Genomic DNA, 144,179 nt, shown 5'->3' on the forward strand with positions numbered 1-144,179 from the left:
CATGGTATTCGCAGCTACCAGCTCTCTCCATAGAAACTTTCGAAGAAATGGCCAATAAGTTCTTAACCGCCCATGCAGGAGCCAAGAAGGCCGAGGCAAGAGTAGACGACATATTTGCTATTAAGCAGTCCTTGGGAGAGGGAGTAAGGGACTTCCTCGCCCGGTCCAACAGAGTAAGGATGACTTTGACAAATGTATCCGAAGGGATGGCGGTCACAGCTTTTCATAACGGGCTGAGTAGAGAGGGTTCAAGAGCAACGAGAAAATTGTTAAGCCAGTTGATAGAGAGGGTTAACCTCGGTACAAGCCAAACCCAGAAAAGAGCAAAGAGGCAGTACCAGAAGAGATCATCCGATTTCGCGACCTAATAGAGAACGGCACCAACCATATGTCAGGATGGCCGCCCAACCCTCCCTCCGCTATGAAGAAGGCCCGTCCAGGCCAAGGACAGACACTCATCGGAATGAAAGAGGTATGCCTCCTTTATTATCAGCTCACAATTTTTTTTTTGTCGCCTACAAAAATAGTCTACGCTCTTGAGAAACTCAGAACAAAAGTGAAATGGCCGCCGAAGATGATATCAGACCCAAACACCATAAAATTCGACGCCCTCTGTGAGTTCCACCAGGAACGCGGGCACAAAATAGAAGATTGCATCACCCTCAAACAAGAAGTCGTAAATATGTTACGGTAAGGGCACCTCAAAGAGATGTTAAGAGATAAGGGGAGGACGAACTTCGCTAGAGAACGTGAATATCAAGACCCGCCAAAGTCGCCATCGCCAGCTCGTACCATCAACATGATCATCGGCGGCGGCGGCGCCTCTATCAATGGCGTGAAGTTCATCACCACTCACAAGCTCAAGCGATTTATCATCCACGAACGGTACGACAGACTCGAAGAAAGTATTATTTTTTGAGTCGTATATCGACGGTTTGACTTTCCCTCATAATGATGCCCTCGTTATTACTTTATGCATTTTAGACACCGATGTCAAACGCATCATGATGAACGACGGAAGCGGTGCGTGCATTATCTATCCCCGAGTCCTTACCCAAATAAGGCTCGAGGATAAGATAGTGCAGCACTGCATCACGCTAACCGATTTTAATAATGCAGTTGATTGGACATCCGGAGAAATTACACTCCTCGTCTTGGCCGGTGGTGTGACTATGGAGACGGCATTCCATATCATGGACCAGGCCACTGTGTACAACGCCATAGTGGGACGACTATTGATACATCCCATGAGAGCCATCCCCTCCAACCTATACCAAGTAATTAAATTCCCAGCACCATGGGGGATATTCAGCATACGTGGGGAACATAGCACATCCCGGGAATGCTATCATAGTGCCTTGGACAACACGGCCACCCAACAGAAAAAAGACAAAGAAAAAGAGGCATAGCAATCAACAGGGTCGAGGTCGAAGAAAGAAGAGACTCGGGACATCATCATGGATCATGACACAGTGGAGGCTGCGGGTTCGACCATAGAAGACCTCGACCCCGTTTAATTGGACCTCAACGACCATAGCAAGAAGGCCTATATCGGCTGCAAACTCCACGAATCGGGTAAATTCAGTCAATTCTAATTAGCTAATGCAGATTTGTTTGCTTTCAGCCATGCAGATATGTCGGGCATCCCAAAGGAAATCGCCACACACAAATTAAACGTCGACCCATTCCACCCCCCAGTAAGGAAAGTCACGCGTAAATTCAACTCCGCCATCAACAATGTAATCCGCGAGGAGGTGGAAAATTGTTAGAGAACGGCTCCATCAGGGAGTCAAAGTACCCCAAGTGGATCGCCAACGTAGTGAAGGTGAAAAAGAAAAATGGAAAATGGCAGATGTGCATGGATTTCACAGAGTTGAACAAAGCATGTCCGAAGGATTTAGTTCTTATTACCCCATATCGACCAACTCATCGACACAACAGCCGAGCATGAACTATTGAGTTTCTTGGACGCTTACTCAGGCGATAATGAAATTCTTATAGAGGAAGAAGATCAAGAGAAGACCACGTTCATCACCCACCAAGGAATGTATTGCTATATGGTCATGCCGTTTGGACTGAAGAACACGGGGGCTACTTATTAAAGATTGGTAACAAAGATGTTCCAAGACCAGCTCAATAAGACCATGGAGGTATATATAGACGATATATTGGTCAAGTCCGAAAGGGCAGAGGATCACATCGATCATTTGAAAGAAACTTTTGACATACTCAAACGATACGGAATGAAGTTGAACCCAGAGAAATGCATATCTGGCGTAGCCTCGGGAGAGTTCTTGGGTTTCCTAGTGTCGCAGCGAGGGATCGAGGTCAACCCAGACCAAATCAAAGTTATATAAGGGATACCAGAACTCCTAACCACCAAAAAGCAAGTCCAAATGTTGACTAGTCATATCGTCGTCCTAACAAGGTTCATCTCGCGGTCGCCGGATAGATGTCATAAATTGTTTGGCATACTCCAGAAGGATAACGGCCTCGAATGGACTCCCGAGTGCGTCTAGGCTCTTCGAGAACTAAAGGCATACCTATCATCACCGCCACTACTTTTAAAACTCGAACCTGAGTAGCAACTCCTTGTCTATATAGACGTATCCGAGGTAGCAGTAAACGCAGTCTTGATCCGCGAAAACAAAGGTACGCAATCTCCCATATATTACATTAGCAAAACACTCGTCGATGCTTAGACGAGTTACCCACACCTCACAAAAATGGCTCTGGCCCTGGTTGTGGCTTCACAGAAGCTTAGACCCTATTTCAAATGCCACTCCATCTCGGTCGTTACGACCTTTCCCCTGAGGAGCATTTTGCATAAACCCGAGCTATCGGGGAGGCTGGCCAAATGGGCCATCAAGCTAAGTGAGCACGATATCACTTACCAGTTGTGAACGGCGATAAAGTCACAAGTGCTCGCCGACTTCAGTGCAAAAATAATGCCTGAAGTCGAAAGGGAAGCCGTACAAGCTTCCCTCCAAACACAATACCTCTGGGTCCTATACACCGATGGTACATCTAACGCATCAGGGTCCAGAATGGGACTCGTACTCAAGGTCCCAACATGCGAAGTAATTCGCTAGTCCATAAGGTGCCCGAATATGACTAACAATGAGGCCGAGTATGAGGCCATGATTTCAGGGTTAAGGCTAGCACTCAATTATGGGGCAAAGCGGCTGAAACTCCGCTACGATTCCCAGCTCGTAGTCAACCAAGTCACAGGGACTTTCCAAATCAAGGAACAAAGGTTGCAAAAATACCAGGCCGAAATCTGCAAGCTATTGCCTGAGTTCAATGAATGCCAGTTGCCACGAGCATAGAATGTCGAAGAAGATGGCCTCGCCAAACTGGCCACAGCTACCAAAAGCATCACAACCGGAGATAAAAGCGTGGTCCACCTCCTGAACTCATCACTAGACCAAATCGAGGTAAGAACCATAAACTTAACTTGGGACTGGCGCAATCGTATTATCACATATTTGCAGGACAACATACTCCCAGACAACAAAAAAGAGGCCAAGAAATTAAGAATGCAAGCGGCGAGATATAGTCTCCTTTATAGCGACCTGTACTAGAGAACTTATGGCGGCCCCTAGCGAAATGTTTGGGCCCGAACCAAACCCAGCGCGTCCTCGAAGAAGTCCATGAATGCCATTACGGTGCTCACTCCGGCAATTGAGCACTGATCAGATGCCTCATACGAGCGGGATACTATTGGCCCACCATGAAAAAGGACGTCGCAGACTTCATAAGGAAATGCGAGTAGTGCCAAAAGTATGCCCCAATGATTCACCAAGCAGGTGAACACCTCCACTCAGTCACCTCCCCTTGATCGTTCATCAAGTAGGAGATAGACATCGTGGGCCCCCTCCCAGCAAGACGAGGTAATGTACGATTCCTTTTAGTTTTAACTGAACTTTTCTCGAAATGGGTGGAAGCAGGAGCGTTCGCCCAAATATGGGAATAGTAAGTAATCACCTTTATATGGAGAAACATCATCTGCCGATTCGGTTAACCCAAGGAGATCAACCGTGACAAAGGACCCCAGTTCACAAGAAAGAAAATTGCTGAGTTCTTCGAGAAGTGACATATCAAGAGGATGCTCTCAACCCCATATCACCTAGTGGGTAATGGGCAAGCAGAATCCTCCAACAAATCCATACTAAACATCATGAAGAAAAAACTCAAAGGCGCCAAGGGGCAGTGGTTGAAAATACTACCAGAAGTGTTATGGGCCTACCGAACAACTTTGAAAACCAGTATATGAGAGACACCCTACTCTCTAGTATATGGGACTAAGGCAGTTATACTGGTAGAGGTCGGAGAACCCAGCCTATGGTACTCATATGTAAGCGGCACGAGTAACGATGAAGGTAGAAGGCAGGAACTCAACGAAATTGATGAACGAAGAGATATGTCGTACATAAGAATGGTCGCCCAAAAACAACAGGCAGAACGCTATTACAACAAGAGAGCAAAGGTATGGTCGCTCAATGTCGGGGACTACGTACTGAAGTCCAAAACTCAAGCGAGCAAAGACCCCCCGGGAAGGCAAGCTAGGAACGAATTGGGATGGTCCGTACAATATCACAGCCAAAGCGAACAAAGGTTCATTCCAACTAGATACAATGGAAGAAAAGCTACTACCAAACAACTAGAACATCAGCCACCTCAAATACTTCAACTTCTAAGAGAAAAAACGTCCCCCAAGTCGTACTCTTTTTTCCCTCACTTGAATTTTGTCCCATTTGGGTTTTCTCAAGAAGGTTTTTAACGAGGCGGCGAAAGGAACACTTCGAGTCGAAGTACGCGGAGGTAGGATCATGGTTACTATTTTATTTCTCGACCTCTCAATACTCTCCAGGTCAACCAATAAAGGGACTAGATAGACTGGTACTGGGACTGGAACGCCAGCCAAAATCTGTAATTTTCTCTAAAGCAATAAGAAAACTTACGCTTATTAGTTCATCTTTTTCATGTTAAGGTTATGTTCGACCCCGTTCGAACAAACACCTAACGAACCTCACTGCGATTTAATGAAAGGTTATGTTCGACCCTGCTCGAACAAACACCTACCAGCACTTGGCCATGATTTAATGATAGGTTATGTTCGACCCCGATCGAACAAACACCTACCAGCCCTCGGTTGTGATTTAAAGTGTTTGACCTCACTCGAACAAACACATATCGGTCCTCGGCCATATCTCAACAAAGAAACAAAAATATACACAAGTACAAAAAATAAACCACAGGAATAGAAGAAGATGCAAGGAACAACTTTGATATTTCATATACTTAAGCTGTTTACAAAAGGCTCGTGAAGACGCCGACAAAAAATACACAAAAAGTCAAAAAAAAACTACTAATCACCGCCATTACGGCCTTCAACATCTTCGCCAGCTCGATCTTCAACATGATCGGCCAATTCCCTCACCATCTCGGCCCCCAACGCTTTCGCCATCCTTGCCCGGAGGGTATATGGAATCATACCAGGCCTCATCCTCAAGGCGATCTACAACATCCTCGTCGCCCTCATCTTCCTCACCAGAACAAGGAGTAGCCAGATTAACCACATGCAATACGAGCCTCGTGAGCTTTGATACGAGCACCCTCAAAATCTGTAACAGAAATGGAGCCCGCTACATGCAACTCCCAAAGCACATCCAGTCGGGCTTTGGCATGAATCCACTCTTTGTATAAATCACAAGGAATGTTGGGGAAGCCAGAAGTTGCAGATGAAGAAGGCTGTTCAAGTAGTTTAGCGTTCTCGGCCTCCAAACCAGCCACTCGATCATAAAGATCAGAGGTCTCTTTCTCCAACTACCCAATCCTCTCATCGAGCCGCTCTTCTTTGAGCCTTGTTGTTGTTAATAATTTTCTCGCTCAGAACGGAGAGTCTAGATCACTACCTCAAGAGACTCCACCTTCCTCAAAGCCTCCAACTGAGCGTACCCCGCCTTCTCTAGTTCCTCCATCTTCTCGGCAATCTCGCCACTAGGAGCCTCTGCCCTAAATTGATACTCCTCAAGCTGGCCTCGCAGCAAGACCACCTAAGCTTGAAGATCACTGCACTGGTCTTTGGACCTTTTGCTGAGCTTGAGCTCTTCCTCCTTGCTCCTCAATGTCCCATCCAAGATGTTGCACTTCCCCACCATCCGCACTAGTTCCTCATCTCTAGCCTTCAAGTCATCCCTTAGTTGGTGCATATTGCCGCTTTTGCGGAGCCGGCACTGAAGCTCCCAGTACTTCTCAGGCACCTGAAATACTTATCCTTCAACTTCACGTTAATGTCATTGCGTCTCTGCTCCCTACAAGCACTCTCAATCTCCAGGACAACCGTCTACAAAATAAATGTAGTTAGAACTTACGAAAGAACAAAACATAAGAAAAATAATAGATAGCAAATGTACTTACTCGAAAGGCGAGGCCGGCAATATTATTTGATAGGGCGTTGTCATCTATAGTCTTGAGGGTTGTACCCTCAACTTCAGAACAAAGAGGGACAAGGGAAGGGATAATCTTCTCGGTATCCACAAGAAGATTACAGTCCATCGGGATCGATATAGTCCTCGAACCCCCTTCCAACCTCACATCAAGTTGAGTAATCCCCTCGTCAATCATCCTCAACTCGTCTACATCTATGTCGGAGTCAGATCTAACATCCTCCTCAACGACGACCTTCCCCCTACCATCAATCGAGGAAGGCACGTCCGCCGCGACCCCAGAAGATGAGTCTTCTCTGCGCCTCGAAGGAACAGGGTCGTCATTACTTACCACGCCTTCGGTCGCCTCCCCCACAGGACGCGTACTTATTTTCTCCAAACAATGGGCCTCAGGACTCGCCTCTAGGCTCTCCCCGATATGCATTGTGGCCGTTTCCTGAAGGACAAGGCCACTATCTCCTATGACGACGGTTGTCATTCTCTCTCCCCCGACGTCCATGGCCCTTCTCTTAAGAGGCATCAAACCACCATCTTCAGGCAAGGCGTCTTCCTCATCAATTAGCGAATAAGGTCGGGAGGCAGGAGCCGCAGAAAGAACGAAGACGAGCTCTCAAGTTACAGTAGCCGAGGTCGAGATCGTAATGGAAGATGCAGTGGCCGTAACATGAGCCGAAGTCGAAGAGGCAGCAACAGCCCTACGAAAAGAAGGCACTGGTTCCCGGCTCCTCCGAGAACCCCTGCCTAAGAAAAAGACAGTACTAAGTCAACAAAATGAATCCGTATAAAATAGGAGACAGAGTGGCCACGACCAAAGATAGGAGATTACCAGTTAAAGGGAGAACAAGCCCGAATTTCTTGAAAAACCTTGGCCAATCACGGATTACTATGATATGAGGGAGGAGTCGCTCGACCCAGTCAGAAATATAAGGGGCCACAGAAAGAGGCTGATTGTTGGCTACAAAAGGGAAAAAAATCATCACCAATCAAAGTTCAAAATCAAAAGTAAAAATAGAAGGAAACACGGCACTTATGAGCGTAGTTCCAAGCTTTGGGAAAGCCGTTGACGTTTTCCACGATGTCCTCGGTCCTAACGAAGAAGAAGTTAAGCCAGAACTGACGATTAGCTTTGTCGTTTATCTTCACCACCAAGAATTTGCCTCCTCGGTGGCTAAGGTTCAACATCACGCCCTATAAAAGCCAGGGGCGAATAGGTGTATCAAGTGTCGTGGTGTCAGTTCGACTCCGTCTAGCTTGGCAAATTTGGTCAACATCTTTATCACCTTGTAGACATACGGTGCAAGCTGAGCCGGACAAACACCGTAATAGCGACAAAATTCCTCCACTAGCGGGAGGAGAGAGAGAGAATAGCCATGAGAAATAGATAGGCATAGAGGGCGCAGTACCTAGGGTGGTGTACCTGTACCATATCCCCTTTGGTCGGGATCAACTCAACATGGCTAGGAAGGCCGAATTTGGCCTCGAGCTCCGCCAATTCTTTAGGCATCATCAATGATTTAAAAATTCCATGTAGCATCCGGTACTTTGGTAAGATCGGACCTGGAATCAGGATTACGCGAGATTATCTCATCCACCAACGTGAATGTTTCATCCTCAACAATTGTGGAAGTACCTTCCCCATGAGAGGGAAACACCACTGCCAAGGGAGCCACATGACTTCCCTCACCAGACTCAGAAGGTACGTTAGACATGATTCGATGTAAGGAAAAGAGGTATCAAACGAGGAGAAGTTAAGAACAATATAAATCACTAAAACAAAGAAGAGAAGTTAGAAGTAAGAAGAGAGCAAGAGGAAAGTATCGGATTTCGAAACAACTGAAGATTTAAAACTTCAAAATTTTGTCCAAATACCTCTATTTATAAAGGTCTTGGCACCGAAAAAAAGGCTCATCATTACTGGCACTGGAACCGAAGCGACATGTCTAATCAGAGGTCACACGCGAAACAAAAGCGACTCATCAAGAATATGCATCAATAAGCGTCATAATGACGCATGACATTATGACATCATCCTAACTCGTGGAAAGCATAACTCTAGCAAGTCACCTGGAAAATCGAAGCGTTTGAAATGCGCTGCCCGCGCTGACACTTTGTCGCAACCATCACGACCTAAGGCTAAGTATTTTATATTTCATCAGTTATTTCATTATCTTTTGGATCAAATTAATTCACTTATCTAGAAATCACGAACATATTCAACTGTATCGTTTTACAGGTAAACAGTTTGGCGCCTACCATGGGGACTAGACAGTCGTGCAATTAAATTGATCCTTGCCTTTTTTACTAATGTGTTTGATTAGTTTGTCTTAGCAAAAATCACAAAAGAAATGGCAGATAACACTGTTAACGGCACACGCAACCCTGAAATTCAAGGGGAGCAGCCTCATTTCAAGGATTCAATCAGTGACACTCACTATGAGGGTAATGACACCACACCAGTGCATGACGGGCGGAACCCTCGACAGGTTCGGGAGATGACTACTGATGATGCTGATGAGGAGCATGTAACGGATGCAGTGAGGGTCCTACAAGAGTAACATGCAATCATTCTAAGTCATCTCACGCGGCAGGATCATGTTATGATGGAACTAAAGCACGCACTATCAGGCGCTTCAAATAATGAGGCGAGATCCCATTCCTTCCGATGTTCCCGCAAACCAAACGATGCAGAGAGTCGACAGCAACACTTCCAGGGACGAAGTTGGCTCCGACGGGGCCGGGGGGAGTAGATCCGGCCTCAACAACGGTAACAATCCGTTCAAGGATGAACTTTTGCAGTTTATGAAGGAAGTAAATGCCCGCATGGATCAAATCCTGGGCGCGCCACCAATATTGAAAGGCCCGAACTCAAAGAAGTATATTCAATTACCGTACAAACCGAGTGTGGCCCAGGAATTAATCCCGAAGTGGTTCAAAATGGCCGAAGTGCCGAAGTATGACGGAACTTCAGATCCACAAAAGCTCATTACCACCTACACAACAGCAGTGAAAGGAAATGATTTGGCTCCTCACGAAATTGAGTCCATGTTGCTGAAAAGATTTGGTGAAACTCTCACGAGAGAAACTTAAACGTGGTATTCATTATTGCCCGAGAATTTCATGGATTCCTTTGAGATGCTCGCGGATTCTTTCATCAAATTGTATGCCGGTGCCAGAAAGGTACAAACCCGAAAGGCCGACATATTCAGGATCGCGCAGTGAGTATTTGAATTATTATAAGAGTTCGTTACCCGGTTCCAGAAGGAAAGGATATTACTACCGGCAGTCCCGGATGAATGGGAGGCTGAAGCGTTCACCAAAAGTTTAAATCCGAGAAGTTCAGACGTTTCCCGAAAGTTGAAAGAAAATCTGCTCGAGTTTCAAGCGATGACTTGGGCGGATGTCCACAACAGGTACGAGTCAAAAATAAGGATCGGAGACGATCAGGTTGGCTTTCCATTGTCGACCAATGGATGGGAGAAGAATAGAGAAAAAACGAAAGATGATACTGACGCGGATAAATGAAACAGATCGCTACAGGATAGAGAAATCTCGGGGTCGCGAGATTCTTCTTACCCAAAGTTGTCGAAGTATAACTTTAATGTTAGTATGGTGGAGTTGGTATCAGCCATGAGAATTATCAAAGAGGCACGATTCCCAAGACCTATGAAATATGATCCGAGCTAGAGGGATCTCAATTTATGGTGTGAATACCATGGCACTAATGGCCACCGGACTGGGGACTGCCGACACCTTCGGGAAGAAGTGGAAACACTGTTAAAGAATGGTCACCTTAGAGAATTCTTGAGTGACTGAGCTAAAAATAATTATGGTCGGAACATGGGCGATGCGGAAACCTCGAATACAGGAGAAGAACCCCCACGCCAAACAATCAATATGATCTTCGAAGGAAATGAAATTATTGAGGTCACCTTTTCGGCAGCAAAGAAGACAAAAGTATCGATAACTCATAGTAAAAGGCTTTGGGAAGACGATATCACATTTACGGACGAAGATGCAGACGGATTACTGCTACCGCACAATGACGCACTGGTAATTTATTTAAATGTGTTAGATTTTAAAATTAAACGTGTTTTAGTGGATCCAGGAAGTTCAGCTAATATCGTATAATGGAGAGTACTGGAGCGAGCTAAACTCACTGGAAGCATTATCTCGGCAATGAAACTCCTCGCCGGATTCAACCTCGCAAGCATGACAACCCAGGGAGAAATTTTACTGCTCACGAACGCTGAGGGAGTAATGAAGACAACTCTCTTCGAAGTGGTAGATGGATACATGGGGTATAACATCATCTTGGAAAGACCATGGATGCACGAGATGAAAGTTTTGCCTTCAACATATCACCAATTGTTAAAGTTTTCGACACCCGAGGGGATCAAACAGATAAGGGGTAATCAACTGGCAGCAAGGGAGATGAATGCAATTTCGGCCTCCTATAGGAAAGGAAAGGAATGTGCGACATAGAAATTACCGGAACCGGCACCTGCCCCCGAACTAGATGAAGTTAGCTCGGGGACTAAAGAGTCGGAATACTACCAGGTACCAAGGTATTTTCAAGTATCAGAAGAAACGGACGCGACGAAGTCCACGATAGAAGAACTGGAGCAAGCTGTGTTGTTCGAAGAACTCCTAGAAAGGAAATTCCATTTGGGAACAGGACTGCACCCGGAGCTCAGGTTTGCTTTTATCGAATTCCTTAAAATTAATGCTGATTGTTTTGCATGGTCCCATGATGATATGACAGGAATCCCGACGGAGATATCCATGCACAAGTTAAGCTTGGATCCCAACATACCTCCGGTAAGGTAGAAGAAGCGCCCTATTACCGAAGCAAGGAATAAATTCGTGAAAGAAGAGGTAACACGTTTACTTAAGATTGGTTCAATCCGAGAGGTAAGATATCCAGACTGGCTACCCAATGTAGTAGTAGTTCCTAAGAAAAATAATAAATTTTACATGTGCGTAGATTATAAGGATCTTAATAAGGCGTGCCCGAAAGACTCATTCCTATTGCCAAATATCGATCAAATGATTAATGTCACGGCCGGACACAAGTTAATGAGTTTCCTTGATGCTTATTCTGGGTACAATCAAATCAAGATGAACCCAGAAAATTAGGAAAAGACTTCGTTTATAACAAAGTTTGGCATATATTGTTACAATGTGATGCCCTTCGGGTTAAAGAACGTTGGAGCCACTTATCAACGGCTCGTGAATAAGATGTTCGAAAAACAAATAGGAATGACTATGGAAGTGTATATATATATATATATGGAAAGACTTTGGAAGTATATATAGACGATATGCTCGTTAAGTCTTTGAATGCAGGTGACCACCTGAAGCATTTGCAAGAAACATTCGACATCCTGAGGGAGAACAATATGAAACTTAACCCCAAGAAGTGTGCGTTCGGGGTCAGTTCAGGTAAGTTCCTAGGATTTCTAGTCTCACAACGAGGATTTGAGGTAAATCTCGACAAAATCAAGGCCATAGATGACATCCCGGATCAATTGTCTAACGTAAAAGAAGTCTAGAGGCTCACAGAGTTATAGGGAGATTGGCAGCTTTGAGCAGGTTCATTTTTCGTTCATCGGAAAAATGTCATCGCTTCTTCGCACTACTCAAAAAGAAAAATAATTTTGAATGGACACCGGAGTGTCGGCAAGCCTTGAAGGAGTTGAAAAAATATTTGTCAAGCCCTTTGTTGCTCTCAAAACCAAAAGAAGGTAAAATATTGCTAGTTTACCTCGCGGTTTCAGAAGTTGCGGTAAGTACAGTTTTAGTCCGGGAGGACGAAGGTACGCAATCTCCCATTTATTACGTTAGTAAAATTTTAACGGGAGCAGAATCTCGCTACCCACATCTGGAAAAGCTGGCCTTAGCTCTCGTAGTAGTCGCTCGGAAGTTGAGGCCCTACTTCCAATGCCACCCGATAGCTGTGGTGACTACTTTCCCTCTGAGGAATATCCTCCATAAACTCGAGCTCTCGAATAGATTGGCCAAATGGGCCGTCGAAATGAGCGAGATCGATATAGAATATAAATCGAAGACTGCAATTAAGTCGCAAGTCTTGGCTGACTTCATGGCCGATTTTAGTCCGGGACTATTGCCTCTGGCGGCCAAGGAGGCAATAATGGTGTCAGAACCGACATCGGGAGTTTGGACCTTATTTACGGATGGAGCTTCAAAAGTAAAAGGGTCCGGGCTTGGAATAGTCTTGATCACGCCTTCGGGGGAAACCTTAAGGCAAGCCATCAGAACGATTCCCTTAACTAACAATAAAGCAGAGTACGAAGCTTTGATTGCAGGGCTCGAATTGGCCTGGGGGCTTAACTCCGAAATCATCGAAATCAAATGTGATTCGCAGTTGGTGGTGAATCGGGTCTATGAAATTTTTGACACCAAAGAAGAACGTATGCAGCAATACGTGGTAAAAGTTCAAGCTTTATTGGTATGATTCCGAGAGTGGTCAATTACTCATATCTCGAGGGAAGATAATGCGAAAGCAGATGCATTGGCAAATTTGGGTTCATCGACAGAAGTCCAGGGATCCGAATCGGGAACGGTAGTATAACTGATGAACTCAGTCTTGGACATAGATGGTTACTATGAGGTGAATTTGACTAGTTTGGTCTGGGACTGGAGAAACGAAATAATCGATTATCTCGAGCATGGAAAGTTGCCCAAACACCCCAAAGCATCAAGAGTGTTACGCGCCAAAGATGCACGTTGTAGCTTCAAGAAAGGCCAATTGTACAGAAAATCCTTTCAAGGCCCGTTGGCCCGGTGCTTAGTAGCATCAGAAGCTAACTATGTCATGAGAGAAGTCCACGAAGGATATGCGGCAACTACTCACGTGTAGATTCTTTGGTGCTGAAATTAGTTCGGGCAGGATATTACTGGCCACGTATGGAACAAGATGACAAAGACTTCGTATGAAAATGTGACAAGTGCCAACTCTACGCACCACTAGTACATCAACTGGCAGAACCCCTATATTCAGTTCTATCCCCGTGGTTGTTCATGAAATGGGGGATGGACATCATCGGACCACTACATCGGCTCCCGGAAAGGTAAGGTTTCTTTTAATTTTGACCAACTATTTTTCTAAATGGGTGGAAGCAGGTCCTTATCAGAACATCGGAGAATGCGAAGTGGTCGACTTCCTGTGGGAAAACTTAATATTCAGGTTTGGAATACCAAAAGAGATTGCATGCGACAATGAGTTGCAGTTTATTGGAGCAAAAGTTACAAAGTTCCTTGAAGATTTGAAGATAAAGAGGATTATCTCTTCACCTTATCATCCGAACGCGAATGGTCAAGCAGAGTTAACAAACAAAGTAATTATACAAAATCTAAAGAAAAGGTTGGAAGCACCAAAAGGCAACTGGCCCGAAGAATTACCTGGGGTTCTATGGGCTTACCGAACAATGGCCAAGTCAAGCACGGGAGAAACCCCTTTTTCCCTTGTGTACGGCGTAGAATCTTTGATACCGATAGAAGTAGGGGAACCAGCCTTAAGGTATTTCCAGGCGAACATAGAATCGAATAACGAGGCAATGCTAATCAACTTGGAGCTGCTCGAGGAACGCACGGACTTGGCGCATGTCAGAATGGCGGCTCAAAAGCAGAGAATGGAGCGATTTATAATCGAAGAGCCAACCTCCGTTATTTCAAAGTAGGAGACTTAGTCTTGAGGAAGGTAACTCAAAACACCCGGGAACTCAATGCGGGCAAGTTAGGCCCAACATGGGAAGATCCTTACCGGGTTTCAGCTATCACTGGGAAAGGATCATACGAGTTGGAGAACCAAAACGGAGACAAGTTACCCAACAACTGGAACGTGGCTCACCTCAAAAGATATTACTGCTGACAAACAATAGTCAAACGGAAAGTATATATTGCACTCTTTTTCCCTTCGTTCAGTTTTTGTTCTAATTGGGTTTTTCTGTCAAGGTTTTTAACGAGGCAGCGATGGAAAGCATACTATGAAGACAACAGAAATAAGATCTCTGATGCCAAGGCTTCACTCAGGGGCAATTAGATAATCTTTGGTTTGATAGCAAATTCCCACCGGAAAGTTACGTTTGCTACCGAACAGAGGTTACCCGATCATTCACGAGCACAAACCACTAAAGGACTACTAGGTATTCTTTCATTCGATAGCATGGGATCCTAAGGGGAAACAAGATATGTTGCCGAGTGAAGGATTACCTAGCAAATCATTGGTGGAATCTTCGAAGATACAAGACTACCAGTGTTACAATTCGCATTCAAACACTCGGGGGGAATGATACGAGAATACAACAACACTGAATGCTACGTTAACCGGGGAACGAAAATCCAGGAATAGAGTACATCATCGGGACCGGGGATTGCACAGCCAGCCCCGTAGAAACAAGTTATTCAAGATAGCCACAATTCATGGCAATTTCTTTTTTGCATAGCAAAATGCTTATGTACTTTTGAAAATAGAAGGAATTAAATTAAAAGAAATCCTTTTGTTTTTATCTTGTTTCTTGTCTGAACGATGAGTTAATTTTGCCATTTGAAAGTTAAACAAGTACTTCAAATATTAGTGCCGTAATGAAAATGAGACGTCCTCTTCAAGAGCACCGTAAATATAAGAGGGACCTCTCTTATAAAAACTCTCTCGTTAAAGGGTTGGTTCCGGAAGAATCAATGCCCGAAATCTAGAATGCCATCGGGGAAAAATACACCCAAAGCCGTATACGAAAAAGACGCAAAAAGCAAACTTCGCAAATACTCATGGAAACCCTCACGAAAAAGGGATAATACGCGAAACCAAAATGCTTCGAAGAAAAAGCATCCGAGGTTACACATAATAAAGCGCGAACAGAACAACATGCACAGAATACTTGAGCAAGTACGAAAGTTAAAGACTTGCATGAATATTCAAATGAAAGTAAAGACTCAAATGATACTTGAACAAAAAAATATGTTTTTATTTACAAGGATGCATCAAAATGATAAAGGTACAAAATAGAAAAAGAAACAAAAAGCTAAACTGCAGAGTCTCCGGAATCATGAGGAAGAGAAGTATCTGCATCCCCGGGTGTAGTAGATGGTTCCGCTTATGGCTCAACATTTTCCCCAGCTTGGTCTTCGACATCATCGCCTTCCGATCCTTCTTCAGTTTTCGAAAACTCAAAACCGGAATCAGAAGAACCTGGAGCATCAGACTGCGTCGGGAGTCCATTTTTTGCAGCCAACTCAAGCTCTCAGGCATTAGCAATTTCGGAATTAATGTCAATGATACCAGTCTTGGCCTCTTCCAAGGGTTTTCTCCTCATGCTATACATAGAATAAGTTTTTTCAACAATGAGGGAAGCCGCTAGCGCTTGAGTTCTTCTTTGAGTTGAGTAACTTCGGCGGAAAGGTTTTCCCGGGCGGACCTACTAGATTTGAGACTGACGTCGAGCTCACGGATAGTTGAACTAAAGAGCCTATTATGCTCGATAGTTTTCCTCTACTTCTCTTCTAGCTGGGCATGTTTCTCCACCACAACAACAAGCTCTTCACCATTAGAGTTTAAGGCTGTTTCCAAATTAATCACTCTTTCACCGGAGGCAGCCTCACGATCGGTTGCTGCAAGAATAGCGTTCTGGACTTCTGCCCATTTAGCTTTGGCTTCATCAAATATAACCCTCAGTGGCCCAATTTCTTGGCTAATGGTTACCACTTATTGCTCGCTCTACTGCAAACGAGCCTCCAAAACAACGGCCTCGGTATCCTTGGTTTCCAGTTCCGAGAGGCGGAGAAGAGTCTGGTCCCGTTCCCCCAAAAGTTGATCTCGTTCAGAAGTAAGTCCTTCCTTCTCTTGAATCAGCCTTTGAAGGCCCTCAGAAGCAAGAAAGTTGGCCTATAAAACAAAAAGAGGTAAAACTTAGAGTACATTTGTTCAAATGTAGAAGAAATAACAGAAGAAGAAAGGAACGTACCGTTGCGGCATTGTGCATAGCATTGTTCAACAAACACTCCCCCGAGAGTGTCTGAATCTTTTCCCAGTCTTTTTCTGAAGCCAAAGGCTTCAGGTAATTAGCAAGCTCCACCAGTCGGGATAGCAGGTTGCACCCAGTAGAGACCGAAAGAGTAATGTTCCTCCTCATTTGTGGATCTTCAGAAGGGGTAGCATAATGTTTCCCCAAATTCCCATGAACTGGGGACTATGGAGGAGGGATACCTTCTTCATGGTCAGGAGCGGCCGATGGATATGATGTAGCAACCGATGTTTGAAGAGTGGATGAAGATGGAAATGATGTAGTAGTTGATGGTGGTGGTGAAGGTAGAGATGAAGCTGATGGAGTTGAAGAGTGAGAAGCAGCTGCATCAAATGCAGTGCTGGTTATTTGATGCTCGCCAACCAAAGACGGCACGGACCCGGTACTCAGCCCCGCGGTACCGGTTACAGAAATTGGGGCCCGAAAGTAGGAGTTAGCATATTCAACTATATCAGATTCTCCCCAAAGTGTTGAGACGTCATTCTCAGTTGGTGTAATTGTCTCAACAGGTCGAGCATCCTGTTGAGATGATGAGGATCGTTTCCTTCTATGTAAAGAAGCTATCTCATCACTAGCTTCTTCATAATAATAGATTATCACAGTGTCCATGACCGACCCGGAAGGAGGACCAGTCATCATCGCCATTGTAGATGACTCGGGGGCATCAATATTTGCCATCTTATTCTTTTCCCCGGTTGCAGAGGAACGTCTTCTCTTTGGTTGCTTGTTCTCTAGTCGAGGACTCCGTGAAGAAACATTTACGCTTGAAGCAGGCCCGGAGATGCATGTTCGAGTAAGTGCCTCCTGAAGCAGCCTCGCCACATGATAAGTGGGGATTTTGACTACTTATTAGCAACTTTTAGCTTTTGTTTTAGTCTAAAAGCATTGAATGGTGTTCCCAAAACTGATGAAATGTGCAAAATTGCAGGAATGTTGGAAGTTGGACTCCCAAGATGAAATCCGACTCAAAAAGGAGTAATCTAAACACAAGGAAATAAAAGACACAGAAGCTCACAAAGTGCGAACCGCAAAATTCCATCTGCAGCCGTAAACAATGAAGAAAATCCCAGCAGGCTCTCTAGCAAACTACGGATCGCACATGAATTGTGCGGCCGCAAATGACGAGCTGGAGATAACTTCAGAGGGTGTGCAAATTTCCAAAGTCCAAGTCCCTGAAAATTGCGGACCGCACAAGACTTCTGCGGCCGTAGAAGAAGTGCCTTGTGGTCGCAGAAGTAAAGATGTGGACCGCAGTAGACCAGTTGCGGCTGCAGTGATAAATCTGCGGATCGCAAAAACATTGCCTTGCGGTCGCAGTTGAGAATTGTGCGGTCGCAGAATCCCAGTTCCTGCAAGATGAAGAATTCTGTAGACCGCACATGGAATTGTGCAGCCGCAGAACCTCCCGAAGGGCATTTTTGTCCTAAATTTTCAACCTTGTATAAATAGACGAGTATCACAAAATTAGGTTAACTTTTGACATCAGCAAATCCTGTAGCCGTTTTTCTTTGCCTCTTTTGGAAGTTTTCTATATTTTGGAGTATTTTACTATAGAGTTTATCATTTTAACTTTACAATATGAATTTAATTAGTATTTCTTCTTCTATTTCTTCGATTTCAAGCATGAGTAGCTAGATTTTTACTTGGGTTGTGACCCAACCCTAGTGTATAAACCTTATGGGTATCTAATTTAGTGCTTGTTTATGATTGTGTGTTTATTATTTAGCCTTATTCATGCTTTAATTTGTGGAATTAATTGTTGCAAAGATTAGTTCATTCCTAATTGACTTAGTCTCTACTTGAGAAAGAGAGACTGGGTCTAGGAAAATTTGGCTAATAAGAAATTGGGTCAATCGAGAGATTAATTAACTCAATTAAAAGGTTTAACCTAGATATAGTAATAACCCGACTTGAGCTTTTATCAACCTTTTTGTTATGACACATTTTCTAAACAAGCCTTGACCGGCACCCGGTTGCTAAATTTAACCGGGAGAACCATTTACACTTATTAAAACTATTATAACCTCAAAATTTATATGCAACAAGGTAATACTTTAACCAAATACTTTTAATTAATTTGAACAACTAAAATAACCAGCTCTCAAACTTTGTCTGTAGTAACTACTGAAATACTGCTAAGTTATTATCAAAAACATCTGAATCTTAACCTACCGACTGGTCTATAAAGCCTCTACTGATAAACTGACGTACTGCTCAGGACATGAGATTGCCTGGCTAGTTCTCCAAGTAAACAAATAAATAAGTTAATAAAGATGACTCAAAGGAATACTCCACGAACAAAAGCGGAGCTCACCAATAACACTAGAAGAGAGGGAAGTCCTAACTTGTAGCCTGCTCGCCTGCAAAACTGGTTCCTACGTTATACCGCATTCCAACGTAGGTTCCCAAAGGAGAACGTCAGTACCATCCAATGTACTCAGTGAGTCTCAACAACAAGGGACGAAACTTTAATAGAATATACATTACAAATAAAGATTTTGAATGCATGGAAAACATAAAGCTTCTAAGAACAATTCTAAAATAATTGCATAGTACTCCCTCCGTTTCAATTTATGTGAACCCATTTAACTGGGCATGGAGTTTAAGAAAAGAGAGAAGTCTTTTGAACTTGTGGTGTAAAATGAGGCACATATATTTTGTGTTGCTATAAATCATTGCATAAAGGTAAATTATTTTCAAATAAGGAAAGAGGTCATTCTTTTTAACACGAACAAAAAAGAAAATAGGTTCACATAAATTGAAATGGAGTGAGTAGAATTTTATAAATATTCTAAAAGAAATTCCTTTCTTTTTCTTTCTTATAAAAAAAAATACTTCAATTTATACTTCGGGAGTTCCAACTATCCTGACTTATTTCTGTCTTAGTCACCGTGTGATTGGCACGGGTTTGATCCTAACCTGATTGAATAGGCCCAATCCACGAGGTGCCACTCGCTTCATGGTTCTCAACGCTCATGTATCATACCTTAGCCTGGCTAAGTAAATTCTCAGCAACGAGACCCTCGGCTCATGTGCTCCCTACTTTGGCACAAGTAGTTTCAGAAAGTTAGCGCCTTGGTCAGGACCCTCGACCTAGACGATGACCCCTTCTTAGAATAGAGGATACTCCCAAAAACCATTTCTTTCTTAAACTTCTTCTTGTGACTTTTCAAGTCTAAATCTTTTCTGAAACATCCTATATATACTCATACTGGTTTCCTTATATGTAAATCATGGCATAAGAATGAAATAAACATTCAAAAGTATTTCTAAAGATTCTTGCTTTTTCATGAATTTTCAACATGAAAATGGCATATAAGAATAACGCAACAATCTAAAAATTTATGCACATATATCATAATAAATCACCTAAACTTTAGCTAGAACAATTCTAAGTTAATAAGTACTCACTCGCTCCGATTAAGTACATATTAACTTTTTTAAGCAATTCATCGAACACCTTGTATGCGTGCTTTTGTGAGTTAAACTACTTTAGTAAAAGGTTATATCAACTCACCTCAAAACTCCTCAAGCCAATACGTAGGCTCCAATCCAATTTATACCCGTCAAACAATCGATTCTACAATAACCAATATATTTTAATTAATTTAAAAGTTTCACACCTAAACATTGAACTTACTGTTGATACAGAGGAAGAAGGAAATTAACTATTCAATTCTTACCTACTACTACTGTAGGATAATTGACTATAGAGAATTTTATATACCTGAGTTCAAGAACTAGTAATTTGTAAAGAAATCCAAAACTTTCCGTTGTATGCGTGAGTAAGCAGCCTCTGTTTTGTGGCTCTCTGTTTCGTGAGTGAACAGAACACTAGTTCTGTTTTTCGTGTAAGGCTTTTTAGCCTTCTGCCTTTTGCGTGAATGAACATAAACCTATTGTTTAAGGCTTTAAGCCTTTTGTCTTCCTATTTTATGGGCTTTAGGCTGGCCCCCTTTTTTTTTTATTTTGACCCCCTTTTTTTAACTTAACTAATAATTAATGATACCCACTTTTAATAATTAATAATATTAAAATTATTAATATTTCCCTAATTGTATATCCAATTATTTTTAAATAGAGATGTAACTCAAAAGTCAATCACTAGGGTTTAAATTCGTAATAGAAGTATAATTTTTATGTACTCAAGGCAAGTTTAAAAATTAAATTCTATAATGAGCATGTGTTGAAACATTTATAGATTTGAGGAGTGTTACAATCTTCCCTCCTTAGAAACATTCATCCTCGAATGTTGCTAGCACTACTCACTTGAACTTCTTAAGTTTTCTTAGCACTACTCACTTTCCCAAGGGACTCAAAATTTTGGCTAACTCCCAAAATTTTCAAAACTTTCGGCAGAGTCTCCCCTGTAAATTGGACTATCCAAAAAAATATCCCTATCACTAATACCATAACTACACCAACAACAACCAAGTATACCATAACAGGCCATTCATAGGCACCATACACAGCTCATAAACTAATTACTCACACTCCGGCAAGGAGGTACCACAATAACCAACCAAAAATCTAAAGCACAACACTTCAGAAAAAGTAAATTACTTTAATGAATTAAATGTACTCTGGCATGGTACTAAATTATTTAATAACTAAATATGCTCTGACAGAAACTAAATTACTTCAACGACTAAGTATAATCTAGTAAGGACATAAACACTTGCTAACTTGTATTTAATAAATGAAATGTAAATGTCAAGCCAAACCTAGGTTCACATACCTTGTTCCTCAAATAAATAAGGATACTTCTTCCTCATATCTTCCTCAACCTCTCACGTAGCCTCTTTTGAATCATGATTACTCCATAAAACTTTTATCGATGCTATATCTTTTGTTCTCAACTTTCTTACTTGCCTATCGAGAATTTCTATAGGTACATCTTCATAAGTCTAGCCTTCTTTAATTTCTATGGTATCGGCATGTATTATACGAACTTCATCATGAATATACTTTCTAAGTATATACATATGAAATACATGATGAATAGAGGACAATTCAACGGGCAACGCTAGTTCATAAGCCATTTTCCCTTCTTTTCTATAATCTCATAAGGTCTGATAAACCTAGGACTAAGTTTCCCTTTCTTACCGAACCTCATAACTCCTTTCATTGGTGAAACTTTCTAAAATACCTTGTCACCAACCATGAACTCTAAGTCACGGTGCTTCTTGTCAGAATAGGACTTTTGACGACTCTGAGCCGCTTTCAGTCTTTCTCTGATTAGCTGGAATTTCTCTAATGCCTCACAAACAAACTCTGGACAAATCAACGGCACCTCTGCTGGTTCAAACCAACCCACTAGAGACCTACATCTTTGCCCATACGACGCTTCATAAGAAGCCATACCAATGCTGGCCTGATAGTTGTTATTGTAAGAAAACTCTATAAGTGGTAAGTGATCATCCCAATTACCTCCAAAATCTATAACACATGCTCGCAACATATCTTCGAAAGTTTGAATGGTCCTTTCTGCCTGACCATCGGTCTGTGGATGGGAATCGGTGCTCAAATTGACCTTGGTACCTAATCTTTTCTGAAATGCCTGTCAAAAATGTGTCATGAACTGAGGGCCTCTGTCAGATATGATTGAAACTGGAGTACCATGCAATCGGACTATTTCTTTGATGTATAACTGCGCATACTGCTCTGCGGAATCTGTCGTCTTTACTGGTAGGAAATGGGAGGACTTTGTGAGTCGGTCTACAATAACCCAAATAAAATCATGCTTACGGTATGTGCAAGGAAGACCTACTACGAAATCCATATTAATCATATCCCATTTCCACTGTGGTATTTCTATATCTTGAGCTAGGCCACCAGGCCTCTGATGCTCGGCTTTGACTTGCTGGTAATTCAACAGTTGGCCACATGATTTGTTACTTGCTTCTTCATGCCTTTCCACCAATACAACTTTTTCAAGTCCAGATATATTTTGGTAGCACCTGGATGGATAAAGTACCTCGAACTGTGAGCTTCTTCCATTATGTCCTTCCTAAGCCCATCTACATCAGGCACACATAACCAATCATTCAACTTCAAAAATCCATCATTTCCCAGAGTGAAAGCAGTGATTTCTTTGTTTCTGACTCCTTCTTTTAACTTCACTAAGTACGGATCTTCATCTTGCTTAGCCTTAACATGCACAACAAGAGAGGATTGAGCTAAGGCATAAGTAGTTATACCTCCTTCTTCGGTCTCATCCAATATAATTCCATCATTTGCTAGTTTTTAAATTTCTCGACCTAAAGTTCGCCTTTGTATTGCAATATGTGCCAGGACAACCATTGACTTCCTACTAAGTGCATCTTCTACCACATTAGCTTTGCCGGGGTGATAAAGGATATTGATGTCATAATCCTTCAATAGCTCGAGCCACCTTCTCTATCTCAAATTTAACTCTTTCTGCTTGAAAATGTACTGGAGGCTTTTGTGATATGTAAATACTTCACAATGCTTGCCATATAGGTAGTGTCGCCATATCTTTAATGCAAACACCACTGGTGCAAGCTCCAAGTCATGTGTGGGGTAGTTCTTCTCATGATTCTTTAACTGCCTGGAAGCATAAGCAATAACTTTTCCATCTTGCATAAGAACACACCCCAGACCAACTCTGGAGGCATCACAATACACTGTGAACCCACCCGAACCTGTCGGCAAGGTTAACACAGGTGCAGTGGTCAACCTCTTCTTTAACTCTTGAAAACTCTGCTCACAAGCGTCTGACCACTGGAACTTAACTGCTTTCTAGGTCAACTTAGTTAATGGAGCTGAAAGTGAGGAAAATCCCTCTACAAACCTTCTATAGTAGCCAGCTAATCCCAAGAAACTCCTAATTTCAGTTGGTGTTGTCGACCTTGGCCAGTTCTTGACTGCTTCTGTCTTCTGAGGGTCTACTTTTATGCCCTCATTAGATACCACGTGGCCTAAGTGCCACTGACTGCAACCAGAACTCACATTTTGAAAGCTTGGCATAAAGCTCATTCTCCTTCAAGGTCTACAAGGCTATTCTGAGGTGTTCTGCATGCTCATCGTTGCTCTCAGAGTATACCAAAATATCGTCTATAAACACGATAATAAAGTTATCAAGGAATGGTTTGAAAACTTTGTTCATGAGGTCCATGAATACAACTTGAGCATTTGTCAACCCGAAGGACATCACTAGAAATTCATAGTGCCCGTAGCGAGTTCTAAAGGCTGTTTTAGATATATCCTCTTCTCTGATTCTCAACTGATGGTACCCCGACCTCAAGTCTATCTTTGAAAAGTACTTTGTACCCTGAAGTTGATCAAATAAATCATCAATTCTTGGCAGTGGGTACTTGTTCTTAATGGTAACTTTATTCAATTGTCGATAGTCGACGCACATTTTGAGATACCCATATTTTTTCTTGACAAACAGGACCGGGGCACCCCACGGTGAAACACTCGGCCTGATGAAGCCCTTGTCAAGAAGGTCTTTCAATTGTTCTCTTAACTCATTAAGTTCTGCTGGAGCCATCCTATAAGGAGGTATAGATATGGGCTGAGTGTCTAGCATGAGATCATCTAGGAAACTTCTAGAAATTCTCTAACAACTGGCACGGACTGAAGAGCTGGTGGTTCTGATTCTGCATTAATGATATGAGACAAATAGGCAAGACACCCTTTGCCGATCATTTGTTGTGCCTTAAGGTAAGAAATAAACTTACCTCTAAGCGATGCTGAATTACCTTTCCACTCTAAGACTTCTTCATTTGGAAATTGGAACCTGACTATCTTGGCACGACAATCTAACATGGCATAGCAGGAACACAACCAATCCATACCCATGATCACATCGAAATCCACCATTTCTAACTCTATGAGATTGGCCTCGGTGTTGCGACCTTGGACTGAAACTATACAACCTCTATAGACTCTTGTGGCTTCCACTGACTCGCCAACTGGAGTAGATACTAGGAATGGCTCACTAAGTTGTTCAGGTTCTAGCCCGAGGTTAATTGCAAAGTATGGAGTCACATACGAAAATGTTGAACCTGGATCAATTATGGCATAAGCATTATGTGAGCAGACTAGAATTATACATGTAATAACTTCTGCAGATGCCTCTGCACTCTGACGATCAAGTGTAGCAAACAAATGGAGTTGTCCCCCTCCGTGAGTAACTCGATCTGTACCTATGCCTACTCCATGCCCGGCCTGATTATGAGAACCACGAGCCTGAGGTAGTGCAACTGTAGTAGTTGAGGAACTAGAAGGACGAGTTGATCCCCCACTGAATTACGTCGCAACTTTGGGCAGTTTACCTTTATATGACCACTGTCTCCGCAATGATAGAAACCGTGAAACCCAAGCTTGCACTGACCTGAATGTTGTCGCTTGTATGTTCCACAAAGACCTTGTTGTTGTGAATGTTGCTCAACATGACTCTGGCTATGTGAGGATGATGTCCTAAAATTCTGATTCTAGCGAGACTGGTTTCCATAACTCTGAGTATGTCTGAAGGAAGACACACCACCTGACTGATGACTGCACTGAGCTGGTGCTAATGAATCCTTATTGGAGGAACCCCTTCCACCTCCGCTGGATGTACCATTAAACCCGCCCGCTGTCCGGGCTTTCTTGTTATGCTCTTTTTGTTCTCTCCTTTGTTGTCTGTCTTTTTCTAAGTGCTTGGCAAATCCCACAACAGAGGAGAAAGCTATCATTCCTACCGCAACAGCTGATGTCGTACCTTAATATGGTAATCCAAACCGCCAACAAACCTGCGGATCTTTACTTTTTCTGCCTTAACCATGCGAGGAGCATGCTTAGCCAAACTTATGAATTCCATGTAGTACTCTTGCATACTTTTATTCCCTTTTTTGAGCTGCTCTAACTCTGTAGCCTTAGCTTCCCTATCCTCTTCTAGTATAAAATTAGTCATGAAGGCCTCTTAAAATTCTTCCCAAGTAGGAGGACCATCATCTTCATCTCTTTCCTTTTCCCACATCTCAAACTAAGCGTCGGCCACATCTCTAAGCTGGTGAGCAGCCAGCTCCACAGCTTCATCATCAAATGCCTTCATCGCTCGGAGGGCTTTCTTGACACCCTCCAGCCACAACATTGGATCTTCATCAACTATAGTACCACAAAATAATGGAGGACTCAGCTTTAAAAATTTATTCACTCTTAAGGACTCAAAATTGTTCTGTCTATTTGATTAAGGTAGAATCTCATCTTTTCTCTCATTTTGGTTGGCCATGAAGGCTTTAAACATCTCCATAGCACTGTTGACAGCATTAAACATCTGACCCACCTCTAGAGATATAGTTGTCTGAGCAGGAGCTGTTGTTAGGGGCGGAACTGGATCCTGAGGTATTAGCTCATCATGCTCCACCCCTTCTTCATGTTCAACCAGGGGTACTTGAACCCCCTTTGTGGATTTACCCTTCCTTTTCTGAGTTGAAGCCTTCTTAGTTCGACCTTGAGCCACAATAGTAGCAATAGTTTCTTGAGTAGCATCCTGAGTGTCGGTGTCAGAGTTGCGAGTACGAGCCATTTCTGCGAGTTTTGGAGAAACGAATACATTAGATAATTTCTTAGAGGTAGGCTCTACTGCACGATCTAAAGTATGAAAAAAATGAGACTATTCCTAAATGCTTGTAGCTTCCTACTTATAAGTATGGAGCGCTTCATACCCATAAATAAGACTCTACATATACGACTTCATAGACCCCTAGGACTCCATAAACCTGAGGCTCTGATACCAAGTTTGTCACGACCCATTTTCTGAACAAGCCGTGACCGGCACCTGGTCGCTAAATTTAACCGGGTGAACCATCTGCACTTATTAAAACTATTATAACCTCAAACTTTATATGCAACAAGGAAATACTTTAATTAAATACTTTTAATTAATTTGAATATCTAAAATAACCAGATCCCAAACTTTGTTCGTAGTAACTACTGAAATACTGCTAAGTTATTATCAAAAACATTCGAATCTTAACCCACCGACTAGTCTATGAAGCCTCTACTGATAAACTGACGCACTGCTCGGGACATGAGATTGCCTGGCTAGTTCTCCAAGTAAACAAAGAAATAAATAAATAAAGATGACTCAAAGGAATACTCCACAAACAAAAGCGTAGCTCACCAATAACACTAGAAGAGAGGGAAGTCCTAACTTGTAGCCTGCTCGCCTGCAAAACCGGTTCCTATGTTGTACCACAGACCAATGTAGGTTCCCAAAATAGAACGTTAGTACCATCCATTGTACTCAGTGAGTCTCGACAACAGGGGACAAAACTTTAATAGAATATACATTACAAATAAAGATTCTGAATGCATTGAAAACATAAAGCTTCTAAGAACAATTCTAAAATAATTGCATAGTAGCAGTTTATGAATATTCTAAAAGAAATTCCTTTCTTTTTATTTCTTATAAAAAAAAATACTTCACTTTATACTTCGGGAGTTTCAACTATCCTGACTTATTTTTGTCTTAGTCACCCTGTGATTGGCACGGGTTCGATCCCAACCTGATCGAATAGGCCTCATCCACGAGGTGCCACTCGCTTCATGGTTCTCAGCGCTCATGTATCATACCTTAGCCTGGCTAAGTAAATTCTCAGCAACGAGACCCTCGGCTCGTGTGCTCCCTACTTTGGCACAAGTAGTTTCAGGAAGTCAGCACCTTGGTCAGGACCCTCGGCCTGGACGATGACCCCTTCTCAGAATAGAGGATACTCCCCAAAATCATTTATTTCTTAAACTTCTTCTTGTGATTTTTAAAGTCTAAATCTTTTCTGGAACATCCTATACATACTCATATTGGTATCCTTACATGTAAAGCATGGCATAAGAATGAAATAAACATTCAAAAGTATTTCTAAAGATTCTTGCTTTTTCATGAATTTTCAACATGAAAATGGCATATAAGAATAACACAACAATCTAAACATTTATGCACATATATCATAATAAATCATCTAATCTTTAGCTAGAACAAGTCTAAGTTAATAAGTACTCACTCGCTCCGATTAAGTACATATTAACTCTTTTAAACAACTCATCGAACACCTTGCATGCGTGCTTTTGTGAGTTAAACCACTTTAGTAAAAGGTTATATCAACTCACCTCAAAACTCCTCGAGCCAATACGTAAGCTCCAGTCCAATTAATTTTACAACAACCAGTGCATTTTAATTAATTTAAAAGTTTCACACCTAAACATTGAACTTACTGTTGATATCAACTCACCTCAAAACTCCTCGAGCCAATACGTAAGCTCCAGTCCAATTTATTTTACAACAACCAGTGCATTTTAATTAATTTAAAAGTTCCACATCTAAATATTGAACTTACTGTTGATACAGAGGAAGAAGGGAATTAACTATTAAATTCTTACTTATTACTACTATAGGATAATTGACAATAGGGAATTTTATATACTTGAGTTTAAGAACTAGTGATTTGTAAAGAAACCCCAAACTTTTTGTTGCCTGCGTGAGTAAGCAGCCTATGTTTTGTGGCTCTCTGTTTCGTGAGTGAACTTGACACTAGTTCTGTTTTTCGTATAAGGCTTTTTAGCCTTCTGCCTTTTGCGTGAATGAACAGTACCTATTGTTTAAGGCCTTAAGCCTTTTGTCTTCCCATTTTATGGGCTTTAGGCTAGCCTCTCCCCTGGTTATTTTGACCCTCTTTTTTTAACTTAACTAATAATTAATGATACATATTTTTAATAATTAATAATATTAAAATTATTAATATTTCCCTAATTGTATATCCAATTATTTTTAAATAGAGAAGTAACTCAAAAGTCAATCACCAGAGTTTAAATCCGTAATAGAAATATAATTTTTATGCACTCAAGGCAAGTTTAAAAATTAAATTCTATAATTTGCGTGTGTTAAAACTTTTATAGATTTGAGGAGTGTTACACTTTTTGTGTGATACCCATTTGGACTTGAGAAAGCCAAGTTAGGCAAAATCACTCCTTGACCGAGAGATATTGAGTGGGTAGTTGAGAGTTGATAGCTATGATACACCCCAATCAAGAAAATAAGCATTAAGGTTTATATCCCATTAGGCGAATACTTAGGCGATGGTCATAGCCCTAGGCTTTTTACAAACTAGAGAAACATCAAAAATAATTATCCTAGTCTTAATTCTTTACTTTGCAATCCTTAGCTTTAAAATAGAAATAGAAACAATACCAATTTGTGGAAGTGCAAATTAAGATAATTCAAATTCACGCACTACGATATATACTCATAACTCCCATCTAGCTCCCTGTGGATTCGATCCCGACTCTTCGTTGGGTTACTATAATTGCAATCAACCGCGTCATACCTTGTTTTGAGGTGTGCATTGCGCGATAGGTCACCGCATCAGCAGGGACAGCCAAAACATCCTCCTCGGGGACATCAACTGAGCCTTTCGTGAACAAGTCAGAACGGTTCAATGAAGTTCTTCATATACAAAAAGTGAAAACAAGGTAAAATAAAGTTACCATGATTTTTGGCCTTCCACCCGTATTTAAGGGACAACTCTTTCCACAAATGAGTTTCGGGCGTTGTGATGTCCAAGATCTTCTGAATTCACCGGTCCAAGACTTCTACCATCGGTGGGGTCTATCGAGTCGTTGTAACATATGAAGGTTGAAGGATCAATATATGCATGAAAGAATATTTAGTAAGAGAAAGTGTATTAAAGGGAACTTACGAGAACGGTTCCAAGCAACCGTAAAGGATGAAGTTGTTGTTGGAATAATGTCACTAGTGGCAACTGCAACGAACTGTTCCATCCACCCACGGTCATTGTCATCATCCATGCTAGTCAATAAAGCATGGTGGCTACGTTTACAGAGATTTATCATACCTCCCAAAAATATCTTGGGGGAATAAAGGTTCATCATACGAGCTAATGATAGCTCTTCCCCAATTTCCTGACACAGGCGTTGGAAGCAGGTAACCATCCTCCATACTGAAGGGCTCACCTGTACCAAGCACACTTGGTAGCGAAGGCAAAATTTCGCAATCACGGGATCGAGCTCTCCGCTCAAAGAAAACGCACCTAAAGTAAAGGAATACGTGAAAAATATGTAAAACCTTCCTTGGAAAGGGTCACTCGCTCCGATAAATCAGGAGCAATAATATCTAACTCAGGAAAGCGGCAGTCCTCCTTCATAGTAGGAATACTGGAAGGACGAATAGAAGAAGGGTACCTACTAACAACCCATGTGCGAGGTTTAGCAGTAGGAAATTTCTCTTCAAAATTCTTCGAAGTACTAAGCCTTCTTGGGATGATGGAACCTACTGTTGGAGGAACAGAATCCTCAGTTTTGTTCTTGCCCTTTGAAGAACTAGCACGTTTTGAAGAGGAAGCCATTGGAATAGAAGAAAGGAAAATTTCTTGTTCGAAGAAGATCAGAGAAAGGCTGGGAAATAGAGATGCGAGTTAGAAGTTTGAGAAATTATGAAGTATATAAGAGGAGGCTGATGCGTATAAGTAAAATTTTGGCGGCTAAATTCATGGCTATGATTACCTCGATAATCGGCAAAAGTTGTGTTGAATCATGGGATGACGCGTGTTCGGGGCATTAAATGCGGAGAGGCGTGCGTCTAATCAACTGTCAGAAAACTTCAAAGGGAGTTATATTAATTCCCGCCAAAAAGGTGCTTTCTACCAACTTCCCAGTAACTCAAGATTGTGTCACCGGAAAGCAGGGAGATTATCTGTATAGGAAAAAATACGACATGACATGTGGCCGCTTAAAGGAAGGACACGTGGAACACAAGATGGCGATGGCCACCAATGACCACCGAGCATAGCTATTCTGCTTGTCATCGGAAGGAATAACGATCATAAAAGGAGTATTAAATGCTTTGCGCCCGGTAACATTTAATACAGAATATTTTGCAGTATTAAGGATGATGGTCCGTTACAAGGAATTTGGCATTTATGTCTAACGTTACATCTTCATCAATGACCCTTATAATTGACATTAAAGAAGGGCATGATCCTATGACTTCCTTTCCTAGACATAGCTATAAATAGAGAGCTCAGTTATCATTGTAAATGACATGAATTTTCTGACTGACTTACACTACATTCTATACAGCATTTTAATACAATTTTATTTTCTCGTTTTTGATATCATCATTGTTGTGTCCGAAAATTCTGTTCCCGGACCCATCAGCTCTGTCGTTCCATCTACATTCTAAGGCTAATTATTTATATTTCATCAGTTATTTCATTATCTTTTGGATCAAATAAATTCTCTTGTCTAGAAACTATGAACAAATTCAACTGTATCGTTTTACGGGTAAACAAAACGGACTAACGGAGTATACAAGAAATCAAGTTGAGGTGAATTGTATAGCAGTCCAAGTTTCAAAAAAATTGAGAAAAGCTTGTGTGTTGTTAATCGTCACCTTTTCAATGATTATTTTAGGTAATAATTTCTTAGATGAACACTTTTTCTTTTTTTCTTTTGACATATCACATTCCATTGTCAAAAATGCCAAAGAATTAATTACTACTAGTTTTTTTTGCATTTTTTCCGGTGGAAATTGTAATATTTTAGTGACAGGAAGGGAATCGAGAATTTATGGCTACCTTGCACCAAAGCATCTTCAGTAATCTATTCCTCGTAGAATTTATTTATGGAAAGAAAGAGAAACCCTTAACAGAAAAATATGGCAACATAAATTTCATGGATTGGAAGACAAACTAATAAAAGAAAAAAGAAAACGAAAAATCATGAATGAAATATTTCCGGTCTATCACTGTCTTCTTGGTACTTTTCGCCAATCAAAATGGCAGACTTTTCTTCATCATAGTGGTCTAGTAACATAACAATAGCCATATGTTTATTTGGGTGGTCCTACCCTATTGTCTCAATATTCATTCCAAGATAAGTCTTTGACCTAATCCTTTGAGATGATTATACTAATTTTATCAAGATTTTTAGATGAAGCTTCTCTTTAAACTGCATGATACGTAAGTTAATACTGAACTTTACGCAAATAGTTGGTCAAATCCATCCGTTATTTTTTCTAACCGATATATACAAATTAAGCAGTGGAATGTGTAACTATTTAAGTTAATTATTCAACATTAAAAGAGGTAATTATTTATTATTACAAACAAATTAAATATATTAAATTTTCCATATATATATAATTCGAACAAAAAATGTGAATAATATTATAATTGCTGTAAATACTGAACATACACACACTCTATATATGTGTGTATGTTTACTCGTATAAATATACATATGGATATAGAAAGAGATAAAAGGTTACCTTTTATTTGATGAGATTACACAAAAAAGAGCTTTTTATTCTAGTGAGTGACTCATCAATCCTCCAGAAAAGGACCATATGCTTCATTGATTCCTAAAATATGTATACTTTAGGATAGTTGACGAAGCATCTTTGTTGGCATTTGCTCAAAGTAGCCAACGAATTATGCCTTAATTATTCCGCAAATTTACCCTATACTAAAACAATAATAGAGTGCCAAGTAAAGATTTCGTAACACATTAAGCAATTGTGACACTTGAGGGAAGGAAATTGATTGTCGGATTAAGATGGCAATCGATTAAAGCAAACGTGTATTAATTTGCTAGTATCTATTTTGTATAGCATGTTAGTTTCCTAGTGGGCTTGTATTTACACGTGCAACCATTTGTTAATGTACTTTTGTCAACAATTTAACCAAAAGTATTGATAATGCACCATTGGCAACTGGCAAAATAGTTGGGTAGCTTTTTTTTAAAGCAAGAGAATGTAATAAAATTAAACAAATTCTTGAATTTTATCATAATCCTAGTAAGAGAAAATTAGTTCATTAGCTAAATCCAAGGACAGCATTGAGAATTAATCCTGAATAAACATAATTATAGATAGAATAAAAAGATGAGAAAATAACAAGTGGTTGAATCCAGATTAATGTTGGTGAGTAGAAATGGAAGTTGTAAGTTTTCATTAAAGATTGTGAATTTACAATGGAAGCTTTTGTACAATTAATCATCAGCTTGTAATCCACACAGATGTAGGCAATGTTAATCTAGAAATTTTTCCGAGAAGGATGAGAATTGAGAGTTATATCTCAGAAAGAGCAACGAATAGAATAGGAATACCACCTAAGCGTATGGTGGATTAATGTGTTTCCTCCCCTTTTACCAGATATTTTGGTTTCGAGCTCTATTTTTTTTGAATAATTAGAGTAGAACATGATGATGTAACAAGTGCATCACAGTTTCCTTCTAGTTAATGATGTCCAAGAGGGAAGAGATAGGCCCAATATATGTCAAGATCATAAAAGACTTGTGGAGACGAGCCATGAGAGTATTTCCATTAAACTCGTGTCCACTACTATTTTAAAAATGACACTGATTGGCAAAAGAAGCCAAGTCTAATGTGTACCCTTAGGATATAAAATTATACTATCATGAAAATAATTCACATTTTGTGTTTGGTTTGGATTCGTTTTTCTTTTGTTTCTATAATTATTTTGTGGGAAAGTTCAAAACTTTGGAAGAAGTACGATGGTTTACTGTTCCAATCCTTGGAAATAGATCACACTCCGCCTCCACTCATTACTTTACGGAACATTTCTTTTGTAAAAACAATTAAAGTATTCGATTTTAATATGATAATAAAATTTTATAAAGCTTTAGTGTTTCTTTTTAAATTTCTTGTCGACTAAACGAATCGATGAAAACCTAGAGAAATTGGCAATTCATGTTATATAGGTAGAAACAATTGGTGACATAATTATCTTGTTAAGACTAATTTGAAGAAATAAGACAATCAACATTAATAGTCTTAATACTCCACAGAATTATTTGGTACATATGAATATTTTGGTCCAAGGAATTACACATGATCATGAGATTCTTATTAAAAATCTGAAAGGTGAAAGAAAATCTGAAAGGTGAAAGATCAGGGGGACAGATATACCGATAGTTTCAATTCACTATACTAGGACATGGCTATGGTACTAAAAAGAAATATGGAAAGACTATTTTAGAGTTTTTCTTTAACTTCTAATTTTGTTTCAGCTAACAACGGAGTATTTTAAAAATACAAAATTACACTTTGTTAAAAGATACAAGAGCGGGTTCAAGAATAATCAAATGACTACATGCTTACACGAATATATGACACTTCAGCTGTGTATCTCCCATGTATCTATGTGTATCTTTTGTGTATTAAATATGTATCACTCGTATATCTCTTGTACATTCATGTATACCTATATACGAGATACATGTTCTCTACATATATTGTAGAGAAATTTTTAAATTCGATTTCAACTATGATTTTTGACTCAAAACTAATCCAAATCACCCCAATATTCCTCAATTTTTTAATATTATCTTATCTATATATTTTCAATAAATTTTAACCATACTCATAAAAAAATAACTTTTGCCTATACTTTTTTGAATTTATATATCATTTAATCACAAAAATTAACTCCAAATCACCTCCAATCTCTCTTAAATTTTATATATTGCTTATTATGTGTTTTCAATAAATTTCAAACATACCCATTGAAAAAAATCATTTTTTTTTCTTAGATTTTTTTAATATTGTGTTTCATTGGTAACTTTTTATGGCTACTTTGGTAGTAACTAATTGTTGGTAGATATTGTCTATTTATGACTACTCCTGTAGTTTCCTCCATTTAAATCCGACTCTACCCATACTTTTCTCCAAGTTTGACAACTGGGCTTGGGCTTGTTCTAGGTTTGGTCTTGAATTAAGAGAATCCAAGTGAGCAAATTATTTAATTATTTCAACTGTCAAAAACAGTAACAGAAATCAAAGAGTGCAAGCAAAAGGAGAAGAAATGGTGAAAGCAGTAGTGGGAGAAGAAATACAGCTCAAATTAGCTGAAAATCGGCTTGGCAAATCTGGACTTCCTTCTCAGGTATCCAATTCATGTATAACGGAAATAACATATAAACACTAATGATATTTTTTAACAGGTAGGGCTTGTAATTGGGAATTTGAGTTCGAAATTAGATCGAGGATTCCTATTTGATTTAATCCCAACGCCGCCAAACGACGACGGTAAACCGGCCTGTTCCATAATCAGCGGCAGCGTAAAAGATGATCGGAAAAAGACATTGAAAGGGAAGTTGCAGCCTGATTCTTCGGCATTGTTCATTGACAAAGATTGGGTTGCTGAACACGCTCGTCAGGTTCACTTTTTAGCCTTTTTGTTTTTCTCTACTTTCTGTTATGTGTATTTTATGTCTGCTAAATTATGAGACATTGATACCAAATTGAGGTATCAGGTGACAAAGCAACAATGGTATTGAGATTGTGTGGTGGAGCACTGGTGCTTCACTCTACAATAGAATAGTAGCAATTCAATGAGAAGAAGAAGAAGGGGAAAGGAAGAGAGAGAAGTTTAGACTAAGGAACCATATTGTATTATCATAGCATAAGTGTGATATCCAAGTTACAAAATCCTACTTAAATCCTTAGACACACAAAAATGAAATGCTCAAATAAATGTACTGAAAATACTCTTAACTAACTTTCCCGCCAAAATAAAAATTACAACTTTAATTTGAAAAATCCTACTCATCAGCCTAGTTAGCTTTTAGCTGGTCTCCATATCACCTGTTACCCCATTTTGTGTATCAATATACCCTGGATGAACAACACCCTCGTCCTCAAGGGTGAATAAAGGAAACCTGGTTCTTAAAGCAGAAGCAAACTCCCAAGTAGCCTGAGAAGCATCCAAGTCTGTCACATTTAATCAGGCATTGTGCCACTGCCTTGTGACTCTTCTTAATCAACCTCCTTTCCAACACAGCTTCTGGAGTTGGACATAAAGAACTAGCCAAATCAAGTACATGAGGGTGCACAGTTTCAGTGGGAATATCATAGCAAAACTTCATCTCAGAGATATGAAAAGTAGGGTGAATCTAGACCTCAGGGGGTAACAAAAGTTTGTAAGCAACAATCCCTACTCTTTCCACTATAACATCCTCGTCAATCTCCCGATTACCTTGTATCTTGGGGATGACTTGTGTATCAAGTTTCACGTCTACTTCTGCTTCATACATCCCAACACTAAACTTGCACTCCGAGTATTCTGTTTTGTCCTACTAAACTTAAACCTTTAGACTCCAAAGTCTGTCTTCACATCTCCAGCCTAGCGTTTACCCCACAACGTGTCTCGTCAATCAGTACTATTCAATATTATCAAAGGCGCACTTAAGCCCTGAAGCGAGGCTTAAAACATATTGAGCGCTTCGCCTCGCTTAGCGAGCACTTCATCGTTGTCATCAAACTTCTAAGGCATACTTTTCCAAGCCAATGAGCGTAATCTTGAAGAGGACCACACTAAACAATTGATACTTCACTTTATTATAAATTTTCTTCATTTTCTTAGTCCATATATTTGGTATTGCTTATAGATATTAGTTTTGGTCTACACATACATATTTGTAGTTTTTCTCCATTTGCGCATTTCTTCGTTAAAGCCCATGCTTTATTGCGCTTTGAGCTTAAAGCCCCAATATACCTTAGAGTTTTTTTGCGCTTTTCGCCTTTGATAACACTAGTACTATCTTATCTGCAAATAACATACACCATGGCACCTACCCTTGAATGTGTCGCGTCAGCACATCCATCGCCACAGCAAACAAAAATAGGCTAAGAGCTGATCCTTGATGCAACCCCATCACCACTTGGAAATAATACGAGTCTCCTCCCACAGTCCTCACCCGAGTCCTAGCTCCGTGGTAAATATCCTTAATCACCCTAATGTAAGCTACTGGAACTCCGCTAGCCTTCAAACATCTCCATAAAACCCCTTGTGACTTTATCGTAGGCTTTTTCTAGTTCAATGAACACCATATGCAAGTCCTTCTTCCTCTCCCTATACTATGCTACTTCATCAATCTCCACACAAGATGAATAGCTTCTGTAGTCGACCTCCCCGGCATGAATCCGAACTGATTCAGATGCTAAAATGTGGTTATAAGTTCCAAATATAAATTAGTGATTAGTTTTCTAATTGTAGATTTCTGTTTTTCTCTTTCTATTCACAAACATATCATTATCTTCTAACAATTAAAAATATAGCTTTGCTGACTTCTTATTGTTTAGTGCTGCCCTTTGCTTGACAGAGCGTGCATGCGTTGAGGCGCACATAGCGCCTTGGCGCTCGCATTAAAGCGCCTTTCATTTTCTGTGATGTCCTTAAAATTACGCAACAGTAATACTTCTATTGCTCTTACTCTGTATAATGCAAATACCTTCTCTACCCGACAAACTACCATCAAAACTTTGTAGACTTGTGTATGAATTCTCTTTGTCAGAACATTCAAATAGGTATATCAGATTTAAAAAGTTCCTCCTGCCCTCCTTCCTTACCTTAGGGTGTTCTGCTTGTGACTTGTCAATTTTTAGTTTCCTGAATCGTTTGGACACTAACTTCAGATTTCATGGAAAAATGCCATCTTAGCGAATCATCAGCATATTATAAATCATGTAAATCCTCTATGTAGCTTATGGTTTAATATCTTTATCTTTCAGGTTGGGAGAATGCTATTGGGTGGCATGAAGGTGGTTGGCATTTATGTCTGGACCAATGAGAGCTCATTCAAAAATTCAACCATCACACTTTGTCAGGTTTTGCTATCATAACTTGAAGTTATAGTCATCTTCACTGCTTCGTACTGAGGGTCTATCAGAACTGCAGTATTGTGTTATTTCCTTGAATAGGAGGCTCTTGTGTAGTCTGTCTCCATTGTTTTTTCTTTAACTTCAGTTACCTTCCAGAAAATTTTTAGTGAAACATGAAACTTATAATTTCCAATTTCCATCACTCGTAATTACTTTTCAATGAAAAATTCTGTCATTATTGGTATTCTTACTCTCTTTCTCGTTTGCTAATGGTATAACTGTACAGACTGCAAAAGCAGTTTCTGAAGCGGCCCCTCTGTTGGAAGTGGATTGGGACGAGAGATTGCTTGTTCACATTGGTTACAGTCCCTTGAGGTAACTTTGTGTAACTATGTGTTGTTATATTCAAGTTGGCCCTTATTATTGATTTAGCAGATAATGTATTCCAGGTGGACTTGTCGAAATTGCTTGCTGGCTTCAAATATTACGTCAAGCAGTCTACGACCTTGTGACTTTAAAATGGGAAAAGTTCTTAGTACCCTTCAGGCATTCAGATGCACATTTAACTTTGATTTAAGGTGAACTTTGTTTGCTACTGTTATTGCTCATTTGTTATATCATTCTTTGATGTATTGGACAGAACACTAGCTCTGATTTCTTAGTGCCACATTTCAGATTAAAAAAGAAGTTCCATCTATCTCAACTCATTTGTTTCGTTTTTGATTGTATGATTGTTGGTTAGTATATTTCTGTTTTGGCATGACCAGGAGGCAAAAAATCCTTCCGCTTTTGCCCTGGGATTGTAGAGAGGTAGGAGAAGTGCCATATTAGTGTGTCATTGAAGAACATTAGCCAAAATCGTGAGTCAAAAAATTGCTTGTCTCAAATGTTGGGAAACTTTGGTTGTTGAACTGTTAGCTTGTATGGCAGTATGGCATTGGGTTTATTTTTTCTGCACTAGTATGATAGAAGGAAGAAAGAGATTCTTTTTTTTTGGGGGGGGGGGGGGAGGGGACTGAGATGAGAAAAAGAGGAAGGAGGGATTTTGAATATCATATTAGTTCCATTAAGTGTAACTGCTGCAAATTTAGATCAAGTGGTATGCAATAAAGTGTTCAACGACTCCTTTGGTTGGTTGCAGCCAATTTATATTATTAATCTCAAGTCTGTTAGGATCATTTTGGTGCAGCAAAGAAGTATGATTAATAAACTACTACCTCCATGTGATGGTGAACTGGAGGTTGTGTCTAGATTAGGTCAAGCACTTTCTCTTCTCTGTTTTTGACTTTTTATTGCTTTACACTTACTTTTCGTGTGATGTATCCCTATATAATATATCTCCCAGACTAAGGTATACTCACCGTGCCAGTGGCAAAAATATTCAGTTTTCTGACTTTCCTAATATTAGGTATGTCAAATATGATATTTTCTGCCAGAATCATGGCTCTTGATGGATAAATCAGAACCATTATTGTGCATTCAAGACACTGTTACCATCCCCTAGTTCATGTTTGCGACAAAAATGGTTCACTTCAAACTTGTGTTACCTTGTTAGTACCGCCATATAACTCGTGAACTGTTTCCCCTGTTCCTAACCTTTTGTTTTTTCCTGAAGTATAAAAATCAATTATGTTTGTTAATTCTTTTTAGTGAATTTCTTTAGAGATCTCAGAGAAGTACAGAAAATTATCTCACGGTTGAGCAATGTGTTTCCAGGTTGCCCATTTCCGAGGGTTTAATTAGCAAAAGATTGGCTGACATTCTTCGTCATGGAATTTCAATTCATGCCAATGAGCTTAAAAGTGCCAAGGCATTGATTGATGGGAAATTGGTAATGAACTCTGAACTTCTGGTATCAGTCTAGATCAACCAATATCCTTAAACTTGGATGCTAGTTTTCCTCTTCTGCATCCTCATGTCCACGCCTTATGGTTTTACTACCTCCTGGTGTTGGAAATTGTTTTTTCCTTTCTTTCATTTGAATCTAACAGAAAAGACGCACTCTAAATGGTTCTGGTTCTTGAGTAATAACATATCAAAGTGGCATTAAAATATGTGATAGGCTGCTCCTTTAGACTTGATTTGCTTGCTGGCCCTTTATCAAAATATGAACCCGATCTCCTTCCCTGGTAACTATGCCGGGTATTTTTCACCTTCTTTTCTTTCATTTCTAGGCAATTGAAGATGAGCAATTTGATTCAGGCGGCTTACATGATGTTGAATTCCTCCTACCTTTCACGGAAGATAAGTATTTGGAAGGTCTGTAAATATTTTCCAATTTACACAATTAGCCTTTCTTTTGAATTTAACTAAATATAAGCTAGTTGCTGTATAAATAATTTCAGCTTTCTCTCATTCTTTTCTTTTTGTATTTTGTTTTTATGAAGCATGCAGACAAAAGGAGGTAATAGGTCTTCTAGTCTTTAGTGGCTCTATCTGCTCCTATGCTTACTCAAATTCGAAGGAACCAGTTTCTCAAGCTTTGACTGACATAAAGGTATTTTAACTTTGCATCTGATGGTGTTTGCTTAAGGACTCAATAATTTAGTACATTTCTCTTGCTTATGCATTCGTGGACGTTAGAGGTGTTTCAATAGATCTGGATCCATTTGTTTGCCTCCAAAAAGCCATATTATCAGAGCATATTAGATGGATTACTGGAAGCAGAAAGCTTCTTTTGTGTTTTCTCAAGATCACAGGTGCATAGTACAGCTGGTTCTAGATTTAATGTTGATTTTACCTCAAAAGGAGTATTTTACTGTTTGGATTAGTGGTTAATTTGAATTTATCTTACATTTGCTCTGCTTGATGTTAAATCGTGGCTCCTGGTTGTCTTCTTGTTTTTTGGTCAGCATTTAACTTCTGGTCTTCTTGTTGCTTAGGAAGACATAATTAAGAGTCTAAGAAGCAGATTAGATATCATGTGTGATGAGGCAGACAGAGAATCAGATTCTAAAGATGACAAAACTGAAGAGAGCAGCAACCACATATTGAATGGGAGTGCAGTTCTGCAACTTGATTTACAGTTACTGAGGTATAGCACGGTCTAATGGAATCTTTTCTCCTCTAAATGTCCAAAATCAACACTGTGACTTCTTTTCACCATGACATCCTCATCCGTTTGCAAAATTCTCTAGTTCTTTATCTTTATGGTCTAAGCTTTAGTATTTTAATGAGATTCATTTGACTCTTTATAAGCTTTAAATTCTAAATTGAGAACTTGACACTTCCTCTATCATTTTCTTATTGAGAACTACAAAAGTAAAATTGTCATTGGTCATATTTATGACCCTATGACTGGAAAGGACGTGACCTCTTTTTGACCTTATAGATGGGATTCTCATTAGCTGTGTTTATTGTCTCTGAGCAGCGTTCTATCATGTTCCGCTTACACCAGATTCATAATAAAAATGTACTCCTTGATGAGGCACAGATAGTTAAGTTATTTTGCTTTGTCGGTGAAAATAACCTTATACTCACAGAAGGAAGGTCCATTACGTCAATATACAGGGCCACAGTTTGTTTTATTACATGTTGAATATGGGATACTCAGGGCATATAGTGACAACTCATTCTGGACGAGTGTTCCCCTGTTTTCAATGGTGATATCACTTTTTTTTCCTAGCATGTGGAAGTGTTATGCGTTTTGCCATATATCTTCCTGTATGTATAGTTGGGCCACAATTGAACATGGTGCAGGAGATCCCCCATCATTAACATTAGTGTGTACTGTAGTTGGTCTGACTTAGATGAATTTAAACGGAGAATCATGGTCAGTAGCTTGTCTGTTGTTTCCATACCATAGTAGCGTAATGATGATGCCGATGATGATTACTGTTGTTTTTATATTGTTGTAGTTTTCTTGATAGAGTAGCGTGATTATTGTTATTAAAATCTCAGATTAAAAGAATTTCATTTTGCTTATCAGTTTTGTAGTTTCTCACACTTTGACCTTCATCTTTTACTAGACGGTAGTCGGTAGAAGTTGGCTTCTTAATGATGCTGAAATGGTTTGTTAGTTTAGAGCTATGTACATAATATAGTCTTGTCCCACATTGGAATAGGACTAATATGTCCTTGTAGTGTATAGCTATAAATAAGGACCTCTTGTATTGTATTCATCATCTCATATCAATAATATATTTTTTCCCGTACTTTCTCACATGGTATCAGAGCAATTGTGAGAGATTTATTGCTGTGCATAAATTCCAGCGACTCCGAGAAGAGAAATTGGTCACCGGAAGTCTTTTTCCGGCAACTTTTTCAAGGTTGTTTGCGTCTGCTTTATCTCCGTCAGTGTTGTGCAAAATCCAACACTACCACAAGAGTAGTCATTGTCCGGCGACCAAACCCCAGTAAAAATCTCCGGCAGAAGCCTCCTCACGCGCCCCCACGCGTCACCAGAAGCTAAGGCGCGTGAGCTCACGCGCCGGCGCGTACGCCCTCTTCCGGCCATTTTTTGAAAAAGTCCTTTCATAACAGTTGGGTCGTCTGGTAATTCCGATCCTACCCCTACTGTTTTTGTTTCATTCCTACCATTTTTTTCCGTCAGCTACAGTAACATTCTGGCAGCTACAGTAACATTCCGGCAGCTACAATAATTCATTATTCTGTTTCAGTGTTTCCTTACTCAGTTTCAGTGGATTACAGTTGATTCTTTTTCTTATTTGGTAATAATTTGCAACGATATCTTTGGGATTTGATGTTTTTGGGTCTAAAAACATAGTTCTGGAAGCTCTAGTGTTATGATTACCTCGGAATCTTTAATGGGAAGTTCAAACTACTTAGCTTGGGCTTCATCTGTCGAGTTGTGGTGTAAAGGTCAAGGTGTTCAAGATCATCTAATCAAACAGTCTAGCGAAAGAGATGAAAAGGCGATAGCACTTTGGGCAAAGATCGATGCTCAGTTATGTAGCATCCTGTGGCGATCTATTGATTCCAAGTTGATGCCTTTGTTTCGTCCATTCCGGACATGTTATTTGGTTTGGGCAAAGGCTCGTACCTTATACACTAATGACATATCTCGCTTCTATGATGTGATATCGCAGATGACAAACTTAAAGAAGCAGGAACTAGATATGTCTACTTACTTGGGTCAAGTACAGGCAGTCATGGAGGAATTTGAGAAGTTGATGCCAGTTTCTGCTAGTGTGAAAAAACAACAAGAGCAACGACAGAAGATGTTTTTAGTTCTTACCCTCACTGAACTTCCTAATGATCTTGATTCAATACGCGACCAGATTTTGGCTAGTCCGACTGTCCCCACAGTTGATGACTTATTCTCTCGATTACTCCGCCTTGCTGCAGCACCAAGTCACCAAGTGATCTCATCACAGATACTTGATTCCTCTGTTCTCGCATCCCAGACAGTGGATGTTCGGGCGTCTCAAACTATGGAGAATAAACGAGGAGGAGGTCGTTTTGGAAGATCTAGACCCAAGTGTTCTTCAGTGAAATTAAAAGCGCGCCTAAGTGCAAAAGCGAGGCGCACAAACACTTTGCCGCTCCGCGTGACCTCAAGCGAGGCGCGTGTGTCAGAAGACCTTTACATTCCTTTTTTAAAATTATAATAAGTTAGTCGTCACAGTTCCCTAGACCATATTTATGGCAAATAGCCAGGGAAATATGGAAAAATTAATTAAGGGAGCAAATCAGATTTCCCAAAAAATTAAGAAAAGAGAAGATGATGGAATTATAAGAAGACCAGAGGAGTTGAAGGACTGCAAGAAAAAGACAAAATCGAACAACTGCAGCGGGACAAGCCTCTATCACAGGTATTCTTCTCTTCTCTGTTTCTTTATCTCTTATGCTTTTTGTATGCCTCTCTCTCTTCTACTCATTTTTTTTCTTCTTTTACTCCTTTGTAATAAGAGATACAGACAAGAATTCTCCATTAAAGATGAGTAGTTGACTGGATTGACTTTTTCTTGTGATTAAATTTTTTGTTATTTTTCCTTTTGGTAATGTGAATAAATTGGTAAAGTTAGAAAATAAATGGGTCAGGTGCTGGAATCTTATAATTAGTCCTTTTTGTCTTTGTAGAAAATTTGTAGAATTAAATGGGACACTTGTCCTCGTTTGATGATTGATGTTGTCTAACTTTTATTTAACTATCACTATATATGCAACACCTGTAAAGAGACTAAGAGAGGATAAATATAAAGACACAAATAGTGGACTCAACACTTTCTTAGAAGTCATGGCATTGTGGTGGACCCCACTGGTGTTCACCTTTATATTCTTGTTGTATGTTGTATATCATTATTTAACAATTATAATTGCATGCAAATGTCATAATATTAATTTATTTTAATTCAGAATTAAATGATAGGGGATTTGTCTACCTTATATTTTTGTTGTATATTATTATTTTAAAATTCTTGTTGTATATTATTATTTAAAAATAATTGCATGCAAAATGCATTACATATTACTTTTTAATAAGTTTTTAGAATTATAAATGACAGAGGACTGTCCAACTTTGTGTTCTTGTTATGTATTACTATTTAAAAATTATAATTGCTTGCAAGATGCATTATATATATATTTTTTATTTTTTTTTCAGAATTAGAAATGGCAAAGGACTTGTCCAAAGGCAATCGAAGGGATCCTGGCTGGAAATATAATCATTTGAAGGATCCTAATGACACTACAAGAGTCTCATGCAATTTTTGTGGAAAAACAACCATTGGTGGAATTAATCGGGCAAAACAACATTTGATTGGGAACTTTAGGAATGCAACAAAGTGTGCAGTATGCCCATAAGAGGTTAGAGAGGAATTGAAAAATTACACGGAGGAGAAAAAAATAAGAGAGGAAGTCTATACTAACAAATTTTCTGGACTTGATGAGTTTGATTATCAAGACGATGTTGGTGGAGAAGATGAAGTCCACGAGATCATTCATAAGAAAAGAGGTGGAGGAAGCTTTCCTAGTGGCTCTAGTAAGAAATTGGCCAAAGGAAAGGGACCCTGGATGTGTTTCTACAAAAGCAAGGAACACTTAGGCAAACAAATATCAAAGATTCATGTGATAAAGAAGCAAGAGCCATGACAATTCAAAAAGTTGCTCGCTTCTTTTACGATTATGGGATCCCATTCAATGTTGCTCGCTCAAAAAGTTTTAAGGAAGCAGTTGAGTCTATAAGAAGGTATGGTCCAAACTTGAAGCCTCCAAAGGTCCCCCGAATTAAGGGTTCCGTTACTTAGGAAGGAGGTTGAGTTAACCAATGAGATTATAAACAAACATAGAGAAGAATGGTTGAAGTATGGATGTTCCATTATGGTGGATGGATGGTCGGATAGAAAACAAAGAACTTTGATAAATTTTTTGGTGAATTCTCTACATGGAACAGTGTTTATGGAGTCAATAGATGCTTCCTCATTTGTTAAGACCGGAGAGAAACTATGTGAATTGCTTGATAGATATGTGGAGCGTGTTGGAGAGCATAATGTGGTTCAAGTTATAAGTGATAATGGTAGCAACTTTGTGTTGGCCGGTAAGAGTTTATTGCTTTAAATGTTTAAGTTTTATGTTTTACTTTCTAATATCGATTCAAGGTTCTGATTCCTAAATTTTAACATATCTATCAACTTTTTTTCTATAGGTCAACTCTTACAGAAAAAAAGAAGACACATATATTGGATGCCATGTGCAGCGCACTGTGTTGATCTAATGTTGGAAGACATAGGGAAGATTCCAAACATTAAGAAGGCCCTTCAAAGAGCAATTGCCCTTGTCGGTTTCATTTATGGGCACTCAGGAGTCTTAAATATGATGAGAGATTTCACAAAAAATAAAGAGTTGGTGAAATATGGGATTACTCGATTTGCAACGAGTTTTTTGACTTTGCAACGATTGCAATGTCAAAAAACTAATTTGCGAGCAATGTTTATATCTGACAAATGGGCGATTAGTAGATGGTCTAAGTTACCAAAGGGAAAAAGGTAACTCATACCGTCTTGATGACAACATTTTGGAACCAGGTTGTGTATATTTTGAAAATAATGGGGCCTCTTGTTAAAGTGTTGCGATTAGCTGATAATGAGAAAAAACCTGCAATGGGGTATATTTATGAAGCCATGGATAGAGCTAAGAAGGCTATTGCAAAGGCATTTGACGGGAATATTGCAAAGTATAAAAATATCTTTAAGATTATTGATGAAAGATGGCAATGCCAATTGGATCATCCATTACATGCAGCTTGACATTATCTAAATCCAGAGTACTTCTATCAAAATTCAGCTATTTAAAATTGTAGAGAAGTAACAAATGGGTTGTACGCTTGTATTGAAAAATTGGTTCCAAGCACTGAAGTACAAGACAAGATTATATCTGAGATACCACTGTACACTAAAGCTGAACAACAATTTGGCCTTCCGATTGCAAAAAGATCTAGAACGACAAGATCTCCTGGTAACCGAAAATATTAACCTTTAAATTCTCAATTATTAGTTTATATTTAAAATTTTACTTAATACTTGCATAGTTACATTAACTTAGAAATAACAAATAACGATGGTCAACATAACACTTTTTACAGTTGAATGGTGGAATTTATATGGTAATTTAGCTCCTCATCTCCAAAAATTAGCCATTAGAATTTTGGGTTTAACGACTAGTGTTGTTGGGTGTGAGTATTTGAGCATGTAAGTACTCGTAATGGTATACTTCTTATTTATTTTCTTTGCTTAGTTAATCAATTAGACTGACAAGAGTGGGTTGCTCTAGTGGTGAGCACCCTCCACTTCCAACCAAGAGGTTGTGAGTTCGAGTCACCCCAAGAGCAAGATGGGGAGTTCTTGGAGGTAGGGAGCCGAGGGTCTATCGGAAACAGCCTCTCTACCCCAGGGTAGGGGTAAGGTCTGCGTACACACTACCGTCCCCAGACCCCACTAGTGGGATTATACAGAAGATGGGTTTCACTGATGATTTTTATCAGTGAAACCCACGCTTTAAGTGCGCTTTAAGCTTTAAGCTTCAATAGGGCTTTAGCGCTTTTTTGCACTTTTCACTTTTGACAACACTGGTGTTTTTATTGTCACAAACTTGGACACACTCGTGAAATGTGCTATTCCTTACATGGTCGTCCACCCAAAAATGCTTACGTTGCTCAGAACGAGACTACAGGTAACCAGAGATTTTCTTTATCTAAAGAAGAATATAATGAGCTCCTTCAGTATCGAGCAAGTAAGCAGACATCTCCACAAGTAGCCTCGGTTGCCCAGACTGATACTTCTGTTGCTGGTAGTTCTTTTGCTTGTGTTTCCAGTCTAGTACAGACCCTTAGACCATGGGTCATGGACTCGGGCGCTTATGATCACATCTCTGGTACAGTCTCTTCCCACTGTTACTTTAGCCAATGGATGTCAAACTAAGGCAAAAGGAGTTAGGCAAGCTAACCCCTTCTCTTCTATCCCCTAGATTCCGTTCTTTATGTCCTTGGTTGTCCTTTTAGTTTCGCATCTGTTAGTCGTTTGACTCGTTCCCTCCATTGTGATATATATTTTACTGATGATTCCTTTATTATGCAGGACCGCAGTACAGAACGGACAATTAGTACAAGACGTGAATCAGAAGGCCTTTACTACCTTAACTCACTCGGTCCTTCCACAACATGTCTAGTTACAGATTCTCTAGACCTAATCCACAGACGTTTAGGACATCCGAGTTTATCCAAACTTCAGAAGATGGTGCCTAGTTTATCTAGTTTGTCTGCATTAGATTGTGAGTCGTGTCAACTTGGGAAACATACCCGAGTCTCCTTTCCGCGTAGTGTTAAGAGTCATGCAGAGTCTGTTTTCTCCTTAGTTCATTATGATATATGGGGTCCTAGTAGAGCCAGTTCAACCTTGGGATTTCGTTATTTTATTAGTTTTATTGATGATTACTCAAGATGTACTTGGCTTTTCTTAATAAAAGATCGTTCTGAGTTATTCTCTATATTCCAGAGTTTTTGTGCTGAAATCAAAAACCAATTTGGTGTTTCTATTCGCATTTTTCGTAGTGATAATGCCTTAGATTATTTATCTTCTCAGTTTCAGCAGTTTATGACTTCTCAAGGAATTATTCATCAGACATCTTGTCCTTATACCCCTCAGCAAAATGGAGTTGCAGAGAGAAATAATAGGCACCTTATTGAGACTGCTTGCACACTAAAAATTAAATCTCGTGTTCCGTTGCGTTTTTGGGGCGATGCAGTTCTCACAGCTTGTTATTTGATTAATCGGATGCCTTCATCTCCCATCAAGGATCAGATTTCGCATTCAGTATTGTTTCCCCATTCAGCCTTATACTTTCTTCCACCTCGTGTTTTTGGGAGCTCGTGTTTTGTTCATAACTTAGCCCCGGTGTAACATAAGTTAGCTCCTCGTGCTCTCAAGTGTGTCTTCCTTGGTTATTCTCGTGTTCAGAAGGGATATCGTTGTTATTCACCTGATCTTCGTAGGTACCTTATGTCAGCTGACGTCACATTTTTTGAGTCTAAACCTTTTTTACTTCTGCTGACCACCATGATATATCTGAGGTCTTACCTATACCGACCTTTGAGGGGTTTACTATAGCTCCTCCTCCACCTTCGATCACAGAGGTTTCACCCATACCAACCGTTGAGGAGTCTAGTGTTGTTCCTCCTAGTTCCCCAGCCACATGAACACCACTCTTGACTTATCATCGTCGTTCGCGCCTTACATTAGGCCCAACTGGTTCTCGTCCTGCACTTGACCCTGCTCCTACTGCGGACCCTGCTCCTAGTACACCGATTGCACTTCGGAAAGGTAATAGGACCACACTTAACCCTAATCCTCATTATGTCGGTTTGAGTTATCATCGTCTGTCATCTCCCCATTATACTTTTATATCTTCTTTGTCCTCGGTTTCCATCCCTAGGTCTACAGGTGAAGCGTTGTCTCATCCAGGATGGCGACAGGATATGAGTGACGGGATGTCTGCTTTACAGACAAGTAGTACTTGGGAGCTTGTTCCTCTTCCTTCAAGTAAATCTACTGTTGTTTGTCGTTGGGTTTATGCAGTCAAAGTTGGTCCCGATGGCCAGATTGATCGACTTAAGGCCCGTCTTGTTACCAAAAGATATACTCAGATATTTGGGCTCGATTACAGTGATACCTTCTCTCCCGTGGCTAAAGTGGCATCAGTCCGCGTTTTTCTATCCATGGTTGCGGTTCGTCATTGGCCTCTCTATCAGCTGGACATTAAGAATGCCTTTCTTCACTGTGATCTTGAGGATGAGGTTTATATGGAGCAACTGCCTGGTTTTGTTGCTCAGGGGGAGTCTTGTGGCTTTGTATGTCGCTTGCGTCGGTCACTTTATGGTCTAAAACAGTCTCCTCGGGCCTGATTTGGTAAGTTCAGCACGGTTATCTAGGAGTTTGGTATAACTCGTAGTGAAGCTAATCACTCGTGTTTTATCGGCACTCTGCTTCAAGTCTCTGTATTTATCTGGTAGTCTATGTTGATAATATTGTTATTAATGGCAATGATCAGGATGGTATTACCAATCTGAAGCAGCATCTCTTCCAGCACTTTCAAACTAAGGATCTGGGCAGATTGAAGTACTTTCTAGGTATTGAGGTTGAAAGTCTAGCTCAAGTATTGTTATTTCTCAAAGAAAATATGCTTTAGACATTATTGAGGAGACATGGATGATAAGTTGCAAACCTGTTGACACTCTGATGGATCCGAATTCTAAACTTCTGCCAGGACAGGGGGAGCCGCTTAGCGATCCTGCAAGCTATAGGCGGCTGGTTGGTAAATTAAATTATCTCACAGTGACTAGACCCGGCATTTCTTATCCTGTGAGTGTTGTAAGTCAGTTTATGAATTCTCCATGTGATAGTCATTGGGATGCAGTAGTCCGCATTATTCGGTATATAAAATCGGCTCCAGGCAAAGGGTTACTGTTTGAGGATCGAGGCGAGCAGATCGTTGGATACTCAGATGCTGATTGGGCAGAATCACCTTCTGATAGACATTCTACGTCTGTATATTGTGTTTTAGTAGGATGCAATTTGGTATCTTGGAAGAGCAAGAAGCAGAATGTAGTTGTTCGGTTTAGTGCAGAAGCAGAATATCGAACAATGGCCATGGCAACATGTGAGCTAGTCTGGACCAAACAATTGCTCAAGGAGTTGAAATTTGGTGAAATCAATCGGATGGAACTTGTGTGAGATAATCAAGCTGCCCTTCATATTGTATCAAATCCGGTGTTCCATGAGAGAACTAAACACATTAAGATTGATTGTCACTTCGTCAGAGAAAAGATACTTTCAGGAGAGATTGCTACAAAGTTTGTGAGGTCGAATGATCAACTTGCAAATATTTTCACCAAGTCCTTCACTGGTCTTCGTATTGGTTATATATGTAACAAGCTCGGTACATATGATTTGTATGCACCGGCTTGAGGGGGAGTGTTAGTTTAAAACTATGTACATAATATAGTCTTGTACCACATTGGAATAGGAGTAATATGTCCTTGTAGTGTATAACCATAAATAAGGACCTCTTGTATTGTATTCATCATCTCATATCAAAAATATATTTTTTCCCATGCTTTCTCACATGGTTAACTTGATCTTTTAAACAGAAAAGAGTGCAGCCTGTCATTTCCTCGAAGAGTATTTCTACCCTGGCTGGCTGATACATTCCTTTGTGACTACATACAACCGTCTGAATCAGTTGAGGTGAGTTGTGCCCATATTCTTTGGTGAAGCAAGTAATATTTCTCAGCTATAGTTTGTTTTATTGGTCGTATAATGAAACATAAATGATATTTTTCTCTAGTCTTATTGCCTTTTTGCCTGAAAAGCAAAAGAAGTTATGTCTTTGATGTGGGCACTACTTCAAAGTCCTGTAACTATACTGAAGCTGCAGGCACTTTTTTCTTTGCTTGTTTGCATCTCTAAAACACTATGAGAGCTTGGTGGTAGAATACATGATTCTTGTACAGTTTTTCAGTAGTTGACCACCTTAAGGAATGTGTTCCTTATGAATTTTTAGGATAAAAATGATTCTCAAGAAAAACCAATTCCTTTCTATATTGTTTGTCGTTAACTGAAGCTTCTTCCTTTATCTCACCGAACCATGAGCACACTTTCGTTTGATATCACACTTGCTGAGATCCTTACTGCAACATTTTGTTGTCTCCCTGTGATAATTGTATATGGGGCTGTACATTAAAGGTACAGCTGCTAAAGAATTGGATCTCCCTTGGCAACGAAGCTATTTGGTAAATTAATTGTTAGAGCAGTATTTGTTAGATCATTTTATACCTACCATATTGCTCAATGCAACTAAACATGTCATAATTTTGAGATTATACCATACATTCAGCTCTGATGTGCTATAGTATGACAGGTTCTCAAGGATCATTTTGCCGAGCTCATGTCTATAGAGTTCCCGAACGATTCTGCCAAGATCTTGGAGCCTGAAACTGAAGCTTCTGCATTGGTATCTACCACAACAAAATCGTTTAGGGAGGTGTCAACTCCATATTTGTTGCTACCAAAGCCAGACAATTCACTCTCAAGGCAGAATAGAGCTGGTACGAGCTTGGGAAGTGACCAGAAATCTACGAAGCCAGCTAGTTTTAGCTTCACGATTGCTGTTTCGGTTCTTGTTATATCAATTATTCTAGGAGTTGTGCTATTTGTTATCAGGTCATCCTAGCTAACACAGTGGCTTACAAAAAATTATCAGTTACTGTCTCTTGTATGTACTCTTGCCATGAATTAAAACGTCTAGAATGATTTGAGGTTTGAGTTTACGCTAATCCAGAGATTATTGTTATACAAAGTTTGATCAAGTTTGTGTTGGCAAATAACGCAGGTAACATGGGAAAAGTTTGATGTTCGACTATTTCAGACGTTAAGATTTTCAACTGAGAAATACAATCTAAAACAGATTTTCGACAGCCATACATTGGAGAAGAGTAAAATATTGCAAGAAAAAAGCTGTCTTGGATGAACGTACACCACAAACTCAAAATGATGCGCAAAATTCAAACCATGAACGCCTGGAAGGCAGGCAGCCTTCCAGTCCTCCTGTCTCCAGTCATTAATGTGTTGTATAAAGTATTACAACAATAAATGCTTAATAATGCTTGTACGACATAGAAGAAACGACACTAGCACTTGCTTGAATAAAATTTCTCAGAAAACTGATACCCCTTAGTCAGCCTAATAACGCTAATTTAAGCACATGAGCATTCACTATCTTACTTCGGAAGAAACATTCCAAACTAAAATTTTTGGTTTCCCGGCAATTCAAATAATTTAGGCGATGCTCCTCACCGGCATCATCATCATCGCTTGGGACGTCTGCTCCTCTAGGAATTTTCCCCGGATAATCAGTTGTTGAAGAATCGAATCCAATCATACTGTCGATGATAAGGGGCATCAGCAATTCCATAAAATGAAGATGAATAAATCAACAGGTCTTGGAAACACATACCTTCTATCAACAATAACCGAAGTTCACAATTATTGAATCTGAAAATATAGATACCAAATATAATGACATGTTTCCATATCATATGCTGAAATAATTCAGTACATCTCAAAAAGTAGAGGCCAACTACTGACATGTTTTCCACTATCCTTCAAAGCTGAGACACTGCTTTGAGCTATAAATATATGCAAGTTTTCTCCTTGAATCACAGAAATTAGCAAAAGCCTTTTAAATGACCAAATTAAAACCAAAACAATATATGCACATCTCCGTACTCGTTACATCGCCACTAACTTCGGACCACGATAGAAACAACATAACTCAATAATTTCATAAGCAGAAACAAAGAAAGGAGAGAAAAATCGGAGAACCCGGAGAGACTGAAAGAAGACAGAGGAATTGCAAAAGGCAAACACCACTTTTTCTTTACCTAAAAGGGCTCTAAAGTGGCCCAATTTAAGTTCAGCTAGGAAATAACGTAAACTAAGTAGAGGGGTAAAACTGACCTTTTGAGCCGCAACAGGACGACGAAGACCTACTTACTCCTGCTTCTAAATAGTAGGAGCTAGTATTCAAGTACAATCCATCATGGGAAGAGTAAGAAAATGAAATAGTGCAAAATTTTGAGTTAAATTAGTTAAAACCTGACTCAATGAGTTATTCAAAAGTTACGTTAACATTTCAAAATTGATAACAAAAAAGAATTACTAGAAGCAATGAGATTGTAGTGATTTACCAGTGACCTGCAGGGCTGAAATCACACAAAAGATATGGGAATATGAAGAGAAAAACATAAATCATGTATCTTCAAGATATCACCAACATGATAGTAAATGTGCAAGTAAAGATTTTTCCATCCCAATTGTACGCTAAAAAAGCCGAAAACCATGCTGGAAGAGCAACAAATCAACTCAATTAACCCTGGAAATTGGATCAACCTCATCTCCTAGACCTTTGCTTTGCTTTTGAGTCAAAATGGTGAGCTCTAAGCCTTTTCTTTCGCATGACATTTGCCTGCCCAACAGCACCTTCTCTAAATGGCATACCCATGAGGGCCAGTAATCTATGTGCCTCTTTATCTGTCTCAGCTGTTGTTGTTATGCAAACATCCATTCCTCTTGGCTTACCAAGAGCATCATAACTTAGCTCCGGGAAGACACTCTGTTCACGAAAGCCAATGCTATAATTTCCATGACCATCAAAGCTATTGGGGTTTACACCTTGAAAGTCCCTCGTTCGAGGAAGCCCAAGATTAATGAACCGGTCAAGGAAAGAAAAAATCACCCATCAAGAAGAAGATCTGAGTTTGCAGCACAAAAGCAAATAACATATGATGGTTGTGATGACCCAAAATATCATCTTTAAATTTAATAATTAATTATGTGTTCTAAGATCTCGAAAAGTACTATTTATCATTTTTCGACTTGCGTGCGCAATTCGTAAAATTTCATGGAAAGTTTTTATGTGAAAAATGAATTTAAAATATGGATTAGAGCTTTAAAACTCAATTGAGTTGACTTTGGTCAATATTTTCAGCAAACGGACTCGGATCAGTATTTTGACAGTTCCGGTAGGTCCGTATTGTGATTTGGGACTTGGGCGTATGCCCGAAATCAAATTCCGAGCTCCCTAACCCGAGATATGGAATTTTGAAGAAAAATTAAAATGTTTAAGTTCGAATAGAGACCGGATGTCTAATTATGTGAAAACGACCCCGGAATAGAATTTTGATGATTCCAACAGTTCTGTAAGTTGATTTTGGACTTAGGAGCGTGTTCGGAATTTTATTTGAAAGTTCGTAGTTAAATTAGGCATGAAATGGCTAAAAACAAGAATTTAAGTTTGGAAGTTTGACCGATGAGTTGACTTTTTGATACCGGAGTCGGAATCCAGTTCCGAAAATTTTCATAGCTCCGCTATGTAATTTATGACTTGTGTGTAAAATTTGAGGTCAATCGGAGTTGATTTGATAGGTTCCGACATCTAATGTAGAAGTTGAAAACTCTTAGTTTCATCAAGCTTGAATTGGGGTATGATTCATGGTTTTAGCGTTGTTTGATATGATTTAGAGGTTTGACTAAGTTCGTATGATGTTTTAGGACTTGTTGGTATATTTGGTTGAGGTCCGGAGGGCCTCGGGTGTGTTTCAGATGGTTAACAGATCAAAATTGGACTTAAAAGCTGCTGCAATGTTTCCTCTTCTGTTGGATATTCTGTGTTGATATCGAGCCCAGGGTTGACGAGGCTCAGGCTCGAGCTTGAGATAGAAGCCACGATCGAAGGTCCAGCTCGAGGACATGATCGAAGGTAAGGCTCGAGGGCTAGGATCGAGACCCATGGTCGATGCCCTGATCGAAGGCCCATGCTCGATGCTCTGATCGAAGGCCCATGCTCGATGCCCTGATCGAAGGCATGCTCGATGCCCTGATCGAAGGCCCAACTTCGATGCCCTGATCGAGGCCATGACCGAGGTCCAGGCTCGAGCCTGTGATCGAAGCCGCGATCGAGGCCCAGTTCGAGGACCAGTTCCGAAGGCTGCTGGGCAGTTTTATAAAAAGAGGGCATTCGTCCCATTTGCCATTTTTGACGAACTTGAGCTTGAGCAGAGGCGACTTTTGGCAGATTTTCAAGGGAAAAATATTGGGGTAAGTGATTCTAACTCGGATGTAGTCTACATATACAAGTATATCATTGTTTTCACCATAAATTAGTGTATTGAGATTTAAATTTGGGAAAATTTTAGAAATCACATAGAAACGAATTTTTGAGATTTCGGTATCGATTCGGAGTCGGATTTGAGTGAAACTGGTATGGTTGGACTCGTAATTGAATGGGTTGTCGGATTTCATAACTTTCGCCAGATTCCGAGATATGGGCCCCGCGGGTGAATTTTTAATTAATTTCGGGATCTTTTCTTAAAGATGTGGTATTTTTTTATAGAATTGATTCCTATAATATTTGGTGATTGTATCGAATTATTTTGGCTAGATTCGATCCAGACAGAGTTGGATAATCGTGGAAAAGGCCTTATAGTGGATTAAATTGGAGCAAGACGAGGTAAGTCTCTTGTCTAATCTTGTGAGGGGGAAATTACCTCATAGGTGATTAAAATTAAATAATTGTTACTAATTGCGGGAGCTACGTACGCACGAGGTGACGAGAGTCCGTGCGTAGCTACTATTAATGCTAAAGTCCGGGTAGTTTAAGACTCAAAGCATGAATTACTTGTGTGAATTGTATTCTTTATTAATTAAAATAATTGATGTATATATTGTGAATTGTCATGAAAAGTAGAAAAATATAAAATTTTCATATGCTTAATTTTTGTTTAAATCAATTAATTGTTAAAAGAAATTATTCTCCTCCCAAATTTTATCTTATAATAAATATACTCTCCTTCCGGAGGCACATAAGAAAATGTCCTCCTTTCTTGTGGAGCGGGCCGAAACACCTCGGCATGATAGATGCATCTATGGATCGCGCCGCACGTCCTTCGGTAGTGTACACGACACTCTGGATCGGGCCGTACGTCCTCGGCAGAAATCGTGCTTAATAATAATAATTACACGATACTTTAATAATTTATTTCAGCTTGTGAAGCTAATTAATAAATTAGAAAATCTTTAGAATTTAATGAATTATTATTCTTGCTTGTTAAGGAATTAATTGTTACTCCTGTAAATGAGATTTAATTGATAAATTGGAAATTATTTGAATTGAAGGAATTCAATTAATATATTGAGAATTGTTACATTTGAAGGAATTTGATTATTTTCGCTGATTAAATAAATTATTATAAATTCTGTAATTTATGCAGATTTAAATATCCTAGTTTTATTTCAGTTATTATTGACCCATAGTAAGTGTCAAAGTCGGCCATCTCGTCTCTACCACTTCGAGATTAGGCTTGATACTTACTGGGTACACGTTGTTTACGTACTCATACTATACTTGCTGTACTTTTTATGCAGGATCTGAGACAGGTACTAATGGAGGACCTATCATCACATACCCATGTCATCCCGAGGCATAGTGGTGAGCTGCCTTTCTGAGCCGTTCTGCAGCTACCAGTGTCTCTTCTTATATTTATATTCTGTCTATTTCATTTCAGACAATATTTGGAGTTTTGTATAATCTACTAGATGCTCATGCACTTATGACACCGGGTCTTGGCACACACACATTGGTAGAAGTTGGTATTTTATTATTTTCTTGGAATAAAAGTTTAACCAATGTACGTTTGACTTATTAGTTGGCTTGCCTTTGCTGTAGTGTTGGGCGCCATCACAACCTATAGGTGAAATTGGGTCGTGACAATGGTAGAGCAGCAGCTATTCAGGGTCCTCCCAGTGGGTATTCAGGTCCCCAGGGCCAGACACTTAGTCAGTAGCCCATCGTACCGAAGAGTTGTTACGAGTGCGGGGATCCTAGTCACATGCGGGGGTTTTGCCCCAGGCTTCGGGGTAGACCAGTACAGCAGGGTCAGCAGCCTATGCTTACCGGACTAGTTGCTACACCAGTAGTCCGACCACCCAGAGGTGGAGGACAAGTGGGTAGGGGCCGTCCTAGAGGTGGAGGTCAGCCAGGCGGAGGCCAGACAGTTCCCATATCGAAGTGATGTGATTTAGAGGGTTGACTAAGTTTGTATGATGTTTTAGGACTTGTTGGTATATTTGGTTGAGGTCCCGACGGCCTCGGGTGAGTTTCGGATTGTTAACGGATCAAAAATTAGACGTAAAAGCTACTGCAGTGTTTCCTCTTCTGTTGGATATTCTGTGTTGATATCGAGCCCAGGGTTGACGAGGCTCAGGCTCGAGCTTGAGATAGAAGCCACGATCGAAGGTCCAGCTCGAGGACATGATCGAAGGTAAGGCTCGAGGGCTAGGATCGAGACCCATGGTCGATGCCCTGATCGAAGGCTCATGCTCGATGCTCTGATCGAAGGCCCATGCTCGATGCTCTGATTGAAGGCATGCTCGATGCCCTGACCGAAGGCCCAACTTCGATGCCCTGATCGAGGCCATGACCGAGGTCCAGGCTCGAGCCTGTGATCGAAGCCGCGATCGAGGCCCAGTTCGAGGACCAGTTCCGAAGGCTGCTGGGCAGTTTTATAAAAAGAGGGCATTCGTCCCATTTGCCATTTTTGACGAACTTGAGCTTGAGCAGAGGTGACTTTTGGCAGATTTTCAAGGGAAAACCATTGGGGGTAAGTAATTCTAACTCGGATTTGGTCTACATATACAAGTATATCATTGTTTTCACCATAAATTAGTGTGTTGAGATTTAAATTTGGGAAATTTTTAGAAATCACATAGAAACGAATTTTTGAGATTTCGGTATCGATTCGGAGTCGGATTTGAGTAAAACTGGTATGGTTGGACTCGTAACTGAATGGGTTGTCGGATTTCATAACTTTTGCCGGATTTCGAGATGTGGGCCTCGCGGGCAAAATTTTAATTAATTTCGGGATCTTTTCTTTAAAATATGGTATTTTCTTATAGAATTGATTCCTATAATATTTGGTGATTGTATCACATTATTTTGGTTAGATTCGAGCCAGACGGAGTTGGATAATCGTGGAAAAGGCCTTATAGTGGATTAAATTGGAGCAAGACGAGGTAAGTCTCTTGTCTAATCTCGTGAGGGGGAAATTACCGCATAGGTAATTAAAATTAAATAATTGTTGCTAATTGCGGGGGCTACGTACGCACGAGGTGACGAGAGTCCGTGCGTAGCTACTATTAATGCTAAAGTCCGGGTAGTTTAAGACTCAAAGCATGAATTACTTGTGTGAATTGTATTCTTTATTAATTAAAATAATTGATGTATATATTGTGAATTGTCATGAAAAGTAGAAAAATATGAAATTTTCATATGCTTAATTTTTGTTTAAATCTGTGAGAAGGCACGAGAGAAAATATGTTATTGATATTAGATGATAAATACAATACAATAGTTCCCTATTTATAGCTATACACTACAAGGAGATATTACTCCTCTTCCAATGTTGGACAAGACTACACTATACATATCTATAAACTAACACTCTCCCTCAAGCCGGTGCATATACATCATATGTACCGAGCTTGTTACACATGTAACTAATACGAGAACTAGTAAGAGACTTAGTGAAAATATCTGCTAGTTGATCATTCGACTTTACAAACTTTGTAACAATATCTCCTGAAAGTATTTTTTCTCTGACAAAGTGATAGTCGATCTCAATGTGTTTAGTCCTCTCATGGAACACCGGATTTGACGCAATATGAAGAGCAGCTTGGTTATCACACACTAGTTCCATCTTGCTGATTTCTCCAAACTTTAACTCTTTGAGCAACTGCTTGACCCAAACTAACTCATACGTCGCCATAGCCATGGCCCAATATTCGGCTTCGGCGCTAGATCGAGCAACTACATTCTGTTTCTTGCTCTTCCACGAGACCAAATTACCTCCTACTAGAACACAATATCCAGACGTAGAACGTCTATCAAAAGGTGATCCTCCCCAATCAGCTATCTGTGTACCCAACAATCTGCTCGTGGCCTCGATCCTCGAATAGTAATCCTTTGCCTGGAGCTGACTTTATATACCGAAGAATGCGAACAACTGCATCCCAGTGACTATCACAGGGAGAATCCATAAACTGACTTACAACACTCACCAGAAAAGAAATATCAGGTCTAGTCACTGTGAGGTAATTCAATTTGCCAACCAACCTCCTATATCTCATAGGGTCTCTAAGAGGCTCCCCCTGTCCAGGAAGAAGCTTAGCATTTGGATTCATAGGAGAGTCAATAGGTCTGCAACCCATCATTCCAGTCTCCTCAAGAATGTCTAAGGCATACTTCCGCTGTGAAATAACAATATCTGAGCTAGACTGAACGACCTCAATACCTAGAAAATACTTCAATCTGCCCAGATCCTTAGTATAGAAGTGCTGAAAGAGATGTTGATTCAGATTAGTAATACCATCCTGATCATTACCAGTAATAACAATATCATCAATATAAACCACTAGATAAATACACAGATTAGGAGCAGAATGCCGATAAAACACAGAGTGATCAGCCTCACTACGAGTCATGCCGAACTCCTGAATAATTGTGCTGGACTTACCAAACCAAGATCGAGGGGAAAGTTTCAAACCATAGAGTGACCTGCATAATTTGCACACACAACCATTAAACTCCTCCTGAGCAACAAAACTAGGTGGTTGCTCCATATAAACTTCTTCCTCAAGATCACCGTGGAGAAAAGCATTCTTAATGTCTAACTGATAAAGAGGCCAATGGCGTACAACAACCATGGACAAAAAGAGATGAACAGATGCTACTTTAGCCACAGGAGAGAAAGTATCACTATAATCAAGCCCAAAAATCTGAGTATATCCTTTTGCAACAAGACGAGCCTTAAGCCGATCAACCTGGCCATCCGGGCCTACTTTGACTGCATAAACCCAACGACAACCAACAGTAGACTTACCTGCAGGAAGAGGAACAAGCTCCCAAGTGTCACTCGCATGTAAAGCAGACATCTCGTCAATCATAGCATGTCGCCATCCTGGATGAGATAGTGCCTCACCTGTAGACTTGGGGATAGAAACAGTGGACAAAGAAGATATAAAATCATAATGTGGTGATGGCAGGCGATGATAACTTAAACCCGACATAGTGGGGATTAGGATTAAGTGTGGATCGTACACCTTTGCGGAGTGTAATTTGTTGACTAAGAGGAGACAAGTCCGCAGTATGTGCAGAATCTGATGCGGGGTATGAATCACCTAGGACTGAAGCTAGATGTGGACGACGTTGATAAGTCAAGAGTGGAGGAGTTGTAGAAGGTTGAACTGGATTATATGGAGGAACTCGAGCTATAGGTGGTGGAGCTACAACCGGAGCTGTAGGTGGTGGAACTAGAGCTATAGGTGGTAGAGCTACAACTGGAGCTATAGGTGATGGAGCTACAACTAGAGTTGTAGGTGTTGTAGGTGGTGGAGCTGGAGTGACTGAATCTCCAAAAGATGAAACTGGTAGTACCTCAGAAATATCTAAGTGATGACCTAAACCTGTGAAGTATGATTGGGTTTCAAAGAAGGTAACATCAGCGGATATAAGGTACCGCTGGAGGTCAGGAGAGTAGCATCGATGCCCCTTTTGTGTTCTCGAGAAACCCAGAAATACGCACTTAAGAGCACGAGGAGCTAACTTATCTGTTCCTGGAGTAAGGTTATGGACAAATCAAGTGCTTCCAAAGATACGGGGTGGGAGAGAGAACAAAGGTAAGTGGGGAAACATGACAGAGAATGGAACTTGGTTCTGGATAGCTGAAGATGGCATACGATTAATAAGATAGCAAGATGTAAGAATGGAATTCCCCCAAAAATGCAGCGGAGCATGATATTGTATGAGTAGGGTACGAGCAGTTTCAATAAAATGTCTATTCTTTCTTTCAGCTACACCATTTTGTTAAGATGTGTACGGACAAGATGTATGATGAATAATCCCATGAGATTTCATAAACTGCTAAAATGGGGAAGACAAATACTCTCGGGCATTATCACTACGAAATGTGCGAATAGAAACCCCAAAATGATTTTGAATTTCAGCGTGGAAGGTATGGAAAATAGAAAACAGCTCAGATCGATTTTTTATCAAAAATATCCAAGTGCACATGGAATAATCATCAATGAAACTGACAAAGTAGCGGAATCCTAAGGTGGAACTGACCCGACTAGGACCCCAAACATCTGAATGGACTAAAGTAAAAAGTGACTCTGCTCGATTATCAAGACGCCGAGGGAAATGGGAGTGGGTATGCTTACCGAGATGACATGACTCACACTCTAGAGCTGACAAGTGAGATAAACCAGATACTATTTTCTGAAGTTTTGACAAACTGGGATGTCCCAACCGTTTATGTAATAAATCTGGTGAATCAGTAACATGACAAGTTGTAGAAGGAAGACAAGATGTGAGTCCATGTGATTTAGCAAGGATAAGGTAATAAAGTCCGTTTAATTCACGCCCGGTACCAATGATCTGCCCCGTACTGCGTTCCTGTATAAAAACATAGTCATCAAGAAATAAAATAACACATTTAAGTGATTTGGCTAAGCAACTAACAACTATGAGATTAAAAGGACTATTGGGAACAAAAAGGACTGAATCTAAAGGTAAGGAAGGAAGTGGACTTGCTTGACCTATTGCAGTTGCCAGGGTTTGAGACCCATTGGCCATTGTGACTTTTGGAAGAGATTGAGAATACGAAATAGTAGTGAAAAGAGATTTGTTACCAGAAATATGATCTGATGCACCTGAATCAATGACCCAAGACTCAGAGGATGAAGATTGGGAGAAACAAGTCACGCTATTACTTGTTTGAACAACAGAAGCTATCTCAGAAGATGTCTGCTTACATGCTTTATACTGAAGGAACTCAATATACTCCTACAATTTGTAGTAGTAGGGTTAATTTGTAGTAGTGGAAATAAGCAACTCCTGTGAGAAAACTGAAGAAATAGCTTGAAAAACACTGTTTACTGCAGAAAAATAGAACACTGTTCTGTGCCGGAAACACTGTTCACGCCGGAAACACTGTAGCTCGCCGGAAAATTACAAAGTTGTCGGAATTTGTTGTAACCAGGATGGATAGACTCAGAATTCCTTTGCGAGCAAGCTGTCCTGAAGAAGTATTTTCAAAAAATGGCCAGAAAGGTCACTGTTCACGCCGAAAAATATAAAAATAGCCGAAATTTGATTTGAATTAGATGGGTAGGCTCGGAATTTTGAGGAGAGCACACTGTCCTGAAGAAGCTTCGTGAAAAAATGGCCGGAGAGTGGCCGGAACCCTCGTCGAAAAAGTTGTTACCGGCACGTGGAAGAGCGTGGCGGATTTTCTGCCGAATAAAATTTCAGGGGTTGGTAGTCAGAGGGTGATCTACCTCGTGGTGGTGTTGGTTTTAGCACAACACCGACAGAAAGTGACTTTCACTTAGACAAGCCTTAGGTCACCGAAAAAATTACACGATGACTAAGTTCTTTCTTTCCGGTTAACGCTGGAATGACGCACAACGATCTTTTCTCACTAATGCTCTGATACCATGTGAGAAGGCACGGGAGAAAATATTTTATTGATATTAGATGATAAATACAATACAATAGGTCCCTATTTATAGCTATACACTACAAGGAGATATTACTCCTCTTCCAATGTGGGACAAGACTACACTATACATATCTATAAACTAACAAAATCATTTAATTGTTAAAAGAAATTGTTCTCCTCCCAAATTTTATCTTATAATAAATATACTCTCATTCCGGAGGCACATAAGAAAATGTCCTCCTTTCTTGTGGAGCGGGTCGAATGCCTCGGCAGGATAGATGCATCTATGGATCGCGTCGCACATCCCTCGGCAGTGTACACGACACTCTGGATCGGGCCGTACGTCCTCGGCAGAAATCGTGCTTAATAATAATAATTATACGATACTTTAATAATTTATTTCAGCTTGTGAAGCTAATTAATAAATTGAAAAATCTTTAGAATTTAATGAATTATTATTCTTGCTTGTTAAGGAATTAATTGTTACTCCTGTAAATGAGATTTAATTGATAAATTAGAAATTATTTGAATTGAAGGAATTCAATTAATATATTGAGAATTGTTACATTTGAAGGAATTTGATTATTTCCGCTGATTAAATAAATTATTATAAATTCTGTAATTTATGCTAATTTAAACCCTAGTTTTATTTCAGTTATTATTGACCCACAGTGAGTGTCAAAGTCGGCCATCTCGTCTCTACCACTTCGAGATTAGGCTTGATACTTACTGGGTACACGTTGTTTACGTACTCATACTACACTTGCTGCACTTTTTGTGTAGGATCTGAGACAGGTACTAGTGGAGGACCTATCATCACATACCCACGTCATCCCGAGGCATAGTGGTGAGCTGCCTTTCTGAGCCGTTCTGCAGCTACCAGTGTCTCTTCTTATATTTATATTCTGTCTATTTCATTTCAGACAGTATTTGGAAGTTTTGTATAATCTACTAGATGCTCATGCACTTGTGACACCGGGTCTTGGCACACACACATTGGTAGAAGTTGGTATTTTATTATTTTCTTGGAATAAACGTTTAACCAATGTACGTTTGACTTATTAGTTGGCTTGCCTAGCTGTAGTGTTGGGCGCCATCACGACCTATATGTGAAATTGGGTCGTGACAACATGGTATCAGAGCCCTAGGTTCACGTAGGTCTCACACGTTATTTGCAGACCTAATAGAGTCTTGCGGATCGATACGGAGACGTCTGTACTTATCTTCGAGAGACTATATGGTGTTAGGAAACTACCTTTCTTCATATTCCATCATGCAATTGATGTAGTACTAAATATCCTTCTCTTATTCTCTCACAGATGGTGAGAACACGCTCTAATGAGATTCCAGACCAGGGAAGAGCTACTCCCCCAGTTGCTAGAGGCCGAGGCAGAGGCCGAGGGAGGGCTCTAGCCCGTGGTAGAGGGCGAGGACGTCCCAGGACTATTTCGGTTATGCCGCCAGTGGATCCAGCAGAGAATCCCATTATTGAGGAGCAGGGTGAGGTGCCTGTGGCAGAGCCAGCTCCGGTGGACTTCACATCTGCACCGGGATTTCAGGATGTCATGGGTCGTATGCTGCGATTCATGGACAATATGACTCAGGCTGGTTTATTTCCGGCAGACCTAGCCACATCTCAGGCGGGCGGGGGAGCACAGACCCCTATCGCGCATGCTCATGGACATGTAGCTGCTGTATATCAGACCCAGGGTACACTACCCGTGGGTGGAGTCCAGCCAGTGGCAGCAGCTACACCTGAGCCCAGGCCAGCTGTAGCCGCCGATCCTCAGAAACTATTGGACAGATGGACTAGACTACATCCTCCTGTCTTCGGGGGTGAGCGACATGAGGATCCACAGGATTTCATTGATCGTTGCAAGGATAGACTGTACAACATGAGGATATTAGAATCCCATGGGGTTGATTTCGCTACTTTTCAGCTAGAGGGTAGAGCCCGTAGATGGTGGCAGTCTTATGCTCTTGGCAGACCAGCAGATTCTCCTCCTATGACTTGGGACAGGTTCACCCATATCTTCTTGGACAGGTATATTCCACCCTCCCCAGAGGGAAGAGTTGCGGTTTCAGTTTGAGCAGCTCCAGCAGGGTCAGATTTCAGTGACTGATTATGAGGTGAGGTTTTCTGAATTATCTCGCCATGCACTAATGATACTCCTTACTGAGGCGGAGAGAGTGCGAAGGTTTGTAGCCGGTTTACATACTGGTATTCAGGCCACTATGGCTCGAGAGGTTGAGATGGGTACTTCTTATGAGCGAGTTATAGAGATAGCCCGGAGGATTGAGGGTGTACGTTAGCGGAGCCGAGAGCAGATTATGAGAGATAAGCGGTTCAGGTACTCTGGAGAGTTCAGAGGTGCTCCGTCCGGGGGCAGAGGTCAGTTCGTAAGGGGACAGTCCAGCAGACCCCCATATCCAGCACTACCACCTCCTTGAGGTGCTCCAGTGCGACCTTATCTCAGTGCTATCCCAGAGAGTTCTTACCTCCCACCAGCTATTCAGGGTCCTCCCAGTGGGTATTCAGGTCCCCAGGGCCAGACACTTAGTCAGCAGCCCATCGTACCGAAGAGTTGTTACGAGTGCGGGGATCCTAGTCACATGCGGGGGTTTTGCCCCAAGCTTTGGGGTAGACCAGTACAGCAGGGTTAGCAGCCTATGCTTACCGGACTAGTTGCTCCACCAGTAGTCTGACCACCCAGAGGTGGAGGACAGGTGGGTAGGGGCCGTCCTAGAGGTGGAGGTCAGCCAGGCGGAGGCCAGACAGTTGGCGCTCCAGCTCGGCTCTATGCTTTTCCGACTAGACCAGATGCAAAGGCCTCAGATGCCGTGATTACAGGTATTATTTCTGTTTGTGGCAAAGATGCCTCAGTATTATTTGATCCAGGATCTACGTATTCATATGTGTCATCTCTATTTGCTCCATTTCTGGGTGTTTCTCGTGAGTCCTTGAGTACTCTTGTTTATGTGTCCACTCCTGTGGGTGATTCTGTTGTTGTGAACCAGATCTACCGGTCCTGTATTATTACATTCTGTGATTATGAAACTAGAGCAGATCTCCTATTGCTTGAGATGATCGATTTTGAAATTATTCTGGGTATGGACTGGTTATCTCCATATCATGCTATTCTAGATTGTCATGCCAAGACTGTTATCTTGGCTATTCCAGCATTGCCTAAGCTAGAGTGGAAGGGTTTGCCTGTTAGTTCATTTAATCGAGTTATTTCTTTTATAAAGGCTCAACACATAGTTGAGAAGGGTTGTTTGGCTTATCTAGCCTATGTTCGGGATACTACTGCAGAGACTCCGGCTATTGATTCAGTGCCTGTAGTTTGGGAGTTCCCCGATGTATTTCCGTCAGATCTTCCAGGTATGCCACCTGATCGTGATATTGATTTCTATATTGACTTGGCTTCAGACACCCAGCCTATATCTATCCCACCGTATCGCGTGGCTCCGAAAGAATTGAAAGAATTGAAAGAACAGCTTGAAGAGTAACTAGCCAAAGGGTTTGTCAGACCGAGTGTATCGCCTTGGGGTGCACCAGTATTATTTGTGAAAAATAAGGATGGAACAATGCGGATGTGTATTGATTATCGCCAATTGAACAAAGTCACTATTAAGAACAAGTGCCCGTTGCCGCGTATTGATGATCTATTTGACCAGTTGCAGGGTGCTAGGGTATTCTCTAAGATCGACTTGAGGTCGGGGTACCATCAGTTAAAGATTCGGGATTCGGATGTTCCGAAGACTACTTTCCGTACTAGATATGGTCATTATGAGTTTCTGGTAATGTCTTTTGCTTTAACTAATGCCCCGACAGCATTTATGGATCTGATGAACTGGGTATTCAGGCCATATATTGATTCATTTGTCATTGTCTTCATTGATGACATTTTGATCTACTCACGTAGTAAGAAGGAGCATGAGCAGCATATGAGAGTAGTGCTTCAAACATTGCGAGAACAAAAGTTATATGCTAAGTTCTCTAAATGTGAGTTCTGGCTTGAGTCTGTAGCATTTTTGGGACATATTGTATCGGGTGAAGGTATTAAAGTTGATCCCATAAAGATTTAGGCAGTTCAAAATTGGCATCATCCCACTTCGGCGACGGAGATCAGGAGTTTTCTGGGTTTGGCAGGTTATTATCATCGGTTCGTGGAAGGTTTTTCATCTATTGCAGCACCTTTGACCAAATTAACCCAGAAGGGTGCTCCATTCCGATGGTCCGATTATTGTGAGGTGAGCTTTCAGAAGCTCAAGACATCATTGACTACAACACCAGTGTTAGTGTTACCATCTGGTTCGGGAATATATACAGTGTATTGCGACACGTCACGCGTTGGCTTGGGTTGTGTATTGATGCAGGAAAGGCGAGTTATTGCATATGCTTCACGTCAGCTGAAGCCCCACGAAAAGAATTATCCGGTACATGATTTGGAGTTAGATGCGATTGTTCACGCTCTTAAGATTTGGAGGCATTATCTTTATGGGGTGTCTTGTGAAGTTTACACTGATCATCGCAGTTTGCAGCATTTGTTCAAGTAGAGGGATCTAAATTTGAGACAGCGCAGATGGCTGGAGTTACTAAAAGATTATGATATTACTATCTTGTATCATCCGGGCAAAGCAAATGTGGTTGCAGATGCCTTGAGCAGAAAGACGGAGAGTATGGGTAGTTTGGCTTTTATTTCAGTAGAGGAAAGGCCATTAGCCTCGGATATTCAGTCCTTGGCTAACAGACTAGTGAGGCTGGATATTTCAGAGCCCAGCCGAGTTCTTGCATGTTTTGTGGCCCAATCTTCACTATTTGAGCAGATCAAGGCTCGCCAGTATGATGACCCACACCTGGTGGTTCTTCGTGAAATGGTACTACGAGGTGGTGCCAAGGAAGTCACTATTGGTGCAGATAGTGTTCTACGACTCCAGGATCGTCTGTGTGTTCCTAATGTGGATGAACAAAGGAAAAAGATACTGGAGGAGGCACACAGTTCTCGATATTCTATTCATCTAGGTGCTACGAAGATGTATCGTGACTTGAGGCAACATTATTGGTGGCGACGAATGAAAAAGGACATAGTTGAGTATGTAGCTCGGTGTCTAAATTGCCAGCAAGTTAAATATGAGCACCAAAGGCCAGGTGGCCTACTCTAGCAGATGACCATACTAGAGTGGAAATGGGAACGAGTTACTATGGATTTTGTAGTTGGGTTTCCGCGGACCTTGAGGAAGTTTGATGCAGTTTGGGTGATTGTTGACAGGTTGACCAAGTCGGCACATTTTATTCCTGTTATGACTACGTATACTTCAGAGAGGTTGGCCCAGATTTATATTCAGGAGATAGTTCGGTTGCACGGTGTGCCAATTTCCATCATATCAGATAGAGGCCCTCAGTTTACTTCACATTTCTGGAGAGCAGTACAGAGTGAGTTGGGGACCCGTGTAGAGCTCAACACAGCCTTTCATCCGCAGACCGATGGACAGTCAGAGAGGACAATTCAGATTTTGGAGGATATGCTCAGGGTATGTGTGATTGACTTTGGAGGTCAGTGGGATCATTTCCTGCCTTTGGCCGAGTTTGCTTATAATAACAGTTACCAATCCAGCATCGAGATGGCTCTATTTGAGGCTTTATATGGTCGGCGATGTCGTTCACCTATCAGATGGTTTGAGCCAGGTGAGGCTAAGTTATATGGTACTGATTTGGTAAGGGATGCCTTGGAAAAAGGTAAAGTTGATTTAGGAGCGACTTCGTACAGCACAGTCTAGACAAAAGAGTTACGCGGATCAGAAAGCGCGTGATATATTATTTATGGTAGGTGAAAAAAATTCTCTTGAAGGTTTCACCGATGAAGGGAATTATGAGATTCGGGAAGAAGGGCACATTGAGTCCAAGGTTTATAGGCCCATTTGAGGTGTTAAAACGAGTTGGGGAGGTTGCTTATGAGCTTGCATTGCCTCCCAGCCTATCGGGAGTTCATCCGGTTTTTCACATATCTATGCTCCAGAAGTATCATGCCGACCTATCACATGTGTTAGACTTCAGCACAGTTTAGCTAGATAATAGCTTGGATTATGAAGAGGAGCCAATTGCCATTGTTGATAAACAGGTTTGCCAGTTGAGATCCAAGAGGATTTCTGCAGTAAAAGTCCAGTGGAGGGGCCAACCAGTCGAGGAAGCGACTTGGGAGGCCGAGGAAAACATGCGGAGCAGATATCCAGACTTATTCAGCACTTCAGGTATAATTCTAAACCCGTTCGAGGACGAACGTTTGTTTAAGAGGTGGAGAATGTGATGACCCAAAATGTCATCTTTAAATTTAATAATTAATTATATGTTCTAAGACCTCGAAAAGTACTATTTATCATTCCTCGACTTGCGTGCGCAATTCATAAAATTTCATGAAAAGTCTTCATATGAAAAATTGATTTAAAATGTGGATTAGAGCTTTAAAACTCAATTGAGATGACTTTGGTCAACATTTTGAGCAAACGGACTCGGATCAGTGTTTTGACAGTTCCGGTATGTCCGTATCGTGATTTGGGACTTGGGCGTATACCCGGAATCAAATTCCGAGGTTCCTAGCCCAAGATGTGAAATTTTGAAGAAAAATTAAAATGTTTAAGTTCGAATAGAGATCGGATGTCTAATTATGTGAAAATGACCCCGGAAAAGAATTTTGATGATTCCAACAGCTCCGTATGGTGATTTTGGACTTAGGAGCGTGTTCGGAATTTTATTTGAAAGTCCGTAGTTAAATTAGGCATGAAGTGGCTAAAAACAAGAATTTAAGTTTGGAAGTTTGACCGATGAATTGACTTTTTGATACCGGAGTCGGAATCCAGTTTCGGAAATTTTCATAGCTCCGCTATGTAATTTATGACTTGTGTGTAAAATTTGAGGTCAATCGGAGTTGATTTGATAGGTTCCGACATCTAATGTAGAAGTTGAAAACTCTTAGTTTCATTAAGCTTGAATTGGGGTATGATTTATGGTTTTAGCATTGTTTGATATGATTTAGATGTTTGACTAAGTTCGTATGATGTTTTAGGACTTGTTGGTATATTTGGTTGAGGTCCCGAGGGCCTCGGGTGAGTTTCGAATTGTTAACGGATCAAAAATTAGACGTAAAAGCTACTGCAGTGTTTCCTCTTCTGTTGGATATTCTGTGTTGATATCGAGCCCAGGGTTGACAAGGCTCAGGCTCGAGCTTGAGATCGAAGCCATGATCGAAGGTCCAGCTCGAGGACATGATCGAAGGTAAGGCTCGAGGGCTAGGATCGAGACACATGGTCGATGCCCTGATCGAAGGCCCATGCTCGATGCTCTGATCGAAGGCCCATGCTCGATGCCCTGATCGAGGCCATGACCGAGGTCCAGGCTCGAGCCTGTGATCGAGGCCCAGTTCGAGGACCAGTTCCGAAGGCTGGTGGGCAGTTATATAAAAAGAGGGCATTCGTTCCATTTGCCATTTTTGACGAACTTGAGCTTGAGCAGAGACGATTTTTGACAGATTTTCAAGGGAAAAACATTGGGGTAAGTGATTCTAACTCGAATTTGGTATACATATACAAGTATATCATTGTTTTCACCATAAATTAGTATGTTGAGATTTAAATTTGGGAAATTTTTAGAAATCTCATAGAAACGAAGTTTTGAGATTTTGGTATCGATTCAGAGTCGGATTTGAGTGAAACTGGTATGGTTGGACTCGTAATTGAATGGGTTGTCGGATTTCATAACTTTTGCCAGATTCTGAGATGTGGGCCTCGCGGGCAAATTTTTAATTAATTTCGGGATCTTTTATTTAAAATGTGGTATTTTCTTATTGAATTGATTCCTATAATATTTGGTGATTGTATCGAATTATTTTGGCTAGATTCGAGCCAGACGGAGTTGGATAATCATGAAAAAGACCTTATAGTGGATTAAATTGGTGCAAGACGAGGTAAGTCTCTTGTCTAATCTTGTGAGGGGGAAATTACCTCATAGGTAATTAAAATTAAATAATTATTGCTAATTGCGGGGGCTACGTACGTACGAGATGACGAGAGTCCGTGCGTAGCTACTATTAATGTTAAAGTTCGTGTAGTTTAAGATTTAAAGCATGAATTACTTGTGTGAATTATATTCTTTATTAATTAAAATAATTGATGTATATATTGTGAATTGTCATGAAAAGTAGAAAAATATGAAATTTTCATATGCTTAATTTTTGTTTAAATCAATTAATTGTTAAAAGAAATTATTCTCCTCCCAAATTTTATCTTATAATAAATATACTCTCTTTCCGGAGGCACATAAGAAAATGTCCTCCTTTCTTGTGGAGCGGGCCGAACGCCTCGACAGGATAGATGCATCTATGGATCGCACCGCACGTCCCTCGGCAGTGTACACGACACTCTGGATCGGGCCGTACGTCCTCGACAGAAATCGTGCTTAATAATAATAATTACACAATACTTTAATAATTTATTTCAGCTTGTGAAGCTAATTAATAAATTAAAAAATCTTTAGAATTTAATGAATTATTATTCTTGCTTGTTAAGGAATTAATTGTTACTCCTGTAAATGAGATTTAATTGATAAATTAAAAATTATTTGAATTGAAGGAATTCAATTAATATATTGAGAATTGTTACATTTGAAGGAATTTGATTATTTTCGCTGATTAAATAAATTATTATAAATTCTGTAATTTATGCTGATTTCAATATCCTAGTTTTATTTCAGTTATTATTGATCCATAGTGAGTGTCAAAGTCGGCCATCTCATCTCTACCACTTCGAGATTAGGCTTGATACTTACTGGGTACACGTTGTTTACGTACTCATACTACACTTGCTGCACTTTTTGTGCAGGATCTGAGACAGGTACTAGTGGAGGACCTATCGTCATATACCCACGTCATCCCGAGGCATAGTGGTGAGCTGCCTTTCTGAGCCGTTCTGCAGCTACCAGTGTCTCTTCTTACATTTATATTCTGTCTATTTTATTTCAGACAATATTTGGAGTTTTGTATAATCTACTAGATGCTTATGCGCTTGTGACACCGGGTCTTGACACACACACATTGGTAGAAGTTGGTATTTTATTATTTTCTTGGAATAAAAGTTTAACCAATGTACGTTTGACTTATTAGTTGGCTTGCCTAGCTGTAGTGTTGGGCGCCATCACGACCTATAGGTGAAATTGGGTTGTGATAATGGTAGATCAGCAAATGGATTGTCCAAGTTCAGACCATGTGAATTTCTCTTCAGCTATTGATCATTGCATTTCAAGTTTTGCTGAAGTCACTTCAACAAAATTAGTTTTTCTGTAATCAAGATCAAGGTGGTGTTTATGCGAGTTTTTACAGAAAAAAAAAATTCAAGGGGAGTTTTTTTAATTGGAAAATTTTATTGCAAAAACTTTTTGGAAATCAAATATTCAAAATAAAAAAAGTGGGGAGTTTTTATTTTTAATTTGAAAATTTTATTGCAAAAACTTTTTGGAAATCAAATATCCAAAAATAAAAAAACTGAACCTTTTTTGCAAACTTGTCACCAAACAAACACTTTTTGCAGAAACAGTTGGTGCAAACTTTTTTTAGAAACTGCTAAAATACCCCAAACACCATGCAAATGTTTTGCATGCACAAAGATCTTTCAAGCACATTACTGACTAGGGTCTATAACTAGCATAAAAAACGCCAACGGCTAATATAAGTACGAAACAGTTCCCCATGAGATTGACACTGTTGTAAAGCTTAAAATTTGACTGGGTGCCAAATATTTCATCTGTCTTAAGATCATCTTAAACGAATATGACTAGTCCTCAAGCCCACTACAGCAAAAGGGAGAAGCCATCAATTCCAATCCACTCGAAATACTTACCCATCTCGAAGGCCCATCGGGATTGGGCATGGATGAGCCTCGACTGGGCCAGCATTGATGAAAAAAGAAAAACTTCCCCCATCGCATCATTAACCGGTGTAGGATTCACTGTATTATCAGCACCCTTACCCATCCCAGATTCCATCACTATCCTCACTCAACCCCAGCCCCACCTCCCCACCCCCGAAAAAACAAGCTAATGGAAATTTCCCATAACCTTAGCACCCTCTCTTCACATACTATCCAATTGTCCTGATGTAATACATATTGCAACAATAATTGACAAATGCAAGAGAAATTACTTAAGATTATTTTATTTTCCCGGAAAAAATTCTTTACCTTCTTTTTAGTGGTCATTACTATTATTGTTAGCTGTTTCTGGATCTTTTTAGGGATTGGGTTTGTAGTATAGCGGCATTTTATTGCAGCTGGCAGCTCACAAATAGAAACTTGACGGCAAGAAATTCTGACAATCACTCAAACTTTGGGCAACATGTTCGACTGGCAGCAGCTATAAGGCAGCATGAGCAACATGATCTCCAAGTCAAAGGTTTAGCTTGGTCTCCAAGTGTTAACTAGTTAGTGTTTACTACATCTCCCAGTTAACTCCGAAATGAGTCATGAAACCTTATAGTTTTAGCAATTTCCGAATAAAGATTTCATTGAAATTTGATATTTATTTGTTATCTCACCCATTCCTTCTCCGCTTTTTCTGCCAACCATTTCTCTTCTTCTCTGAAACTCTGCTTACCTAAGAAGATTCTTTTAGCAAGTCCCTCTTCCACTAAACTTTCCCCTCACGTTATTCCTGTTACTCCTGCATTTATGTCTTTGCAACTAAGCCTTCTACACAGCAGTATTTCTACATCTCTTCCTGCTAAAAGAAACCCAACTTGTTTGCCTTGAAATTAAGGGCCTGCTGCGTTATGTCCAATCTGCAAATGTGGCGTGAAAGGGTTTGGCCCAGATGAGAGTTGGCAAAAGAAGATGGCAGGCAATAGGAGAATAACGACTAAATGAAGAGATATCACTGGCTTTGTTTAATTTCTTTTGAATAACTTCCTCCAGCAAAATTGGACATCGGTAGAATTTTTTCAAGGGGTCAAATTTCGTGCATCAGAACACAAATCACCACCTGCCATTAACAGGCGAGCTGCTACATGCCTGGAGTGTGAAGAAATGGATGCAGATCACAAGCTTCAATATAATGAATGTTCCTCCAATTTGCAATTCCGTATTGGAGCACATTAGAGCATCAATTAACTTTCGGGTGAAAATCAGTATTTTTTGCTGCTTCAGTTTCAGTTTGTGGAGGAAGACCTCCCCCTCCAAAAGGAAGAAACGAATGTCTAGGGATATAGGTCAAAAGGTCCGATAGTGTGGCGGACCAAGAAAAGCATCTTCTTTTCATTTAGTCCTTCTCTTTTGTTTCCTGGTCCCTTTCCACATTAGACACTATCATTTAGCAAATGCTAACCAGGTTTAGCCTGGAATTAGCTGATGATGGCTTAGGACTACTATGTGAAAAATCATATATTTATTTAGGATAAAATTGAAATAGATCAAAAGTTATGGACCAAATTAAACTTAACATACAAAATATAGATCAAAATTTGAAAGGTACGACTTATTTCTTGCTTTCCCTTTATCTTAGAAGGCTTTACCCTAAAACATCAAGTCTTGCTCCTAAATTCCCTATTAACATGTTTTGGTAAAATAATTATATTACGGATGTTCGTCCACTAACTACCCAGATATAAATCACATAATAGCATATAGAACAAATGGAATTGCAAGTGAATTTTAGCTAAAAGAAGGAATTTCAAAAAACAAAAAAATTGAAATGCTAAAAAGCAGAAAAGAAAGGCCAACATACATTTCCTCGAAGTGTAACAGCGATTCCAAGCGGTTGACCTTCTCTAATTTTGAAAGTAGCTATAGCATTCTTAGCCCTCGTCTTCACTGGCCTTTGCCCAGTAATTAGTGCCAAATCATTCATTGCGGCATCCAAACCCTTTGAATTTTGTGCAGCATCTCCAATACCACAATTTACCACAATCTTTTCAATCTTCGGAACCTACAAGTCAATTATCAAAGTAACACTAAAGAATTGTGGGTTTTGAAGTACCAAGTCAAAGCACTTATATAATTTGCTCACCAAATGATATCAGTGCCGAATAAACTAGAACGAATTATTTCTAAGTATTTCAACTCTAAAATTCAATCATAAATCTTGGAGATTTTGGAGCAAGAAGAAAAAGAAAAACACAGTAAGATTAAAAGCCTTTTCCGTCGAGTGCGGCGCTGAAGCCAATTCCCAAAAAATTCCGTATGCCCGAAAATCCCAAATATAACGGTACGACCGATCCTAACGAACATGTCACCTCTTACACATGCGCCATAAAAGGCAACGATTTGGAGGGCGATGAGATCGAATCCGTGTTGTTGAAAAAGTTCGGGGAGACCCTCTTGAAGGGAACGATGATCTGGTACCACAATTTACCGCCGAATTCCATCGATTCTTTTGCCATGTTAGCAGATTCGTTCATAAAGGCATATGCTGGTGCCATAAAGGTTGCAACAAGGAAATCAGACCTCTTCAAAGTAAAGCAAAGGGAGAATGAAATGCTGAGGGAATTCGTATCCCGATTTCAAATGGAACGCATGGAATTACCCCCGGTCACAGACGATTGGGCCATACAAGCTTTCACCCAAGGGTTGAATGAGCTAAGTTCGACAGCATCACATCGGCTGAAACAAAATTTGATCGAGTATCCAGCGATAACTTGGGCAGATGTACACAACCGATACCAATCGAAAATTAGGGTCGAGGATGATCAGTTGGGAGCTCCATACGGACCCGTTCATCAGAACAGGACAGTTACTAAAAACCAAAAGGAGATCGACAGAGAACAAAGGTCGAACAGAGACCAAAATCGATCGTACGTCGCAGATCGGGTGAACAACGGTTCAGCACGCAATGCAGTTCGGAACAATCGAATGATTGATTGAGGGCAAAATTATCGGGGGCTTATGAGTAAGAGCAGCTTCAATAAATATGCCGATCCTATAGAAGCACCTCGATTATCAGAATATAACTTCAGCGTTAGTACATCCGCTATCGTATCAGCCATCAGACGCATCAAGGACACTAAATGGCCTCGACCCATGCAGACCGATCCTGGCCGAAGAAATCCTAATCAAACGTGCGAATATCATGGTACCCATGGCCACGGAACGGAAGATTGCAAGCAACTAAGAGAGGAAATAACTCGCTTATTTAACAAAGGGCACCTTCGAAAATTTCTGAGTGATAGGGCGAAGAACCATTTAAAAACAGGGATTTCAGCAAGCAAAATGAGTAAGAAGAACCGAAACACGTCATCCACATGATCATCGGCGACATCGATACCCCTTAGAGACCAGTGCTTAAACGCACTAAAACATCGATGGTGAGGGAAAAGCGATCTCGGACTCAAGATTACGCACCCATGGGGACTTTGTCCTTTGATGATGAAGATACAGAAGGGGTCATCCAACCTCATAATGACGCACTGGTAATATCCGTACTCATGAATAAAACTAAAATTAAGCGTGTGTTAATCGATCTAGGTAGCTCGGCCAACATCATCCGATTGAAGGTAGTAGAGTAGCTCGGCCTATAGGATCAGATCGTACCCGCGACTCTGGTTCTAAACGGGTTCAATATGGCATGTGAAACCACCAAAGGTGAGATAATCCTACCAATAAACGTGGCCGGAACCATCCAGGAAACAAAGTTTCACGTGATCGAAGGCGATATGAGATACAACGCCCTTTTCGGAAGGCCATGGATCCACAACATGAGAGCTGTACCTTCGACCCTACACCAGTCCCTCAAATTCCCGACATCGAGAGGTGTCAAAACGGTGTACGGAGAACAACCAGCCACAAAGAAAATGTTCGCCGTCGATGAAGCTAAACCAATGTCCTCACTTTCGCCGATAAAAGGATCGGGCCCGGAAGGAGAACGGGACATCAAATAGCAATCACAGACATCGGCTTCAACCCAGCTAGGCAACTAGAAAATCGAAGAGGATGATGATCAAAAGGTCCCTCAATCTTTCGTGATTCCCGATGATTCCGATGCCACCAAATCAACAATCGAAAAGCTTGAGCAAGTCACATTAATCGAGCACTGGCCCGAGCGAAAGGTATACTTAGGAACGGGGTTGAGCCCCGAACTCAGGAAGAAACTCGTTCAATTTCTTATCGATAACATCGATTGTTTTGCCTGGTCCTATTTAGATATAACAGGGATCCCGCCGGACATAACGATGCATCGGCTAAGTTTGGACCCCAGGTTCAGACCGGTGAAGCAAAAGAGAAGACCTCAGTCCGAAAGAAAGCACGCATTCATAAAGGACGAGGTAACCAAGCTTCTCAAAGTAGGGTCCATTTGGGAGGTGAAATATCCCGAATGGCTAGCCAACGTAGTTGTAGTCCCTAAAAAAGGGATCAAACTTAGAATGTGTGTGGACTATAAGGATTTGAACAAAGAATGCCCCAAAGATTCCTTTCCGCTCCCCAACATCGATCGCATGATCGATGCCATGGCCGGCTACAAGATCCTCACTTTTCTCGATGCCTATTCCGGGTATAATCAAATCCATATGAACCCGGAGGACCAGGAAAAGACTTCATTTGTCACCAAATATAGAACGTATTGTTATAATGTGATGCCCTTCGGGCTAAAAAATGCAGGGGCTACTTACCAACGCCTAGTTAATAAAATGTTCGAAGAACAAATAGTAAAATCAATGGAAGTTTATATTGATGACATGCTAGTTAAATCCCTGCACGCAGAGGACCGTTTGATCCATTTGCAGGAAACGTTCGAAATTTTGAGGAAATACAACATGAAGCTCAATCCCGAAAAATGTGCTTTTGGGGTCGGTTCGGGAAAGTTCCTCATCTTCATGGTGTCACATCGGGGAATAGAGATTAACCCCGATAAAATTAAGGCCATCGAAGACATCGTAGTTGTGGATAGCGTGAAGGCCGTACAAAGGCTAACGGGTCGAATTGCAGCATTAGGCCGGTTGATTTCAAGATCATCTGACCGAAGTCACAAATTTTTTCTCTCTACTCAAAAAGAAGAACGATTTTTCTTGGATCCCGGAGTGCCAACAAGCATTAGAGGAACTAAAGCGATATCTATCAAACTCACCACTACTTCACACTCCAAAAACAGACAAAAAACTTTGTTTGTACTTGGCAGTATCGGAAGTCGCCGTAAGCGGTGTCCTAGTTTGAGAAGAGCAAGGTACGCAATTCTCCGTTTATTATACGAGTGGAACCTTAGGAGAAGCGAAAACTAGATATCCGCTCTTAGAAAAATTGGCACTTGCACTGATAAGCGCCTCAAGAAAGTTAAAGCTGTACTTTCAATGTCATCCCATATGTGTGTTAACCACTTACCCGTTTCGTAATATTTTGCATAAACCCGAGTTATCAAGCCGACTGGCCAAATGGGCCATCAAACTCAGTGGGTACGATATCGAATATCAACCCCGTACGACCATCAAGTCTCAAATTTTAGCAGACTTCGTGGTCGATTTCACGCCAACCCTCGTACCCGAAGTCGAAAAAGAACTCCTGTTGAAATCAGGTACTTCATCGGGGGTATGGATCCTTTTTACGGATGGGGCTTCGAACATGAAAGGGTACGGGCTGGGCATAGTTTTGAAACCACCCACGGGTAACACTATTAGGCAATCTATTAAAACTATCAGGTTGACTAATAACGAGGCCGAGTATAAAGCCATGATTGCATGTCTCGAGCTAGCTAGAAACTTGGGAGCAGAAGTCATTGAAGCCAATTGCGACTCCTTGCTGGTGGTGAGTCAAGTAAACAAAACCTTCGAAGTTCGAGAAGGTAGAATGCAAAGGTATTTAGATAAACTGCTTGTCACTTTGCACCATTTCAAACAATGGACTTTACGGCATGTACCACGGGAACAGAATAATGAGGCCGATGCGCTTGCGAATTTGGGGTCGTCGGTCAAGGTAGATGACTCGGGCTTGGGAAATATTGTTCAACTTTCGAGATCGGTAATCGAAGAAGGTCACGCCGAAATAAATTCTGCAAGCTTAACCTGAGATTGGAGAAATAAGAATATTGAATACTTGAAGAGCGGGAAACTCCCATCGGACCCTAAAGATTCCAGAACCCTATGGACTAAAGCTGCTCGATTCACATTGGCTTCGGACGGAACACTATACCGAAGAACATTCGATGGACCGTTGGCAGTATGCTTGGGTCCGGGAGATACCGATTACATCCTATGGGAAGTGCACGAGGGTACTTGCGGGAATCACTCTGGAGCCAATACATTAGTTCGAAAAATAATCAGAGCAGGGTATTATTGGATCGATATGGGCAAAGATGCGAAGGAATTTGTTCGTAAATGTGACAAATGTCAAAGGTTTGCACCGATGATCCACCAACCCGGAGAGCAACTCCACTCAGTCCTATCCCCATGGCCGTTCATGAAGGGGGGAATGGATATCGTCGGCCCTCTTCCATCGACCCAAGTAAAGCCAAATTCATTTTATTTATGACTGATTATTTTTCTAAATGGGTTGAAGTGCAGACGTTCGAGAAAATAAGAGAGAAAGAAGTTATAGACTTTATTTGGGATCATATCATATGCCGATTCGGGATACCCGCCGAAATAATGTGTGACAATGGAAAATAATTCGTTGGCAGCAAAGTAACAAGATTCCCCGAAGACCACAAGATAAGAAGGATACTATCGACGCCATACCACCCCAGTGGGAATGGACATGCCGAATCAACGAACAAAACTGTCATTCAAAACTTAAAGAAGGGGTTGAACGACGCTAAAGGGAAATAGAGAGAAATCCTGCCCGAAGTCCTTTGGGCATATCGAACGACGTCAAAATCCAGTACGGGAGCAACCCCATTCTCCTTAGTATATGGGTCCGAAGCTTTGATACCAATCGAAGTTAGTTAACCCAGTGCCAAAATTCGATTCGCGATGGAAGAATCAAATAACGAGGCTATGAATACCAGCCTCGAACTATCGGACGAAAGACGAGAAGCTGCTCTCGTCCAATTGGCCGCCCAAAAGCAGCGAATTGAAAGATATTATAATCGAAGAACCAAGCTCCGCCATTTCAAGCCTGTGGACTTAGTGTTAAGAAAAATTACCATCAGTACCCAAAATCCGAACGAAGGAAAACTAGGATCGAATTGGGAAGGACCATATCAGGTGCTCGAGAACATCGGAAAGGGATCGTACAGGCTCGGCATTTTAAAAGGCAAACAACTGGAATGTATCACATCTAAAACGGTACTACTGCTAAGGTACGACCTTTCCATATTCGTTTATATTTCAAAACTGACCCCTGCAGAAGTCTGAACAAGGGCTAAGATGGATCTCTTGCTTGAAAGTACACGTTGCACTCTTTTTCCCTTAGACCGATTTTATCCCAAATGGGTTTTTCGGCAAGGTTTTTAATGAGGCAACCATTGATCGTGTAGCATTTACAACAATATCCGAGGCCTCGCAAGAGAGTTATTTCACAACAACAGGGTTCCAATAGGAAAAATTGTAAGAGCCAAATGGTCGAAGCGAACCATGCTCATATCGACTGGCCCGAACCCAGGCGTGTAATAACGTGCGAAGAAAGTTCTTTTCTTTATCAGCATCTTATATCCAAGGAAAATTCCTCTATTTTGAGATTTATTATGCAATCAGAATTAAGATAAACTCGACCACTAAGCCTACGGGCTACTTTTATTTCGAGTTTGAGCAAACACTCACTCGACCATTACGCCTACGGGCTACATTACTTCAAGTTCGAATCATTCACTCGCTTAAGCCAACGGGCTACATTACTTCGAGTTCGAATCATTCACTCGACTACTAAGCCTACGGGCTACTTTTATTTCGAGTTCGAGCAAACACTCACTCGACCATTATGCCTACGGGCTACATTACTTCGAGTTCGAATTATTCACTCGACTACTAAGCCTACGAGCTACTTTTATTTCGAGTTCGAGCAAGCACTCACTCGACCAATACACCTACAGTCTATATTTCTTCAAGCTCGAATCATTGACTCAACTAATAAGCCTAAGGGCTACATTGCTCCAAGTTTGAGTAAGCGCTCGCTCGGTTACAGAGGCTACAAAGTCCAAATTTTATTAAGTTGTTTAAATCATTGTGAAAACATTCATAAGGCATGAATAAAGTCCTCACAAGACAGGAAACAAAAACATAAGCAAGTCGGCAAAAAAAGGGGATATATCTATATACAAATTTATCTGCATGGGTGATTACAACGTAAAAACTAAGAACTAAACTTCTCGGTCAGGAGCGGTCTCTTCTTTATTAGGCTCCCCCCGTTCTCGGATCTGCTCTTACTCCTATCATTATCATCATCGTCATCATCATCGCCATTAGAAACCAGAGCTTTAGCATCGGCTTCGAGTTCTTTGGCCCTTTTTATCTCTTCAGCGAGATCGAAACCATGAGCATGGATCTCCTCGAGAGTTTCCCTTAGGGATCGACACTTAGCAAGATCGGCGACCCAATGTGCTCGAGTATCGGCGGACTCGGCTGCCTTTCTTGCCTGGACTTGGGGCAGCTTCAGCATCGGCCCGATAGACGGCCACAAGTATATCTGCATCGGCCTTTGCCTTTTCGGCATCAGATTCACCCTTGGCAAATACAGAGGCCAACCGAGCTTCAAGCTCCTCAATTCTTCTTGCTTGAAACAGGCCTTTTTCTTCATTTTCTGAAGTTGGGTTTCGGACGATGATAACTGGGCTCGAGCAGTCTCTTTTTCTGCAGCAAAGCGGTCCATACCTTCTTTCCACCGCAAAGACTCCGTTCTTATCACGTCGACCTCCTCACGAAGCTTCCCGATTATCTCGATTTTTTGCTGCAGCTGTGAGACCGAAATGTTAGCTATCGTTCCGGTATCAAGCCCATAGTCTTTCAAAAGCATCATTACCTGCTCAGACAAATCGGTCTGATCTCGATAAGCCTTGGCCAAAATGAACATAAAGATAGTACCGACAAAATGATTTTAAAAGCTCACTTGATTCAAAGCCTGCCGCAATCCGTGAAAAAGATTCGATTCATCACCAGCACCGGCAACGTCCTCAATGCCGGTAACCAATTCACGAAAGGGATCTTCTTCATCGTGAGGCCTGTCTGGATTGAGGGTTCCCAGAGCTTGAGCTTCCCGAATCACCCTTGCGGAAAAAGCGGGAAAGGTAGGCGAATCCTCAATTACTGCTGCCCCAAATGAATTGCCTGGAGCATTCTCCTTGGTTCGAAGGGGTTCGAGGGCCCCTTCGGTCATATCCCCTGCCCGTTGACTCCGATGAGATGCGTCTTCGATATCCGATAGTTTGGGGACTCTACCCAAATCTTTCTCCAGTATATCCTCAGTTCGAGGCGGAGCCTCATGGAGCATCATTGATCCAGCCGCCAATGAGGTATCGGTGGTTCTTTTCATTCGGACCACCAGCATGGACTCATCGTTTTCTTCTTCTTCATCTTCATACCTTAGACGCAGAACGGCTTCCACGGTCAAAGGAATGGCGTTCTTGTTCGGCTTACAAGCCATACTAATCTTGGGTTTTGAATCTTCGGGAATGGAGGCTCTTTTCCTTTTATTTTCCTTCACCGGCTTTGGGACAGCGGCCGAAATTTTCTCCTCATTGGACAAGGGCCTCAAAACCGTGTCTTTATCCAAACCTGCATATGAAAAACCTTAATATTTTGAAAACCACCTCGTTCGAATCATCAAAAAGTACGAGAAATGAGCTTACTGTGATTTTTGGCCTCCCACTGACCCTTTGACAAATCACTCCATGAGCGCTCGGCGTATGTGGAGGTCGAAACAAGGGCTCGTACCCAGTTCTTGAGATCTGGAACTACTCCGGGCATCCAGGGAATCGCTACATCACAAAAAGAGGAGTGTCGATGAGAGAATAAATGAAAGAACAAAGAAGAAGTAACATCAAGATCACACTTACGTTTCATATTCCACTCTTCGGGAAAGGGCATCTTTTCAGTCGGAATCAGGTCCGAAGTCCTTACTCGAACGAACCTGCCCATCCAACCCCAGTCCCTGTCCTCGTCAATACTCGAGAACAGAGCCTTAGTAACCCTCCTCGAAAAAGTCGAGGACAGTATAATCGGATAAGATGGTCGAGGGTGAACGACATCCCCTCGATTTTGCTTACGAAATATCGGATCAGGATAACGATCCGCCAAAAGGAAGGGTGGACCTGGCCTAGGGTTATTTGGTATTGATGACAGAAATCAATGATAACGGAATCGAGGGGACCCAACGTGAAAGGATAAGAATACACATTCAAAAACCAACTCACGTGCGAAGTGATATCTTCGTGAGAAGAAGGAATCATTATTTCTTTTTTATCCCAATTGCAATCTTTCTTTAGCTGTTGGAGGTGCTTCTCGGTTATCGAACATATATACCTCGATACTGGTTCACATCGACCAGGCACCGATGATCCTTTATCGATCTTGAAATCAGAAGTAAGGACGCACGCCCCAGGAACGCACTCCTCAGGCCGTGGTTCTGCCGGCGTATCATCGGCGACACACTGTGAAGATGAAGTTTTCTCTTTCTGAGGGATGGTTTGTGACGTTTTCGCCATTTTCGAGTTCAGAAACGAGGAATAGAGAAAAATGACAAAGATTTGGTAAAATTGAGGAGGGGCTTTTGCAGAAAGAAATCACAGATTTACTGGTAAGTTGGAGAGTACGAAGAAGAACTTGGGAAATTTGGAAGATAGAAGATGTAAAAGTGGTAAAAGATAAAAGAAAGAGTTATTTATAGGTTCAAGCGGTGGCGGTTCAGTATCATCGGTGGCCGACCACCGCCTGACATGCATTAAATGCCTTGAAAGACTAAACCGACGGGACAGCTACCAAATGCGTCATGGTCGAACCCGATGGAAACGTCAGGTTATAATCCGATCGAGCCGTTAAAAAATCATATCGTTTCTCGCCACATTCTTTCTGAGAAACGAGGGGACTATCTGTATACGGTCGAAATAGATTTCGGCCTTAGCACGTCCGATCGAGTTCGAACGATGATCTATCGAAGTAAGATCCCGAAGGTGGAACAAACTAACCTCGAACCCGGGGAGGCCGATCCGTGTCGAGTTCGATATCATTATCAAGCTCGAATCGAGATCGAACCATGATGCAGAGTAGATCTATCATGCTGATAATCCAGAGACTAACCAACATTGACCTCGAATCAATTCGAGGGCTCGAGCTCGAACCAAGATCAAGAGCTCGAGTCGAAATCAAGCTCAAACCAAAATCGAGGATTCTAAGCAAGATCGAGCTCGCAGACAAAAGCCGTTGCAATCCCACTAGAGAGAATCTTGGCAGAAATTGTGAAAAAACTGACTTATCATGGGTCTCCCACTGAATGTTTATTTTATTATGCTTAGAGCCAAATTCCTCCCCTATAAAAGGGCTTGGTTACCATTTCTATAAAGACAAGTTTTCTGAGGCTTACATTATAATAAAAATGCTATATTCTTCTACAGTAAAAAATCGTTCTTTCAGATTTCTAAGATTGATTCAATTTGTTGAATCCTAAGATTCATTGTTCCTGACAACCTTATCTATTTCGTATTCTCTGCAATCTATATTTATATTTCTATTTATCCTTACATTTTGTGCTAAGTTACGCCACATATCCTCGGAACTACGTATAAATTCAACTCTATCCATTTTTCGGGTAAACAAAAGTAAGTATACCTGGTGAATATTGGTGTAATTGAATTCTTCCTTCATATTCTTTTCGAGGTAATTTGTTTTCAGGTGATTAACCTTTACAGCTTCACTTTTATCCACCAATATGAGGCTTTCACCGTCAATTTATTGGGCAGGGCTAAAACCTTAGCATTTACAGGCCGGTAATCGAATGGAATGGGCCGGAAATTCTCTGTGGAAAGAGGAGGCCATGGAGTGCAAAAGCAGAGGAGAAGATGCCGCCATTTCACGCCAGACGGAGGGGGAAATGGCTTGAAAATAAGTAAATGCTCTTATCCAGTTTATCTCCCTGGAGTAAACCTCCACGTTCCATATTTTTTTTAATATTTATAAATGAAATAATCTTTAGAAACAGAGGAAAAAAATAGTTTAACTTACTAAAAAATTGTTTTGCAGCTGAAAAACTTTTCTTTCTCTTTGGAGAAAAAAGAATTCATTTCTTGATGAATGGTCGAAAAAAATCGTAAAAAAACTGAAATCGTTTTAGCAAAAACTTTGAGGAAAAAATATATTTAGCCAATATTTAAGAAAATTTTGCAGAGTCCTACCAATAATAAGTAATTAACAATGACAGCTAATTAACTACATTTCTAACACAAATCTATAAGGCCTGAACAATCATTCCCACAACTTTCTTTCCCTCATTTAATGCATTACCTCAACATGCTCTCATTTTTCCTTCACATAAATGCTTTTAAATCTAATTTTTATACTTATAATATATTAACTTTAATAATATATTGTGTTATATAATTATTGAATACATGATAAATAGTAATGTTATATATGAATATACATTACTAGTATATAGTAATACTATCATGTATGACGTATTTATGATATACACATACAATATAATACATATATATATAAAATACTATTATGCATGACATATTTATGATATACACATACAATATAATACAATCGTTCATAAAATTTTTCAGCCATTGTATGTATAAAATGTGTATTTAATAATAGTGTGTGTGTATATATATATATATATATATATATATATATATATATATATATATATATATATATATATATATATATACATACGAGAAATAAATATATACACGTTATAAATATTTATATACATGATATAACGATGGTATTTAATGGTGTATAAATTACAATGGTATCCTACTATATTATATACACGGTATAATAATGGTATTTAATAATATTAATATATAACTTACAGTGGTATTCTAGTATATTAATTTTATATTTTATCATATTAGTTCCTCTTTAATGTGCTCCAAGCCATTCTAGCGAAGACAATATAAAAAAAGAGAAGGAAATGTCTTCCAAAAGTCTACATGACAAAGCAAAGAGCAAGAGATTAAATGAAGTAATAACGTATGGGAATAGGAAAGATTGTATTTAAATTCGGCAGATTTTTTAGGGGCCTAATAGGAATTGATCAAACTTTCAAATTTAAATTCAAAATTAGATCTGCTAAAATGGTAAAAAAGTTTGCTATTTTTGGAATAAGTAGAAAATACTATTATTTATGAGAAAACTCTTTAAAAAGTGAGCAACTGTGAAAAATCTTCAAAATTTCCAAAGGAAACAACATTAGATCTGGAATCTTTTCTTTGGGCATCTTGGGCTTGTGTTTTACAGGAAAAATTTATAACTAGCCATTTTAACGGCTGGTCAATCAAATTTAGCCACATAATCAAAAGTCAACTATATTTAGCTAGTACATTAACACGGAAATGATTTGTTAACAAAAATATCCCTACTTTGTTTATAAAAGTTACGCGATATGACCTCATACTCTGTTTCTGCAGAATTTTGCGGCTCAATCTGTAGATTGAAGTAAGCTCCCACGATTATTCCTCTGATTCTTCAAATTTTCTGGCTTAATCTTCTGATTCTTCTCACTGTGTTAATCTACCATTCTTCTCGTTTGTAATTGAAATCGTAACTAATAATTGCTGTATTGTTATATATTATGATGAATTTCATATGAAAATCGTTTATTTTGTACTAATTTATTCTGTGATTGATTGTGTAATATATAAATGTGATTTAATTTTCAGTACTTTATGTTGTCATTAAACACCGAAAATATTTATTTGATTAAAAAAATACAGTAAAAGGAATGCCAAATGAATTAATTGCAGAACAAAATATCTGTATAATATGCTGGACTTTTCTAAATTGATAAGTAAAACTTACAAACTTTCAGCATATTATACTGGAAGTATCTGTGATTCAAACCAGAAGAACACATCTAAATGTCTAATGTTCCCCTAATGTCCAGAATAAAATGTTGGACTTTTGTGATTAGATATGTGAAAACTACAAACACTCCAGCATATAATACTGGAGGTATCTTTGATACAAATCAGAAAAAATGTTGAATAAAATGTTGCAGAACAAAACACCAGTATAATATGCTAGACCTTTTTGAATTGATATCTAAAACTTACAAACTTCCAGCATATTATACTGGAAGTATCTGTGATACACACCAGAAGAACACATCTAAATGTCAAAGGTTCCCCTAATGGCCTAAATGAATGCTGGACTTTTGTGATTAGATATGTGAAAACTACAAACTCTCCAGCATATAATACTGGAGGTATCTTTGATTCAAACCAGAAAAAATGCTGAATAAAATATTGCAGAACAAAACGCCAGTATAATATGCTGGACCTTTCTAAATTGATATGTAAAACTTATAAACTTTCAGCATATTATACTGGAAGTATCTGTGGTTCAAACCAGAAGAACACATCTAAGTGTATAATGTTCCCCTAATATCCTGAATAAAATGCTGGACTTTTGTGATTAGATATGTGAAAACTACAAACTCTCTAGCATATAATACTAGAGGTATCTTTGATACAAACCAGAAAAAATGCTGAATAAAATAATGCAGAACAAAATACCAGTATAATATGCTGGACCTTTTTGAATTGATCTAAAACTTACAAACTTCCAGCTTATTGGTCACGTCCAAAGCACACCTCAAAAGAGGTATGAAACAGTCACTTGCAATAATAGAAATCCAACTAAGAGTTAGGGTTGAATCCATAGGGAGCTAAGATAGGAGTTTGGGGTATATATTTCAATGTGAGTGATCAGATTATCTAGATTGCACTTCCACAATAAGATTTATTTTCTATTTCTAATTTTACTCTATTGATTGCAAAATAAAGGAAGAAGACTAGAGAAAATTATTTTTAAGGTTTTTTCAAATAGATAAAAAGCCTAGGGCCGTGACCATTATCTAGGTGTTTGCCTAATGAGTTAAAAACTTTAATGCTTGTTTCGTTGATTGGGATGTATTATAGCTATCAACTCTAATTTACCCACTTAGTACCTCTCGGTCAGAGAGTGGTTTTGCCCAATTTGGCTTTCTCAAGACCAAATGGGTATCTCCCAAAATAGTTGATAAGAGCTCAAGTCGGGTTATTACTACCTCTAGGTTGAACCATTTAATTGGGTTAATCAATCTCTCAATTGACCCAATTCCTTGTTAGCTAAGTTATCATAGACTAAGTCTTTCTTTCTCAAATAGAAACAGTCATATAGGCATGAACTAATATTTGCAACCATTAATTCCACAATTAAAGCATGAACTAAGCTAAATAATAAATACCTAATCATAAACAAGCATTAAATTAGATACCCATAAAGTTTACACACTAGGATTGGGTCACAACCCTAGTAGAAATTTAGCTACTCATAATTGGGTTTGAAAAAAATAGAGAAGAAAGACTAATTAAACTCATAATGAAAGCTTCAAGTGATTAAATCTATTGTAAATACACCAAAACAAATTAAAACTTCCTAAAATAGCAAAGAAAAATGGCTACAGTAATTTCAGAGGTTCAAACTTGACCTAATTTTGTGAAACTCGTCTATTTATACAAGGCTGAAAATCTCGGATAAAAATACCCCTCGTGAGGTTCTGTGGCCGCACAATTCCATGCGCGGTCCGCAGATTTCTTCATCTGGCAGGAGCTGGAGTTCTGCGGCCGCACAAATCTTGTGCGGTCCGCAATTCACTGAGGCTCTAGACTTGGTCTTTTTGCATACTCTCTGATCTTGACCCTTAGCCCAGCTTTTGCGGCCGCATAATTCATGTGTGGTCCACAATTTGCACAATTGTTTGCTAATTTTTCCTTCTTTGTTTGCGGCCGCAGATGGAATTTTGTGGTCTACAATTTCTTCTGCGGCCGCAGAATTCCTTCTGCGGACCGCACATTGTGTGCTTCTGTTCCCTTTATTGCCTTGTGCTTAGACTGCTCCTTTTTGAGTCGGATTTCATCTCAGGAGCCCAACTTCCAGCAATCCTACAATTTTACATAATTTCATTAGTTTGAGGAACATAATTCAGTGCTTTTAGACTAAAACAAAAGCTAAAAGGCGCTAATAAGTAGTCAAAATTCCCCCACTTATCAACTCCCCTAAGCTTATGTTTTTGCTTGTCCTCAAACAAATAAATTAGTTCCCACATCCAAAATTTAAGGGTCATTTCAACGAGTCAAAGGTGAGCCATCCACACATCAGTTGGGACCAACAATTACCCACACTACCTATGTATTATCAATAAGGCGACAAGTTAAAACATTTATGCACATATAGTTCTAAAGTGACATTTGAGCATCAAAAGTTGACTTTACTCATCAAGGACTCTTGCTCTATCATGTAGGTCATGGTGGACTCCAAACTCTTCCTCTTCTATTTTTTGGTTGCCTGGCTCACTTAAGAATTTTAGCACTCAATTCAAAGATTTATGAAAAGTTCACTCATCTCTCTCAAGAGAATGTCGCAAGTACGACTTCAAGTACCATAGGCTTGCCCCTCATATAGATAGCCACTAATGTAAGCTCACTCGGCTTGAAATCAAATAGGACTTCTTTCGGGATGTAATGAAGGCTTTTGGATTGGGGTTGGATACAATATGGGTGAGTGCTTACACCTTTTCTTAAGCACTCCATTTTTCATTTCTCGGCTCACACTTTGCCAATTTTTTGAGGCACTTTCTTTTCCTTGGAGAACTAGAGAGACTTAATATCACTCTTTCTTGATCATTACATTTATTTTCTCCCTCTTTGATTTCTTCATATTTGGCATCTCACCTCTCACGCAACCGGATTGTTAACGAGGACAGAGTCGATGGCCCACAACGACCACATTCAAGTTTAAAAATCACTATGGTTCACTTAAACCACTCGATGGTTGCCAAAGTCAACTCAAGAGTCACAAAGTCACTAACTAGAGTTATTTCTTTCAAAAATCTTGTTTTTAACCATAAGCACGTAGTTAAGTAATTAAAGCACGTTTGACTCTTCGAGCATGACTCAATTAGGGCTTTTTATTCATTACTATTTCTATTATTACCTAAATACCAAAAACAGACTCATTCCCTTAAGAAGGTTGTCATGCCATCCATCGTTGGGACGAGTCAACCGGTTCACACAATAACTACCTTTGGAAAGAATCGTGGCATTAAGAAAATCAAAGGCTTATTATCTACTAAACATAAAAAGAAGCTACTAAAACAAACAAAGAAGCTATTAACTCAAACTAAGAACTAACAACGGAACAACAATAAAGAAGCTCATAAACAAAAACTACTAAATATACATAATGAGAGAAAAAGAGAGAATGTATACAGAATACTAAAGAGAAAGAAAAAAAATATCAAGTTATTACAGGCCAATAGTCTCAGAATGTACCAAATAAGATCAAATAAACTCCACCCCCCGAATAAAAATAAGCATTGTCCTCAATGCTTAACAAAATAAGAGTAAAGGAGGGGAAAAAGTAAAGAAAAACTCCCTATGGCTCCTTGGACATCTCTGTGTCCATAGTAATGTCACCGCCCTCAGTTTCATCCAACTGGATCTCATCATCCTTAACTCTGGGAGTGACTGGGTTGGTGAACATCCGACGCACTACCTCGACAGTGTCGGTAGCAGAGTTTGGCTCCTTAGACTGGCCAGCTGGTCCTACTGGTGCTGATGCTGCTGCAGGATCTGGGTCTGAAGGGTGTGGGTCGATCAACATGTCAAAATGGATATCTCCGGCTGCAGCAAGCTTGGTCACCTGCCTCCGAAGCTTGTCCACTAACTTCTTAATGGCCTGGGACTTTCTCATCTTCTTTACTTCTTTGCCCAACTCTTCGATCACTGACCCGTGCTGTACTAAGGTAGCCATGATGGTGTTCTGGTTCTCTAGGTGATTCTTCAATGTCTCCTCAACTGTCGGGGGGAACTGAGGTACCTGAACATTAGAATGTGCTGCAACAACACTGGATAAGTCAGACAGCTTTGCAGTTGCTGTCTGCATCCAGTTGTTGAGGCTCGCTAATCTCTGGGAGACTCGCAACGCAGAAAGTGGGGCAGTAGGCATGGGCATCGGCCTCAAATCCATAGTGGAAACTGTGGCAGGAGCTGCAGAAGGGTCTATGGATGATGGTGGAGTCATAGCTGTGGCACTGGAGGAAGGCTCGGCCGAAGTAGATGGGACATCAACTCCCTCCGCAACTACCACAACTGGCTCATCAGACTGGCCCGCGGTGGTAGATGGCTGACCTTTTCTCTTCGGGTTGCTTGTATCCATAAGTGAGTACCATGAGAAAAGCTTCTTCGGCTTCACCTTTGTATCAAAATACCTTGGTTCCACCCCCGCATCCGTAAGATACTACTCTATAAAGCTGCTAGGCAGATGAATCGGTCCTTCCAAACCTCTTTCTTCTTTGTTCATTCAAACCTATCAGTTGTGGCATCTCCCCCTCTACCATCATCGGGTATGTCCTGAACTGATGTATCTGGTGCCTCAGGGACATGTGAAGTGGATGGCTCAGAAGCCTGACTAGCACTTTTTGAACCCTCGAAAGTGTTGTGTGATGATGACGGCTCGTCCCTCAATTAAAATCTCCTTGATGGCTTGAACTGTACTGCCGGCTGTTCCTGAATAGAGGCTGAGTCGCCCTCTGATACGTCCCTAGACGGGGCGTATGAACTCGTCTTAGAGAGATCTTCACCTCTCCCTCTCCTTGCTATTGTCTTTTTTCAAATTTCCTCTTATTGGGCACTAGGTAAAGCTCTCTTGCCTCGTCCTCGAGAAGGTTCACCCTTCCCTTTAGAAGTATCACCTATGCCTCTACATCAAACCATTATCTGTATCAGATAGACACAATTATTAGTTGCAATTCAATGTTCAATTAGACACATGAGATATACAAGAACACACTAGAAAACACAGAGAGGGTCACAGACACAGTGTGCTTGAAGGGAAGGATATGTGACCCTCACAATTTTCTTGCGGCCGTAGATGAAGCCTTGCAGACCGCACATTTTAACATTGCGGCCGCAGAAGTGAAATACGGTTCGCACAATTTCATATGCGGCCGCAACTTAGAGACTCAAAATTTGCCAACTCTCTGATGACAGAGAATTGGCTGATGTGCGGCCGTAATATATTTTCTACGGTCCGCACATTTTGACTTGCGACCGCACATTTGAGTCACAGATTGTAGATTCTCTGAAGATAGTGAAAGGGCTGTTATGCAATCGCAAAGGGAATTCTGTAGTCCGCACAATTTTGTTGCGTCCGCAGACCCATGCTTAACTAGAACTGCCCTATAATCAACTTTCGCGGACCGCACAATTTCAAGTGCAGCCACATAATTCAAAATATATGAACAGTCATTTAAGATTAACTAGGTTTTGTAATTTTTGTGCAAAATTTGTCATGGCAACAACGTAAAAGCATGAGAATACATTGACCCAGTCCCTAAGAAGCAAGTATTAGTTAACCCACTACAGATTTACCCCCACATGGTTGTACAATTGAGTTCTACTAAAAAATGGCCTAAAATCACTTAAAAACTACAATTTTAACTAAAAAATGAAAAATCCTAACAAGGAATTTAAGCATACCATATGTGAATGAGTGAAAGGGGTGAGTGATCACAATTGTTTTGTGTGTGGGCAGATGATTCACCAAGAAATTCCAATATGTGCAAGTTTTTGTGCTCAGAGAGGAAAAAGAGTAATAGTAGCCCTAGCCCTCTATTTATACCGTTGCTGTTGTTGAGGGATAGAGGGGCGAGTGCGGCTGCACAATTTGAGTTGTGGTCCGCACTCTGTTACCTGGGGGTCTTAAATCAACTTTTTGTTTGCGGTCCACAGAACTGTGTGTGAGGCCGCATATTTCCTGGTGCGGCCGCAGATCGACCCTTTTTCTGACAGACCAACTTCAGAGAGTTGGTATATTCCACCTTCCACTTGTGCGGTCCTCAAGATAATTATGCGGCTGCAGAGCACTTTTGCTGCAGTAACTGTAAATGTGCGGTCCGCAAATCTTGCAACACTTAGCCAGATTTCTGTCCACCATTCCTGTAAGGCACACTCATCCCTGTAGCACGCTTCAAATCAAGTTAGCACAAAAAATGACACCTAACTACAAAAGAAGAAAATAAAAGAAGAAGAAACATGGTTGCCTCCCAAGAAGCGCCTGATTTAATGTCGCGACACGACGCATAATACCTTCAATTAAATTGAATTACCGCCATGACGTGGCGATCTCCAACTTTTCTCAAATAGTGCTTCATCCGATGACCATTGACTCGGAATACCTCATTATTTTTGTTCTTCAAGTCCAATGCACCAAATGGCGTCACACCCACAATTTCAAAAGGACCACTCCATTTAGACTTTAACTTCCTGGGAAACATTCTCAACTTTGAGTTAAACAACAACACAAGATCGCCCACCTTGAACTCTTTGTTCCAAATGTATTTGTCATTGAGATATTTCATCTTTTCTTTGTACAAGGACGAACTTGCATTCACTGTTTTGGGAAAATACTCTTTATCTCCCGGTTGGAGACTTCCACTTAACCGCTAGCTTGTGGATGATAGGGAGTCGTAACTTTATGAGTAACACCATACTTGCTAAGTAAAGTGTCAAAAGTCTTGTAGCAAAAATATGGCCCCCATCGCTTATAATAGCCCGCAGATTACCAAACTTTGTGAAAATATTCTTCTTTAAGAATGCCACCACACTTCTCACTTCATTGTTGGGTAGAGCAATGGCCTCCACCCATTTGGACACATAATCCACCGCGACCAAGATATTGGTGTTTCCACAAGAACTCACAAAAGGACCCATGAAGTCAATACCCCACACATCGAAAATATCAATCTCCAAGATGGTGGTGAGGGGCATTTCATTTTTCTTTGAGATTCCACTGGCCCTTTGATATTTATCACATCTTTTCACTACATCACTTTCATCTTTGTAAAGAGTGGGCCAATAGAAACTGCAACTTAGCATTTTGGCCGCCGTTCTTGCTCCCCCATGGTGACCACCATATGGTGAAGAATGACAAGCCCCAAGAATTTTACCTTGCTCTTCTTCCGGTACACATCTTCTAATCACTCCATCCGTATAAATTCGTAAAAGGTATGGTTCATCCCAATAATAATCTTGACAATCCCGTTTGAGCTTCTTCCTTTGGTTTGAAGAGAACCATCCGGGATGATTCTACACACAAGGAAGTTTACTAGATCCGCGAACCATGGCACCTCCTTTATTGAAATAGCCAAGAGTTGCTCATCGGGGAAGGAGTCATTAATTTCAAAGCCATCATGCGGCCTCCCCTCCTCCTCCAAACAAGACAAATGGTCCGCCACTTGGTTTTAACTTCCTTTTCTATCTTGGATGTCAATATAAAACTCTTGCAACAAAAACACACATCTCATCAATCAAGCTTTTGAATCTTTCTTGCTCATTAGATAATGAAGTTCTGTATGATCCGTGTGGACAATGACAAAGGCACCCATCAATTACGGGCGAAACTTCTCAATTGCAAACACAATGGAAATGAGCTCTTTCTCCGTAACGATATAGTTTACTTGGGCACCATTCATGGTCTTACTAGCATAGTAGACCGGATGAAAAATCTTATTGATACATTGCCCCAAAACATCCCCAAACGCTACGTCACTTGCATCACACACGAGTTCAAAAGTGACACTCCAATTTGGAGCGGTGATGATGGGAGTGGTTTTCAACTTGAACTTTAATAATTCAAAGTTTCTCATGCAATCATCATTGAAGTTAAACTTAGCATCTTTCTCAAGGAGCTTGCACAACGGGTTCACCACCTTAGAGAACTCTTTGATGAAACGCCAGTAAAATCCCGCGTGGCCTAAGAAACTTCGCACATCCTTCACCGAAGTTGGAGGTGGTATTTTAGAAATCACCTTAATCTTTGCCTTGTCAACTTCAATTCCATTCTTTGAGATTTTGTGGCCAAGGACAATGCCTTCTTCGACCATGAAATGACACTTCTCCCAATTGAGCACCAAATTCCTTTCTTCACATCTTGCCAATACTTTATCTAAATTTGCAAGACAATCATCTAAAGAATCCCCAACCACCGAGAAGTCATCCATGAAAACTTCAAGGTATTCCTCCACCATGTCCGTGAAGATAGCCATCATACACCTTTGAAAAGTCGCCGGTGTATTACACAAACTAAATGGCATCCGCTTGAAGGCAAAAGTACCATAGGGACATGTAAAGGTTTTTTTTTCTCTTGATCCTCCGGAGGGATAAGGATTTGGTTGTAGCCCGAATACCCATCAAGGAAGCAATAGAAAGTACGGCTGGCCAACCTATCAAGCATTTAGTCTAGGAAGGGAAGTGAAAAATGATCCTTCCTTGTGACTTTGTTGAGATTGCGATAGTCCATACAGACTCTCCAACTGGTCATCATTCTTATAGGAATCAACTCATTCTTGTCATTGGTGATCACCATCATGCCCACCTTCTTCGGGACACATTGAACCAACGAAGTCCACGAACTATCAAAAATGGGGTAGACAACCTCGGCATCCAACCACTTGATAATCTCCTTTTTGACAACTTCTTGCATAGCCTCATTGAGTCTACTTTGATGTTCAATAGATGATTTGGCACCGTCCTCCAAGTTGGTCTTATGCATGCAAAATGCGGGGCTTATCCCTTGAAAATACGCCAATGTCCGCCCAATAGCCTTCTTCCTCTTATGTTGCATCGCCAATGTAGAATCTACCTGCATGTCAGTCAAACAAGAGGAAAGAATAACCTGTAAAGTAGAACAAGGGCCAAAACATTCATACCGAAGATGTGGAGGCAATGGCTTCAACTCCAAGGTAGGAGGCTCTTCAATGGAAGGTTTTGTAGGAGGAGTTGTCCTATTTTTAAGATCCAAAGATAGTTTTTGGGGTGCATAATTATACGACCCCATTCCTTGCAAAGAATTCCCACATTCCATGAAGCCATCCATCTCGTCATCATCAAAGTTGAGCAAGGCGGCCTCCAACATATCATCAACATTGATTGTGGCATTTGTATCATCAAGAATAACATCAGTCACCAAGTCTATAAAGGAACACACCTCGTTGCTATTTGGTTGCCGCATGGACTTGCACACATAGAATACCACTTTTTCATCACCCACCCAGAAAGTGAGTTCTCCGGCTTCAACATCACAAAGAGCCTTCCCTGTAGCAAGGAAAGGTCTTCCAAGAATAATCGGCACCTCATAATCAACTTCACAATCTAGAATGACTAAATCCCCCGGAAGAATGAATTTATCAACACGAACCAAGACATCTTTAATAACTCCCAAAGGTCTCTTCATGGTACGATCGGCCATTTGCAATCTCACAGAGGTGGGTCTTGGTTGCTCAATTCCCAAGGTCGTGAAAACCAAATAGGGAATCAAATTGATACTTGCCCCAAGATCACAAAGAGCTTTAGCAAACTCGACACTTCAAATTGGACAAGGAATCGTGAAAGTGCTGGGATATTCCAACTTAGGAGCCATTGAATGCACAATTGCACTCACTTGATGAGTGACTTTGATAGTTTCAAAATTCATTGACCGCTTCTTCGTCACTAGATCCTTCATAAATTTCGCATAACCGGGCATTTGTTCCAAAGCTTCAACTAATGGTACATTAATTGAGAGACTCTTCATCATTTGAATAAAATTTTTGAATTGATTCTCGCCATTTTGTGTGGCAAGACTTTGAGGGTATGGAGGTAGAGGCTTAGGAAATGGGGCCTTAGCCTTTTGCACTACCGACTCCAATATGTCACTAATGTGATCCCTAGACGAGTTCACCTCCTCTTGAGTCTCTTCCATGCTATCATCAATATCAATATGAACTTCATCATTTGCTTGCACCACATTGTTCACGACCTTTTCTTCTTGTTTCACTTGCTCATCATCCACAAGTTGCTTTTGACTTGATGTGGATACATTCCCACCTCTTCCACATCTTGTAGTAACGGCCATGGCATGCCCCATGTTGTTTCCACCCTTTGGGTTTACCACCGTGTCACTTGGTAGTACCCCTTAGGACGAGAATTTAGAGCTTGAGAGATTTGCCCCATTTGAACTTCTAAATTGCGGATCGATGTGTTGTGTGAGGAAAGTTGGGCGTTCGAATCGGCATTCTTTTCCATCATTTACTTGAACATTCTCTCAATATGCCCCATCTTATTGGTTCAAGAACTAGAACCATGGTAAGGATAAGGAGACGGATTATTCGGTTGTTGATACATCGGGGGCCTTTGAAAACCCGACCCCCGATTGCCTTGATTATGGTTCCATCCACCTTGATTTTTACCCCCCCTCTCAATTTCCTTGATTATTGCCGCTCCAATTTCCTTGATTGTTGTTGTTATGCCAATTCCCTTGATTGTTTTCGCCACTCTAATTTCCTTGGTTGTTAGAATTTCAATTGCCTTGATTGTTTTGAGGTCACCATTGTTGTTGTTTTGGGCCTTGAAAGTTGTTTCGTTGCCCTTGAAAGTTGTTCACATATTCCACCTCCTTTTCTTGGTCATTGTAAGAATCATCTTGATCAAAACCACTATCCTCTTGCAAAAAATTGTCCACTCGATGTTGCACTTGGGGACCCTTGGTTCTCCTCTTGTTCACCATCATGTTCACCCCCTCCATGGCATTGACTTCCTTAGGATTTTGCACTTGTTGAAGTTGAGCCTTCGCTAATTGATTCATGGTGGTAGTCAATTAGGCGATGGCTTGTCCATGTTCATGCAACTCTTTGTGAAGGTGGATCATATTGGGATTACCTTGTGGAACATTAGCTCAGGATTGCCACGCCGATGATGTTTCTGCCATTTCATATAAAATCTCACACGCCTCCGCATAAGGCGTAGTCATGAAGTTCCCACCGACAAGTTGGTTCACTACACATTGGTTGGTTGTGTTGAATTATCGTTGTTGGGACATTCCTTAACCATTGTTCTATAGCGTTCCCATATCTCGTGTAGTGGTTCATTTGGCTCTTGCTTGAATGCCAAAATCTCATCTTGAAGTGTAGCCATGTGCCCCAGAGAGAAGAACTTAGAAATAAACTTTTCCGCCAACTCATCCCAAGTGTGAATGGAATGGTTCGACAAACGTTCCAACCAATCAAAAGCTTTCCCCTATAGAGATAAGGGAAAAAACCTTAGCCTCAATGTATCCTTGGAGACATTTGTTTGTTTGCTCCCCCAACAAGTGTCCACAAACCCCTTCAAATGTTTGTATGCATTTTGACTTGGAGCAACGGTGAAAAAACCTCGTTGCTCTAGCAAAGTGAGCATCACATTGGTGATTTGAAAGTTGCCCGCCCTAATGTGAGGAGGGACTACTGCACTTGCATATCCTTCATTGGGTAACACCCGGTGTGGAGCCACTCATGGTGGAGGTGAGGGTGGAACGGGGACATTGTCATGAGGCACTATGCCTCTTCTATGGTCTTGAGGTTCAAGACGAACCTCATCAACTTGCTCATCCTCCATGTCCACATCCCCCAAAGCAATATTTTCGAGCTCTTTGTTTTCCATGGTTATACCTATGATTTTTCAAACAAGTTAGTAACACGGAAGAAAAAGAAGATACTCCAAAAACACACCCAAATGTATAGCTAATACCATATTTAACTCCCCGACAACGGCGCCATAAATTGGTCATGTCCAAAGCACACCTCAAAAGAGGTATAAAACGGTCACTTGCAATAATAGAAACCCAACTAAAAGTCGGGGTCGAATCCACAGGGAGCTAAGATAGGAGTTTGGGGTATATATTTCAATGTGAGTGATTGGATTATCTAGATTGCAATTCCATAATAAGATTGTTTTCTATTTCTAATTTTACTCTATTGATTTCAAAATAAAGGAAGAAGACTAGAAAAAATTATTTTTAAGGTTTTTCCAAATGGATAAAAAGCCTAGGGCCGTGGCCATTACCTAGGTGTTTGCCTAATGAGTTAAAAACTTTAATGCTTGTTTCGTTGATTGGGGTGTATTATAGCTGTCAACTCTAATTTACCCACTCAGTAACTCTCGGTCAGAGAGTGAAAGTATCTGTGATTCAAACTAGAAGAACACATCTAAATGTCAAAGGTTTCCTTAATATCCTGAAAAAAATGATGGACTTTTATGATTAGATATGTGAAAACTACAAACTCTCGAGCATATAATACTGGAGGTTTCTTTGATTCAAACCAGAAAAAATGCTACTGCAGAACAAAACACCAGTATAATATGCTGAACCTTTCTGAATTGATATGTAAAACTCACAAACTTCCAGCATATTATACTGGAAGTATCCGTGATTCAAACCAGAAGAACGCATCTAAATGTCTAATGTTCCCTTAATGTCCTGAATAAAATTTTGAACTTTTGTGATTAGATATGTGAAAACTACAAACTCTCGAGCATATAATACTGGAAGTTGCTCTGATTCATAGAAGAAACAAAAATGTGAATGCCTTATCTTTCCCCTATTTCCTGAATAAAATGCAAGATACTAATATCGAATTATTTGTGTACATTAAATGTAAGATGCATACAAATTTCTTGATTATTGATTTCAATAGAAAATGGACACCAATTACAAGTATTTAGATCATAAAACCAAGCTTCTGCTTGTAAATGATGGGATTTCATTTGACGAATTCATTAATAAGTTTTTTGAAACTATTGAGCTCGACAAGAACAAGTTTGAAGCAACAATATGGCTTAATATCAACCTAGGTACCGGAAAGGGAATACATGTAACAAAAGATGAAGAACTTACTTCCCGTATGATGCTTTTAAGAAACGATCCATACTACAAAGGCTGCAAATTTATTTTTGATGTATCAGAAATATATTCTGAAATTTTTACTGTAGATCAACAACAAGAAGGTAATGCAATAATAGAGATTGACAATCAACAATTATTGCAGCCAACCACATATATACCAGAAGAGCAGCACATGTCGATTTTTGAAATTACAATGGAAAATGAGAGTGTAATTCCGGTAAAAGGTCAACACTTTGAAATACCACACACAATTGAAGGGATAAAAAGAAATGCAAAAGGAAAGGCAAAAGGATCACCATTGATAATACTAAAAGAAAAAGCATCATTGGATGATGTAAAACCGGGGTCTGTTTTTTAAGACAAAAATGTTATGATTAGATATTTTTGCTTAGCAGAAATCAAGGAGCATCTTGAGTTCTACATTGAAAGATCAAGTACTACAAGATACTCTTTGATATGCTGGACGCCAAATTTTGAATTACCTGACAATAACTCCAACAAACTATACTGGAGTAGAAATCAACAAACTAATTAAAAAGCAGCATAATATACAACGACTTCCCGCGTAATATACTGGAATCAAATTTTGAAGTATGAAGTCCAACACATTGTTCTGAATTTCAAGTTATGACAAGAACTCCAGCAATCTATAATGCAGTTGAAGCAACAAACTACATAAAATCCACCCTAATATACATCGACTATAAAATATTTGAACAACTTATGAAAACAAGTTACGCAATGGTTGCAACATAAAATTAAGAACAAAGTGACAAAATTATCATAAATAAGTCGAACAACTGAACAGAAAAAAAAAACAAAAAAAATTTATCGATGTTAAAATGCCACAAAAATTTAAATGCTCACATTAATGAAATCAAAATTAAAATAAACGAAGCAACAATTAGAATGAAAATTCAACAATAGTATTGTAAAAACAACACTTACCCCGACAAAATTTGAAGAAAGTATTCTCAAGAAAGTGAAAAGCGATTTAAAGACGAAAACTAACTAAACAGTACATTTAAAAAGAGAAAGGCAAAATTGTCAATTACCTATATATTTTAAGTTAAAATGGCTAGAAATTAATGACATTAAAGATGGTGGCTAATTTTGGATAGTCAGCCGTAAAAATGGCTATGCTATGCCATTTTGACGCTCATTCAGATAGCACCATTGTTTTAAGATGTGTTCATCAGTTGGGGAGGAACGAAATATTTTTTTATTTTTAAAATTAACTTAAATCGCTGTCTGCCCGAACTGCTTAGATTAAGAATATACGATATATATATATATATATATATATATATATATATATATATATATAAACTACGAAGGGCCTTAGCGAAATGTCGTTCGCCTTTTTTGTCCTTTAAATTTAGAGTTCACACTTGTCACGACCCAATTTCCCACTATAGGTCGTGATGGCGCCCAATGTCACTGTTAGGCAAGCCAATGGTGAACTGTCAATTATTCATTTTATTATTTTTAAAAATCATAACTCTTATTGAGTAAAGGATTCAACGCGTTTAAAAATCATGAATACTTAAAATTTTAGTAAGATATAAACTAAAAGATGACAATATCAACCGAACCATAAAAATCCACTAGAGTATCCCAAAAATCCGGTGTCAGAAGTGCATGAGCATTTACTAAGGAGTACAATCATAATACAATATATGTCTGGAATGTAAATAAGATAGGATAAAGTATATAGTATGATGGAGACTCTGTGGGCTGCGATACGTAGGCTGGAATGCAGCTCACCATAAAGTCTCCTCAGCGGTTGCGTCTACGCGCCAAGATAACAACTAATTGAACTTGTTAGGTCCTGCACATTTAGTGCAGAAGTGTAGCATGAGTACATAAATCAACGCGTACCCAGTAAGTATCTAGCCTAACTCCGGAGAAGTAGTAACGAGGGATCGACATCAACACTTACTAGAGGTCCAATAAAGCAATATAATAAATCATAAGCAAATATGAAGCATACAACAATAATGGGGTAAATCTGTAAGTTACATAATGTTCCAACAATTTCTTTTAAAGGTATGAATTTCTCAGTTCTGTATTCTACCTCAACATCTAAGATGTATCAAGTGCCAGTATCAAACGGATAAGGAATACCATATAACATGCTAGGCATCAATGGGAGGATAATCTCATAAATATTCGGACCGCTAGCGATATAATACACGATTATGCCGAGGTCGTTCGGCCCGATCTAGAATAATGTGTATATCACGCCCCAAAATCGAGGAGCGCGACCGGCGCTCAATCGAGTGAACCCGGCCGAGCAAGCCTATTAGATTTTCTTCTACCCAAACTCATTCATAAATAAAGAGAATATATATTTTCATTAATTAGACAAAAACGTGATCATGTCTACAATACCAATTCATTACCAATAGTTTTCATCATCTTTAAAGTCTCAAATGGAACAAGTAATACAACCACAACATAACATAGTTTGACTTCCCCAGCACCAATACACAACCCACATTATGTCTATGGAGCCTCTATAGATAAAGAAGAGTACAATGATAATGCCGGCAACAAGGCCCCCGGCTATACCTCAAACAGAATACACAAAGTACAAAAGATACATGATCCCGAGATGAAGTGGGGCTCACCAAGTCAGCTGGGAAGAAGGTGTACTGCTATCACTGATCAATATCTCCTACTGTGGAACCACCAGCATCCATTTAAAGATGCAGCGCCCCCGGCAAAAGGGGCGTTAGTACCGTCGAATAGTACTAGTATGTATAACTAAACACCATCTCAATAGAATGAATAATAATACAAGAGGAATAGTCAAGAATTCAATAGGAGCTTCAAATAATATTAAAGCATCAAGTTAAGGATCACATAAGTTTTCAAGTCAATTTTCATGTTATTAGGTTGGGTGATCTTTAAAGCCGATATACCATAATTCACAATACCACCATATTCTTACACGGAGTCCGATCACGATTCGATCGGCTAGGCTAATCTCCTTTGAGACATCAACCATAACTACAATTTCATCATAATTTCTAGCACAGTTACTACTATGTGTGCGGTATGGCGTCCGATCACGGCCCGATCGGCTAGGCCGTCTTACTGAAGACATTACCTTTTTCAGTCAATCATCTCACATAATACTTCTTTCATATTCTTTCGATTCATTGGCACTAGTTGCCACAATTATAAAGTCATTCTTGGCACTTGGCCGTATTTCATAATTCCAGTTCCCTTTTCCATATTCAAACATCATTATCATTATCAACAACAATAAGGCTTTCCATTCAAGACATTAAATTCACATAAGATCAATTTGGGAATCTTAGGAATATAGAGGCTTTTCATACAATTTGGCATAACAACCTTTATTTTGATCTTGACTTGAAGTTTTAACATTCCTAACACATATTCCACATTTTTGAACACATCCTCAAATGGCAAAATGACATGATGAAGCATTTAGAATAAATATTGAACATATATCCTTCAACACAAACACATCAGGAATATCCAATTCAATAATGGTCAAGGACTTACACCAATTACATGAGAACCGGAGGATTCGATTCTAAGAGAAGGGGGTTTATACAACATACCTCAATTGATCTTCCTTTAAACTTTAAAACATTCCGAAATTCTTAGCACTTTGATCTATTTTAGAAATATAACAAATCGAACCAAAAATTAGGAGGATGATCATGGTTCTAGCTCATTTGGGCATTTTATCAAACACTAGGTGTGCATTAAGATTTCAAGGTCCTTTTATGGAGGTTTCCGTCATCCCATAACCCATTCTTTACCATTCTTAGCTCAAAAATCTTCTTACACCCTTTGATAACACATGAATGCAAGATGAACAACTCCCATGCCCAAAAATTATCTTGCTAATTATCCATGTTTTAGATGAATTTTGAAATTAAGAGCTAGGGTGTAGAATCTTACCTCTAGGATGAAGACCTTGTGGGTTTTCCTTCTTAATCTTCCAAGATTTGAGCAAGAATTGAATAACAATTATTGAGGAACACCTTCTCACTCTAAGGCACTATCTCTCACTCTAAAATGTCAGATTTTTGGTAAAAAATGGTACAAATCGCCTATTTAACGAAGTTGGGTCGGGTTGTAAAAATCCAAAAATGAAGCTCCGGAACAAGGTTTGCGGTCGCTTATGCGATCGCATAATTGATCCGCGGTCCGCATATCGGCCGCATAATTGATGTCCAAATTGGCAAAAATCTGCCTGGGTCTGCGGTCACTATGCGGCCCACAGACTTGTTCTGCGGTCGCATAATGAACCACAGAACAGTTCTGCGGTCGCATAGTCGACCGCAAAATGGCATCCAAACCTGCCCATACCTACCTCACTTTGCGGCCATTATGCGGTCCGCTGAGTGATTTTGCGGTCGAATAATGGACCACAGAAACACATTTCTTTGCCAAAAACTTTCCTTTACTTTCCAGTGCATTATTCAACCCAAAAAGTCCGAGCTGCGACGAGCTTGTGAGACACGTAAAAACCAATTCGGTACCACGAAACATTATTTTTCCTTTGCAAAATTTTACGGGGCCTTACAGTGTACACTGCCGAGGGTCGAGCGGCATGAACCATAGATGCATCTATTATACTGCTGAGGCGTTCGGCCCGCTCCACAAGAAAGGAAGAAACTTATCGAATTACGAGTCACGTGCTTACAACATAGATACATGTGCATAATTGTAAGTATGACCTTTACCGTTTCTCAAATAATTTGCCAATAACTCGAGGTGATAAGGCTCGCACTAATATATATATGTATTTCTAAATCAATTTCAATTATAAATTCAATCAATTAAGCTAGCAGAATGAGTTGAAATAATTCAAATATTAAATGATAAAATTCTAAGTCTACCCGAACATAAACATGCATTAGCTACGTACGAACTCTCATCACCTCATACGTACGTAGCACCCACAACTAGTAGCACATAACAATTACATCACCTAGGGGGTTAGTTTCCCCCTTACAAGGTTAGACAGGAGACTCACATTACTCCGAAGTTCCATAACCGGCTCCATCGCCTCACTAGCACCTCAAACCAATGCCCATCGATCTGAAACTAGTCAAATAATCATGAAAACCAATAAAAATATACTCCAACACTCATAATTAATCAATTTATAACAATTTCCAACTTCACTCGTAAAGTCAACAAAGTCAACCCTCGGGCCCACGTGCCTGGATTTCGAAAATATTTGAAGATAAACATTATGCATAATACCACGAACTCAAATATATATTTTATTCCTAATTTTATGCCCAATTTCATGGTCAAAATCCAAAAATACTAAATTCTAGGTTTTCTTCCAAATCCCACAATTTCTACAAAATTCCATGTTTAAATCCATGTATTTATCTTACAACAAGTAGTAATAACTTATCTCATGATATATAGAGAAAATGATCTCCAAGAATCGCCCTAAATCTCCCCACATGTGCTCCAAGAACTTAAAAGTGAAGAAAATGAGCTCAAAATCCCGAAATTAGATGTTTAATACACCTGCCAGGCCTCCTCCTTCACGATTGCGGTCATTATCCATGCGATCATGGTTAACAAAAGTTCTAGCATCATTTACTTCATTGCGATCACGGCCATTACCCATGCGATCGCGGTTAACAAAAGTTCCAGCATCATTTACATCATCGCGATCGCGGCCAAAATCATGCTATCGCGATGTACAATTTTTTATTTTCTTCTTCACAGACACCCTTCGGTATAATGGCCATAACGTTTTGTAAAAAATTCCAAATGATAAACTATTTTTTATCCCTGAAAATTCAAATAGCTATAACTTTCATTTTTGGATCATCTCAAAATTCCTTATAGATTGCAAGATATGATGTCCCGAAATCAGACGACTGTCAGCAGAAATTCCTTCTACGCGATCGCGACCCTTCCTTTTGCGATCATGATTCACAAGGCATGGATCACACTTTACTCTTTGCGTTCGCGGCCCAGACCTCAACTCGAACTTAGGAATATCTAAAACCTTCAAAATGACAGCTTTCCACAATCAACGCCGAAATGCTCCCGGACTATCCGATACTTAACCCGAACATACGCCTAAGTCCAAAATCATCACACGAACCTATTGGAACCTTCAAATCTTGATTCCGAGGTTGTTTACTCAAAAGTCAAACCTTGGTCAACTATTTCAACTTAAAACTTTCGAATTGAGAATTTTCCTTCTAAATCAACTCCGAACTTCCTGAAATTCAAATCCGACTATACGTACAAGTCATAATACATGAAGCGAAGCTACTCAAGGCCTCAAACCGCCGAACGATGCGCTGATTCTCAAAACGGCCGATCAGGTCATTACATTCTGCCCTACTTAAACGTACGTTTATCCTCGAACTTGCTAAGAACCGTTTCGGAGTTGTCCAAAATCACTGTTTGACAACTTGTGCAGCTACCCATGGCACCACAACCCGCGTGAGCACATTAGCTCGAGCCAGACTGAAGCTCCTCCCTTTTACCTTAGCTAACAAGCCTTAGAACCAAATTCTAACATTCAGAATTCTCCACGAGACCTGATTCCAACATGTGAACACCATAACAATCTCAACCCACTGTACCAAATATGATCCTGCACCTATGCCGAGATCACACAATGCACTGCACAATTCATATGTTCATGATAACATCCTCCGACTACAATAGCTGCAGATTCACAAACCAGATGCCGGTAGTATACCTCATAATGCGTATAAGCTAACCCTAGAAATACTGCAACGATGAAAGCGACACGTAGAATCTCATAACCACCTGCCAAATCAATAATTCTTGGAGTCTCTCCACTTGACAAGAACCATTTCCTCATTCTAAACTGCTTACTGACATTTTCCTCCTAATATACATTATACAAGTCTGATTGCACTGATTCTAAGTCCAGCAACCTCGTCTCACCCAGTACAAGGTGCCCGGGCAATAAGCCACCTCAAACACCGTAAAAAATTTCATATTATCATGCCACAAAATGGAGAGCGCGACCGGCGCTCAACCTAGTGAACCCGGCCAAGTAAGCCTGTTAGATTACCTTCTACCCAAACTCATCCTTGAATAAACAGGAGGTGTACTCCCTTAATCAAACACTGAAAAGATTTTTATTAACAACTCCCATTTCATTTCAATTAGCAACTTCATTCATAATTCCCAAAATATTACAAGTTCATAGATATAATGAAAAACAAGATTGCCAAATACCAACATTTCTAGTTCAATTCCCCACATCAAATACCACCCACAACCTGTCTACGGAGGCTCTAAGCACAACATAAGAGTAATGTGGAAATGCCGGCAACAAGGCCCCGGCTATACCTCAAAATACAAAGTACAACATCAAATGATATCAGGCCCGGAATAGAGTAGGGCTCACCAAAACCTACTGAATAGGGAGTAACTGCTAACGAGGACCAAAGTTGCCCACTGATGAACCACCTGAACCCATTGAAGATGCAGCGCCCCCGGCAAAAGGGACATTAGTACATATGGAATAGTACTAGTATGTAAATCTAACTATCCTATTTCAAAATAGAATGCCCATATAAGAAAGGGAAAACCATAGAAACAACAAGTCACAATCAACAATATCCAAATGTCCAGTTAAAACATAACAATTTTCAAAATACAAAATTAATATAAATTATTGGTTGGGAGATCATTAGCACCGATATACCACCGTGTTTGTAGCATGGAGTCTGATCACGACCGATCGTCTAGGCCATCTCCCCACGAACAATGTGGTTCGACATGTGATGCAAAAGAAAAGGGTTACCAAGAGTAGTACCACCATGTGCGCAACATGGTGTTTGATCTCCACCCGTTCAGCTAGGCCACCTTCCTACATATGCCGCGTGGGTTGACTTTTCTAATCCAAAATTATTACCAGTTTCATCCCAATTAAGGGGAATAATATCAACCCATCAATCTCATCCCAAATAAGGGGAGTAATCACAATTCACTCCTACACCGGCACATGTAGTTTTAGGTGTGGGTTGTTACAACCCACCCTTCCTCGGTTTGCTAATGATACTTCCAAAAAATATTATTTTTTATTTTTTCACACAAAGGTAACATAGGTGCAAATGTATTTACCTCACCATCTTTCACATTGTATGAATCTCCACTAGTATTTTCAACCAGTAACAACAACAATATTCCCTTGGCTAACTCGAAATGAGAATATTCTGGCACCCTGAATGTGATATGGGTTTCAAAATACATGTAGTTGTATTACGCTGTTAACATAAATTACCACAAGAAATCTATGCCACAAGCCCATGAGGATGAAAAAGAAGTTGAACACTTGTGAGATTATTATCATTCTCACAGCTTAACCTTTGCCAATAGTTGATCCTATATGAGAGGACTAGATAAACGATGAACTTGTGTTTCAACTCAATATGCTATCATGTTACTAGACGGTATAAAGGATTCATGATAATATTCACAAAGGAGCAAAGTGATTTTTCAAACCATAGGAGCAACATACACCGGAGAGAAAAAAAGTGGCTCAAGAAGGATCTCAACACTAGGCTGCTTTACATTAGATTTGATACCACATAGGTAAATATTATGGTGGTGCGTGCATAGGCAAAAGTGAGCAGATGTTATCCATTTGAACGAAAACATTCTATAAGAAATTCATCAGGTATAGCCCCTTTTTGAGAATTTAGGGAAGCAGTGGGAAGTATTAACATAGGGTTGTGACTCAATTCAAAGAAATCATTATAGAACTCAATTTCTCAAGAGGTTGTAAGTAAGATAATTGTGATAAAGAGGCTTCACGAATGATACGTCTCGTTCAAAGAGTAGATATAGAGAACGACTCATAAAGTTGTTCCGGTTCTATCTCAACTTCCATAGAAACATAAGGAGTGACATATGTCAAAGTGGAACCGGGATCAATAAGAGCATACACATCATGAGATTGGACAGTCAATATACCTATAACCACATCTGGAGAAGCCTCTGGCTTTTGATGCCTCCTCATAGCATAAAGCCTGCTGGGCCTTCCCGAGCTCTAAATACCACCCCTAGGTGCTCCACGCCATATAGGAGGTATAGTGTCTCTAGCTGGGAGAGGCGTTGTGGATGTAGTAGCTACAGAACAAGATGGTTGTGTCGCACCCCTGCCCATGCTCTGACAAGAAGAACGACAATCGATCTGAATGTGACCCCTGATACCACACTTGTAACATACATTAGTACCATAGTGACATACTCCTGGATGACATCTCCCACACTTCACACAACGGGGATGAGGTCCGCTAAACTGACTCGCCCCACTAACCTGATATTTACCCTTTTTGCATACATCATAAGCATCCCCCTTATCCTTCATCCAAACTTCCAATGCGGGAGCAACAATTCCAGTACCGGTTTGCTGTGTGGGCCTTTGGAATTGCCTAGATCTACCACCCCTATCATGCTGCAGAGCATATTCACAACACGACGCCAAATGTTCCTTCCCGCATATCGGGCAGACCGGGATGGGTGTACCCAACCTAGGGCATTTGTTCTTCTTGTGCCCCCTCTTTCCATAACCGTACATATTTCAAGAGTCATCCAACATCTCCCCAAGTGACGCTTCTTGCAAACCAAACAATCCAGCTCATTAGTACCAACAACCCTTTTTTTTTAGATACACTCACCACACGATCCGGTGGTGCGATGACATTTGTAGGAACAATGAAACTTCCCCTAGAAATAAATTCTTCCAATCCCTCCATGGATCGACGCATTCTCCCAACGAACTCTTGTGTAGTCTCCCCCAGATTCAATGGTGCGGTCATTCCCTCCTCAATGCTTCAAACTTGTGGATTACTCATCTGGAAAATAAGACATGGCGAGGAAATTAGCTTCCTATCTTAAGCTCTATCGCACTATCTGGAGTATCAAAGAAGTGTGAAATTCCTAAATGTCCAAGTAGCCTCCCCATTATAGATGTGGTTGACAACACACCGATAATAAGGACTCTACTATACACGGCTCCGAGACATCCTAGGGCACTTTAAAACCTTAGGCTCTAATACCAAGTTTGTCACGCCCCGAAATTAGGGAGCGAGACAGACGCTCAACCGAGTGAACCCGGCCGAGCAAGCCTGTTAGATTACCTTCTATCCAAACTCATCCATGAATAAAGAGGAGGTGCACTCCATTAATCAAACACTGAAAAGCTTTTTATTAACAACTCCCATTTCATTTCAATTAGCAACTTCATTCATTATTCCCAAAATATTACAAGTTCATAGATATAATGAAAAACAAGATTGCCAAATACCAACATTTCTAGTTCAATTCCCCATATCAAACACCACCCACAACCTATCTACGGAGCCTCTAAGTACAACAGAAGAGTAATATGGAAATGTCGGCAACAAGGCCCCGGCTATACCTTAAAACACAAAGTACAAAATCAAATGATATCAGGCCAGGAATTGAGTAGGGCTCACCAAAACCTGCTGAATAGGGAGTAACTGCTAACAAGGATAAAAGTTGCCCGCTGATGAACCACCTGCATCTATTGAAGATGCAGCGCCCCCGATAAAAGGGGCGTTAGTACATATGGAATAGTACTAGTATGTAAAGCTAACTGTCCTCTTTCAAAATAGAATGCCCATATAAGAAAGGGAAAACCATAGAAACAACAAGTTACAATCAACAATATCCAAATGTCCAGTTAAAACATAACAATTTTCAAAATACAAAATTAATATAAATTATTGGTTGGGAGATCATTAGCACCGAAATACCACCGTGTTTGTAGCACGGAGTTCGATCACGCCCGATCGGCTAGGCCTCCTACGAACAATGTGGATCGATATGTGATGCGAAATAAAAGTGTTACCAAGAGTAGTACCATCATGTGCGCAACATAGCGTCCGATCTCCACCCGATCAGCTAGGCCGCCTTCCCACATATACCGTGTGGGTTGACTTTTCCAATCCACAATTATTACCAGTTTCATCCCAATTAAGGGAAATAATATTAACCCATCAATCTCATCCCAAATAAGGGGAATAATCACAATCCACTCCTACACCGGCACGTGCAGTTTTAGGTGTGGGTTATTACAACCTACCCTTCCTCGGTTTGCTAATGATACTTCCCAAAAATATTATTTTTGTTTTTGCACACAAAGGTAACATAGGTACAAATATATTTACCTCACCATCTTTCACATTGTATGAATCTCCACCTGTATTTTCAAACAATAATAACAACAATATTCCCTTGGCTCTTTTGGCCATTCACAAGATTCTTTATTCAAGGCATGATGGCCGTATTTGATATTCCACACTTTCATTTCTTCCCTCTCATGTATCATCATCATAAATATCAATATATATAATATTCCGAATATCACAACTTTAAGTTCATTAGAAATGAACAATTTAAGCACAATAGATTTCTTTCCAAGAATGGAGTAAAATGATTGGCAATCGATGCACAAGTTAAAATCATAAACAAGTAACACACCATTTATTCTTGAAATACTTTTTCCCAAAAAGGACAATACACAATTTTCACTCACGAATATGTAAGAACGCAAAACACATTGAAAATACTCACATAGCATAGCATTAGTTAAAACAATCACATATGGGCATGACTTGAGTACATAAGCTTTTAGGCAAATTCTTTTTTTGAAATAATTTTGAAATAGTTGAATCAAAGCTCATTTCATAATCTTTCTCACATCATCATATTTCATTGGCACCATTAGCCACAAGTATAACTTTCATTCGTAGCACGTTGGCCACACTCTATATCCCCAATTCACTTATTTTATTTTTAAGCATCTTTATAGATTATCAAAAATAAGACATTTCCAATCAAGGCTTTAGGTACACATATGAGCAATTAAGAGTCTTAGGATTTTTCACAAAATTTGCATAATAGCATTCGTTTAAAACACGACTCAAATCCATAACATTTTTAATACGCAACCCATACTTTGAACATATATATTTCGACATAAGGCTCATTCGAAATAGTCAAGTTTATACGGGTAACCCGGTACATAGGAAGTAGGAACTTGAGCCAACCATACTTGAAACTTATGGGAACATTATGGAATTCGATTCTAAGAGAGTAGTTTAGATAACATACCTCTCTTTGAGCTTTCCTTAAATTACTACAATGTTCCGAACATCCTAGCAATCCCAATCTATTTTGAGACATAACAAAATTGAACACAAATTAGGAAGGTTTCAGCTCATTTGAGCATTTTATCAAACACTAGATGTCATGGCCCAATTTCTCCTATAGGCCGTGATGGCGCCCAATGTTGCCGCTAGGCAAGCCAACTTAAAACTAACTCCGTGACCTTACTTTTAATGGTTTAAAATAGTTGATTTTTAATTTATGCACAATAAGAAATAGAGGGTTTTATATATATAAAAAATGAGAGATCAGAATTTTAAAACCAGTGAGATAAGATAAATAACCCAAAAAAATCATCAAGTGCCTACTAACTTAATTTTCCAAGACCTGGTGTCACAAGTGTATGAGCTACTAGTAGAATATACAAAAGAGTACTACACTGCTATCTGAAACAAAATAGATAGAAAAATAAGGCAAAAGGAAGACTCCGGCTACTGCAGAACGGGCTCGGAAGACAACTCACCGCAAAGTCTTGCAGTAGTAATCAAGTGTGCGTTCCAGACTGATATCGAGAAGTACCTACCTCAGATCCTGCACATCAAGTGCAGAAGTATAGCGTGAGTACATAAACAACATGTACCCAATAAGTATCTAGTCTAACCTCGAAGAAGTAGTGACGAGGGGTCGATTTTGACACTTACTCTGGGCTAACAACAAAAATATATACAACTGCTAATTAAAACATGGGATATATAAATGACAATAGAACTCAGAAGAAAAAATTTAAATAGCCAATCCTTTCACCAATAGCAATTACCAAACTAATTTCTCTCCTTTAATCTTTTAACCTATCAAACCAACGAAGCAATATCAAACATATTGGAATTTCCAGTATCATTTCGCACGAGTTATGCCGAGGACGTACTGACCGATCTAAAATACATATAAATATACCGTGTGCACTGCCGAGGGTCGAACGACGCGAACCATAGATGCATCTATTAACCTACCGAGGCGATCGACCCGCTCCCATGAAAGTGGTGGAAATGTTTTCCGTTCGCGGAATACTTGCGATGCGGTTGAACATAGATTTCTCAATTTGTTTTTCTTCAATTCCTTCCAAAACAAGAAAATCCAACTAGAAACTCTAAAAGTCATTGAAACCCTCAAATCTCAGCTCTATCCGAGGCAATTAGTATAATCAAATAGCGATGACAACAAAGCATGGTGTAAACCTAATACTACCCGGACATAAGCAAAATTAGTAGCTGCGTACGGACTCTCGTCACCTCGTGCGTACATAGCCTCCATAAATAAAAGCACATATTAATTAAATTTACCTATGGGGTTAATTCCCTCTTGGTTACCTTATCTCAAAGCCTACTTTACAGTACAAGATTGTGCTCCAATCCTCAATTTGGTGCCAAACGACTCGAAACTAGTGAAATATTATGATCGATCAATACATGTTCAAAAGTTCATATCCCAACTATTAAAGGGATTACCCAACCCCAAATGTAGGATTCCTAAAATTTACCCAGGGCCCACGTGCCCCGATTTCGGAAATTTTCGAAGAAAGTTGTTACCCATAACCTTGTGAACTAAAATATATGATTTTCACTAAATTCCATAACATATTTCGTGGTTAAATCTCTTTTTTGTCAAAAACCTAGGGTTTCACCTAAACCCATGATTTTCATTTATTTACATGTTATACTCCACCCGTAAACTATGTATTTAACTCTCATTGTATAGAAATTACTTACCTCAAAGTGCTAGGTGAAATCCCCTCTCTAAGAGCTCCAAGAATCGCCCAACAAGGAAAGAAAATGAGCCAAAAAAGACTAAGTCCCTACATTAATTGAGTGTTCTACCTAGCAGTATTTTTGCATCTGCGGTGCCTGGGCCGCATTTGCGGCGTCACTTATGCGTATGATGGTAGGCTATAATCTCATATTTTAGTCGATTATTACACTCCAATTTACTGCACTTTAGTTGAGTTTGAGCTTTAATCGCTCGTGTTTTGCACTAATTGTGTGTTTTATGTCTTGTAGGAGTGATTCCGAGCTATGTTGATGTTCTAAAATGAATTCAAGTGATTTTGAGCTTTGAAGTCTGAGTAAAATCCCAGGGAATTAAGCCGGGATCATGTTCGGGGATCAACAAATGATAGTTAAGAATGAACAAAGAATCGAGCAGGCATATTGCGCAGTGTCTAGTAAACTGCACATAACTTTTGGCTCTAAACTCTGTTTGGGATCCACAATATATTTTTGGAAGCTAATTCAAAGGGATACAACTTGCATGTTTTATATTTTTTCAAATTCTCATCATAATAGGGTAAAACGAGTGCGGGAGGTGCACGACAATGCCTTGACCGAGCATATGGGGCAGAACAGTGTGAAAAGTGCGCAACCAGGTGCGCGGGCACACTTCCAGGTGTGCGACCGCGCACGTCCAACTCCGGAAAAGTGTCCTTTTTCATGTAGGAGAAGGTGTATTTGATTGGGCCCAACCCTACTTGGTATATATACATAGAAAAATGGTATTTTGAGGACTTTTGACACATCTAAGACCTAAGGAGGCTAAGGAGAAGTTGGAGAAGGAATAGCACAAGGAATCCATCAATCAATCCCAACTCAAGATAAGGGTTTGGATTGTTTTATGTTTTTCTTTACTTTAAACTTAATTGTGATGAATTACTCCATGTCTATGGAGTAATTCTTCCTTAGGAATTGATGGATTTGGTGTTTAGAGAATTGTTTGTGGATATTAACTTTAGTTTTATGTATTGAATCGTTTTAGGTATTTTTATTGTTGCATATATATTCACATGTTTTTGTAATCGACAGAGGCATAATTTGTGATGTTTTGCATTATCTTGTTGGTTGAATTCATCGATTCTTCTTAGTAATCGAAAGATGCTAGTTGAATTATTGTTTAGACCTAGTTAGGAGAATAATCGAAAGAGGTTCTCCCAAAGATTGACCCACTACGAATTCTTGCATATCTTCACTGAGCTTAACTTAGTTTTTATTGTGAGGTTGAGACTTAATCGAGAGAGGAGTTTCTACTAATCAATTGAACTAATAACCAAGTGAATTCGAGAGACTCACTTGAACATTATAAGTGAATTATCTAGAGTTAAATCCCAAACATTTGTCTTGCACCTATCCAATCAGCCCTATCGTCTCCTAATTGATAACTTCCTTTGCTTAATACTTGCGTTAATTGTCATTAGCCAATAGTTTAGACTTTTAGTCAATTTTAGTTTTAGTTCACACAAATCTAAATTGTTGATTATCTTGGATAGCAATTAAACTAGAAGCTACGAAAATACTATTTAAATCCAATCCCTGTGGATATGATAATTTTTTATACTATATTCGACTAGCGAGCATAATTTTATGTTGTGTTTTTAGCTCGTCAAATTTGGCGTCGTTGCCGGGGATTGGCAACCAATAGTGTTTGAAATCATTTGTAGTGCTAATTCAGGAATCTTTCTTTTTATTTTTATTTTATTTTCTCTTTATACTTTGGGTGTTCTTTGACTGTGCGCAGGCTATAACTTAGATTGGTGCATGACCCGATCTTCTGAGAAGGAATTGCAACCATACGAATCAGAAATCAAGAAATATCTGGGATAGTTGAGGAAGGAAAGAAATCTCTCTGAGAATATAGAAACGGTTGGGCAACCCTCAACCAAAGAAAAGATGGCGGGAGATGATGATAATGTTGATTTGGCTGCGAAAAAGGCAGCCCATCTTAGAGAGAAAGCTGCAAGAGATGCTGAAGAAGCAGCACTCAAAGATGCACAAATTGCTTATGAGGAGGATAGAGCTTGAAGAATAGCTCAAAATCAGCCCGTGGGTGCAGACCAGTTCGGAAACGTAGCTCCTGGACAAGGGAGACCACTTGGTGATTATGCTAGACTGGTCTACAACTAAGGTTTATCAAGTGTGAGACCACCTCCAATTGCAGCCAATAATTTCGAGCTGAAGCAGGGGTTGCTTCAAACCCTCCAAAACAACTGTATCTTCAGAGGAAAGATGAACGAAGATCCAAAGAATCATCTAATGGACTTCGAGGAGATCATGAACACCTTTCAATACAATGGTGTGTCACAAGATGCAGTGTACTTAAGGGCATTCCCCTTCACTCTGAAAGATGATGCAAAGCACTGGCTTCGAAGCTTGCCCCATGGATCAATTAGAACATGGGAGGAGATAACCTCAAAGTTTCTTGCTAAATATTTCTCCTCAGCTAAAACAGACAAGTTTGGAAGAGAAATCTATAACTTCTGCCATAATGAGACTGAGACTGTTTTTGAAGCATGTGAGAGGTTTAAAGAGATTGTGCGAAAGTGTCAACACAGCGGAATTGAACTTTGGATGCAACTCCAGGACTTTTGAGATTGTTTGACACCGACCTCACGCAGAACATTGAGCAATGAAGCTGGAGGTTCGTTAGTGAATAAGACTCTAGAGGAGATAGTCACTATTCTAGATGAGTTATCTGAAGATGCAAATCAGTGGCCCTAAGAGATGGCTGAAAGAAGAAGATCAATTGGTGTTCACCAAGTTGATACTAACACATCAGTGCAGGTACAACTTGATGCCATAGCAAAGGAAATAAGGAAGCTAACCTTAGCTTCAATACATAATAAGCCTCATGCATCATGTGACATATGTGGAAGAGGACACCTTACTCATGAGTGTCAAGCTTCAATGGAGGAAGTTAATGCTGTGGGTAATTACAATTTCAATGCAATGGGTCAGAAGCACCCGGTTTTTCATGGAGTTCACCCGGGGGAACAACAAATACATAACAACAAAACAACTCCCGATTTCAAGGAGCTCCTGGTTTTGTGAATTAGCAGAGGCCGCAGTTTCAGCCTCAACAGCCAATTCAGTCTGGGTTAGAAGATCTAATGAAATCCTTCATTGTCAAGATTTATGAAAGATTAGATGCGCATGGTGCAACTATCAAGGAACTTGGGACATGTTTGCATAACTTGGAGAGACAAGTGAGACAAATTGCAACTATATTATCTGAGAGAATCCCAAAGAAACGGTAAATACTGTGAACTTGAGAAGTAGACAAGTGTTGAAGGATCCCACTCCATTTCACAAATAAGCTGCGCTTGAAAAAGAAAGTGGGAAGGAGCTAAAAATTGAAGATGATAAAAAGACCGAAAAGAAGAAAGGTAAGAAGGTAGTAGAGATAAAGAAGGAGGAGGAAACTTCAAGAAAGGAGGAATCTGAAGATGTGAGCAAGTACATGCCTGCTCTACCTTTTCCCCAAAAACTCTATAGAGAAAAGTTGGACAAGCAGTTTGAGAAATGTTAGATATGCTGAGACAGGTTAATGTAAACCTGCCATTCACTGAAGTTCTCTCACAAATGCCAGCTTATGCAAAGTTCTTGAAGGAGATCCTTACAAAGAAGAGGAAGATAGAAGAGACCTTAGTGGTCAAACTTACAGAGCATTGCAGTGCTATCTTGCAAAATAAACTCCCACAAAAGTGTGGAGATCCAGGGAGTTTTACTATACCTTGCTCTTTAGGCACTCTAAATTTTGATAAGTCTTTATGGATTCCGGTGCCTCAATTAATCTAATGCCATTGTCTATTTACAGGAAGCTGGAGAAGGAGATTGGAGAGATAAGGTCGGTGCCAATATCATTGCAGCTGGCAGACCAAATGACTATAACACCCAGGGGGATAGTAGAAGATATTTTGGTGCGGGAGGATAAGTTCGTATTTCCTGTAGATTTCATAGTGGTGAATATGGAGGAGAACAAGAAGGTCCCCCTCATTCTAGGAAGACCATTTTTAGCAACGGGTAGAGCTATACTGGATATACATGATAGAAAACTCATGCTTAGAGTGGGTGAGGAGACTGTGACTTTTGAGATGAATGTAGCAACTGGAGTGAAAAAGGAGAGGCCACTGCAAGTGTTGAGTAGAAGGTGAAGGGTGTGAAAGAGAAGGCTGCTGTTAGTTAAAAAGACAAGTGTGGGGTGTACCCCAAGAAGGCTGAGAAGAAGCTGTCTGCATGGATGGGTGCACTAGTTCAGGCGCATGGAATGGAGCCCGACTTTGATTCAGACCCCGACTAGAGATTCAAGGAAGTTTCCTCTACTTTATGCTTTTTAATTGTGTGTCATGGGGATATGTCGCAACTTAACATATGGGGTGGGGGATATTTGTATGTTGTATGTATATGTGTTAGTTTTTGCTTTTTAGTAGTTAGAAAAATATTGAAAATCCATAAAAAAATTTAAAATTTACGTCTTTTCCCGACGATGGATATCATTCGATGGGTTTCTTGAGGGAATTAAGTCGAAAGAAAAAGAAAAAACGATTTTCTTTTGTAGTTAGTGTATGCATTCCCCCTTGGATATAATCTCATGTTTTAGTCGATTATTATATTCCAATTTACTGCACTTTAGTTGAGTTTGAGCTTTAATCACTAGTGTTTTGCACTAATTGTGTGTTTTATGCCTTGTAGGAGTGATTTCGAGCTATGTAGATGTACTAGAATGAATTCAAGTGATTTGGCGCTTTGAAGTCTGAGTAAAATCCTAATGAATTAAGCCGGGATCGTGTTCAGGGATCAACGGATGATAGTTAAGAATGAACGAAGAATCGAGCAGGCATATTGCGCAGTGTCTAGTAAACTGCACATAACGTTTCGCTCGGAACTCCGTTTGGGCTCCACAATATATTGTTGGAAAGCTAATTCGAAGGGATACAACTTTCATGTTTTACATTGTTTCAAATACCCATCATAACAGGGTGAAAAGTGCATAAAAGGAGCGCGGTAGTGCACTAACCGCGCATATGGGGCAAAACAATGTGAAAAGTGCGCGGCCAGTTGCGCGGCAGCGCACGTCCAACTCCGGAAAAGTGTCATTTATTTGCGTAGGAGAAGGTGTATTTGTTTGGGCCCAACCCTACTTGGTATATATACATAGAAAAAGGTATTTTGAGGACTTTTGACATATCTAAGACCTAAGGACGCTAAGGAGAAGTTGGAGAAGGAAGAGCACAAGGAATCCATCATTCAATCCCATCTCAAGACAGGGGTTTGGATTGTTTTATGTTTTTCCTTACTTTAAACTTAATTGTGATGAATCTTCCTTATGGATTGATGGATTTGGTGTTTTGAGAATTGTTTGTGGATATTAACTCTAGTTTTATGTATTGAATCATTTTGGGTGTTTTTATTGTTGCATATATATTCACATGTTTATGTAATCGAAAGAGGCATAATTTGTGATGTTTTGCATTATCTTGTTGGTTGAATTCGTTGATTCTTCTTAGTAATCGAAAGAGGCTAGTTGAATTGTTGTTTAGACCTAGTTAGGAGAATAATCGAAAGAGGTTCTCCCAAAGATTAACCCATTACGAATTCTTGCATATCTTCACTCAGCTTAACTTAGTTTATATTGTGAGGTAGAGACTTAATCGAGAGAGGAGTTTCTACTAATCAATTGAACTAATAACCAAGTGAATTCGAGAAACTCACTTGAACATTTTAAGTGAATTATCTAGAGTTAAATCCCAAATGTTTGTCTTGCACCTATCCTATCAACCCTATCTTCTCACAATTGATAACTTCCTTTGCCTAATACTTGCGTTGATTGTCATTAGCCAATAGTTTAGACTTTTAGTTAATTTTAGTTTTAGTTCACACAAATCTAAATTGTTGATCATCTTGGATAGCAATTAAACTAGAAGCTACAAAAACACTATTTAAATCCTATCCCTGTGGATACGATAATTTTCTATACTATATTCGACTAGCGAGCACAATTTTGCATTGTGTTTTTAGCTCGTCAGCGTACCACGGTCCGCTTCTGTGGAAGAAGAACCTAAAGCTGGCTAGGCTCGCTTCTGCGGACGGGCCCCCGCTTCTGCGGTCCCGCTTCTGTGTCCATCCTGCCGCTCCTGCAGCTCAAGTCGCTTCTGTGATCACTGCCATCGCACCTGCGCTTTTGCAGGTGCGCAAACTCGTTCGCTCCTGCGGTCCTGGGCAGCCTTGGCTAGTCCGCTTCTGCGGCTCGTCTCTCGCACTTGCGGCTGGACAAGCGCAGGTGCAATCACACCAGAAGCTGAAAGCTTCAGCACTTGCCTTCAAGTCCAAACTTGATCCGAGCCTTGTCCATTTAACGCCCGGGGCCTCGCTCGAATGCACCAACAAGTTTGAAATCGTAATACAGACTCGCTCGAACTCACGGAATGCACAAAACAATATCAAAACTAAGAATCACACCCCAAACTAATTGAATCAAAAATATGAACTTCAAGTTCTTAAAATGTTTCCAAACGTGCCGAAACGTACTTAAACTACTCGAAATGACACCAAATTTTGCGTGCAAGTCTTAAATCACCATACATAACTATTCCCAATCTCGGAATCACGTTTGGACCTCGATATCACCAAAACCTACTCCAAACCAAATTTAAAGAACTTTAAAACCTTCAAAGAACCAACTTTCACTATAGGCACTGAAATGCTCCTGGGTCATCCAAAACTCGATCCAAACATTTGCCCAAGTCCGAAATCATCATACGAACCTATTGGAACGGTCAAATCCCGATTCCGAGGTCATTTACTCAAAATGTTGACCGAAGCTAAACTTAGCTTTTTTAGCCAACCTTAAGAAACCAAGTGTTCCGATTTCAACCTGAACCCTTCCAAATCCCGAACTAACCATCCCCTCAAGTCATAAAATAGTAAAAGCATGTACGCGGAGTCTTATTTAGGGGAACAGGGTTCTAAAAAGCAAAACGACATGTCGGGTCATTATATTCTCCACCTCTTAATCAAACGTTCATCCTCAAACAGGTCTAGAATCATACCTGGAGTGCTGAATAAGTGTGGATATCTGCTCTGCATGTCTTTCTCGGCCTCCCAAGTCGCTTCCCCGACTGGTTGGCCCCTCCAATGGGCTTTTACTGTAGAAATCTTCTTGGACCTCAACTGGCGAACCTGTCTATCAACAATGGCAACTGGTTCCTCTTCATAACCCAAGCTCTTATCTAGCTGAATTGTGCTGAAGTCTAACACATGTGACAAGTAGGCATGATACCTCCGGAGCATAGATACGTGGAAAATCGGATGAACTCCCAATAGATTGGGAGGCAAAGCAAGCTCATAAGCAACCTATCCAACTCGTCTCAACACCTCAAATAGACCTATAAATCTTGGGCTCAACTTTCCCTTCTTCCCGAACCTCATAATCTCCTTCATCGGTGAGACTTTCAAGAGAACCTTCTCACCCACTATAAATAATACATCACGCGCCTTCTGATCTACGTAACTCTTCCGTATGGACTGTGCTGTGTGAATCGCTCCTGAATCAACTTCACCTTTTCCAAGGCATCCTTCACCAAATCAGTACCATATAACTTAGCCTCGCGGGGCTCAAACCATCCGATGGGAGAACGACATTGCCGACCATATAAAGCCTTAAATGGATCCATCTCGATGCTGGACTGATAGCTGTTGTTATAAGCAAACTCGGCCAAAGGTAAGAAATGATCTCACTGACCTCCGAAGTCAATCACACATGCCCTGAGCATATCCTCCAAAATCTGCACCGTCCGCTCTGACTGCCCATCGGTCTGCGGTTGAAAGGATGTGCTGAGCTCTACATGAGTCCCCAATTCACTCTGTACTACCCTCCAGAAATGTGAAGTAAACTAAAGGCCTCTATCTGATATGATGGAAATTGGCATACCGTGCAACCGAACTATCTCCTGAATATAAATCTGGGCCAACCTCTCTGAAGTATATATAGTCACCACCGGAATGAAGTGTGCCGACTTGGCTAACCTATCGACAATTACCCATACTGCATCAAACTTTCGCAAGGTCCGCGGCAACCCGACTACGAAATCCATAGTAATGCGCTTCCACTTCCACTCCAGTATAGTCATCTGCTGAAGTAGGCCACCTGGCCTCTGGTGCTCATACTTAACCTGCTGGAAATTTAGGCACCTAGCTACATACTCAACTATCTCTTTCTTCATCTGCCGCCACCAATAATGCTGCCTCAGGTTGCAATATATCTTCGTAGCACCTGGATGAATGGAATATCGAGAACTGTGTGCCTCCTCTAGAATCCTTTCCCTCAAGCCATCAACATTAGGAACACATAGATGACCTTGGAGCCGCAGAACACCATCCTCACCGATAGTAGCCTCCTTGGCACCACCCTATAGTACCTTCTCTCTGAGGACCAACAAGTGCGGATTGTCAAGCTATCGAGCCTTGATCTGCTCCAATAGTGAAGACTGGGCAACGACACATGCAAGAACTCGACTGGGATCTGAAATGTCCAACCTCACAAGTCTGTTAGCCAAGGACTGAATGTCCAAAGCTAGTGGCCTCTCCTTTGCTGAAATGAATGCCAAGCTACCCATACTTTCTGCCTTTCTTCTCAAGGCATCCGCGACTACATTCGCCTTGCTCGGATGATAAAGAATGATGATGTCATAATCCTTCAGGAACTCAAGCCATCTACGCTGCCTCAAATTGAGATCCCTTTGCTTGAACAAATGCTGCAAGCTGCGATGATCAGTGTAAACCTTGCAGGACACCCCATACAGATAACGCCTCCAGATCTTGAGGGAATGAACAATCGCGGCCAACTCCAAATCATGCACAGGATAATTCTTCTCATGGGGCTTCAGCTAACGTGAGGCATATGCAATCACTCGCCCCTCCTGCATAAATACACAACCCAAACCAATGCGTGAAGTGCCTCAATACACAATATATATTCCCGAGCCGGAAGGTAACACTAGAATGGGTGCTGTAGTCAAAGCTGTCTTGAGCTTGGAAGCTCGCCTCACAATCATCAGACCAACGGAACGGATCACCCTTCTGGGTGAGTATAGTCAAAGGTGCTGCAATAGATGAGAAGCCCTCCACAAACCGGCGATAATAGCTTGCTAACCCCAAGAGGCTCCTGATCTCAGTCGTCATAGTGGAATGAGGCCAAGTCTGAAATGCCTCAATCTTCTTAGGATCCACCTTAATACCCTCGCCTGATACAACATGCTCCAAGAATGCTACAGAGTCTAGCCAAAACTCACACTTGGAGAACTTAGCATATAGCTTCTGTTCCCGCAAGGTCTGAAGCACCACTCTCAAATGCTGCTCGTGCTCCTCCATGCTACGCGAGTAGTTCAAAATATCATCAATGAAGACAATGACAAACGAATCAATGTAAGGCCTGAACACCCTGTTCATCAAATCCATAAATGCCGCTGGGGCGTTAGTCAAGCCGAAGGACATCATCAAAAACTCATAATGGCCAAATCTAGTATGGAAAGCAGTCTTCGGAACATCCAAGTCCCGAATCTTCAACTGATGGTACCCTAATCTCAAGTCGATCTTAGAGAACACCCTATCACCCTATAACTGGTCAAACAGATCATCAATATGCGGCAACGGGTACTTGTTCTTAATGGTGACTTTGTTCAACTGGCGGTAATCAATGCACATCCGTATAGTCCCATCTTTCCTCTTCACAAATAACACTGGTGCACCCCAAGGTGATATACTCGGCCTAACGAACCCCTTTGCTAGCAACTCCTCAAGTTGTTTTTTCAACTCCTTCAACTCTTTTGGAGCCATACGGTATGGTGGGATAGATATAGGCTGGGTACTCGGAGCCAAATCAATGCAGAAATCAATATCACGATCTGGCGGCATGCCAGGAAGATCAGAAGGAAACACATCGAAGAACTCCCGGACTACTAGTACTGAATCAATCGCCAGAGTCTTTGCGGTAGTATCTCGAACATAGGCTAGATAAGCCAAATAACCCTTCTAGACCATGTGTCAAGCCTTCATAAAAGAAATGATCTGGCTAGGCGTGCTGACAAACGAACCCTTCCACTCCAATCTAGGCAACTCGGGCATCGCCAAGGTAACAGTCTTGGCATGGCAATCAAGGATGGTGTGATATGGAGATAACTAGTCAATGCCCAGGATAACCTCAAAGTCGGTCATATCGAGTAACAGGAGATCCGCTCTAGTCTCATAACCATAGAATGTGACCACACATGACCAATAGATCCGATCCACAATAATAGAATCGCCCACAGGAGTGGACACATAAACAGGAGTGCCCAAAGGCTCACGAGGAATATCCAGAAAATGAGCAAACAAGGATGACACATATGAATAGGTGGACCCAGGATCAAATAATACCGAAGCCTCCCTACCGTAGACAGAAATAATACCTATGATCATGACATCTGAGGTCTTTGCATCTAGTCTGGCCGGAAAAGCATAGAATCTGGCTGGGCTCCACCTGCCTGGCCTCCACCTCTAGGATGACCCCTACCCACCTGCCCTCCATCTCTGGGCAGCCGGACGGCTGGTGCGGCTGGTGGTGCTGTAATCATATGCTGCTGACCCTGCTGCACTGCCTTGCCCCGAAGTCTGGGACAAAATCTCTTCATGTAGCCAGGTTCTCCACACTCGTAACAACCCCTCAGAGCGGTAGGCTGCTACCCTGAGGTCTGACCCTGATGGCATGAATACCCACTGGAAGGGTCTGAATAGCGGGTGGGCGGTAAGAACTCTCTGGCATGGCGCTGAAATAGTGTCAAACTGGAGCACCCCAAGGAGGCGGTGGTGCTGGATATTTAGGCCTGCTCGGCAGGCCTCTCCCAAACTGACCTATGCCCCCAGATGGAGCACCACTGAATCCTCCCGAATGACGGAACTGCTTGTCCTGCGACATCTGCTCTCGATCCCGCTGACGATAACCCTTAATCCTCTGAGCTATCTCTACAACTAGCTAGTAAAAGGTCCCCATATCAACCTCTCGGGCCATAGTGGACCTAATACCGGAGTGCAACCCCGCAACGAACCTCCGTACTCTCTCTGTATCAGTAGGTAGTATCATCAATACATGGAGAGACAACTCAGAGAATCTCGCCTCATAATTAGTCATCGACATTTGATCCTGCCGGAGCTTCTTAAACTGCGATCGCAACTCTTCCCTCTGGGAGGGTGGGATATACCTATCCAAGAAAAGGCGTGTAAACTGATGCCAAGTCATGGGAGGAGAATCTGCTGGTTTGTCGAGAAGGTGAGACTGCCACCACCTACAAGCCCTGCCATCCAACTAGAAAGTAGTGAAATCTACCCCATGGGACTCTAATATACTCATGTTGTGCAGTCTGTCCCTGCACCTATCAATGGAGTCTTGGGGGTCCTTATGTCGCTCACCTCCGAAGATAGGAGGGTGAAGCCTGGTCCATTTATCCAATAGCTTCTGCGGCTCGTCGACCGCAGTTGGTCTAGGCTCAGGTACAGCTGCTGCAACTAGCTGGGCTCCGCCCACGGGTAGTGCACCCGGGGTCTGATATACGGCCGCTGCACATCCCGGAGCTTGGGCAGTAGGGGTCTGTGCTCCCCTTCCCGCCTGAGATGTGGCTGAGTCTGCTGGAAATAAACCAGCCTGGGTCATAGTATCCATGAACCGCAGCATACAGACCATAACCTTCTGAAAGCCCGGTGCTGACATGAAATCTACCGGGGCTGGCTCTGCTACAGGCACCTCGCCCTGCTCCTCGATAGGGGGATCCTCCACTAGATCTGCTGGAGGTAGAGTTGGGGCAACTCTAGGACGTCCTCGTCCCCTACCTCGGGCTGGTGCTCTCCCCTGGCCTTTGCCTCGGCCTCTAGCAACAGGGGGAGCAGCCCCTCCCGGGTCTGGAACATCCGCCCTGCGCGTTCTCACCATCTGTGAGAGAATAAGAGAAATACACTTGGTATAACATCAACTGGACGATAGGAGATGAAGGAAGAGTAGTTTCCTATCACCCTATAGCCCATCGAAAATAAGTACAGACGTCTCCGCACCGATCCGCAAGACTCTATTAGGCCTACTCATAACTTGTGAGACCTACGTGAACCTAGTACTCTAATACCATGTTCTCACGACCCAAGTTCTCCTATAGGCCGTGATGGCGCCCAACGTTGCCGCTAGGCAAGCCAACTTAAAACTAACTCCGTGACCTTTCTTTTAACGGGTTAAAATAGTTGATTTTTAATTTATGCACAAACAAGAAATGGAGGTTTTTATATATAAAAAATGAGAGATCAAAATTTTAAAACCAGTGAGATAAGATAAATAACCCAAAAAACCATCAAGTGCCTACTAACATAATTTTCCAAGACCTGGTGTCACAAGTGTATGAGCTACTAGCAGAATATACAAAAGAGTACTACACTACTGTCTGAAACAAAATAGACAGAAAAATAAGACAAAAGGAAGACTCCGGCTGCTGCAGAACGGGCTCGGAAGACAGCTCACTGCAAAGTCTCGCAGTAGTAATCAAGTGTGCGCGTCGGACTGATATCCAGAAGCACCTACCTCAGATCCTGCACATCAAGTGAAGAAGTGTAGCGTGAGTACATAAACAACATGTACCCAGTAAGTATCTAGTCTAACCTCGAAAAAGTAGTGACGAGGGGTCGACTTTAACACTTACTATGGGCCAACAATAAAAATATATATAACTTCTAATTAAACATGGGATATATAAATGACAATAGAACTCAGAAGCAAAAATTTAAATAGCCAATCCTTTCACCGATAGCAATTACCAAACCAATTTCTCTCCTTTAATATTTTAACCTATCAAACCAATGAAGCAATATCAAACATATTGGAATTTCCAGTATCATTTCGCACGAGTTATGCCGAAGACGTACAGCTAGATCTAAAATACATATAAATATACTATGTGCACTGCCGAGGGTCGAACGACACGAACCATAGATGCATCTATTAACCTGCCGAGGCGATCGGCCCGCTCCCATGAGAGTAGTGGAAATTTTTCCCGCTCGCGAAATATACTTGCGATGCGGTTGAACATAGATTTCTCAAGTTATTCCCCAATTCTTTCCAAAACAAGAAAATCCAACTAGAAACTCTAAAAGTCATTGAAACCCTCAAATCTCAGCTCTATCTGAGGCAATTAGTAAGTATAATCAAATAGCGGTGTCAACAAAGCATGGTGTAAACCTAAAACTACCCGGACATAAGCAAAATTAGTAGCTGCGTACGCACTCTCGTCACCTCATGCGTACGTAGCCCCCACAAATAAAAGCACATATTAATTAAATTCACATATGGGGTTAATTCCCTCTTACAAGGTTAGAAAAGAGACTTACCTTGTCTCAAAGCCTACTTTCCGGTCCAAGATTGTGCTCAAATCCTCAATTCAGTGCTAAACGACTCAAAACTAGTCAAATATTATATAAATCGATCAATACATGTTCAAAAGTTCAAATCCCAACTATTAAAGGGATTACCCAACCCCCAAATGTAGGATTCCTAAAATTCACCCCGGACCCACGTGCCGGATTCCGAAAATTTTCAAAGAAAGTTGTTACCCATAACCTCGCAAACTAAAATATATGTTTTTTACTAAATTCCATAACAAATTTTGTGGTTAAATCTCATATTTGTCAAAAATCTAGGTTTTCACCTAAACCCATGATTTTCAATAATTTTCATGTCATAATCTACCCATAAACTATGTATTTAACTCTCATTGTGTAGAAATTACTTACCTCAAAGTGCTAGGTGAAATCCCCTCTCTAAGAGCTCCAAGAATCGCCCAACAAGGAAAGAAAATGAGCCAAAAATGACTAAGTCCCGACATTAAATGAGTGTTCTCCCCAGCAGTATTTCCGCATCTGCGGTGCCTGGGACGCATTTGTGGCGTCGCTTCTGCGTACCACGGTCCGCTTCTACGGAAGAACCCAAAGCTGGCTATGCTCGCTTCTGCGGACGGACCCCCGCTTCTGCATCCATCCTGCCGCTCTTGCGGCTCAAGTCGCTTCTGCGATCACTGCCATCACACCCGCACTTTCGCAGGTGCGCTAACTCGTTCACTCTTGCGGTCTTGGGCAGCCTTGGCTAGTCCGCTTCTGCGGCTCATCTCTCGCACCTGCGAGCTCAAACTTGCGGCTGGCCAAGCGCAGGTGCAATCACACCAGAAGCTAAAAGCTTCAACACTTGCCTTCAAGTCTAAACTTGATTTGAGTCTTGTCCGTTTAATGCCCGGGCCCCGCCCGAATGCACCAACAAGTTTGAAATCGTAAAATGAACTCGCTCAAACTCACAAAATGCACAAAATAACATCAAAACTAAGAATCACACCCCAGACCAATTGAATAAAAAATATGAACTTCAAGTTCTTAAATTTTTCCCAACGCGCCGAAACGTGTTCCGATTTCAACCCGAACCCTTCCAAATCCCGAACTAACTATCCCCGCAAGTCATAAAACAGTAAAATCACGTACTGGGAGTCTTATTTAGGGGAACGGGGTTCTAAAAAGTAAAATGACTTGTTGGGTCGTTACACTAGATGTGCAAAGTGGTTACAAGGTTCTTCCACAAGATTTCCTTCATTCCATAACCCAATCTTTACCCATTTGAGCTCAACAATCTTCCCACGGACCTTATTGGTACATGCATATATAAATAATACTCTCATACCCAAGAATATATATATATATATATATATATATATATATATATATATATATATATATATATATATATATATAGCTTATATGTTATACATTTAGTATATATACTATACTATACTATATATACATCTTATATCGAATATAACTTATATATATACTATACTATGCTATACGTACATCTTATATAGCTTATATACTATACACTTGGTATATATATACTATATATACATCTTGTATATATATATATATATATATATCTCGATATAAAATATATATATATATATATATATATATATATATATATATATATATATATATCGATATAAGATGTATATATAGTATATATATATAAAAGCTATATTCGATAAATATATATATATATATATATACAAAGTTGGGGTTAAAACAAAGTTGGGGGGTTAAATGACTATTTTATAAATAGCCAACAGCTATTTTTGACAGCCCAACCGCTATATTTTTTAATTTTTTAATTTTCTTTTAAAAATATAGCCGTTGGGTCTGTTTGGCCCTCTAAGGGACCGGTCCGGTCCCGATCCCTGGCGGGCTAAATGGTCCCGGGCCTGGCGGGCTCAAAGCATAAGACCGACCCACGAGACCGGCCCAGGCCCACTAAAACCGGGCCAAACGGTCCTGGCCCATTTGGCCCGCGGTCCCGGGCCTGGACCGGCCCACTTGCCACCCTTACTCATAGATGAAGAACTTGTGAGATTTCCTTGTTGGATTTCAAAGTTTGGACAAGATCTTGATGAACAAAGCACTTGAGCTTCTTCCTCTCTCTAGAACACTCTCACTTCTCTCTAAAATCATCAGATAATAGCCCAAAAATAAGCCCCAAATGCTATTTATCAAAATGGAGTCGAGTTATAAAAATAGGAAAATGGACCCTCCGAACTCAGGTCTACGGTCCTACAATGGACCGCACAATGGGTATGCGGGTCGCACAATGGACCGCAAAACTGATGCCCAGAACTGGGCTGCACTGGTTAGGTCTGCGACCATTTTGCGGTCCGCAGACCACTTTTGCGGTTCGCATAATGATTCTGCGGTCGCATAATTAACCTTAGAATCACTTTCTGCCAACCTTTGGTAATTTGGTCATAACTTCTTGTAGGAGTGTCCAAATGATGAACGATTTGAAGTGTTAGAAACTAGACTCGAAGATCTTTAATTAGATAGGTTGTTCATCACATAACTCATTATATATATGTATATATGCTCGTCCAAAGCTTGATCTTGTACGTACTCATTTGGAAATTTAATCTATCATGTAATTCCAACTTGACTTAGACTTAGGGCTTTCCTTAGACCCCACATCACTTATAATATGCCTCGTACATTTATTATCATATTGAATTGATATCCATCATATTAATAGTCCTCGTCTGCATACAAAATAATATAATTAACACACATCAACTTTCTTAATAGCGCTTAAGTACTACGAAATTTTTCGGGGTACTACATTCTCCCCCACTTAAGAACATTCGTCCTCGAATGTTTTACAAGTCACTTCTATGAATAGTGTTACCATCGTTTTACCTCCAACCATTATACATAGGCTTTTATGACTACATGGGTCTTATACTTCCTTTCTAAAATCTCAACTTACTTATGGCCCTTAAAATTTGTCTATCTTTACAAATTCTTAAAAACATTGGCAGAGTTTCCCTTGTAACTGGGCCTATCCACCTGTCAGAGAATCACCAAAACCACTCCTAACAACACATCTACAACCCAACAAAGCACTGCATTATTAAAATGATATCTGGACATGAACTGCACATTTTTAAATCATAACACCTAGAAAGTACCTTTCAAATCAAAACCAATTGCTATACAATCAAGCGGAAATATTTTCTTTCCACAACACTTTTGGTCTTCAAGGTGACCTTCTCGACTTACAAACTTGGCCATAACACTTTAACGGAGGCAATCTCAACTCCCGAACTTATCGAACAAGGATGACAATTAAGTACCATTAACTTCACCTTCACTAGCTTACACCGGAATGATAGACAAAGGATTTCCAACTACCTTCTTAGGCATAAACACATGAAACATCGGGTACATGGAGGACAATGATGGGGAAACATCATACTCATAGTTTGGCATATTTCCTTCAAGATTTCATAAGGCCTAATATGACTACACATACTTTACCTTTATTAATAATTCACATAGCATCCTCATGGAGAAAATATTGAGAATAACCCGTTCACTTTCTTCAACTCTAAATCTCTACGCCGAACAACCAAATTAAACCTTTGGCGGCCTCCAACAATTAGTCAAAGATGTGCTAGCATGAATATGACCATAAAATTTCCTACCCAATATATTTGATCACAGGATGATGATTTTTCTTTGACATGTGACATATGGGAGGCATAATCGGAAGAATAAAGTCATTAGCGTCAGTTATTCTTGGAAGACTATGAGTCATGAAAAGGACAACAATAATTTTTTCATTCCATATGTGCCTTGTTCGGCAATAGTAAGCCTCAAGGAGAAATAGCCAAGTACGTGACACCAGTCGTCTCCTAGAGTGTAGGGAAAATCAGTCTAACTCGAAATGAGAATATTCTGGCACCCTGAATGTGATATGGGTTTCAAAATACATGTAGTTGTATTACGCTCTTAACATTAATTATCACAAGGAATCTATGCCACAAGCCCATGAGGATGAAAAAGAAATTGAACACTTGTGAGATTATTATCATTCTCATAGCTTAACCTTTGCCAATAGTTGATCCCATATGAGAGGACTAGATAAACAACGAACTTGTCTTTCAATTCAATATGCTCTCATGTTACTAGATGGTGAAAAGGATTCATGATAATATTCACAAAGGAACAAAGTGATTATTCAAACCATAGGAGCGACATACACCGTAGAGAAAAAGAGTGGCTCAAGAAGGATGTCAATACTAGGCTGCTTTACATTAGATTTGATACCACATAGGTAAATATTATGGTGGTGCGTGCATAGGCATAAATGAGCAGATGTTATCCATTTGAATCAAAACATTCTGTAAGAAATTCATTAGGTATAGCCCCTTGTTGAGAACTTAAGGAACCAGTGGGAAGTATTAACCTAGGGTTGTGACTCAATTCAAAGAAACCATTATAGAACTCAATTCCTCAAGAGGTTGTAAGTAAAATAATTGTGATAAAGAGGCTTCACGAATGATACGTCTCGTTCAAAGAGTAGATACAGAGAACGACTCATAAAGTTGTTCCAGTTCTATCTCAACTTCTATAGCAACATAAGGAGTGACATATGACAAAGTGGAACCGGGATCAATAAGAGCATACACATCATGAGATTGGACAGTCAATACACCTGTAACCACATCTGGAGAAGCCTCTCACTTTTGACGCCTCCTCGTAGCATAAAACTTGCTGGGCCCTCCCGAGCTCTGAATACCACCCCTAGTTGCTCCACGCCCTGCGGACGGTATAGTGTCTCTAGCTGGGGGAGGCGTTGTGGATGTAGTAGCTACATAACTAGATGGTTGTGTCGCACCCCTGCCCATGCTCTGGGTAAGAAGAACGACAATCTCTCTGAATGTGACCCCTCATACCACACTTGTAACATACATTAGTACCATAGTGACATACTCCTGGATGATATCTCCCACACTTCACACAACGGGGATGAGGTCCGTTAAACCGACTCACCCCACTGACCTGATATTTACCCTTTTTGCATACATCATAAGCATCCCCCATATCCTTCCTCCAAGCTTCTAATGCGGGAGCAACAATTCCAATACCAGTTTGCTATGTGGGCCTTTGGAATTGCCCAGATCTACCACCCCTAACACGCTGCTGAGCATACTCACAACACGAAGCCAAATGTTCTTTCCCGCATATTGAGCAGACTGGGATGAGTGTACCCAACCTAGGGCATTTGTTCTTCTTGTGCCCCCTCTTTCCACAACCGTAACATATTTCAAGAGTTATCCAACATCTCCCCAAGTGACGCTTCTTGCAAACCAAACAATCCAGCTCATTAGTACCAACAACCCTTTTTTGTTTCTTAGATACACTCACCACACAATTCGGTGGTGCGGTGACATTGGTAGGAACTAGCAACAAGTTTTTCCAATCCCTCCACGGATCGACGCATTCTCCCAACGAACTCTTGTGTAGTCTCCCCCAGATTCAATGGTGCGGTCATTCCCTCCTCACTGCTTCGAACTCGTGGATTACTCATCTGGAAAATGAGATATGGTGAGGAAATTAGCTTCCTATCTTAAGCTCTATCGCACGATTTGGAGTATCAAAGAAGTGTGAAATTCCTAAATGTCCAAGTAGCCTCCCCATTATAGATGTGGTCGACAACTCACCGATAAGAAGGACTCTACTAGACATGGCTCCGAGACATCCTAGGACACTTTAAAACCTTAGGCTCTGATACCAAGTTTGTCACACCCCAAAATCGGGGAGCGCGACCCGCGCTCAACCGAGTGAACCCGACCGAGCAAGCCTGTTAGATTACCTTCTACCCAAACTCATCCATGAATAAAGAGGAGGTGCACTCTATTAATCAAACACTGAAAAGATTTTTATTAACAACTCCCATTTCATTTCCTTTAGATACTTCATTCATAATTCCCAAAATATTACAAGTTCATAGATATAATGAAAAACAAGATTGCCAAATACAAACATTTCTAGTTCAATTCCCCACATTAAACTCCACCCACAACCTGTCTACGGAGCCTCTAAGTACAACATGAGAGTAATATGAAAATGCCGGTAACAAGGCCCCTGCTATACCTCAAAACACAATGTACAACATCAAATGATATCACGCCCGAAATAAAGTAGGGCTCACCAAAACCTGCTGAATAGGGAGTAACTGCTAATGAGGACCAAAGTTGCCCGCTGATGAACCACCTGCATCCATTGAAGATGCAGCGCCCCCGGCAAAACGGACGTTAGTACATATGTAATAGTACTACTATGTAAAGCTAACTGTCCTCTTTCAAAATACAATGCCCATATAAGAAAGGGAAAACCATAGAAACAACAAGTCACAATCAACAATATCCAAATGTCCAGTTAAAACATAACAATTTTCAAAATACGAAATTAATATAAATTATTGGTTGGGAGATCATTAGCACTGATATACCACCATGTTTGTAGCACGGAGTCCGATCACGCCCGATCGGCTAGGCCATCTCCCCACGAACAATGTGGATCGATATGTGATGCGAAATAAAAGTGTTACCAAGAGTAGTACCACCATATGCGCAACATGGCGTCCGATCTCCACCCGATCAGCTAGCCCGCCTTCCCACATATACCGTGTGGGTTGACTTTTCCAATCCACAATTATTACCAGTTTTATCCCAATTAAGGGGAATAATATTAACCCATCAATCTCATCCCAAATAAGGGGAATAATTACAATCCACTCCTACACCGGCACGTGTAGTTTTAGGTGTGGGTTATTACAACCTACACTTCCTTGGTTTGCTAATGATACTTCCCAAAAATATTATTTTTGTTTTTGCACACAAAGGTAACATAGGTGCAAATGTATTTACCTCTCCATCTTTCACATTGTATGAATCTCCAATAGTATTTTCAACTAATAACAACAAGAATATTCCCTTGGCTCTTTTGGCCATTCACAAGATTCTTTATTCAAGGCACGATGGCCGTATTTGATATTCCACACTTTCATTTCTTCCATCTCATGTATCATCATCATAAATATTAATATATATAATATTCCAAAAATCACAACTTTAAGTTCATAAGAAATGAACAATTTAAGCACAATAGATTTCTTTCCAAGAATGGAGTAAAATGATTGGCAATCGATGCGCATGTTAAAATCATAAACAAGTAACACACCATTTATTCTTGAAATACTTTTTCCCAAAAAGGACAATACACAATTTCCACTCACGAATATGTAAGAACGCAAAACACATTGAAAATACTCACAAAGCATAGCATTAGTTAAAAAAGCCACATATGGGCATGACTTGAGTACATAAGCTTTTAGGCAAATTCTATTTTTGAAATAATTTTGGAATAGTTGAATCAAAGCTCATTTCATAATATTTCTCACATCATTTTATTTCATTGGCACTATTAGCCACAAGTACAACTTTCATTCTTGGCACGCTGGCCACACTCTATATCCCCAGTTCACTTATTTCATTTTCAAGTATCTTTATAGATTATCAACAACAAGACATTTCCAATCAAGACTTTAGGTACACATATGAGCAATTAAGAGTCTTAGGATTTTTCACAAAATTTGGCATAATAGCCTTCGTTTGAAGCACGACTCAAATCCATAACATTTTTAATATGCAACCCATACTTTGAACATATATCTTTCGACATAAGGCTCATTCGAAATAGTCAAGTTTATACGGGATAACCCGGAACATAGGAAGTAGGAACTTGATCCAACCATACTTGAAACTTACGGAAACATTAAGGAATTCGATTCTAAGAGAGTAGTTTAGACAACATGCCTCGCTTTGAGTTTTCCTTAAATTATTACAACGTTCCAAACATCCTAGCAATCCCAATCTATTTTGAGACATAACAAAATTGAACACAAATTAGGAATACATTCATGGTTTCAACTCATTTGAGCATTTTATCAAATACTAGATGTGCAAATTGGTTACAAGGTTCTTCCACAAGATTTCTTTCATTCCATAACCCAATCTTTACCCATTTGAGCTCAACAATCTTCCCATAAACCTTATTGGTACATGCATGTATAAATAATACGCTCATACCCAAGAATCATACTCCTAATCAACCATATTCTACCTAAATTCGAAATTGAAAACTAGGGTATGGAACCTTACCTCTTAGATGAAGAACTTGTGAGATTTCCTTGTTGGATTTCAAAGCTTGGACAAGATCTTGATGAACAAAGCACTTGAGCTTAATCCTATCTCTAGAACACTCTCACTTCTCTCTAAAACCATCAGATAATAGCCCCAAAATAAGCCCCAAATGCTATTTATCAAAATGGGGCCGGGTTATAAAAATAGGAAAATGGACCATCCGAACTCAGGTCTGCGGTCGCACAATGGACCGCACAATGGGTATGCGGGTCGCACAATGGACCGCAAAATTGATGCCCAGAACTGGGCTGCACTAGTTAGGATTGCGACCATTTTGCGGTATGCAGACCACTTTTGCGGTTCGCATAATGATTCTGCGGTCGCATAATTGACCGCAAAATCACTTTCTTCCAGCCTTTGGGAATTTGGTCATAACTTCTTGTAGGAGTGACCAAATGACGAACGATTTGAAGTGTTAGATACTAGACTCGAAGATCTTTAATTGGTTAGGTTGTTCATCACATAACTCATTATATATATGTATATATGCTCGTCCAAAGTTTGATCTTGTGCGTACTCATTTGGAACTTTAGTCTATCATGTAATTTCCAACTTGACTTAGACTTAGGGCTCTCCTTAAACCCCACATCACTTATAGTATGCCTCGTACACTTATTATCATATCCAATTGATATCCATCATATTAATAGTCCTCGTCTGCACACAAAATAATATAATTAACACACATCAACTTTCTTAATAGCGCTTAAGTACTTCAAAATTTTTCGGGGTGCTACACATATCACGCCACCAATGCGCCAAAAAGCTACAACTCAAATAAGACCTATAAGGAAGAACGAACTTTGGCAAAGAACTATATAGCCCGCGTAACGAATAAAATGGCCAAATAGATGCTATGAATCTACTTTAGAGAATGAGAAACAAGGCACACAAATAAGTATAAGAAACCGTACTCAACACCTCACTGTTGCGCCGTGCAACCCGATCCACACATGACACTTTTGCGGCGTGCAACCCAATCCAAACATGATACTATTGTGGCATGCAACCCGATCCAAACAACATACCCATGGCGGCGTGCCACCCAATCCAAACAATATGCCAGTGGCGGCATGCCACCCGATCCACACATAACAATCAATAAGGAAACACCCATCAAGCCGGAATGCTTATACTTACAAAATGCCTGAATATCGACCACAAGAACGCTAAGTGCATAATATGACCCTGGGGAGACGGATAGTTCCATACGCTACAAAAACCCAAACACGACTAAGGTGCAATAAATGACCTGCATCTCGAGATCCATCTTGCTTGTATAACACCACAAGCTACACGGGATCACAACACATATGTGAATAATCAAGCCGTCTCACAACCCACCTAGCACAATAGAGTATTACATGGAACAACTTACAACGGGAATACCATTCAACGACCGAAGACTCCTACGTAAGCAATGATATGCCGAATGAACACATCCGACCTGACGCAGAGCACACATTCACATTAGACCCACCAACGGACCTCAAGCCGATTCTGATCATTCCATACTGGGCCAACAACCTTTCAAGGATCCACAATGGCCCTATTCATGACACACACGAGTAGCCGTCCAATCCGGAACAAACTCCCATAGTCCACAACCAAAGAAAGAGAGCAACTTTCAGGCATAAACTCTCACATAAGTGATAGTACCAGAATCTCCATACTTGGTTTCTATCCTTAACAATCAAGTGACTAACATGTCACACTTATACAATTTTCCCGTAGGATACGCTCCCATGACCTTCCGCACCAGGTAGCAAGTCTGTACCTCTATACCACCAACCGTACTAATTCTGCAAAGCAAATCACGAATCCGCAAATCAATACACAATACCTCTTCCACAGAACACCATTTTCAGGCGACACTAAGATAATGCCAGCTTACTCTACACATCTGAATTCTTCCCTGCTCATCCGAGCTCGTGACATTCTTATCAACACCAAGCCGCAACCTTGATCCTCAACTTCCAATTCATATGCCGCTCACTATACCTATCATGCTACTACGCGAGAGTACAAGAATTCAACATAACCCCTGAACCACTAGAAGAATAAATACTTCATTGTCTAGAAACCTATCACTTAACTCATTTCAGAAGAACCATTGAAACACGCAACTGAATTCCCATAACTGTAGAAAATACAAACCTCAAGTCGTGGTCTAAACTGCCATAACTCTTCCGGGATCCATTTACACAACAAGGCCATAGGAATCAAATACCTCCCAAATCAATCAAATTATGGTGGCTGTCAAACCCGTACGTACAACTACAAACCACCTGTATAACTTAATATGCTGAAGGAACTAATCATTGCCACAATCATGCTAATTCAAATCATTACTAACCAACCCAACTTCTTCCAATTTACTCTTGTCTTGCCTTAAAAATAATAATAGATCCATTCAAAACATAACGAAACCCAACAACACTCATCCCTAATGACCCCATTCACGAGACCACATCGTCTCAATATCCATGAACCATCACATACCCTCCTTATGCACACAATATCAGCTCCAACTGGTACACCCATTCTGAAAGATCCTCTAGACACTGCACTTTAATTCTTGAACCTACTAGAACCATTGTTGAGAGTCACCCACTCTGACATGGTCTCGAATATAATCCAACTCCAATGCTCTGTTAGCTCATGAACACTCCCAAAAAAGCAACCAGATGAATTCTTTTCCTTATACATCACATCCACAAGAAGCATAAACTCTGAGTCTTCCTATAACCTACACATGAATCGATAAGGCGAAATATAGCACACATCCATCAAGTTATTTGCTCGAGTTACACCTAGTGTTTTCTTTTCTTAACCATAAATAATCCACCAATGCATCGTTAACCAGAAACCGCACAAGCAGATAACCACGTGATCCAATCGTAGGTGGTGGGCTCCCCCACTTAGCTCATCACATAATGTAGAACCCGGAAAGATTCCTCTTTCTCAATTACCATGATCTCGCACCGTCAACTCACCAAATTTCTCGTAGTCCCTTGTCAAACTTTTCATGAACATTCCGAATTATCAGCCACAATCGCATATTCAACCTTCTGCCGGGTAGTAAGTAGGACTCTTCATAGAAACTTCATCAAAATCATGCAATCGCTAACCTGCTCACAGGAGATAACCCACCTGTGGAATTCCATAACGATATCTTTCAACGATGCTGCACTGGGTACAACTACTATGGAATCAGTAAACCCTCCTGAGTCCATGCTCGTCTATCGGCTGTACAAGTCTGTTCATTCCCCATTGACATCAACTGAAAGTCCGACAATACATTCCAAACTCGAATTCACGTCGTATCCCATAACTATGATCAAGCTCTTACACCCCTAAACACTCCAAGCAAACTTCCTTCCGTAATATTCAACCTACCTCAGCACAATAGCCACTATTCTAAATAAAATCCGTAGACCTAGTCACTGTCCACCATGATCCCCAAATCACTTTAAATCTTCTCAAGGCATGTGGCTATCCTACCACATAATCCATATGCTACTCTGCCACTCCCACTTCGGTTAAACCATCTCCTTTAAGCAACTTCTCGACCTCTGCTTTTCATACTAGACATGCTAGCAATTCTACCATCGCGAGACACCTCCCACCATGTACTTCCTCATCCTTTGCTTCCCAAATGCTGCCTCAAATCAAAATCCATCTCTGTAGCACCCGAACTAATAAATTGCTACCAACTCTAAGCCTCTTCGAAGATCATCTTTCTCGAGCCATCAACATTAGAAAACTAATTCGATTCTGAAACTACTATACACCGCTATCTCTAACAACCGCTACTCAGGCACCATTTCACAACACCCTACCCTGAAGCCAATCAAAGAAGAATATAACACCTATGAACCTTAATGCATTCAAACAAGGATGACGACACCACATCACAAATGAGAATTCCACCACGCTCGACAATATCAAGACTTGTTACTCCATCAACCAAAGCCTGAACATCCATAGTCCGATTGCGTTTCCTCCGTTGGAAATAAATGTCGAACCTCTAAACCATGCATTGAGAAATCCTCCTTTCGAGTCATTCACTGCCTCGACACATAAACAAGCACCCTATTATTACACTAATACTGTGGGATAATAACGCATGAACATCATAAGAATCTGTGCATAGCCTCGAAACTATAGGAAATATAGATATTGAGCTGAAACGACAGAACACCCTTCCGCAAGGTGATGATAATAGCCCACCTGAATATGCAGGGAGAAATATCCTGCACCACGTCTGTAGTACCACTACAACTCCTCGATGCCTAACTAATAACAAGCACTCCACGTCGCATAAGATTGAGTAGGAAGGAAATGAAGGCATAAGCTTCAATGGAATCAAATCGCATGATGAGGAATCAAGAAGGGAAGTGCTCCTAAATGCCCTGTAGCCTCTCGAAGATAAGTACACACGTTTCCGTACTGATCTGCAAGAGTCTACTAGACTTGCTCATGACTCGTGAGACCCAAATGAACCTAGAGCTCTGATATCAAGTTGTCACGACCCAATATTCCACTATAGTTCGTGATGGCGCCCAACGTCGCCGTTAGGCAAGCCAATGGTGAACTATCAATTCAATTATTCATTTTATTATTTTTAAAAACCATAAGTCTTATTGAGTAAAGGATTTAATGCGCTTAAAAATCATGAATACTTAAAAGTTTAGTAAGATATAAAATAAAAAATGGCAATATTAAGCCGAACCATAAACATCCACTAGAGTATCCCAAAAACCCGGTGTCACAAGTGCATGAGCAGTTACTAAGGAGTACAATCATAATACAATATCTGTTTGGAATTTTAATAAGACAGGATAAAGTAACTAGTACGATGGAGACTTTGTGGGCTGCGATACGTAGTCTAGAATGTGTCACAACCCAATTTCCCCTTCGTTGGGTATCATGATGGCACCTAGTCTTAGGGACTAGGTAATCCTAACATTTACTGTATAACAACAATAATAAATAACATCTAACAATTTTTTGAAATAGAAATCTCTATAAAATTTACAATTCCCAAAACCGGTAGTACAAGTCATAAGCTCTACAGAGTTTGCTACAATTCTTCTAAATACAACTGTTTGGAATAAAGTAACAGTATGAATACAAATCAGAAGGTGACTCCGAAGCCTGCGAACGCAGCATCAGGTTTACCTTGAGTCTCCACAGCAAAAATCTGCACAGCTAGCTAATGATCAACTGACTTCGAAATACCTGGATCTGCACAAAAATATGCAGAAGTGTAGTATGAGTACACCACGGCGGTACCCAACAAGTATCAAGACTAACCTCAGTGGAGTAGTGACGAGGAACAATCAAGACACCTACTGGACTAAATGACTTGAACCAAGTATAAGTATAGAAACAACAGAGAATAATATCTATATAAAGACTACGCGATACGACTAACAATACAATAATTGCAATAGGAAAGGACAACAACAAATATCAGCGGAATACCATAATAATTACATAGAAGGGTGAACGTAAACATAACCTAAATCCGAAATCACAGGTACTGTCACAACCCAAAATACGTTAGAGGTCGTGATGGCACCGGACACCACTGTCAGGCAAGCCAACACTAAATAGTTAATTAAATTCTCATTTTATATTTTTGAAATAGTAAATTTACTTCAATTTATCTAGTAAAAGATGAATTTACAGAATAAATAACAATGTTTTCCAATTTCAATACGGAACATCCCATAATTATCCCAGAACCCGGTGTCACAGGTGCATGAGCCTTTTCTAGGAATTTAAAATAAAATACAATAACTGTCCAGAATACAAATTTGGACAGGAAAAAAAATACAATACTCTGAAGGAGTCTCTGCTGGCTACGGAGCGTCGTATAGAATGCAACTCACTTAAGTCCCTGCCATAATCGCGCCCCTGCACTCACAAGGCCGCTAAACATATGTGTACCTGCACAAAAATGTCCAGCAAGTGTAGTGTGAGTACTTAAATCAACGCGTACCCAGTAAGTATCCCGCCTAACCCCGAAGAAGTAGTGACGAGGGGTCGACTTCGACACTTACTATGGGATATAAATAGGATATCAATGATATAATAAAGCATGGATTATATGAACGGTTGCAAGCTCAATATTTTGAAGTAAGTAAGCATTTCTTTTATAATTAAGAAATCTCCAAATTTATCTCCCATTATTTAACAATTTAACTCAGGCCGAGGAGGCAATATCATTATTTATAAATATCAAGGCAAGCAATACAAGCATGCGCAAATCATGCCGAGGTTGTACGGCCCGATCCAACAAATATTTAAACTGTGCACTGCCAGAGGGTCGAATGGCGCGAACCATAGATGCATCTATTACCCCGCTCGCGAATCATACACGCGACGCGGTCAAATGTAAATTTAAGGAATTACCCCGCTCGCGAATCACACCTGCGACGCGGTCAAACATAAATTTAAGGAATCACCCCGCTCGCGGATCATACTTGCGACGCGGTCAAATACAAATTTTACATTAAAATCATATCTCTTTCTTGATTCTTTTCAAAATAAGGGAAATTCAGCTTGTAGCTTTTTAAGAAAATTAGCCCGCTCGCGAATCATACATGCAATGCGATTACACATAGATTTCTTTAGCTATTATATTATTCCTCAATTCTTTTCGAAATTATGAAGTTCAAATGAAACCTTTTAAATCTTAAGTTCTTCAATTTCAACTCCTTTCAAAATATTTAATAAGTAGACTCAATCTCGCTCCCTCTCAAGGCAAACAACAAACATAAATCAATAACAATATCAACAAGACATGATGTGAGCCTAAAATTACCCGGACGTAGGCATAGCTAGTAGCTACGTACGGACTCTCGTCACCTTGTGCGTACGTAGCCCCCACAAATAGGAGCACACAATAATTTAGTTCACCTATGGGGTTAATTCCCCCTTACAAGGTTAGAAAGGAGACTTACCTCGCTCTGAAGTTCCATAATAGGCTCCTAAGCCATTCAATCAACTCAAATAGATGCCAAACACTCCATAACTAGCCAATAATTATGCAAACCCATTAATATATACTCAAATACTCAATATAATCTAATTTATAGCAATTTCTAACCCCGATCGAAAAGTCGATAAAAATCACCCTCGGGCGTACGTGCCCGAATTCCAAAAATTTTTGAAGATAAACTTTACCCATAACTTTATGAACTCAAATAAATGATTTATTCCCAATTCCATGCCCAAATTCGTAGTCAAAATCCAAAATACCAAATTCTAGGTTTTTCTACCCAAAACCCCACAATTTATACTAATTTCCATGTTCGAATCCATATAAACTCATGTATTTAACTCAAAATTGTGAAGAAAGCACTTACCCCTTTATGATTGATGAAGATGGCACTCCAATGTGCTCCAAAATCGGCTCCCATGGGCGAAAATGAAATGAGATAGAGCCAAACCCTCGCTTTAAAGGAGACACTGCCCAGCCCTGACTTCCGCACCTGCGGCCTCTTTGTCGCATCTACGGTCTCGCAGGTGCGGCCAAATCCTCGCACCTGCGCATTCCCTCTGCCTAACTTGACTCCGCACATGCACCTTTCCTTCCGCATCTGCACCTTCGCATGTGTGGACAACCCTTCGCACCTGCGATCACTGCCCAGCTTTGCCCAAACCGTACCTGCGACCGTTGGCTCGCACCTGCAGCCCTTTTGCTCAGGTGCGATCACACCAGATATCAGCTGCCTCATCTTTTCTTCCAAGTCCATACTCGATCCGTTGAGGTTGGTTGTCACGAACCAAAATCCGTTAGAGGTCATTATGACGCCGGACACCATTGTCAAGCAAGCCAACACTAAATAGTTAATTAAATTCTTATTTTAATATTTTTGTAATCGTAAATTTACTTTAATTTATCTAGTAAAAGATGAATTTACAGAATAAATAACAATGTTTTCCAATTTCAAAATTGAACATCCCATAATCATCCCAAAACGCGGTGTCATAAGTGCATGAGCCTTTTCTAGGAATTTAAAATAAAATACAATAAATATCCGGAATACAAATTTGGACAGGAAGGAAAATACAATACTCTGAAGAAGACTCTGCTGGCTGCGGAGCGTCGTATAGAATGCAGCTCACCTAAGTCCCCTCCAAAATCGCGCCTCTGCACCCACAAGGCCGCTAAACATATGTGTACCTGCACAAAAATATGCAGCAAGTGTAGTATGAGTACGTAAATCAACGCGTACCCAGTAAGTATCCCGCCTAACCCCGAATAAGTAGTGACGAGGGGTCAACTTCAATACTTACTATGGGCTATAAATAGGATATCAATGATATAATTAAGCATGGATTATATGAATGGTTGCAAGCTTAATATTTTGAAGTAAGTAAGCATTTTGTTTTATAATTAAGAAATCTCCAAATTTATCTTCCATTATTTAACAATTTGACTCAGGCCGAGGAGGCAATATCATTATTTATAAATTTCAAGGCAAGCAATACAATCATGTGCAAATCATGCCGAGGTCGTACGATCCGATCCAACAAATATTTAAACTGTGCACTGCCAGAGGGTCGAATGGTGCGAACCATAGATGCATCTATTACCCCGCTGACAAATCATACACGCAACGCGGTCAAATGTAAATTTAAGGAATTATCCCGTTCGCGAATCACACCTGCGACGCGGTCAAACATAAATTTAAGGAATCACCCCGCTCGCGGATCATACTTGCGACGCGGTCAAATACAAATTTTACATTAAAATCATATTTCTTTCTTGATTCTATTCAAAATAAGGGAAATTCAGCTTGTAGCGTTTTAAGAAAATTACCCCGCTCGCGAATCATACATGCAACGCGATTACACATAGATTTCTTCAGCTATTATATTATTCCTCAATTCTTTTCGGAATTACGAAGTTCAAATGAAACCTTTTAAATCTTAAGTTCTTAAATTTCAACTCCTTTCAAAACATTTAATAAGTAGACTCAATCTTGCTCCCTCTCAAGGCAAACAATAAACATAAATCAATAACAATATCAACAAGGCATGATGTGAGCCTAAAACAACCCGGACGTAGGCATAACTAGTAGCTACGTACGGACTCTCGTCACCTCGTGCTTACGTAGCCCCCACAAATAAGAGCACACAATAATTTAGTTTAGCTATGGGTTTAATTCCCCCTTACAAGGTTAGAAAGGAGACTTACCTCGCTTCGAAGTTCCATAATCGGCTCCCAAGCCATTCAATCAACTCAAATCGATGCCCAACGCTCCATAACTAGCCAATAATTATGCAAACCCATTAATATATACTCAAATACTCAATATAATCCAATTTATAACAATTTCTAACCCCGATCGAAAAGTCAATAAAAATTACCCTCGGGCCCACGTGCCCGAATTCCAAAATGTTTTGAAGATAAACTTTACCCATAACCTTATGAACTCAAATATATGATTTATTCCCAATTCCATGCCCAAATTCGTGGTCAAAATTGAAAATACCAAATTCTAGGTTTTTCTACCAAAAACTCCACAATTTATACTAATTTCCATGTTCGAATCCATATAAACTCATGTATTTAACTCAAAATTGTGAAGAAAGCACTTACCCCATTATGATTGATGAAGATGGCACTCCAATGTGCTCCAAAATCGGCTCCCGTGGGCGAAAATGAAATGAGATAGTGCCAAACCCTCGCTTTAAAGGAGACACTACGCAGCCCCGACTTCCGCACCTGCGGCCTCTTCGTTGCATCTGCGGTCTCGCAGGTGCGGCAAAAACCTCGCACCTGCGCATTCCTTCTGCCTAGCTCGACTCCGCATATGCGCCTTTCTTTTCGCATCTGCACCTTCGCAGTTGCGGACAACCCTTCATACCTGCGATCAATGCCCAGCTTTGCCCAAACCATACCTGCGACCATTGGCTCGCACCTGCGGCCCTTTTGCGCAGGTGCGATCACACCAGATATCAGCTGCCTCATCTTTTCTTCT

General features: G+C 40.3%; 4 protein-coding genes and 1 long non-coding RNA gene across 12 annotated transcripts; 2 read left to right on the forward strand and 3 right to left on the reverse strand.

Annotated features, from left to right (window-relative positions):
* Positions 1 to 24,055: 24,055 nt before the first annotated feature.
* On the reverse strand, positions 24,056 to 24,914 carry LOC138904970 (uncharacterized). The gene is made up of 3 exons (XM_070193465.1): positions 24,855 to 24,914; positions 24,199 to 24,709; positions 24,056 to 24,117 (listed from the first exon to the last, which is right to left on the reverse strand). Exons 1-3 carry the CDS (start codon positions 24,912 to 24,914, stop codon positions 24,056 to 24,058), a joined length of 633 nt encoding a protein of 210 aa, XP_070049566.1.
* A 9,287-nt stretch (positions 24,915 to 34,201) lies between these two features.
* Positions 34,202 to 50,948, forward strand: LOC104095532 (uncharacterized). Of its 8 annotated transcripts, XR_011413949.1 has the most exons (13): positions 34,206 to 34,422; positions 34,481 to 34,696; positions 37,050 to 37,145; positions 37,426 to 37,514; positions 37,589 to 37,717; positions 38,856 to 38,970; positions 39,314 to 39,398; positions 39,527 to 39,636; positions 40,022 to 40,173; positions 42,188 to 42,913; positions 43,705 to 44,637; positions 44,746 to 45,554; positions 49,741 to 49,839. XR_011413949.1 is itself a non-coding variant. In XM_009601677.4 (11 exons), exons 1-11 carry the CDS (start codon positions 34,342 to 34,344, stop codon positions 50,820 to 50,822), a joined length of 1,482 nt encoding a protein of 493 aa, XP_009599972.1. In that variant the 5' UTR covers positions 34,208 to 34,341; the 3' UTR covers positions 50,823 to 50,948. The 8 variants fall into 8 exon arrangements, 3 of the variants coding, with proteins under 3 accessions (XP_009599973.1, XP_009599974.1, XP_009599972.1); XR_011413947.1 differs by lacking the exons at positions 43,705 to 44,637; positions 44,746 to 45,554 and adding an exon at positions 50,511 to 50,621 and having other exon boundaries at positions 49,741 to 49,837; XR_011413945.1 differs by lacking the exons at positions 42,188 to 42,913; positions 43,705 to 44,637; positions 44,746 to 45,554; positions 49,741 to 49,839 and adding exons at positions 46,673 to 48,499; positions 48,642 to 49,628 and having other exon boundaries at positions 34,204 to 34,422.
* Positions 50,949 to 51,152: 204 nt separating this feature from the next.
* LOC108945013 (uncharacterized) lies at positions 51,153 to 54,511 on the reverse strand. Its single transcript, XR_001969154.3, has 2 exons — positions 51,606 to 54,511; positions 51,153 to 51,531 (listed from the first exon to the last, which is right to left on the reverse strand). It is a non-coding gene; the product is annotated as an uncharacterized lncRNA (long non-coding RNA).
* Positions 54,512 to 71,879: 17,368 nt separating this feature from the next.
* LOC104102681 (large ribosomal subunit protein uL5c-like) lies at positions 71,880 to 83,691 on the reverse strand. The gene is made up of 3 exons (XM_009610467.4): positions 83,424 to 83,691; positions 73,472 to 73,672; positions 71,880 to 72,530 (listed from the first exon to the last, which is right to left on the reverse strand). The coding sequence occupies exons 1-3, from the start codon at positions 83,457 to 83,459 to the stop codon at positions 72,504 to 72,506; spliced, it is 264 nt and encodes an 87-aa protein (XP_009608762.2). The 5' UTR covers positions 83,460 to 83,691; the 3' UTR covers positions 71,880 to 72,503.
* A 31,573-nt stretch (positions 83,692 to 115,264) lies between these two features.
* On the forward strand, positions 115,265 to 116,694 carry LOC138904971 (uncharacterized). Its single transcript, XM_070193466.1, has 5 exons — positions 115,265 to 115,507; positions 115,600 to 115,793; positions 115,877 to 115,988; positions 116,084 to 116,244; positions 116,358 to 116,694. Exons 1-5 carry the CDS (start codon positions 115,265 to 115,267, stop codon positions 116,692 to 116,694), a joined length of 1,047 nt encoding a protein of 348 aa, XP_070049567.1.
* Positions 116,695 to 144,179: the final 27,485 nt, after the last annotated feature.

Source organism: Nicotiana tomentosiformis, chromosome 2 (assembly GCF_000390325.3).
Source record: "Nicotiana tomentosiformis chromosome 2, ASM39032v3, whole genome shotgun sequence".
In the NCBI taxonomy this organism is placed as follows: Eukaryota; Viridiplantae; Streptophyta; class Magnoliopsida; order Solanales; family Solanaceae; genus Nicotiana; species Nicotiana tomentosiformis.

Excerpts from the sequence above, each read along its gene's own strand:
- LOC104095532 (XM_009601677.4), top strand. The coding sequence starts at position 34,342 with ATGGTGAAAGCAGTAGTGGGAGAAGAAATACAGCTCAAATTAGCTGAA. Across the intron at positions 34,423-34,480 it reads AATCTGGACTTCCTTCTCAG|GTAGGGCTTGTAATTGGGAA; the intron begins GTATCCAATTCA and ends ATTTTTTAACAG. Across the intron at positions 49,838-50,510 it reads AACCGTCTGAATCAGTTGAG|GTTCTCAAGGATCATTTTGC; the intron begins GTGAGTTGTGCC and ends ATAGTATGACAG.
- LOC138904971 (XM_070193466.1), top strand. The coding sequence starts at position 115,265 with ATGGCTGAAAGAAGAAGATCAATTGGTGTTCACCAAGTTGATACTAAC. Across the intron at positions 115,794-115,876 it reads GAGAGAATCCCAAAGAAACG|TGGGAAGGAGCTAAAAATTG; the intron begins GTAAATACTGTG and ends TGAAAAAGAAAG. Across the intron at positions 116,245-116,357 it reads CAAAATAAACTCCCACAAAA|GAAGCTGGAGAAGGAGATTG; the intron begins GTGTGGAGATCC and ends GTCTATTTACAG.
- LOC104102681 (XM_009610467.4), bottom strand. The coding sequence starts at position 83,459 with ATGAAGGAAGAATTCAATTACACCAATATTCACCAG. Across the intron at positions 73,673-83,423 it reads ATTACACCAATATTCACCAG|GTTCCGAAGATTGAAAAGAT; the intron begins GTATACTTACTT and ends ATTGACTTGTAG. Across the intron at positions 72,531-73,471 it reads CTGTTACACTTCGAGGAAAT|ATTGGACATAACGCAGCAGG; the intron begins GTATGTTGGCCT and ends CCACATTTGCAG.
- LOC138904970 (XM_070193465.1), bottom strand. The coding sequence starts at position 24,914 with ATGTTGAGCAACATTCACAACAACAAGGTCTTTGTGGAACATACAAGC. Across the intron at positions 24,710-24,854 it reads ATACAAGCGACAACATTCAG|GCTCGTGGTTCTCATAATCA; the intron begins GTCAGTGCAAGC and ends GCACTACCTCAG. Across the intron at positions 24,118-24,198 it reads TAATTCAGCATCGCTTAGAG|AATCAGAACCACCAGCTCTT; the intron begins GTAAGTTTATTT and ends TCATTAATGCAG.